This window comes from Carassius gibelio, chromosome B16 (genome assembly GCF_023724105.1).
Source record: "Carassius gibelio isolate Cgi1373 ecotype wild population from Czech Republic chromosome B16, carGib1.2-hapl.c, whole genome shotgun sequence".
Classification (NCBI taxonomy): Eukaryota; Metazoa; Chordata; class Actinopteri; order Cypriniformes; family Cyprinidae; genus Carassius; species Carassius gibelio.
The window spans coordinates 22439331-22577974 of record NC_068411.1 but is presented as its reverse complement, the minus strand read 5'-3'; the positions used below and the strand labels follow the sequence as shown (position 1 = coordinate 22577974).

The 138644-nt window shown below is 37.4% G+C and overlaps 10 protein-coding genes across 15 annotated transcripts; 1 reads left to right on the top strand and 9 right to left on the bottom strand.

The window, feature by feature from the left end:
• Nucleotides 1-8224: 8224 nt before the first annotated feature.
• oprd1b (opioid receptor, delta 1b) lies at nucleotides 8225-15951 on the bottom strand. The gene is made up of 3 exons (XM_052577686.1): nucleotides 15302-15951; nucleotides 11255-11610; nucleotides 8225-10410 (listed from the first exon to the last, which is right to left on the bottom strand). The coding sequence occupies exons 1-3, from the start codon at nucleotides 15538-15540 to the stop codon at nucleotides 9881-9883; spliced, it is 1125 nt and encodes a 374-aa protein (XP_052433646.1). The 5' UTR covers nucleotides 15541-15951; the 3' UTR covers nucleotides 8225-9880.
• An 8177-nt stretch (nucleotides 15952-24128) lies between these two features.
• tcea3 (transcription elongation factor A (SII), 3) lies at nucleotides 24129-35260 on the bottom strand. 3 transcript variants are annotated; one of them, XM_052579137.1, is made up of 23 exons: nucleotides 35039-35260; nucleotides 34296-34358; nucleotides 33848-33953; nucleotides 33593-33701; nucleotides 31715-31879; nucleotides 31532-31627; nucleotides 30554-30643; nucleotides 29942-30010; nucleotides 29733-29828; nucleotides 29539-29631; nucleotides 29212-29301; nucleotides 28959-29072; nucleotides 28797-28850; nucleotides 28437-28496; nucleotides 28224-28289; nucleotides 28052-28123; nucleotides 27872-27931; nucleotides 26711-26871; nucleotides 26551-26606; nucleotides 26284-26439; nucleotides 25078-25224; nucleotides 24657-24728; nucleotides 24129-24216 (listed from the first exon to the last, which is right to left on the bottom strand). In XM_052579137.1, exons 1-23 carry the CDS (start codon nucleotides 35105-35107, stop codon nucleotides 24208-24210), a joined length of 2073 nt encoding a protein of 690 aa, XP_052435097.1. In that variant the 5' UTR covers nucleotides 35108-35260; the 3' UTR covers nucleotides 24129-24207. The 3 variants fall into 3 exon arrangements, with proteins under 3 accessions (XP_052435097.1, XP_052435098.1, XP_052435099.1); XM_052579138.1 differs by lacking the exons at nucleotides 31532-31627; nucleotides 31715-31879; XM_052579139.1 differs by lacking the exons at nucleotides 28797-28850; nucleotides 28959-29072; nucleotides 29212-29301; ... (3 more) ...; nucleotides 31532-31627; nucleotides 31715-31879.
• A 19887-nt stretch (nucleotides 35261-55147) lies between these two features.
• Nucleotides 55148-61471, bottom strand: tent5ba (terminal nucleotidyltransferase 5ba). Its single transcript, XM_052579098.1, has 2 exons — nucleotides 61065-61471; nucleotides 55148-57764 (listed from the first exon to the last, which is right to left on the bottom strand). Exons 1-2 carry the CDS (start codon nucleotides 61218-61220, stop codon nucleotides 56739-56741), a joined length of 1182 nt encoding a protein of 393 aa, XP_052435058.1. The 5' UTR covers nucleotides 61221-61471; the 3' UTR covers nucleotides 55148-56738.
• Nucleotides 61472-73470: 11999 nt separating this feature from the next.
• zdhhc18a (zinc finger DHHC-type palmitoyltransferase 18a) lies at nucleotides 73471-86073 on the bottom strand. Of its 2 annotated transcripts, XM_052579357.1 has the most exons (11): nucleotides 85933-86073; nucleotides 85052-85831; nucleotides 84650-84810; nucleotides 84405-84554; nucleotides 83500-83637; nucleotides 81371-81422; nucleotides 79750-79852; nucleotides 79541-79650; nucleotides 78793-78895; nucleotides 77622-77692; nucleotides 75400-75548 (listed from the first exon to the last, which is right to left on the bottom strand). In XM_052579357.1, exons 2-10 carry the CDS (start codon nucleotides 85291-85293, stop codon nucleotides 77651-77653), a joined length of 1101 nt encoding a protein of 366 aa, XP_052435317.1. In that variant the 5' UTR covers nucleotides 85294-85831; nucleotides 85933-86073; the 3' UTR covers nucleotides 75400-75548; nucleotides 77622-77650. The 2 variants fall into 2 exon arrangements, with proteins under 2 accessions (XP_052435316.1, XP_052435317.1); XM_052579356.1 differs by lacking the exon at nucleotides 77622-77692 and having other exon boundaries at nucleotides 73471-75548.
• A 1222-nt stretch (nucleotides 86074-87295) lies between these two features.
• On the bottom strand, nucleotides 87296-89460 carry LOC127975352 (GPI mannosyltransferase 2-like). The gene is given in 5 exon segments (XM_052579359.1): nucleotides 87296-87756; nucleotides 87841-88289; nucleotides 88292-88372; nucleotides 88413-88986; nucleotides 89203-89460. Coding segments are annotated over 5 exon segments (1536 nt in total). The 5' UTR covers nucleotides 89335-89460; the 3' UTR covers nucleotides 87296-87456.
• A 456-nt stretch (nucleotides 89461-89916) lies between these two features.
• LOC127975349 (AT-rich interactive domain-containing protein 1A) lies at nucleotides 89917-109660 on the bottom strand. 3 transcript variants are annotated; one of them, XM_052579354.1, is made up of 20 exons: nucleotides 108436-109660; nucleotides 103439-103636; nucleotides 101468-102091; nucleotides 100333-100443; nucleotides 98740-98947; nucleotides 98369-98458; nucleotides 98085-98255; nucleotides 97094-97430; nucleotides 96797-96945; nucleotides 96596-96699; nucleotides 96298-96504; nucleotides 95989-96193; nucleotides 95219-95351; nucleotides 94976-95139; nucleotides 94749-94890; nucleotides 94533-94655; nucleotides 94342-94438; nucleotides 93418-94252; nucleotides 93189-93319; nucleotides 89917-93100 (listed from the first exon to the last, which is right to left on the bottom strand). In XM_052579354.1, the coding sequence occupies exons 1-20, from the start codon at nucleotides 109333-109335 to the stop codon at nucleotides 91178-91180; spliced, it is 6852 nt and encodes a 2283-aa protein (XP_052435314.1). In that variant the 5' UTR covers nucleotides 109336-109660; the 3' UTR covers nucleotides 89917-91177. The 3 variants fall into 3 exon arrangements, with proteins under 3 accessions (XP_052435314.1, XP_052435313.1, XP_052435315.1); XM_052579353.1 differs by having other exon boundaries at nucleotides 96298-96507; nucleotides 108436-109659; XM_052579355.1 differs by having other exon boundaries at nucleotides 94976-95133; nucleotides 96298-96507; nucleotides 108436-109659.
• Nucleotides 109661-114783: 5123 nt separating this feature from the next.
• On the bottom strand, nucleotides 114784-116770 carry gpn2 (GPN-loop GTPase 2). The gene is made up of 6 exons (XM_052578348.1): nucleotides 116658-116770; nucleotides 115748-116214; nucleotides 115517-115673; nucleotides 115264-115424; nucleotides 115052-115182; nucleotides 114784-114935 (listed from the first exon to the last, which is right to left on the bottom strand). The coding sequence occupies exons 2-6, from the start codon at nucleotides 116165-116167 to the stop codon at nucleotides 114863-114865; spliced, it is 942 nt and encodes a 313-aa protein (XP_052434308.1). The 5' UTR covers nucleotides 116168-116214; nucleotides 116658-116770; the 3' UTR covers nucleotides 114784-114862.
• A 293-nt stretch (nucleotides 116771-117063) lies between these two features.
• On the bottom strand, nucleotides 117064-120459 carry LOC127974811 (smad nuclear-interacting protein 1). Its single transcript, XM_052578347.1, has 4 exons — nucleotides 120159-120459; nucleotides 119870-119999; nucleotides 118503-119056; nucleotides 117064-117866 (listed from the first exon to the last, which is right to left on the bottom strand). The coding sequence occupies exons 1-4, from the start codon at nucleotides 120317-120319 to the stop codon at nucleotides 117611-117613; spliced, it is 1101 nt and encodes a 366-aa protein (XP_052434307.1). The 5' UTR covers nucleotides 120320-120459; the 3' UTR covers nucleotides 117064-117610.
• LOC127974813 (axonemal dynein light intermediate polypeptide 1) lies at nucleotides 120443-122969 on the top strand. Its single transcript, XM_052578349.1, has 6 exons — nucleotides 120443-121140; nucleotides 121265-121401; nucleotides 121917-122086; nucleotides 122170-122348; nucleotides 122627-122791; nucleotides 122864-122969. The coding sequence occupies exons 1-6, from the start codon at nucleotides 120928-120930 to the stop codon at nucleotides 122903-122905; spliced, it is 906 nt and encodes a 301-aa protein (XP_052434309.1). The 5' UTR covers nucleotides 120443-120927; the 3' UTR covers nucleotides 122906-122969.
• Nucleotides 122970-122972: 3 nt separating this feature from the next.
• On the bottom strand, nucleotides 122973-135852 carry gnl2 (guanine nucleotide binding protein-like 2 (nucleolar)). The gene is made up of 16 exons (XM_052578346.1): nucleotides 135662-135852; nucleotides 134316-134400; nucleotides 133901-133995; nucleotides 133594-133733; nucleotides 130746-130930; nucleotides 130535-130601; nucleotides 130281-130439; nucleotides 127927-128040; nucleotides 127098-127226; nucleotides 125782-125886; nucleotides 125536-125694; nucleotides 125114-125221; nucleotides 124271-124764; nucleotides 123922-124001; nucleotides 123543-123616; nucleotides 122973-123432 (listed from the first exon to the last, which is right to left on the bottom strand). The coding sequence occupies exons 1-16, from the start codon at nucleotides 135723-135725 to the stop codon at nucleotides 123298-123300; spliced, it is 2193 nt and encodes a 730-aa protein (XP_052434306.1). The 5' UTR covers nucleotides 135726-135852; the 3' UTR covers nucleotides 122973-123297.
• Between the last annotated feature and the right edge of the window lie 2792 nt (nucleotides 135853-138644).

Below are 138644 nucleotides of genomic sequence, written 5' to 3'. Positions count from 1 at the left end.
CCACAGCCACTGTCCCAGTCTGTCATATGCCTACTTTTGTGTTCCACAGATTAAAAAAAAAATACAGATTTATTTCTTTGTTTTTACATTCACCTGAATTTCTTTTATAAGAAAGTGGTCCTATGCAACCAGAAGAAATGTATACTCCGCTATATGAAATGTTAGAGCTGATGCTTACATATGCATGTCCTAAACCGTTGAAAACACTTGAGACTGGAAATGGTTTGGTCATTACTGATACAATTTGCAGATCAAAACACCACTTCAACATCCATGAAGGGGAAATGGTATTGTGCTCCTTGTCTGGTCTTTATGTTCAAGCCCACAGTGAGTCATGCTGAGAGACTTTGTGGGGTATTTCAGTTGAAAAGCCCTTCAAGGCCCACTTTCTCTGAAAGCTTTGAAATGCTAACAGCCTCTTCTGCAAGCACTTAATTGACCACCATCATTTAATGCTGTCATCAATGTTTTCTGATGCCCGGTGTGAGGCAGCTGCACTGAGAAGTGGACAGGGCACTGGCTTTAAATGTTATTGTTTTAATGCCAGCAAGCTACATTAAATGTGCTTTTAGGGGGACATCCTTATTCGCTAAAGCATAAATGACTCATTGGTTCTATCATGCGGTTCCAAACACAGTTTCACAGCAGGCAGTTCACGAATTTAAAAAGCACTGCTCTTTAAAGGTGCACTGAGTATTTTTGTCTCATTAAAAAGTTTGACATATGACATTTAATTATCTAAAAATTTATATATATTAAAAATCATGTATACATCACAACAAGGAAATCCATCCAATCAGGTATTTTGAGTTGTAAATATTTCCCCACCTCAGATTTTGCAGCAGGTTTAAGTTGGTCACATGGATTTGCCATGTTGGTCAGCAGAAACCTGGTCATGTTATGTTTTGTTTTTGTTTTTTTCAAAAAAAGAAAAATTATAGCGTGAACAACCACTGATAAAACTTCTGACATGAGAAAACTGGAATGCCAGTAATTGTTAGGCTAAGATATGATATTTTCTGTTCTTTCAGGCATGAAATGTGAATTGTATGTTTATAACATCAGGATGCTTTTAACCATTAGACCAGTCGTAATTGATGGTTGCTCTAACGGAACAGAGCAACTCTTAATGGAAGATTGGTCTTATTGGAAATGGGTATGATTTTACCCTACTCCCCTGAGATGAATTATCTGAGAACTGCTAATCTTAGATCATGAATGACCTATATAATGTATTTAATATTTATACATATATTTTGTTTTAGCTAGTGTGTGAGTTGACAGTCCAATGAATGATAATATATATTATATAGTGAACTGGAGTGGCTATGCATTTCCTCCTCCAAATAAATATTACTTTAGCTGTTTGATTTATCACTTTACCATGTTATGTCATGGTCTGGTCATGATCCTGTCTCTATCTCTCTCTTTTTCTCTCTCTGTCTCCCCCTGCTGGTTCTCCCCTCCTGTCTCCCCCGCTCTTCGCTTCTGTGTCACAGCTGACTTCACTTCTCATTAAGATAATTTCCCCTCCACCTGCTTCTCATATTGCCTTGTTATCTGGGCTACTTCTACCCTCTTGTTCTCGTGTCTCTTTGTCAGATTGTTACCTCCTAATGAAGCTGTTGCCGTCTGCACAAGAAATTGGTCTTGTCCTGTCCTGTCTAGTCGGGGTTAGGTTAGTCTTCTACTATCACTGCCCGTACGTCTCTGTGCTCACCCCTTTGCACCCCACAGAACCTTACCTGCTGTCCAACGCCGCGGCCTCCCCGCTCTGCGAGCTCCGATCCCCGGATCTCCCCTGAGCCCGGTCAAGCCTCTGCCTTCGCCAGCCTGCTGGTTGTTCCAGCCACAGAGGTTACCTGTGTTACTTATACCCAGCCTGCGGGACTGCCTTGGTTCTCACCTTTTGTACTCCTTGTTTGGATTTTCCTGTGGCTTTCCTTTGTTTGATTAAAGACTGTCATTTTGCCCTCGCATTTGAGTCCTCTCCCTTCAATACCCATCACAGAACAATCTGACCAGTATGATGGACTCAGCGAGTGGCAGCCCGTTCCAGACCGCCGTTGAGCACCAGGGCGTCCTCATCGGGAAGCATGAGGAGGACATCTCCGCTACCCGACACGCCATCGGTTCTTTGGCCGCCCAGATATCCGAGCTGTCCAGCCAGGTTCACAACCTCCGTCTCCAGCCGTCCGCCTCTCATTGTCCTCCTGTTCAGACGGAGCCTCGGATAAATAATCCTCCGGCCTATTCGGGTGAGCCAACACAGTGCCGCGCCTTCCTTACTCAGTGCGAGGTGGTCTTCTCGCTCCAGCCCGTCACATATGCTAAGGAGAGGGCCAAGGTTGCTTTTGTTCTTTCACTCCTCCACTTGATCGATTCTGGGGCCGAGGGAAACTTTGTGGATGAGAAGTGGGCGCTCCAACAAGGTATTCCGCTCACACCGCTAAGAGACTCCACCCTTTTATTTGCCCTTGATGGCAGCGCCCTACCTAGGGTACAGAAACAGACTATCTCATTAACTCTGACCATCTCTGGCAACCATAAAGAGACCATTTCCTTTTTTATTTTTCAGTCTCCTTTTACTCCTTTAGTACTGGGGCACCCTTGGTTAGAACTTCACAATCCACACATTGACTGGGCTAAGGGGTCTGTTTTGTCCTGGAAGTTGTCATGTCATGTTAAGTGTTTAGCCTCGGCTGTTCCCCCCGTGTCTTCTGTTTCTGTGTTGCAGGAGGAGACGGGAGATCTGACTGGGGTACCGGAGGAGTATCACGATTTGCGGGGGGTTTTCAGTCGTTCTCGAGCCATGTCTCTCCCGCCCCATCGCCCGTATGACTGCGCTATTGATCTCCGCCCGGGGACCACGCCCCCTCGGGGTAGGCTCTACTCTCTTTCCGCTCCCGAACGGGAGGCTTTAGAGAATTATTTATCTGAGTCCCTCAGCGCCGGCACAATCGTCCCTTCCTCGTCGCCTGCCGGCGCCGGATTCTTTTTTGTTAAGAAGAAAGACGGCTCTTTGCGCCCATGCATAGATTATCGGGGGCTGAACGACATCACTGTAAAGAATCGTTACCCACTGCCGCTGATGTCCTCAGCCTTTGATATCCTGCAGGGGGCAAAAGTCTTTACCAAGCTCGACCTACGTAACGCTTACCATCTCGTACGCATTCGGGAGGGGGACGAGTGGAAGACCGCCTTTAACACGCCCCTCGGCCACTTCGAGTATAGAGTCCTTCCCTTCGGATTGGTTAACGCCCCCGCTGTCTTTCAAGCTCTGATCAATGACGTCCTTCGGGATATGCTCAATTTATTCGTTTTTGTCTATCTCGATGACATTTTGATTTTTTCGCCCTCTCTCCAGATTCATGTGCAGCACGTTCGCCGCGTTCTCCAACGATTGCTCGAGAATCGACTCTTTGTTAAGGCCGAGAAGTGCTCCTTTCATGCTTCGTCTATAACGTTTCTAGGCTCCGTTATCTCAGCAGAGGGGATCAGTATGGACCCTGCCAAGGTCCAGGCCGTGCTCGATTCGCTACAGCGCTTTCTCGGTTTTGCTAATTTCTATCGTCGCTTTATACGCAACTTCAGCCAGGTGGCCGCGCCACTCACCGCCCTCACTTCGGTTAAGTCTCGTTTCGGTTGGTCCGGTTCTGCGCAGGAGGCGTTTGACCGGCTAAAGACCCTTTTTACGTCCGCGCCCATCCTCCTCACTCCAGATAGCTCAAGACAGTTTATCGTTGAGGTCGACGCCTCCGAGGTAGGGGTGGGAGCCGTTCTTTCCCAGCGGTCAGTGTCGGATAATAAGATACACCCTTGCGCGTACTTCTCACACCGCCTTTCCCCCGCGGAACGTAATTACGATGTCGGGAATCGTGAGCTCCTCGCCATCCGCTTGGCATTGGGTGAGTGGCGGCAGTGGTTAGAGGGTTCCTCTGTCCCTTTCATTGTTTTGACTGATCATCGCAATTTAGAATACATTCGCTCCGCCAAGAGATTGAACTCGCGTCAGGCTCGTTGGGCCCTTTTCTTTACGTGTTTTGATTTTGTCATTTCATACCGTCCGGGCTCTAAGAACGGTAAGCCGGACGCGTTGTCTCGACTTTTCGACCCCTCGATCGGCCGCACCCCCCAAGAGGTGATTATTCCTCCCGGTCGGGTGGTGGGGGCTACGGTCTGGGGAATCGAGAAACAGGTTAAGTGCGCACTCTCTCACGTCGCTACTCCCCGTAACTGCCCTAGGGGCAGCCTCTTTGTCCCGGTTCCCACACGATTAGCAGTTCTACAATGGGCCCATTCCTCTAGACTAGCGGTTCATCCCGGTGTTCGAGGTACTATCGCATTTATCCGCCAGCGTTTCTGGTGGCCCTCTTTAGAACGTGATGCGCGCCGTTTTATCGCCGCCTGCTCTGTTTGTGCCCAGACCAAGGCGGGCAATTCCCCACCTGCTGGTCTCCTACGGCCGCTACCTGTTCCCTCTCGCCCGTGGTCCCATATCGCTCTCGACTTTATCACCGGTCTTCCGCCCTCGGCCGGTAAGACGGTCATCCTGACGGTAGTCGACCGCTTTTCTAAATCGGCGCACTTCATTCCCCTTACCAAACTGCCCTCTGCTAAGGAAACGGCCCAGATTATGATTGATAATGTGTTTAAGTTTCATGGCCTGCCCAACGACGTCGTGTCCGATAGGGGTCCGCAATTCGCCTCGCAGTTCTGGAGAGAATTTTGCCGTCTCATAGGTGCCACTGCTAGCCTTTCCTCGGGTTTTCACCCACAGACTAATGGCCAGGCCGAGCGAGCCAATCAGATTGTTGCCCGCATGCTCCGCAGTCTAGCCTTTCGCAATCCCTCGTCTTGGGCCGAACAGCTTTCCTGGGCTGAGTATGCTCATAATTCCCTCCCTTCCTCGGCCTCTGGTATCTCTCCCTTTCAATGTTGCCTCGGCTATCAACCACCCTTATTTTCATCCCAAGAGACCGATTCTTACTGCCCGTCCGTTCAGACCTTTATCAGTCGCTGTAAGCGAACCTGGAAGAGGGTGAGATCTGCACTATGTCGTTCTAAGAGACGCATGTGCGTGGCCGCTAATAGATCGCGTGTCAAAAGTCCTCGCTATGTCGCGGGTCAGAAGGTTTGGCTATCTACATCTAATTTACCCCTCCAGTCTGACTCCCGTAAACTGGCCCCCCGCTTCATCGGACCGTTCCGCATTATCAAGATCGTTAACCCTGTCGCTGTCAAACTCCGGTTGCCGCAGAATCTTCTTCGTGTTCACCCGGTGTTTCGCGTCTCCTGCATTAAACCGGTCTCCCGCTCCCCCCCCCCCCACATCTTTCTCTGCCGTTCGCATCGAAGACTCCCCGGTCTACACCGTCCGCAGGATCATAGATAGGCGGCGTCGGGGTCGTGGTCACCAATATTTAGTCGATTGGGAGGGGTATGGTCCTGAGGAGAGGAGTTGGGTCTCCCCGAAAGGATATCCTGGACCCCTCGCTCATTGATGATTTCCTCCGGTCTCGCCAGCATTTCCCCGCTGGAGCGCCGAGAGGCGCTCTTTGAGGAGAGGGTACTGTCATGGTCTGGTCATGATCCTGTCTCTATCTCTCTCTTTTTCTCTCTTTGTCTCCCCCTGCTGGTTCTCCCCTCCTGTCTCCCCCGCTCTTCGCTTCTGTGTCACAGCTGACTTCACTTCTCATTAAGATAATTTCCCCTCCACCTGCTTCTCATATTGCCTTGTTATCTGGGCTACTTCTACCCTCTCGTTCTCGTGTCTCTTTGTCAGATTGTTACCTCCTAATGAAGCTGTTGCCGTCTGCACAAGAAATTGGTCTTGTCCTGTCCTGTCCTGTCTAGTCGGGGTTAGGTTAGTCTTCTACTATCACTGCCCGTACGTCTCTGTGCTCACCCCTTTGCACCCCACAGAACCTTACCTGCTGTCCAACGCCGCGGCCTCCCCGCTCTGCGAGCTCCGATCCCCGGATCTCCCCTGAGCCCGGTCAAGCCTCCGCCTCGCCAGCCTGCTGGTTGTTCCAGCCACAGAGGTTACCTGTGTTACTTATACCCAGCCTGCGGGACTGCCTTGGTTCTCACCTTTTGTACTCCTTGTTTGGATTTTCCTGTGGCTTTCCTTTGTTTGATTAAAGACTGTCATTTTGCCCTCGCATTTGAGTCCTCTCCCTTCAATACCCATCACATGTTAAACCTCACTTGCCAAATGTATAAAAATGTGAGATCGGTGTAAAATCTACACTGACTCTATGATTTAGCCTGCTTGTTAATAACACATATCTTAAGAACATTGAATGGGGTTGGGCGCGATTTAGTATAGAGTATCATCGATCAATCTAGATGACTTGCTGGGTCTCTTGTCATTACTGAGCCTCGTGATGCTTCCCTCCACCAGAGTTGCTCTCTGATCTGCTGTTTATGCCATTATGTAACAGACACTCCAGACCTCGATCACGAGGAACCGGAGAAGCACATATCATAATGATGTTGTTCGTTATTCAGGCCATTTGCTCATCTAAGGTTTGTGTCTGTTTGCCGGTTGAGACTCTGTATCCTCCCATAGCCATTTCCAGAGTCCATTATCCCTACTATGGCACAAGGAATATGCTAGTGCTTTAAACGTCAGGGTGCTGCTTTCAAATATAACAGGTGGACTGCTTCCACTCCTCTCGCATCCAGAAAGCCACAGTAAACAGGATCCATCTTTTCAGTTACGCTGCAAAAACACACCAGCTTGGACATATGAACAGCATTCTTGACTTGATGCCAATGAACATTTAAAGGCTTCAGGACCTATTTTATACACAATAGTATGTCTCGACTAATTATTTAATTTGACCAAATTAACAATAAATATACAATAAACAAAACAGACTCACTGTTAAATCAACAGAATGTTGTAGAATTTTGAGACTTTGGAGTTTACAAATCATTTCTTTACCTGAAGGGAACATTAGTGTATTTAACTCATTCATCAGACCCAAACATTCACAAGTTTTAAATACACTGGCTCAGTTAGATAGTAATAATAGCAATGTATATCTTATTTGCATTTGAAGTGATATTCTAAATCATGTAAACATATAGAAGGTAATATTTTGATTTCTCCAGTTCTCTGCAATGACTTTTAGCACAACCGGAAGTATCTTTGCAAACACTCGCAAGACCGGAAATCCAAGATGGCGGAGATATGCAACTAGCCCATTCTCCAGTGAAACGAGTTGAGGCTTGGAACCTGAAACAGCACTTCTTACTTCATCACTTAACAACCGTATAATGAATACATCTCTGATAATCCCGGGTTGCTATGGTCACGCAGGTTTGTTTATGCATTAAGGCCATGACATAAGGATGTTTATTTCGTGGCCACTACATATCACGTTCCCACAAGTTATTATGTCGTGGCCACAACAAAACTAAGTGAACAGACCATGTTCTCTCACGGGCACCATAGCTAAGAACATTTCAAAATAATCTTGTAATTATAATTGGGTAATCGTTGTTAGATGGTAAGGACAGAACTTATACTTTGAAACTGCTGGTTATCTTTATTTTCTGCTCAAGATGAGAATGTTTTGATTATTCTAGACATTTTTAGTAGATAATGCTTTTAAGCAAAATATTAAAATAGTATACATTTCAGCATGAAAAGCCTGAACAGAAACAGTATATAAATGTATATGTATATAAATGTAAAAGTCGTATGTGTTATAGTAGATAGGACTCTTAAAGAATCTGATTACAGAAAAGTTGTTTTTAACATGGTAATGTATTAAAAAATATAACGGTCTGTATTAACATTAACCTTACGTCATCTACACGCCTTATTAAAAAAATTATCATAGACCATATATTTTGTCTATAGCCTATAAAAAAACAGCTTTGTAGGAAGATTTCAATACACAAGGATTCTGAATGGGATTTTTGTAGTGAGCCATTAAATGACTTGAGACTTGACTCAGACTCGTGTCAAGACACTTTTTTTTTAATGGATGAGCTTTTTATTAAACTTCTCATGGACCGAAGGACTGCAACTCCCGCTGTATAGCATCAAATGGCTTGAAAGATCGAAGAAATTTTTTAAAATAACTCCAACTGAATTCGTCTGACTTCAGGTTGAGTGATTTAAGGCTTAATTTTCATTTTTTAACTAGCCTGGATAAAATTACATTTTGTTTCTTATGAGTAGACAGACGACAAAAGTCAGCAAAAATACAAACGAATTGTCTTTATAAAACATTATACAATTATACAATATGTCATTATACAACAACCTCCTTTTACTTTTATCTTGTTTCAAAAGCACTTATCCGGTATATTTCATAACAGGGGGTCTGCTAAAGAGATTATGTAACAGTGCTCGAGTCTCCAACCTCTACCTGTAGAAAATTAGCATAGTAGTTTTTCATTTAGCTTTTTAAGGCTTTTGTTATATTTTACCAAAAACAATTTAAATCTTCAATACACTTTTAAAGATTGACAGGCATATTTATCATTCAATAAATAATGAGATGATAAATTATTTTTTTTTCATGAGATGATGAATATGTATCTTAGAAGCTTTGCTAGTCATGTGAGTAGTGAACTTTTTTTTTTAGATTATGGTTATGTTTTCCCAACATCCATGCAACCTACAATTTTTTTTTTAAGCTTTCACAACATAATCACATTTGTGATGTCTAATTCTAGTGCATCCATAAAAAAATTAATAAATATCCAACGGTTGCACAAAAGTAGATACAGGTTCTACAGCAAAGCAATACTCAATGCTAATGCATAAACATCCGTGAACAGCTCAAGAAACTAAACTCACTCCCCTTTTACAACAAAACTGACATTTAGAATCAAACGCTAATATCACTAAATGACTCATTAAATGTCATTTCAACTTTGGAATTTTAAGGTGGTCAGAAAACAGCTGTCCTGTGCTAATGGCAATGAAATGCTAGAATGGTTGCACCAAATACTTCATTACAAAGAACTAAGATGAAAATATCTAAAAGCCCCTCTGTAATAGTCTCAGAGCACATCTACACATACTGTATGGTCCTAGTATCAACACTGTATACTTCATAGTCCAAGGTCATCAAACACCCTCACTAGTAGCACAAATTTACAAAATGATACATTATCAAGCACCATGAAATGAATAATGTGTCATAGAGTTCATATAACAGTGTGTTTTAACAGTCATTCTGAGGGAAGGAGCCCCGTCATCCATGCAAATCTATCCTGCAAACCTTGAGATGAAATTTGCTCCATTCTCTGTATCCAAGGCCTTTCTCTTTCTCCAAATATCTTTATCCTCAGGATTAATGAAATCCTTTTATTGTGGAGTGGAAAAAAAACCTCTGTACATTTTCATTGTTCGGTGAAACAAGATTGCTTCTGTCTTTAAATGGAAATCTTACAGCTTATGTTGTTGTTTGAGAAATTTAATTTGTGTATTTACTTCATTGTTTGGACACTTGTATTCATGTTACATGTTCCCACAATTTCCAAGGAAATGCATTGACTTTCATTTAAAAATCTGATTATGGGAATCCATTTTGATGGATCTTATACCACTAATGAATGTAGATTTCCTATTGATTGTACTGTACAATGGTCCAAATGATCTCAATTCCTCACTTAGGAAAAAATGCGCAGGGAGCCCTCCATTGCTTTTCCACAAAGTGAAATTAAGAAAGGTAGAAAAAAATGACTAACAAACCAACATGGCATTTTGCCTTCAGTATATGAGCTTGTTCTCATGTTGTATTTACCCCAAAGGAGCTTAAAACTCAGTGGTGGAGATCTGGGTGTCCTCAGACTGTGGATCTTTCAGTGCCCTTGGTTGTGTATCAGAAGGCAGCTGTTCCAGGTCTAGTCATGTGGGCTGTTTCATTGATTCAGACTTGGCGCACACTGACATGGGCTCTCTCATAACACTTCGGGCTTTGGAAAAGCTGTTCTGCTCCATGCAGGAACGAAAGGGCAAGCAGAATTCTCTGAAGCACCTTTTGAAGTTTTCATCCAGAAACGCATACAGGACTGGGTTGAGGCTGCTGTTCATGTAGCCCAGAGCAATACACAGATGCCATAAGGCAACCACGAGCAGATTCTTCTGGTCAATCTCCACCACAGTTCTGATGATGATGAAGATATGGATGGGGGTCCAGCAGATGATGAAGGCTGACACCACCACCAATACCATACGAGTTATGCGCCGGAGGTTCCTGTCCTTCTCTTTAGTGCCAGACAGCAAGCGTACACTCTTGAGACGAAGGATCATCAGGCCGTAACAGATGGTGATGACCAAGACGGGAACCACAAAGGCGAAAATGAAAACACAGATCTTGGTCACAGTATCCCAGTACCAATCTGGGTCTGGGAATTTCAACGTGCAGACTGTTTTGCCTGTGAAGAATGTATGTAAAAAGAAGATAAGAAGGTGAGTCTAGAGTCATTTCTTTTTACCATTTACTGATCAGTTATAATTTAATGACTTATTTAAATTATTATCCATTATTGACTTCAAATTTGGTTGGCCATGCAGCATTCCAAGAGCACTGAAATATATTATTATGTGCACGTTATATCACTGTACAAGGTGACAAGAAGTGACTTCCTGCATTCCTACTAATAATATGTGAGAAGTAGTATTTGCTAATTCATAGACCAGTGATGTCAAGTCAAGACACCATTATTTATATAGTTCTTTTTCGATGCAGATTGTGTCAAAGCAACTTTACAGTATTAAACAGGGAACAGACTGTTTACAAACTGTTGACGGACAGAGAATTAATGTTGCAAACAAATCTTTGAACCAAATGTAGACCCTACCAGACAATATGCTATTTCATACAGAGATATTGACTTTAAGAGTGAGCCATTTAATGCATTCATTAAAAAAAAATCATTCAGGACCCATGACAAGTGACTGTCCTAATGAGCCAGTCATTTAATTAATAATTTAACCAATTTGTTTATAATTCATTCAGGATATGAACACTATGATGTGCTGCTCTGAGAGAGTTAAACAATTAAGTGTGGTTTTGTTTTTAAATATAAAAAATATTACTCGGTATTAACATCTAGTTCACTGAGCTAAATAAAATGTCATGTTATACTAATACTTGGCTATGATTATGTGCTGTTGAACTGAGTGGAAGCCATAAATTCACTGACAAATTGAGTCATATACTTTTTAAACAACCAATAAGCCTAATAACATACTTTTACTCACTCATTTTGCCCTCACCTGTGGGTGTCACTGTAGTAATGGCCATAACCATGACTGGGAAGCCAACAGCAGAGGAGAGAATCCATATGCAGATGTTGATGATCTTTGCTTTGACTGGTGTGCGGAAGTCCAGGGCTCTCACTGGATGGCACACAGCAATGTAACGGTCTACGCTCATCATCGTCAGAGTGAAAATACTGGTAAACATGTTGTAGTAGTCAATAGCAATGACCAATTTACACAAGAGCTCCCCAAATGGCCAGGTGCTCATGAGGTATTTGGCACTCTGGAAGGGTAAAGTACTGGTGGCTAATGCATCAGCCAAAGCCAGGTTAAAGATGTAAATGTTGGTAGCTGTCTTCATTTTTGTGTACCTGAAGAAGAAAAGAGAAAAAGTCAGTCTGAGATTTTCAGCAAGATGAACACTTCATAATTTTCAGATGTCGATCTGCTGCACCTGGGTTTGCAATGACGATGTGAACATTGATGAATACAGATGCAGATGAATGGGATGCACTGATTGTGCATGATTTGAGATTCTTCTCTGCTTTGCTTTTTTCATTATAAATATCACATGATTAACATGATGATCAATTTAAAAAAAAAGAGAGAAGAAAAGAGAACCATATGTGCTCTTTTAATACCCTTGCACACTGTAATCAACCTTTATGTCAAGAATTAAAATGTTAACCTATGAAAATGATGCCATGCATTGGCACATTCATTATTCTTTATATTCTGGCGATTTGATAAAAACATATTTTTTTCCAAACTTGCCTTTGTTATGCTTGTTTTCCATTAAAACACAACTTCAAACTTTTTGGGATATCATTGTGTTTATTTTTAAGCTACTAAAAACATTAGTGCAACTTTTTATTTTTATTTTTTACTCATTATTATTATTATTATTATTAGATATATAATGGATGATTCGGCTGTAATGGCTAAAAACTAAAATTGTAATGGCTGTCAGTGAAGATTGTGATAAAGTGTAGTTCCAACATTAAGGTGTCTCTTTATGACAATAATCATACAATAATCATCTCAACTGTCTCCCTCTTTTTTTATCCAAATTAGTAGTAAGCTGATGAATGGTGGGGTATCCTTTGAAAGCATGTGACCATAGTTCCTAAACAAAAGCCCAAAGGCATAAATTGGTATCCATTGATTATCCTCTCTTTAAGATTTGTCTGGAGCCCACACACTGTGATATCTTTTGAGGACTTGACATTTGAAGTCTCACAAAGAAGAAGAGAGAAGACAGCACATCCATTAGTGACACTACAGTTTATTCTTCTCTTTGTACATGGCTATACATGTGGTGAGATGAATAAATTCATTATTATAAGTTCCATTAAGTCTTTTGTACCGAGTGCATAAGATGTTTTGTTGTATATCGATGACCCATGTTTGCGTCTCTAATTTTACACCAGTCCCTCATTCTGGTTTGCTATGTTTTATCCAGTTGTGCTCTTATTTAGCACTGCCATGAATCATGTTTCACACTAATTCATTGCATCAGAGAAAAAATGTATGTCACAAACCTGTTATGGAAAATTATGTTTAGAAGTAGTGCCATGTTATTGACATTGAAATAGTGTGGGCACAATTTTCGAATGATTTTTTGTTTTCTATAAATTTTCGTATTGTTGACCAATGAATATATTGCAAATAGTTTTTTGTAATTTTAAGCAGAAAAAAAATCTAAAAATGAGTGTTAGAATGTCAATGTAATTGTGTTTCTGTTTAATTTTTTGGGACGTTCAGATATTTTTACAAGAAAAAACAAATAAGAATTTTTTTTTTTTTTGTGCAGCATGAGAACTAATGGAATAAAATGAGGGGTAAACTTTGATATGGTTGCAATCTAAAATGTATTTATATCACACTTCCTGTCTGCAGTTGAAACTTTAGGGGGAATTATTAATGAGTTCTTTTCACATCAGACTTCCTATTGTACAGTTTCTTCCTTCCAGGCTGATATGCTTTAATACTCACTTCTGCTACATTGTTTTACGTCTCCAAATGGGAAAAGGCTTCCGTGAAAGACAGGCAATCCATGATCAGGCAGTGGCTTTGCACTCCTGAAGATGTGTGCTGTGAATGGATTAGAAAGATGTGATCTAGCTGAACTGTAATAGTTCTGTGATCTGAACCCCTCAGAGGGAACATACCAAAGACTCCATATATTTCAAGGAAGGTCTTTTTGTTTTTGGATTTTTGCTCCGTGCGATTTTCTTTTGCCTAAATAGGCAAAATAAACAGGTTTTCTAAAGCAAGTTACATGAGGAAAATTTGCATTAGTAAATATATAAATTACAATTAGTAATGTAATCAATTTCATTACACATTTTAGTTAATAATCTGATTACTTTTGACCTATTTTGTATCACATTAATTTGTATAATCTTCCATACTAATATGAATTGCAAAGAGAAAGAAAACTTTTTTGGCATTAGTGAAAGTACATTAGCATGCTTCAAATAGTACTTATCTGACCACCATCAATTCATAACACTGAATGAAAAGTTATGATATCGATCACAAGTACAGTATGAAGTACCTGAAGTCTCAGCACTACTTTTCATGCTTTATATTTTACCTTTGGTTACAAATTATTGCTTACTGCTAAATTCTGGAAAAAAAACAGAGGTGTTAATTATCAGACCTACAACACTGTCTAACACTTGATGGCTGCTCTGTCAATTCTTCGTCATCAGTTAGGAACCTAGGTGTGTTATTTGATAACAATCTTTCCTTCGAAACCCATGTTTCTAGCATTTGTAAAACTGCATTTTTTCATCTCAAAAAAATATATCTAAATTGTGAACTATGCCCTCAATGTCCAATGCGTAAATTCTTATTCATGCGTTCATGACCTCAAGATTAGATAATTGTAATGCTTTATTGGGTGGTTGTTCTGCACGCTTAATAAACAAACTCCAGCTGGTCCAAAATGCAGCTAGAACCAGGAAGCTGGAACACATTAGTCCGGTTCTGTCAACACTGCACCTGCTATCAAACAGTGTAGATTTTAAAATCCTGCTAATTACTTATAAAACCCTGAACGGATTAGGACCTCAGTACTTGAGCAAGCTCTTATTTTATTACAGTCAACCAAGTCATCTCACTCTTAAAACTCTGGCAATTTGATAATACCTAGAATATCAAAATCTACTGCGGGTGGCAGATCCTTTTCCTATTTAGCCCCCAAAATCGGCAATAATCTACCTAACACTGTTCAGGAGCCAGACACACTCTGTCGCCCCTGGCATGCTTATTTGGGGAGTCGGGTACATTTCCAGCAATATTGTCGACTTGATTGCACATATATTTAAACTGAACTGAGCTGGACGATGACATAACTGAATTCAATGATAAACTGCATTTAACTGAACATTGAGTGTTTACTTCTATTTTCCTATTTTGATACTGTAAAGCTGTTTTGACAGAATCTGTATTGCTTAATGTTATATATAAAGTTGCCTTGACTTGACCCTTAGAATGAGCACATCACAAAATCTTACTCCTCTGCCCTGTCTCTTACCTTTCTCTAGAGAATTGTGGCCTAATGGTTTGAGATTCAGACTTGCAATTCAAAGGTTGTGAGTTTGAGTCTCAGGCCAGCAGAAATTGTAGGTGGGAAAGTGAATCTACAGTGTTCTCTCCATCCTCAATACCATGATGTGCCCTTGAGCTGCAGCATAAATGGCTGCCCACTGCTCCTGGTGTGTGTTTATGGTGTGTGCACTTTGGATGGGTTAAATGCAGAGCACGAAATCCGAGTATGGGTAATATATATATATATATATATATATATATATATATATATATATATATATATATATATTCCAAACAAAATTAAATATTCAAATATATATAAGATAAATATGTGCATGCGTGCGTCTTTCTCTTTAGACTTTGTGCACTTAAACCAAAAATGTCAGGGCAAAGTGGTCATATTTGTATTTATTAAATGTCAAAATGGGATCAATTAAATAATGATCATCCCACTTCCTGCGACTTCTGAAGTACATATTCACTTAAGTAAACTATTTCTCTTACCTGACCACACCGTACATAACCAGAATATTTCCAAACAGTCCCACAACGCAGATGACAGAGTACAGCGCGGTGATGCACACAGCGATAGTGACCGCAGTGGTGTCTTTCACCGCCTTCGGCTCGCTGCCTCCGCTCCAGTTTGACAGAAGTCCCGCTGGTTCCTCCATAAAACTCGAGTTTGGCAGAATTAAAGGATACTGCTCGGAAAAATCACTAACAGTCACTGTTAGAGGCTCCATTATGCGCTTTCCCTGTATAACGCTAAACGCCTTTTAATTTTAAAATTATAAACGTAGACCGTATCTTTAATCTAAAAGACAGAGAAAGACAGAACAGCAGCTGTAAGGATATCAACTCCACTGGTCAGTTTACGCAGCCCTCCTTTTCTCCTCTCTTCTGCTCTTCTCAGAAGCGCACTAGACTTCCAACTGAGTGTGTTGCTGTGCATGCGCTCGTACTTTCTCACGAGGAAAGACTAGTGGAACATAAGGCAACTGCCCGCTCTCAAATGTGTCAAACGTGTAGCCTACTAGCCATGCTATTTTACTATTATAAGTGCGTTTATTTTCCATTTTCATGTCTACATAGTTCAAGCAAATATAGTTCAGTTCGGTTCTGTGGAAATCTGTGAAACTATCTATCTATATTAGGCTACATTAACAGGACAATGGTGTAGTCAAAAACGGTATGCCAGGCCAATAGTTGGCACTGTCACCTTGTTAGTAAACAGTACCTGTAGCAAAATGACGATTAGGCTATATGATGTATTGCAGCTTATATTGGTGAAGTAAATGAAAAAACGTTTGTAAAATTCTTGAGCAGCAACAACCGTACAAAAATATGCCTTTTCAGTCCACAAAACACCAATGTCAGGTAAACGAACATTCAAGACACATAAAAATGTTCCCTTTTTTGGCTGAAAACGTTTTTGTGTTAATGTCCCCTTAGGGCTGCCAACTCTCAAACATTCAGTGTGAGACTCGAAATTGACACTGTTCTCAAGCTCTTATCACAGGTCCATTTTCTCACTCAATGAAAAGCGCCCTCAAACGTAATTAAGCAAGATTTGCCAAATCTGTAGGCGAAACAGATTTAGCAACCTCTCCATCGCATATTACTGTATATCCATCGCTTTTGTTTGTGCTCTGGAGAGCATCAAAACTTTCTGTTGTCAACTAATTTTCAGAGAAAGTTGAAAAATTTGCAGTGTTGCTAAACGTTGCTAAATGACTTTGTGATGTCATTGCACGATGACGTAATTGCGTAATCACAATGCAAAATTGTGTGACCACATCAAATATCAGCAAACAAAAAGACAATTTAGATTTGTTTGTAAAATCTGCATAATATAATTAAATATAAATGACTGTATTTTTAAATAAATTGAATTATTGAACACTTACACATTTTTTAATGATTCCAATTTAAAAAAAAATTATAGCAATTAAATAGTAATACTAGACATTCTTAACATTTATGCTTTAAGCAGTGTAGTACAGGTGCATCTATAAATTAAATAAATGAACTTTTCCACGACATTCTAATTTATTGAGATGCACCTGTGTGCTACACTCTAAGAAAAGTCTGTAAAATAGGGCACAAACTAGTATGTTAATAATTTAATAGAAAAATGTTTGAAATTATTATTATTATTATTTTGCCACAGTTTTCACAAGGGCTTAAGTGTTATATTTTTAAAACTCTTAGAACTAATATCTGTTAGTACTGATAATCAAAAGTGCACTTAAAAAAATCAGCATGTTCTACAATACACAGAATCACAAAGCATCCTTTTCACTACAAAAAAAAAATAATTGTTTCATATAAACATTTCAGTATAACTGCTCTTTCTTTCAAACTTTTCATTTGCATCTCTTCTCATTCAGTTTAAAACATTTGTGTATGATTTAATCGAACTGCTCTTGATACTTAATCAATTAATCACTTGGTAAATATATTCATTTCTAATATAGATTCTATAGATATAGTTAAATAACTTGTTTGCATTTTCCTATAGGAATAATTAAATGTTGAATTATTATTATTTACATTTTAAGCAATTTGTCTTAGATGATAACTACTATGTTCAATGTTTTAAAACCTTGTGACCGTGTCATACTTCATAACTACTGATGACATACTAAATATACCATCACTAATCATTACAGTCCTGTATCTATCCTAAATTCATTCAACTCAATCCAGAATGACACTGATGTAGGTCTCATCACCAGCCTGAAAGAGGAAAAAAAAAAAAAAAAAAAAAAAAACATAAATCAGTGTTGTTGCAAACTTCTAAAATTATAATTATAAATGGATATGACATATGCTTAACCTTTGCTGTTTTTGCATTTAGGGGTTTATAAGTTGTTGACCTTGCTGCTTTAAGGTGACAGATTTGTCATGATAGTGATTTTGTCAAGCATTGCTCTTGGCTTAATTTCGTGAAAAACAAGACACCATCTGGAGGCTTTGTGTTTAATTCACAGTAGCAAGCTGTTACTGCATGTTGTTTTGGTGCCTCTTAAGACATTGAGTTCATTCAACTTGTAAAAGGGTGGCATTTTTCCTCTCTGTCTATATTTATTCTGTCTACATCACTGTACCAAATGAAATTTCTCATAACTTTAACTGACTTAGTAGAACACTGATGATAACCACGTGCTCGGAAGCATAATATCTGAAAGTTATTTACCCACTGAGATCCCACTTAAGAAAATTTGCAATTGCCACACATTTTGATAATGAAATCTTGTGACTACATGATCAGTTCAATCAGGAAGAATCTTCGCTATTGACTTCTAATCGCAGGGGTTGTGCGAAAATGAAATTATTTAACAGAGGAAAATCAAATTCATATCCTCTCTGATGGCTCTAATGGCTCTCTGTTATTGTAACATTGTACTTTTTATCCAAAATTCACGATAGGATAAATATTAAAATCACATTTTGTATAAGCTTTGTGTCATTTAGGAAACAAGATTTATTTATTTATTATGAAAGCTGTTAATAGAACAAAACAAATGAAAGATAAACAAATAGACAGATTGCTGTTTTTATGATGAAATATTGCGCAGTGATTTCACACAGAACAGAAAGTGCAATAAAAGTGCTATAAGATTCACTTGGAGTGAATTACCCTGTTTCTGAGTGCCATATAAGCATGTCCTGGCAACTTTCAATGAGACTGAAATTATATTCGACTTGCATGACATTAGTATAATGAATGACACTGTATTATAGCTGTTAGACAGTGATTTTCATAGCAACCACAAGCTTTGATCTGGACTCAGGCTGTTTTGCTCAATGCCCCATAGGTCACCATTTTAGCTGGCCAGTAGAAATCTAAACTGAGAGAGCATCTGTTGTTACAGATGGCTCTATAAATATGCCTTGATGAGAGAGATTGGATCATTAACTCACATAGATCATTTCATTTCTTCTCAGACAAAATGTTCCTGGACGTTCTCATTATACGTTTTTTAAGACAATTTAAAGACGCTTGCTTACTTTTTCAGTGTAACTAACTAGTCATTCCTGTAGGCTATGTGTGGTTATAGCAGGTTTGTCAGAGACCAGATGCTGAGCTTGGCCACAAACTGACTGAAGTCTGCTTTAGTCTGACAAGTCCAAGAGCCAGATGCACCCATTAAACCATCTGATCATAAGCCAGAGTGTCTTCTTAGTTGTGAATGAACTGACCATATGCCAATCAGACTGGCATATTGGAAAAAAAAAATTCTTAGCCTTTTAGAATAATTTTTTATTAATATTTAAAATTGTTGATGGCAGAATAAGAAATATTTATTGATCTTCTGGGTGTTCATATGATTTTGATGTCTAGCCATAACCGAAGCCTTGACAAGAAAAAAAAAAAAACACACATAACTTGCCAGTATGTGGCACCAAGTCTTATTTTCAATATAACACTGTCTCTTACTCTATGATTTAACACTAGGTCAAATAATACATACAGAACAAAACCAAATGATCATCATAACAATCATATATCAGCTATTGACAGCTTTATAATAAATGTATGCAACTCTGATTGAAACACTTACTGCAGGGTCTCAACCTGGGAACAAATTTGTAAATGCAGCTATATTTAACAATGCCAGGTACATTTAAATGGTGTAATCTAGATTAGCACGTGATGTGAATTATCTGATTGATCATTCTTTCTTTTAAGGCCTTATTAAATCATAAATCTATAGAGCAGACAGAACTTCAAACACTAAATAATGAGTAAACACCATAGATTTCATTCATCCATGTAGTAGTATGTGCGAGTAAATGTTGTTATATTTTCATTAAGTGTGTAGACAGATTGGGTAATGCTCAAATATTATGTATTGGATTGTTATGAAGCCCAGTTTTGCCCAAGGATCAGTGCATGATAAGACGATGGGTTTACTAAATTATCATTATAATGTGAGGGACAGAACAAGCCATGAATGCCATTAACATCTAATCAGTGTTTCTGCCTCTTGTCATCAGCAGAACTGATCAATTCAGGCTAGTGGGAGTTTTTGTACCATAACCAACAAGTATCAAGCCCCTGCCTATTTGTTCCCTTTAGTGAGCAATTTATTTATTTTTTATCCATGGCTGAAATTACAGTTTACAAGGCAGCAATGCATGTAAAAAACATAATAATAATAATAATAAATTGTGTGTTATATGTAATCACCATTTTTTTTCTTTCAGTTTTCACTTGCATCATGGACTCTCCACTCTGTCCTTTATACAAGTTTCTTTGTTTGGCTTTGTTCCTTATTAAATTTCCATAGAAAATATGTATCATATACAATTTGATGGTTCTCTCTTTCTTTTTTTTCTTTTTTTGAAGGTCTGGTGGATTAGATCACGGGTGTCTGGTGCATTAGATTGATGAGACTGGCCAGCAGGGACTAACTAGCCTTCTGCCCACGTATTGGAACAGATCTTCTGGCAGCCATCAACACGTTGAGAAATCAGTCTATCACCTCTCATTTACATCTAGATCTGACCATCCAGTCTTTCACACCAGGGATGAGCTCCTGCTGTAGAAATACACTCATTTGCACTGCTTTTTCAAAGGGTTTCAAAGAGCAAAAATATATAGGCCTATTCAGTACTTATGGGTCTTGCAGCTACACTGTGCCATGAGAACTTAAATGTTTAGTCCACTCAAAAATGAATTTTTTTTTTACACATTCAAGATGTAAATGTTTGTTTTCTGAACAAATCTGGAGAAATTTAGCTTTACATCACCAATGGATCCTCTGCAGTGAATGGGTGCCATCAGAATGAGAGTTCAAAAACATGATAAAGGCATGAAAATAATCCAAATGTAATCCACATGACTCCAATCCATCAATTAATGTTTTGTTAAGTGAGAAGCTGCACATTTCTATTATTTAACTCTTGTTAAAAATTTTTTTAGAGTGTACCACATTCTTCTTATAGTCATACAGCCACAGGTGTCCTTCTATAGGTCACTAAAGTGTCTTCATAAAACTATACTGATGTTGCTTTTCATGCCATGCTCATCTGCCTGTCAACTCATTCATCAGAGATGTACTGTAGTGACTATGAGCATGTTCAAGCTTTGGGTAGTTGGCTAAATCATGCTGTATCTGACAATTTAATTATTTAAGTCCTTAAATAGTACTAAATTCAGAACATCTGGTTGATATTTAATTGGCTTTCATCTTCTCACTTGAGATAGTGTCGCTTCTTTCCTGCCAGACTCGAGTCTAGTCAAAGTTTATGTCTTCACACTCAAATTCTGACAGATTGTACTAATGATTTATAATAATTAAACCTCTTGACTGATTTTGAGTCAAACAAGTGTATTTATTTTCGATCTTAGATGTATCTAGGGATCCATCTTCATAGGGAGGATTCCGTAAAATCTGGTTTTAATATTTTATAAAGATGAGTGACCACTTACAGCAATCATCCACCTTCTAAAATCCTGATGGCTTAAGTCTAATGGAACACATTAGATGTTTGATAGAATGAGTCTCAGTCCTTTGATATCTCTGCAAAAATGATCCAAGAGGTCCTAATGGATTCTCTCAGTGAAATGTAGTTGTCATGGGAACAGCTGACTCACGTCATCCTCAGCAAGAGGCCAGAGCTCTACAGTTACGATTGGTTGTGTGTGTGCTATGGGGATTTTTAGACATTTATTTTTGTGTGTTTTGTTTATTTCATTGCCACAAAGGTCAACAAATTGAAGAAACGAAATACTTCATAATTATTCCACAACAGAAGTTTTCTACAGCATAGATTTAAGAATTGAATGTAACAGGACTGTAAAATAAAGTGCTAACCAAATTTTGGTAACCATAGCTGCCTTTTATTCTGTAAAAACAACCAGATTTTTTTTTTTTTTTTTTTTTGGTAAGTATAATGACTAGCTTTCAGGTTTACTTCTCAAAAAAAAGAAAAAGAAATTAAATTAAATAAATAAATGTGCTCACATTATATATTGATTTGAACAATTATTATTATATATATATATTTTTTTACATTAAAGCTATTATCCTTATTATCCCTATTATTAAGCTCATTGCAGTTCATTACAATGTACAAAAGCAATCTGCCTAGCAACAATGCAAAAACAATATTAAAGTATTATTAATTATTTTTTATTTATTTAGGTTATCACTACAAATCACTATGAGTCTTAGTTGTTGCCTTTTGACAGGAAAATGTATAGGAAAAAGTACTATAAAAAAATGATTTCTCAAAGCTGTAAACAAAAAGATTATCGTTTTCCAAAACTATTTCAGTCTTTTCGAATTCAAAATTTCATGTTTGATTCAGTGTTACTTGCTGTACCTGTAATGATTTTGTGAAATTTACCAAGTGAAAATTGTATCAACATTCGTCCTACACCAACATTTTTGTGTGCGCACGTATGGGGTCTTACCTTGATCTGTTTTTGTATTTATTTGAAATTTTACCTCCTGATGCTCACAGCAATACCCATGGCTCTCCACGTATGCCAAAGCCGTAATATGACTCTACTCAATCTAAGCATCAAAATGACTGAGGAGCTCTCTTACCTGCAGGGCATCCAATTATCTGCTCGAGCCTGAGAGACATAACTCATAGCTTTCTGAGAAGCTGAACACTGCACAGCGCTGGTATAGTTATCCACTGCTTCATGCCATCCTCTCAGTGGCATTTCCTTTTTACCACAGGAAATGCTGTCAAAAGCAGAACATCCATTAACGGCCTTTAATTCCATTCACTCGTAATGAGTGGGCACCCTGGTAAACTGAGTAATGAAACTTGAGTGAAGATTCGGTGCTAAAAGGGATAATTTCGCACAGAGTTACTCATCTTGTTTCAAACACAGTGCATTGAGGATAGCAAAAGGCCAGGGTGCTTATTAAACCCAAAATATAGTGACAGGGGCATCATTAGCTTGGCTAGAACTGCGTCAGTAGGAAATGACCATGAATAAGGACGCACAGGGCAGACTTTGACATACCAATGAAATACACTTCCAACAAGTATAGATGAGGCAAAATGTCTCTCACTCTATTAGTCTTAATTAATATGAGTCATAGGGTACAACAGTAATTTGTTTCTATTGTAAAATAATAGAAAGGGATTATAATTTAGGTTTAAAAATAAAGCATGTTTTAGAAATACGTGCGCAATTGTGACAATGGATTGCATCATAAATGTATGTTTTCTTGTATTTAATTTACATACGTCAGCAGTATAACTGTCTACAGAATAATACAATTGGGTAGTTTATTCCAGCAGTGACTCGCTCTGAATTTTAGAAAATTTCATGATGTGCATCTTCAGTTCTGCATCTTAATTTTTCTCTGAGTGTTTGCTTGTGTGCAAGTGTGTGTGTGTGTGTGTGTGCATGAAAGAGAGAGAGAACGTGTGTCGTCTGCATGTGTGGGATTTTCTGCTTTCACAGGGCTAGGAGGTTGACAAGTGCAGTCACACCTGACTGAACAGAGGCCAAGCATATTTAATGAGCTTTGGACAACAATAGCTAAATTATCCAAAACTACTACTACAAAAACATCAATATAACAATTTATTCAAATCAATATTACATTTATTATTTGAATTAAACCGTTTTAATCGCTGTAACATTTTATGTTTTACCATAATAAAAAAAGGGAAAAAAGAGTGTTTTAGATCCATTTAAAATAATTATCTGTGTTTTACTAAACATTATAGCTGCTACATCTGAAATAGATTAGGATTCTCTTGATAAATTACATATTACATTTTCAAATTTGAATTTCCTTTTTAATTTTTTAACATCTGACCACAATAAAATTCTGCATAGTAAACTGATTAATCAAGTAAAAAAAAAATAATAATAATATTAGTTCTGGCATTTCATAAAACAGTATAAAAGTGTACATTTTAAACAGATTTACATTTCCTAGGTAATTAATTTTCACTTCAATTAAGAATAAACAGAACACCCTCTTTGCTATGTTTTGTTCCTCAGTAAAAGTTAAAGATTAAAAGCTGCAGTTCATAACTTTTGGTGCTCTAGCAGTCAATAAACAGAACATTGTACTTCTGTGTGTTTATGTCTATGATGAAATGAATCACGCAGTTACTGGACTACTCTGCAGCGGCACCTACCCAAACCTAAAATACTATAAAAACTTATTATAGGTGTACCGTAGTGATTCAGGGTAAGTCAAAAACAAGGTTTGGAAAATGGATTCACGGTGTATTTGTTTATATAAATGTTGAAATCAAAAAAGTTACGGACTGCAGCTTTAATTTACCTATTATAAATTTGGGGCCATTTTCTGGTAGAATAGAATGTTATATTACATTCTCTTCCAAAAAAAAAAAAAAAAAAAAAAGGATGAGGAATCCTACATGGTCATTGTTCTTGGAGTTCTGGCTTCAGTTTAGCAGAACTAGAAAAAAAACATTAAAAGACACTTGTGTTACTTGCACGGTTCTATTGCACAATGGTTTGTTTAGAAATGAGTGCTGTCGAACATTTTATTGCAATTAAACATTCAAAATAAAAAGTTTTTGTTATATACGTGTCTGTACTGTGTATATTTATTATGTATATATAACAAACATGCATGTATATTTTTAAGAAAAAAATAATATTTATATATTAAATATATTTATAAATAATATAAATTATATGAATCAAAATATGCCTATAAATATTTTCAAAATATATCCATGCATGTGTGTGCATTTATATACACATAATAATTATACACAGTACGCACACATATTTTGTGTGAGCAAAAACTTTTATTTTGGACACGATTAATCATTTGACAGCAATATTAGAAATACATAGTAAATACATGAGCCAAAACATATTTTTTCTGACCTTCCAGCGGTTACCACATTCATTGCACAACACAAAGGTGGTCATTGGTTCATCAGCACTGCGGGTTTGCACCTGTAAATGTACAAAACATTTAGAGTATATTTAATTCCCTAAAAAATGACAGGCAAAATCAAAAGCAGGAATTAGTTCATAAGCACATTTCATTTCCCTTCAATAAGATAAAGTTCCTTTGTAACAAGAACTGTTTTTATAAGAATTTTTTTTTTATGACCACTGGCTCATTTAATGACTCGAGGGTTCTTTGTAAAAATCGGCTCAGGAGGACTCGCTTTCAAAGGTTCTACAAAAGGGACAACATGAAAGACTTTTTTAAGAGTGCATTACTAGGCTCTACTACTAGGCTCTTATGCATGATAATTATCTGGAGCTAATAACTGTAAGATAAGTTTTATTGATGTACCTGGTTGTAGGTACAGTTTTTCTTCTTGCACTTGCCACACTGCAGCAGGTCAGTGGTGGTTCCTCCAGTCTTGGCCATCTGATGTTCTCGGATGGCCTCCTGGGTCAACACGTTTCTCAACTGTTTCAGTTCATCACTAGCCATCTCCTACAATGGCAGGAACATAGCGTTTATCAAGAAACATAAACTTACGTAACAAAATAACTTTTGCAACATTTTACTGGGAATCAAGACAAATTGTTGTTTACAGGGCAAAGTGTTTTTCTTGTTTTAAGTATATATTATTTACATCATTTTGGGCCAATACGGTAATAATTTGAAGATACACTACTGTTTAAAGATTTGAGGTCCGGTAAAATTCATACTTTTAATTATCAAGGATGCATTAAATTTATAAAAGGGGTTTTTAAAATGTACAAATGTTTCTTGAGCATCAAATCAGCATATCTGACTGATTATTGAAAAATCACTTGATACAGAAAACTGAAGGACCGCTGAAAATTCAGCTTTGCCATCAAAGAAATAAAATACATTTTAAAATGTATTAAAATAGAAAATATTTATTTCAAATTGTATTAACATTGCACACCACAGTGCTGTTTTACTGTATTTTCAAACAAATTAATGCAGCTCTGGTGAACATAAGTGTCTTCTTCCAAAAAAACATAAAAAAATAGTGCACGTTCTCTGAAAACAATTATTGTTTTATAATTATTATTCGATTTTACCACTTTATATTTTTACTGGGAAAAAATAGATAAATATTGATTTAAAGACAAACTTATATATTATTGATGCTTTTTTTACTGACTTTTTCCTGAACAACATTTTTTAACCTGTAATTCATATTTATTATTATTTTGTTTATAATTACTATTATTTAAAAAAAAATTTGGTCACACTTTATTTTAGGGTCCAATTCACACTATTAACTAGCCATTAACTATAACTTTTGCCTCAATTAACTCCTTATTTGATGCTTACTTATAGTTTATAAGGTAGTTGTTAAGTTTAGGGAATTGTGTAGGATTATGGATGTCATGCATTATATGTACTTTATAAGCACTAATAAACAGCCAATATGTTAATAATAGACATGCTAATAAGCAGCTAGTTATCAGTGTGAATTGGGCCCTATACTAAAGTGTTACCAAAAATTTTACAAATAAACTGAATTATTTAAGAGGTCCAATATGTGCAGTCCACCTCAGCAGTCATGATGGCGATGCGGCTCAAATCGATGGCTCCAGCTAAGACATTTTTACGCAGATTGGGATTTTTGGGATCTTTGAGGTTACTTATGCGGCTGCGAACTCTGTTCTTGTATTTCATATCTGTGGCTTTTATCTCCTGGTAGATATGTAACCAGAAGAACACAGTTAAGGAAATCAACTTTCAAACATTAAACAATATTTTCAAGATGATTCTGCACTTAGTTTGACTTAGTCAACAGATATGTTTACGAAGGATATGATCCTCGAGTTCTGCTGCCATGCCCTCACAGTTTGCCCCATAGTCTTTGTAGTCATCTAAGAGGAAAAGCACTTTGTGAGTATCATCTGCCAAATAATGAGCATCAACACAATATATGTCAGCATGTCTGTGTGGGTGTCGAGTGTTTGTTTTTGTTTACCATCTGTACGTAGCGCAGCAGTCAGCATTTCAATGCATTTGTCCCTGATGGGATCCCCAGTTTGCAGACGAGGAGATAAAGGACCCACACTGGAGCTAAACGACGGGGAGAGGGGGCTTGTGGGTGTTGTGGGCGTCTTTGGGGTCTCTGGTTTACTCTTGCTGTATAGGGAAAACAGGAAGTCTTTACTTCTCTAATGTCAATGTTTATGACAATTGGACTTCCAGTTAAACCAAAGCAGGAACTGAGAATTCTATTTCACACAACTTAAAGCTGATTACACTACACAACTTTTGTGCAGATGTACTCCCCGATTTACAGCCTGGAGGTGTGAACTCCACAAAAGTCAGACGGAGATGACAGACAACAAAATCGCATCATGTATGATGGACACAAAGTAGACGATGATTCCATTTAGTTGGCAGATAATTAAACATTTTGATTTTAGCATATATATATTTTTTTTATTGTCATGCATCTCCAACATCAAGGCACATGTTTCTGCATGATCCAGTTGTCACCAAAATGACTTGATCCTATGTTGTTTAGTGTAGTTTTTCTCTGTAACCTTTTACAAAGTCGCCAACTGTATGATGCCAAGTGTTTTCAAACCTGCTCAGATTTGAAATTGTGAGGTATATTCCAGCGTTGACCTTTGTGATGTGCTAAAAATCCTTTACCTAACTTCAAAAATAATCAGTCTTTTAAAAACTTGACTGTAAAGCATACATTTTGGACTTAACTCTTTTTATATTAGCACAGGTTTTGTATTTCTTTTTGGAAATGATCATTAATCTGAGTTTATACGTATGCAAAGTTTTCAGGATTTAGACCAAAGCAATAACACTAACTAGCATTTTTGGGGAAAAAGAAAATCCTCTCTGGGTTAAAATGACTAGAACACAACTATGAGGGTTAGATTTAATATATAATGTAAACAAAGCATATGTAGTGTGAAAGTCATGGACTAAAACAATACACTTAAATTGTACATCCCAACAGTATTATGTATTACTGCTATCAGTGAAACAACATTATTTTTGTGATTTGTTGACTTATTATTTGAATGGTTTTTTTGGAGTATTCCATCTGGGGCACGAAGCGGGCAGAAATGGCATGCTGGTCACAGCTAAATGAGGCTACTGTAAATATAGTTCTTGCCTTTCATTAGATTTCTTGGCCTGAGGTGAGCTTCCAGACCTGGAGTTAGTAGAATCTCTCCTGGAGAAAAAGGACATGAGAGTTCATACATTCTGTAGAAAACATGAATGAACATGCACGTACCTTTGTAAACAAATGTGGGTTTAAATATTTTACTACTGCATTGCTGTAACACGTTACCTCTCCAATTTAGGTTCACTTGATTGTCTTTTCAAAAGGTGATGGCTTGACTTGGAGTCAGTAGAGTCCTTACTGCAGTAAAAGCGTAAAACACAAACACCTGATTTTCTTTGCCATGAAAATCTCATAGATCTTTTCAGCACTTTTAATGAGAAGTGATGCATGAGCAGACCTGTCTCTCCGTCCATCCAGGCTGAGCTTTCTAGAATGGAGCTTTTTAGAACCTGTAGAGTCTTGTCTAGAAACAAAAGGGGGAATAAAGGTGACAATTTGTATGGTTTTAATGAACTCAAGGAAACCGCGAGTATTTCAAGACAAAATGAGAGCAACGCATGCGCTTCTGCTGCCCTCTGCCTTCATTCTGTGGCAAAACATCTATTCGCACCTCTCAATCTCGATCTTCATTGATGGCCTTTTGAGTGGTTTGCTGTCACTTGTGTCTTTTCTGAAAAAGAAGCATTGTCATTGTCGTTACAGGATGGTGATCAATTATCATCCCCACAAAGACTCAAATTAAATTAAAAGGAGAGTTCATCATTTACTCATCCTGATTTATGATTGTAGCACACTTGTATGAAAACTTGCTTTTTGACGAATGAAAGCTCTAGTAAGTGAGTAAATTAAGGTAATATCTCTTGAAATTCATAACATCAACACTTTAGTTAAGACGAAACACTGCAACCTCAAGTTTAATTTCACCCAACAATGATCTTGTCCAAGCGTTAGTATTCATCATGCTTCTGACCTATCTTTCTCATTGTGTTCAGAAGTCCGTCGCTTTGGGTCTGATGTTTCTTTTCTATAATAAAACGGCTTTAGTTCTTTTTCAGGCAATGAAGTAATTAAGTAAAAACACAGGCATGCAGCTTTTAATATCAACATGATTTCCAGTTCGCCTGACCCTAACCTTTCTTTCTCTTTGTCTTTCTTTGCGTCTAATGAGGGACGTTTCATAGGTGTAGGAGGCTGAAGATGGAGAGGAACAGGAGGAAGAGGAGCACTGGGTTCAGCCGTTTCTTTTCTAAGCGAAGAAAGTGACTGATTATTTACGAGACAAGGAACATTGTGCTTGGTTAGAACACGGTGTTACACTAAAATGATGCTAAAAAAGGTTTAGCAGTACTTTGTTTAATCAAAAAGACAACACACCAAGCCCTGACCTCTCTTTCTTCATCTCGCGTTTCTGAGGAGGATGTAGATGAAAAGGTAAAGGAGGAAGCGGGGCATTCGGATCAGGTGCTTTTTTTGCCCTAGGCAAGAAATATACAGTTCGACTGTGGCATTTCAAAGGAAAACTTGAAACACATGTGTGATACTTGGTCATCTAGTGAACTAAAAATGATCATTTACAATTTCCCATTGATTTAACGCCAAATGATTTAGAGCAACAACGACTGTTATTTTCCAAAACAAAAGCAATAATGATATATTACACTGATTTTCTATTCACTGGCAACAAACCCTCTTTAGCTGAAAGGTGCTCAGACCTTTCTTTGGGCTCTTCTAGAGATGGACGTTTGGGAGGAGGAGGAGAAGAAAGGATAGGAGCAGGAGGAGGTAAAGTTTCAGGAGGATCTTTCCTGTGAAGATAGATATTTTGGTAGTGACTCCCTATGTTAGAGATGTACTATAATTCTTACAAATAATACAAATCTGAATATTCTTGAGTTCGACCCCTGACCTTTCATTCTTCACCTCTGATGAACGCTTAGGGATAGGAATAGGAGGAGGATGAATTTGATGATGAAGAGGAAAGAAAGGATAAGGTGCATCTCTCCTGCATGAAAACAAGCAGTGAAATGTTGATTCAATTTGAAGGAGAACGCTTATTAAAAAAAAGTAGATGTTTTCTTGTCACACACTGCATGCAGTTCTAGCACAGTGTCCAACCTTTCTTTCTTTCCATCTATGGAGGGATGTTTACTGAGAAAAGACTGTAAAGGACCCTGAGAGTCTTTTCTGTACAAGAGACATAAACAACAAATTTAGCATTTAAACTTGATATCAATTACTGTTCAAAAGTTTGGGGTTAGTAAGATTTTTTTTATATTTTGAAAATAAGTCTTTTAAGTTTATCAAGTCTGCATTTATTTGACTGAAAAAAAAATGTGAACTGAAAATTTGTGAAATATTGTTGTAATTTTAAATAACTATTTCTATTGTGATATATTAAAAAATAAAATGTATTCCTGCAATGACAAAACTGAATTTCAAGTAGTCATTACTCCAGTCTTCAGTGTCAATAAAGGTGACAATTTGTATTGTTTGAATGTACACAAAGAAACCATGAGTATATATATATTTACTTAAATTTGAATGTGTCCTTACTTAAATTAAAAATTGTGAATTTCTTTAAAAAAAACTTTTTTGAGTGTTTGGTTGATGTATCAACTACCACTGTAGGTAGTATGCAATAATAGACTACATTAGAAAATTGAACTTTTTGCATTTCGATGACACATTCCTAACTAACACATGTCCAAGCATGCAAAATGCTCTGACCTCTCTTTCTTTACATCTACTGATGAGCGTCTTAGAGGAGGGTGGGAATGGATTGAAGCAGGAGGGAAAAAATCAACAGGAGCATCTTTCCTAAACAAAAGTGAAAGTTCATCTGACATTACTGTTTCCACTTTTACACTGGACAACCACGGTTGCAAAAGCATAGCAAAAGCAAAAAAATAAATAAAAAACATGGCACCAGGGTCATGCACCATTAAGAACTAAGAACTTTTTAAGTTAATTCCTGAATTTGAACTGATGTAGCAAATACAATGCAGAACTGCAATTCAAATTTGAATAGAAGGAAGACAGAAATTAATGAGTGCTAGTATATTTTTTTAATAAATTGATATATTTTGTGATTGTTTTTTTGTTACAAGTATTTAGCTATAGGTTTAGAGAAATAAACTACTTTTCAAATGTTGAGGTCAGTAAGATTTTTTATTAATTTATGATGCATTGAATTAATCAGATGACAGTACAGACATACGAGCATAAGAGACTTTATTCTAAAATATTTAGTCACCCCAAACGTATGAAACGTAGTGAATGTCTAATCAGTTAACAAACGTTTATGTTATAATTCAGTGAAAAAAAGACATAGTCTAGAATTAATGATGCAATTTTTTTTTTACTATTTAACCAAAGAAATTCCTCTTGTTGATTTAAAAAAAAAAAAAAAAAAAAACATTTTTTTTTTTCAGTAAATTCCACTTCCTGTTCTGTTTAAATTTAATTCAACATGCTGTTGGACATGAACAGAAAAAACTGTTCTTATATTCCACCAATAGAAGAACTACAAAGTTGCAGAGAACGTGCAAAGAAAAATAAAATAAAAAATGCAGTTGTTAATTTGTGAAATTTTAAAGAAAATATTTTTTTCTAGATGATCAGAAACAGCTGCATGTTTTGTTGTGTGGTATAAGTGCTTCCTCCTAACCACAGTCACATGCTTTAACCGCATGCACAAGCCCTAACCTCTCCCTCTTCACTTCCCCAACCGGAGGACACTTGGGAGGCAGAGATGAAAGCGTCATTGGGGAGGGAAGATGATCCCTGTTCATTGCATCTCTCCTGAACAGAATGCACATAAAACTCCTCAATCTAATGGCATGGTTTTGCAGGGGCAGAGGGGTTTTATACATCACATGGGCTTCTCACCTCTCTCGTTCCCTTTTATTGTTTATAGATTGTTTCTCTTTTTTCTGTTCACCTTCTCGTTTTTCATTCCTGAGCTCTGCATCACATTTCTCTCTTCTGTGTTTTTCATCAAGTTTCTTGTTCGAGTCTAAGTCTGGTTTAAATTCCATTGTTAACCTTCGTGGACTGACGAGAGATAAAGAAGTTACACTTCATAATGCAAACAACAAGTCTTTGCTTATATCCCCTTTTGCATAAATCAATGTTAGTATAAAAAACATACCATCCTCTGGTATGTTTACAGGAAGAGATTCCCAAAGCTTTTAAGTGACCCTTCACAAAAACATTGCGTATGTCTTCTAGTATGTAATGAAGTCAAGCGGCATGTGAACCAATCGTCTTTTATATTCACTTAAAGCTTGAAATGAACATGAATGAACATCAGAAATGTTTTTTATTTTAACTGCAGAAAGACATCATTCAATACTACGGCTGCACGATTAATCGAAAGATTGTTATGCAAATTTTTGTCAGTAAAGACGGTTCTGTGATTAGTAGTAAATCTATATCCCCTGCTTTCAGGTGGAGCAGCATTTACTACACAGAGCCGTAGTTCTCTGACAAGCTATACAAAATTGCATTCATTATCGCAGACTATATAATCGTAGGATTATGTAATCAACTAAATTGTTTGCGATAATTACAGCTGTTTGTGTATCTTCTCAGTGAACAATGGCTCTGTGCAGTAAATGCTGCTCCGTCTGAGAGCATGTGAAAATACCACATTTAATAAAATATTTTTACTCCAAACTCTCTTCATAACATCAGTCGAGTGTTAGAAATAAATCCTTCTGTGAGATGATCTGATTTCTTAAATGGATGGTTCACCCAAAAATTAAATCCAGGGCATCCAAGATGTCGGTGACTTTGTTTCTTCAGTCGAACACACATATTTTTAAGTCAAATCTTTGCATTCTATCAGTCTTATAATTTAAGTGGATGGGAATACATAAAATAAACATTCAATAAAACTTACAAGCAAACATACACAAACAAAACAAAATTAAACCATGTAGCTCGTGATGATACATTGATGTGTAGAGACATACAACAAATGGTCTGTTCGTCAATGGTCCACTTGAGAAGTCCACTTTTTTATTTTTTATTACATGTTTAAGCAGTGATTCCCATCCACTTACATCATAAGAGTGATAGACTGCAACAGTTTGACCTAAAAATCTCAGTTTGTGTTATACTGAAGAAACCTACATCTTGGATGCCCTGGGGGTAAGCAGATAAACAACACATTTTCATTTTTGGCTGAACTATCCCTTTAAACAGAATAATTAAGGCACACAATATTTCATTGTATAAGCAGTGATAAAAGCCCTGTTGATTATAATTTTATTATAGATATACTTTATCATGATGAAAATTATGATGAGAAGAAGTCAAATAAACTATATATTGCCATAGTCTTGTGTTTATTAGTCACGCTGAAACAATGAAAGTAGTTAAATCTTCTGTTTATTCAACTGAAGCAATAGGCTTTCCTGGATTTCTTATTTGAGGCATATTTTGATTTTTGAATGGAGATTTACTACTGCTCAAAGAACTGTGCTTCACTGAAAGATACACAAAACAATAGCAGATAATAGCCTTTGCAATTTAATTTCGATTAATTGTGCAGTCCTATTCAATACACACATTTTTTCAAGTTTAAGTCCACCAAAGTTAATACACTCTCCTGTCTGATATGTTTGTCAGACAAAATTGTGGATTCAGTGTTATGATTGGTCAGATCGCTTATCAACTGAGCTGTTTGTGAAGGGTAAATAACACTTTATAAAGCTGTGTCTGGAATACCTCCATGTTTTTTCCTGATATCAGCAAACATACCTGGACTCTCTCTCAGGAGAGGTCCTGTTGGGGGACCCTGATGGCTTGCTTGGATGATTGCCATTCTTCACCTCATTTGACCTCTCAGACTTTTGGTTTTGAGCCGATTCTGATGAAGATATAAAGGCATAAATGCATTAAACCATTACATTTTAAGCCATATAATAAATAAATGATAATATAATAAATTAACTTTTTTAAACTTAAAAACATAAAAAAAGAACTATATAACTTTTTTTAAAACATTACACCTACCTAAAAGCTTCTTCCAATTTTTGATAAGGATCTTTGCCAAGTTGACAACATCCTCGTCGGTGCAATGTTTTCTTATTCTGTTGACAGACATGCCGATTCTTGTATCCTGGAACAAAGTAAATCTAGACTCTTAGACAAACGAAGCGCAAGATATCAGACAACCTACTGTGATGTTAACAAGAGCAGCTGCATTTATGTAGCAAAATGTACTAATCTTTCTGGTGTATCATAGCTGTTATATTATTCACAAGTCTGTCTTACATCTTCATTTTAAAATTCTCTATTATAATTCTTTCCAGATTTTCCTGCCATGGATTTTTTGTTTTGCAAGGTCCATATTGAACACATTACATGTGTCCAAGGCTGTCTGAGATGCCTTTGATTTGCAGCTATATTTCCCTAAAGGAATTAATAAAGTATGTCAATACAACTGATCCTGCAAACATACCTGAAGAAGCTTCAGTGTCATGTTGAAATCTTTCAATTCTCTTAGAAGATCTAGAGCTCCATCCTATGCAAACAGGGAGATAAATCATTATTTTAGTATTTTAACAATTATTGAATGACAGAATAACTGTATTCATTTTTACTTAATAGTATTTAATATATATATATTTATTTATACATTATAATAACTCAATGTCACTGATGCATTTGTGTTCCACATTCATATGTCATACTGGAACAACATAAGAGTGAGGAAATTACTGCAGAAGTTTCATTTTCATTTTTGGATGAACTATGCCTTTAAATTCTCTGCCCGTGCATGTAAAAAAATATTTATGTCGGCCAAAACACACCGCCTCCACGACCTTGTGCCATTTACTACGAGGAATCCAATACATATATACGAATAAGTCTTAGCAAAACATGCATACAAACATGTCAACAAAACTCTGTCTATACTGATCACACTTTGGTCCTCGTAGAGCTGCCTTGAAAGTAAATCTGCGCAATCCTCAGCCAACTGTTGTCACATGCGTCTCTGTAGTCCTATTATACACACACATTACGGTCTCTCACTTCCAACACAATTAAACAAGGCTTGTGCACGCCTGTATCTAAATTAAGCATTATTAAAACCGCATAAATACACATGCAAAAAAGTTTAAAAGAGTTATTCATAAGCAGCATGCACCGAGATCGCATAAACAAACAGCGTGAAGCATTGCGTCAAAATTAGGATCTCACCATGTTATTTCTAGACACCATCTTGTCTAGTTTTTTAGCAATCCGCAACAGGTCCTCCTCTCGCGTCATTGTGTGCGCATTAATATGCTTTAAGTGAAAACGTGATGTGTTTTATAATACGTTATGTCACATTAATCTACATTCAGCGAAATGTAAGAAGTTTTGTTCCCACGCATAAGTTGCTTCTGCACGGTCGGTTGAGCTGAGGGGGCGGGGCCTTCGAGACAGTCGGAGCTGTCAATCAATCCATCTGGATTTATGACAACATCTAAATATAGCTAGGCCTAGTCGTTATTAGGGGGCGATAAAAGTTCAGTGTTTTTTTTTTAGGAAAGACATTTGCAGCAGACAAACTTTATACTTTGCAGCTTGGGCCTGTTGTATTTTCTGTCTTAATTTTTATTTTTATTATTCTTCTTTTTTTATATATGTTTAGATACGTTAATGCATCATTTACCATATTGCGGTAAGACGGTACAATGTTTCGCAGCAATTTTTGCATTCTTTATTAAGTGTATTTACTGATTATTATTTAATGTTTTTTGAGTAGCCTAGTTCGATATTTCACAACTGTCATTTGTCTGTACATTTCAAGCTTATCACTTGCCCCGTTAAGTTAAAGCATCAGACCGCGTGTGAAAATTATAGATCATTTGGGGCATTTAATTTACTACACTATAAACTCAACAGGTGCAACATGAGTTGAGCAACAGATGGCAGCACTGTGTCATGTAATATCAATATTCCAATGTAGGAAAGCAGTGCAATAGACTCAAAACAGATAAGAATGACTAAATAAATAGTTCCAGAAATTAATATGTAATTTATATTATGTCATTCATGTCATCTCATCACACTATTTCTTTTTGTGGAACACAAAACGAGATGCTTGTCTAAACGTTGAGGACTGACAGTCTTATCTATTCACTCTCATTGCATCTTTTTTTCTCTATTCAGTTCAAATAATTTAACATCTCCTTTTGACAAATTAACGTTTTGTGTTTCCTGTAGTAATACAGAGAACTTTCCTAGACATAAAGTTTTAAATAACCCAGAATATTCGTTTAAAATGCACTGTTTGGCTTTATTTTGCAGCTTGAGGGAGGGTGAGATTGAATTTTTATGAACCTTCCTACACTTTTCATCACACTCTTTCTGTGGGAGGATTGTGACGTGGTGCCTCAAGGTTGTATTGCTATTCATTCAAATGTGCAAAGCATGTTTAAAAAGCTAAATTAAAGTTCATTCCATATGGGGTGACATCAGATGACATCTGTCCTAAAAAAAACTAAGCAAATATGTTGTGGCATATTGTCCTCAATATAACACCAGCAACATTTCACTGACTTGAATATAATCAAATTTTCACCACTTCCTCTTGACTACCTTTATAAGTGAGCACTTCCTGTTGTCCTCCAATGCCTCCATCCTAAAATAACCTCTATTGCTTCTATGGTTGCATAAATTATATAAAATTATCGACATACATTTAAAATGTGCTGACAGACAGACAACAAGTAGAACTTGCCTGGAAGGCCTGGTTTTCAAACCACAAAGAAAAAAGGAGTAGAAAAAAGAAAAGACTTAAAAAATGGTTTTCCTTTTGATGACCTCCCGCTTCAATTTTATGACAAAATAATGTATCCACCAGTACCCACCTACAGTGTCTTCTCAGAGAGTTTGCGGTCTCTCTACCAATTATAGACACAAGACGCCGGACTCCGGCAATTATGGACAGTCTGAGATGACATCAGACCAGAAAATGAATGATTTCACCGTGCTTAAATTTTTTTAGGCGCAGAGAGCCCCTGTAATAAAATGCAAAGATGACAGGCTGGATTGCCACGGCATGCACACCAGCCTCTGGTTAAGGGTGTATTTTAAAATCTCAGCAGACTTTTTTGGTTACGTTGGAAAGTTATGAGTGTGTTGGTGTGGCAACATTTTAAAGGAAGTGATATTTGCTAAAGGATTCAACACACTCACACGCCAGGGGCAGAACTAGTGCTCTGTATACAGTATGCCTAGTCAAAACGTGTCATTGTCACAGTAGATGAATCCACTGTAGATGGATATTGAAGGAATAGTTCACCCAAAAATGAAAAGTTGCTGAGAATGTACTCAACCTCAAGTCATTTGCTCAATGCACAAATGGATCCTCTGCAGTGAATGGGTGCCGTCAGAATGAGATTTCAAACAGCTGAATAAAAACATCCTCACATAACACAAACAACTCTATCATTTAATTTCCAGTGAAGTGAAATTCTGCATGTTTGAAACAAATCCATAATTAAGGCATTTAAAATGTTACTTCTGGCCAAAATATGAGTCCATAGTAATGCTTCCTATATTGAAAACAAAACACACAACTTTTTACAATTACATGACATAAACTGATGGACTAATTAATACAGCCATGTGCTGGGTTATTTTGATGTTTTCTTTCAACTGTTTGAACTCTCATTCTGATGGCACCCATTCACTGCAGAGGATCCATTGTGCAAGTGATGTAATGCTAAACTTCTCCAAATCTGTTCAGATGAAGAAACAAATTCATCTACATCTTGGATGGCCCAAGGGTGAGTACATTTTCATGTTTAGGTGAGCTATTCCTTTAACAGAGTTTCATTCAGACACTGCGGTACGTTAACATGCAATGCATGTCTATATGCAATTATAGCCTTTTAACTAAACGTCACTTGCTTCCAGTATGCTGTTGTGGTTAGCAGACGTAGACATCAACTGCTAGAAAAAGGGAACTTGGGATCACGCTCAGACTCTGGCAATTGACAAGACATGCCTTTGTGACTCCACAGACAATGAACTCCATAACTAGATAGTTAAAGGCAGAAGTGTGTTAGTGTGTAAATCCCCTCTTACTCTCATTTCCCTACCTATCTGCCATTAATCCTTTAGTGAGAACATCCACATCCCCTTACTTAGCCTACACTTTTTCTCCTGCCAAATTCAAAGCATTTTTACCACCTACAAACCCATTTTCACTTATTTCTTAATCAGCTTAAAAGGCAGATTGAGAGTTGAACTGAGGTGAAATCTTTTAAACTGGCATTGAAAACAACTTCTCTAGTCTCATATATATTGTTTTGTTTTGAATGTTGCACAAGGCCATTTCCGGAAATATTTATTTATATTTTTTAAGAAACATCTTCGCTACTGTTGAAAAGTTTGGGTTTTTTATTTGTTTTGTTATTCAGGGAGGATGCATTCAATTGCATTAAACATGGCTTCCACAAATATATCAAGCAGCCCAACTGTTTTCAACATTGATAATAATAAGAAATGTTACTTGAACACCAAATCAGCATATTAGAATTACTTCTGAATGATCTTGTGACACTGAAGACTGGAGTAGTGGCTCAAGAAAATTCAGCTTTACTGTAACAGGTATACATAACTTTTAAAATATATATTATAAATAGAACAGTTAATGTACATTAAATGTTAATACTATTGTCACGATATTGCTATTTTTACTATATTTCGATTAAATGCAGCATCGGGCAGCATAAGAGAGTGTTTTGATTTATGTAATTTTGACAAAAAATGTAGTTACTGCATTTGTACTGTAGATTTTAATTATTACTGACATATGTGTGTCAGCTTTTAATGCAACAGTTCCCATTGGTTTTTGGCAAACTACAAATCCAGTTTGGGATCTTCTTATCAGGTTTAGCTCAGAGAGTTCAGCAGAGTTTATTAGACTTTGTTGATAAACAACAGAAACTGTAGTCTGTAGACGTCTCACTGTCATTCACACAAATCTGTTGCCACAGTTTTCATTAGTTGCATTAGCTCTTTGCTGATGTGAGACCAAATTTAAAAGCTTTTTGTCCTTCCCTGGGCTGATGCTATATATTTTGAGGATGGAAGCTAAATGCAGACCCCTAATGCACGTGTTGAAGTTATCTGCATAGGCTAAGTCTTGGGAGAACTAGTGCTTAGCCTTTAAAATATGTGTTGGTTTTGACCACTAGGCCAATCATTTAAAAAGTGCACTTGTATCATGGCAACACCTGGAGACTAGACTTGCCCTGTAAAAACACAGTGATCATCCACAGACATACTTAGCTCATAGTTAGAATCTGATTAGCTCACTTCAACTCCTCTCCTGTGTTTATGACCCTGTGAACAAACTCATCCATTACTATGACACACATCCTCCCCAGGACCGCATTTTTGGTTAAATATACAACTGGGTCAGTAAGAAGGAAATTAATGTTGTATTCAGCAAGGATGCATTAAACTGATCAAATGTGACAGAAATTAAAAAAAAATATTAAGCAGCATGCCTTTGTCAACACTGGTAATAATAAGAAATGTTTCTTGAGCACCAAATTGCATTATTAGAAGGATCACGTGACACTGAAGACTGGAGTAATGATTGGTGAAAATTCAGCTTTGCCATCCCAGGAATAAAAAACAGAAGAGAAGGAATAGAAAACAGATATTTGAAATTGTTGTAATAATTTTCTGTCAATATGGCGTGCAGTGTGTACTTTAATGAGGAAAAAAATGAACTTAAATGATTTTAGCAAATGGCTGCAATATAACAGAGAGTGAAAAATTTAAGGGGGTCTGAATACTTTCCATACAAACTATACATATACATATATATATATATATATATATAGTTGAATGTCACATCTAATCTTATATCTCAAAAAATTCATATTCAAGTCTTTCTGTCATTTTCTCTAAGCTTACTTTGTGACATCACTTCATACCTTTACGCTTGGATAACAATTTTGGAGGTTCCATGGTGATTGGCAAAGACTTGTTGTAAACATCTTTTAGAGGCTTACTTCCCTAGGAAGTACAAAAACAGAGAGTAGGGCATAAACTTACAAAATCCCCAAAGATCTGTTGAAACAAAATTAGCTTAAACAGCATGCTACCTCTCATCACAAATGATACTTTGTACCCTGTTAAGCCATTCGCTGAGCTTATGACTGTCTTAAATTTGACATTACAAAATGACAAGAAAACATGTTGTAAATATAAATGATGAAAGGGACCCATCCGAACTCAGTTCCACTATTCTTTCACATTTACACAGGATTTATAGATACCATATGATTCTTTGAGTCTAGAGAAAGCAGGGGTCTCCTCTCCAAAATCTCTGATGGAAAATCTCCATAATGGCTTTGGGGTCGATCCCGGGTCAAAAGGAAAGAGCCCATTAAACGAGGGTACGGGGTGATGTCACTAGAGAGAGGCCCAAGGTAGCTGATATCATGCGAGAGGCTGTTGGCAGGGTAACTTTCTAAACACATCCGTAGAGCAGGGGAAATGTACTCCATAGGGACTTTCACACATTGTGCTACCTCCTTCAGCGGCCCAGGAGGTCAGTGTTTGCAAAAGACGAGGTCCTGTGACTCACCTCCATGGTCAATTTGCTGAGGGTGTTTTCCAAATCAGCCCAAGTGGAGGAAGAGGCCACTAAGCACAGAAGCAGAAAATTCTCTCAGTGCTTCCTATGAAGAAAAAGAAGGAAAATAATACGTTGTTAATAGCTTACTCCATTTTTCAGCCTGATGTTATGACAGAAAGAAAGATTTGTGATGAAAACGCGATGAGGTCTTTTTACATTCGTAGTCAAAATTACATTAGTGACTAACCTCACAGACTTTTTTTTTGTTCTTAATACAAAAATAAAGGATTATTCATAAGTCTTATGGTTTGCAGTTGAGGTTAAAGGAACGTCTTCCAAGCAGTGTTGCACACATGATTCAATTAATGACTCATAAGTTGGCCATTGCAGCAGCTGTATCTGGTGAATTAGTTCACAGTTGGATGACAAACATCCTCTCAATGGACCTTCCAGATCTAAAGTTAGAATCAGTGCACTAATGTATAAAGCGGATTTTATTAAAGGCAGGAGTGCTTCCTGAAGCTTGACTCTAGGGGAGCGGTTTTTTAAACACGGTTTTGTGATCTGATTACAATGGTTGAAACATTTTGCACTACAAACATAAATTAAAGTCTCTCAGATGGTCATTAATGAAATCAACAGTTGCAAATATGGTAATGCTAATATGTGATTTTTCAAGGTTTCCTTGAGCAAAGCTCAAACTGAAAACGTTTGAGGCTTTTAATATGTGACAATTTTTTTGTCACAAAGAGAAGTAAGAAGACAAACAAGGAAGGCTAATGACGCTTTTCATTCAAGACTCGGGAACAGAAAAAGGAAGCGCTTGACCTATATGCTTGACGTACAACAGACAGAAGTAAGGATATACCAGAGGGTGACTAGAAAGAAAAAGACAGAGGAAGACATACCTGATCCAATCAAATCCCCCTTTGAGCTCTCAAGCAGAGGAATCCAGGCTGCAGCGTTGCATCATCACTTTGAGTCTCTTGGATAACAGCAAGCTGTCTCATTATCTTCTGAAAGCTTATCCGTTCTCTACAACAATCATACAGCTGCAAAAACTGAAACTTGCTCTCTTTCTAATTGCCTTTGTTTGGAGTGGAATACTGACAAAATACACTGCATACACTGTATGCTGCCTATTCATGCAACAATAAACGTCACATGTACTAATATCATTGTGTATTGTTGTCACATAACCGCAGCAATGGGTCTAGATATCTAATACCGGTAAAAAAGTTAGGAATAATGAATAATGAAAGAAGTCATTTTGTGATATAGCCTACTATTAGAATAAAAAAAAAACTTTCTATTTAAATATATTTAAAAATGTAAATTATTCCTGTAAATGAGAAGTTGAAATCATTTTAATTTGGTGCTCAGTCATTAATAATGGTTCTTATTGTTCAAAAATATTTTTCTGCTTAATATATATTTTTTTCTTTCTGGAAAATCCTGAATGTGGAAAATTTTAATAGAATAAGTAGAAAGTTCATTGAAAAGCATTCATTTGAAATATAAATATTTTTTAATATAATAATTCTGTCACATTTGATGAATTTAATACATATTTTATGATTAAAAGCATGAATTAACTTTTTTATTACCCGAAACTGTTAAATAGTAGTGCATCACAGTTTCCACAAAAATGTATACAAGTACAACTGTCAACATTAATAATAGTAATTAATAATAGTTCATTAGAATGATTTCTGAAGGATCATGTGACACTGGAAACTGAAATATCAGCTTTGTCATCACTATTTTTGATCAAATAAATGCAGCCTTGGTGAGCATAAAAATAAATAAATTCAAAAGTTTTGACTGGTAGTGTGCATAAAGTATATGTCAAATATCACATTTTGTGTAAATTCTTTGCAGTCCAATCAAACAATAAGGTAAGAAGGAAAAACTAAAAAATGACAGTGAATAGCACAAGCACATTGCATTATGGGATACATTGTTCTGTACAGTGCGTTCTGTTCTGTTCTGCACATTTTTTCAGCATATTTACATTCATTTATTTATTGATGTGATTAATTGATCAGCATATCATATAATTCGATTTAGATAGACAATATTATTATTAATCTCTAAATATGATGCTTAAATACTGCAAAGTAGTACCTATTGAAATCAAACCCATTGTCTGTCCATTTGGACATCTGTCTCTTGTGCATCCTTTAATATCTTAGTGTGCATGTGACTAGCAGATCACCAGATGTTTCACTCAATGCTTTTCTGGCATCTGGCCACTATTGCTAGAACAAAATAATTACTGTATGAATATATGTGTCACATATGTGTGGTGTAAAGCCATTTTTGAGAAGAGAAGAGCTGTCTAAGCACTTCTAGATTTGGCTCACGGTGACAACGAATCTACAGTAGCCGTTTCTGTTTCCCTCATTCGCTCTGCTACATCCCGCCCGAAGCACAGAAAATGCCAGCATCAGCCAGAGAAAATATTCCAAAAGATAAACTGAACTCTTCAACAAGGCATAAATTTCAGTCGGCAGCTCAGGAGGAAAAGCAGTAAACTTTAATGCTGTAATTAAGATATGACCGGGTCAAAAACATCATTTAAAGCATGGTATGTGAAAACCTTTTCATCAGGTCTGAATAGTTTAGCACACCTCCTCCAACTGATATCACTCTTACACAAGATAAACAGCATGATACTAGCACATCTGAAGCGAGGATACATATTCATCTGAATCCATTCCACTTAAAGAATGAACGTGTTCATTTTAATCAGACTGCATGATTGTAGAAATAAATAGTGTATGAACTATTTGTATGGACAACATAAATATTTCCCCTTTAATTTAGCTAAAAATAAATCAAATAAATAGAACTGTACATTAAACAATTGAATAATAATAACAAAACTGCTACTAACTACTACTACGACGGCTTTCTTTACATTCAGCTGCTTTTACAACAAATAAAATCACAAATACTTTATGTAACGCAAAACTATAGAAAATCATTATATTATAAATGTAAATAATTCTTTAATCATTTTGAAAATAAAATAAAATAAAATAAAATGGATGCAGATTGACTTTCCTTCTTTGTAATTAATCGTGACAGTTCAGTCTCTGTAGGGCTGTGCTCCCATTTCTCAGTTGTCTGGCTTAGTGAGAGATTTAATATCGGCTCATAAATCATGGCGATACCCTGAAGTTAGATTTCAGATGAAGGTAATGCAACCCATCTCTTGAGTGTCAACAATGTGCTTGCAAGTCTCACCGGTATTGAAACACTGTAGGTGGGATGTTGTTATCACACAACCGATCATGTTTTACTTAATTTTTTAAATTATTTATAATTTACTTATATTGCTAACCTGTGTGTGTTTTTGTCAAAGAGTAGACCACCAGAGAGTACCTGTCAACAACAGAGCTTTTGTTCCAGCAGTAGCCCCCCATTGAAAGCTGAGACTTTTTTTTTTTAATAAAGAAAACCTGTTTTTCTCATTACAGGCCTGGAAGGTCCTGAGCTGACCACCCTTGTGATTGACCTTCTGCTAGAGAAGGGGCCACTTCATTTCTGGTTACACAGGAAATTATTTTTGGAGAATAAAGAATGATAGCAACTGCCATATCAAGCCTCTGCATTTTGGCAGAATGAACAAAATAGGGTATATTACCCAATTTTAAACCATTTGAACTTTTTAGTGCATACTTCAATCTTTTATGTGACAGGAAGCATCAGTGTGCAAGATACGGTTTCAAAGGAAGGAACTGTTTACCTCAAAGTCATCCTAAAATATCTACCCTACCCACCTACGCATGTCAGTCACCAATTCTCCCTGGCTGTCTTCGGTTTCTTCCACACATAGAGCTTTTGTGTTTTACACAGATCTGATCATAGACATAGGAAGTTCAAGCCAACAAGGGAATTGTGGGTGGACATGATGTCACAGTAAAGCTAGTGTGGAGGATGCAGGCTGACACAGCAGTGACTGAGTAGGAAACATTGAGCTCTCTACGAAAAAGAAAACAGGGCCATATCACTTTATTTCAGCCAAGACTTAACTTACAATATGGGTGTCACAGTAGGATACGACACACCTGGCATTTTACTATTCAACTATTCAAAATTACAGTTTGCTAGCTTTTGGTTCTTGCTTCTTAGTTTGCTACTTTGGGTTCGTGTTTTGACTTAATTGGTTAGTTCACCCCCGATGAAACTTCTGTCCTAATTTTCTCATCCTTATGTTGTTCCAAATCTTTACATTCTTCTGTGGAACATAAAGATGATACTATGAAAAATGTATTTTTTTTTCACTGTGTATACAATGAAAGTAAATGTGGTCCAGCATTGTTTTGACGCCAGTGGTCTTCAGAAGAGTCAAACAATTCATATACAAAACAAGAACTTAAAGTCCATTTTATAACCATATAGATGACGTGTTTCTCTTTAAAACAGACCGGGATTGAAATGAACGGTAATTTGTCAATCCTGAAAATCCTCAAAAACAAAGTTTGCAAGGTTCACATGTGTGATAGTGTTAAATCATCCCTAGTCTTTGAGATTGCACAAAAATTTGGCATCACATACCTCATGATGGAAGTATTCCTCAATAGGGACCTTGGGAATTTGGCTCATCTTTTAGCCAAACAAAATATCAGCCAAACAAAACATAAATAAAAGCAAAGTGATTTCTACAATAAAACAAAAGTTAAAGAAAACAACACAATCATGTGGAAAAACCATCCACAAACACTGTCAAACTAAACAAAGTTTTTGAGTATTAGGGTGCCTGTATGTTTTTTCAACCTTGATCAAGGACTAAGAACATTACTTCCCAGCAGCCCTTTGCAACAGCTTCTAAGAATCAAGGAAATGGGATCTCCACAGAGTTCCTCTGAAGCCAAATCCAAATCACACCCTACTTACTGGGGCTTTGCCTCTGATGAGAGATGTCTCAATATAATTACTTTCCTGTGAATGTCCTCATGGTCACCCGACTGTACAAATGATCTGAATATACCCAAATCTACTCTAACATAAGCTGTGATCATAACACGGATGTGCAGACAATTCACTACTCTACTGTAACCAAACCACTCTGGCCAAAATAAGACCTACAGCGAGAAATGGACATGATTAAATGTTTTATATGTGTATATGTGTGGGGTTGACATTTTGGTCAAATTATTATGATACGTGCATGATGAAAAAAAAAACTGAATTTTTGAAAACTGGAAAATATCATTTAAAAGCCAATTAAAAAAACTGTTATATTATGGGTTTTAAAAATTCTGACCATTTTTTAAACGTATTACAATTTATCTTTATATTATATTAATTATAATATATATATATATATATATATATATATATATTATGCTAATTATATTTGAGAATATTACAAATATTATACATTTTAAATATCTGCTGAAAAAGGTTCAGAAAACGAATAAACTACAAATAATTAAAAACATTATTTTTTTGAAAGAAATGTATAAATGATACTTTGCGATATTCATACATTAGAAATATGAAGTCAATATGAATACAGTAATTCTAATGAATAAAAGAAAGTTGACTGAAGGTGTACGTACTCTAAGTAAATGGAAAGAAGGAACAAACATGAACAGGCAAACAGTCCCAGAAAACGAGCCGCAAAAACCATCATATTTTCAAAACAAAGCATAAAACTAAAACCAACCAAGCACCATACAAAAAGAAAATGTGCCCATGCACAAGTGCAGCAGTGAATGATTTTCTATTTGTGATTCCTTCTAAATGACATTTATTTCGACTCAAAGCTTTGCACGTAAGCCTCAGAGTTCCAGTGTTCCCATAAAATGGTTTTACTGTGAAAAGGGCGGATGTTGTTGAATTATGTGTGCTTTGAAACAATTTAATGTGGGCTTACAGCGCTGTTATTTATAGAAGGCCAGCTTCTGAGTGCGTTCCCGAGGTCGTGTTTATTTTGTTTCTCAGGGAGGGTAAAAACATTCCCCTCCAGAAGTTTTATAAAGTCTTTCGCTTGAAGACAGCGAAAGAAACTTGAGACAATGGGACACTGTTGCACAGACAGTGGGATGCACTGTGACCTTGCCCATGGTCTCCACTCCCCGTGCTGGGAACAGAGGATGTCTGAGATCATAGCCCCACAGACAGCCTTGCGTCCCCCAAAGCACACCACAGGCTGCCGCTCTTGGCTCAATCTCCAGCTTGCGATAACATCCGAGGCTAATTCCTCCTGCAGACTTCACATGAGAACCACGTGTGGGGCGAGACGACAACCAACGGAGCATCTCTCCAGCCAATCGCCCCACCTGAGAACATCTGGCCCTGGGCAGAACAACCCGCAGCTTTCATGGCCTTGAGAAAAGAGGGGGTGGAAAGAGCGAGTTTCTCATACTGTAAATATGGAGAGCCTCGGACAGCTCACTGTTTCCTCAAAGCATCATCTGCATTAGTGTATACTTTGTCTGAAGAGATCATGCACAGCTTTGCCATCTTTTGCTATCCATCCTTATGCAAATGAACAGTCTCAACCAGAATCCCAAAACTGTTCTCAGATCAGTTTTCATACTTGCCAGCACCTGTCACGACAGTGAGCTTATTCAGAGGGAGTCTATCCTAGATGGTTGGGATGGATGTGTCCAGTTTATTTTAAGCTCTGTCTCGCAGGATGTAAGGTTGGACAGCAAATGTTGTTTCTAACTTTTAAGAAGGGTTATGCCAGGTGCCCTTAAACCGGCCATGTAGCCTGCTTGAAACCACAAAGCCATTAAAGATACAACAGGAGCTCATTCACACAAAGTGTGTATTCATGCAAATCAGTAAATACTGAAAAAAATTCTAGGAGCATCCTGTATTCCCGAATTGAAAACAGCCATATTTAATCTGCTATATTTAGAGTTATTCACCAGTATATAATATAAAAAAAGAAATCAGGAATCTAATGATATTCATGGTTATTTTTAGTGAATCAATAACATACAGTTAAATCAGAGAAGAACAATTTCCAAGCTAAGGACTTTTACAAGCCTATTCTTATAAGTGAATCAATAGCACTCCCAAGATAATGACTCTTATGAGCTGGTTCTTTTCATTGTATCAGTAACATACTGTACAGCACAACCAAGTCTGATTCCCAAGCTTTTTATTCCTGAATCAAACGCATTGAGCACAACCAGTGAAAACTGATTCCTGAACGAAACGACTGTTATAAACTGGTGCTTTGCCACAAACTCTTGTGAATCATTCGTTTTTTAGTGAGTTTGTTCTGAGTCACTTACTGAATCACAAGTCAACCATTTCCACATGTGAACAACTTTGAACCAAGAACTGATAGTGTTGTTATGTGTCAGGCTTTAGAAACCTAAATTAGTGCAGTTACCTACTGGTTATTCATGTGACAATTTGTTATTAAAGAGTCAATAAGATTTTATTTATATATATAAGCAATATATTGAAATTAAAACATTTGCATTTGAAATAAATGTAAAACTGTAAAAGAATTGTAAATAGAACTGTTAATAAACCATCGGAATTGAAATGATTAAATTCTGAAAGATTCCCATTCCTGGCTATATTTAGGAGTGTAGAACCCTGTAATTTTGTTGTTCTAATTCAAACGGACTGCCTAGGCAAGCAGAATGAGTGAGCATTTGCCCTTGGCTCCTAGCGGCCCATCCTCTGCCAGCACTGCACAGTGTCCAGTCAGGCCTACAGTAGCACCTAAGCAAGGCCTGTGTTTGGTTTGGGAGCAAGGAAGTGTGGTGGGGCAGTAGGATTTGATCTGGCCGGCATCGCTCTCCCCCTTGCCTAAAACCTCCAGAGGGCTGCGGCCTAGACACTGCTGCCATTCAGCTGCCCCGCGTGCAGGGGATAAAGTTGGGATTGTTTGTCAGCGGACTGCAATGTGAGGAATGCAGAGCTCCAATTCCCCTCTGGGAAAGGAACATCGAATGGTGGACATTCCGTCCTTTCTCCCTCTCCCTTGCTCTCTCTATCTCTCTCTCCCTCTCGCTCTCCAAATCACCATTTTTCTTTTCCTCCAGAATGATCCATTTCCCACATCCAGCAGCAGCCTTAATCATAACGGCTGTGACTGAAGTGGAATAACAGATTGGATCCCTCCCTGGTGAGCTCTTCTCAGTTCCTAGCAACAGTGAGCTTAGAGGCCCACAGGCCCCTTCACATGAGGATTCCATATCCACAGTCCACCCACCCCACTGGCATTTCCTAGCGCACTCCATCATTCCCTGTGACATCACATTCCTGTTACATATTCACTCAATTTCCTCCTTGTACAAACCCTCTGCACTCCCAGTGCCACCGGCTTTGCAGCTTGACATATGGGACCGTCAACAAGGGGCGACATCCTTAATGAATATGTTCCTGAACTAAACAAACCCAGTGAAAGGCTTCTGCTGAGATTTCTAAAACTCCCTTTGATGTTTCTCCTCACAAATGAGCCCACACATCTGCAATGAGATCCTGGTACGAGGAGAACTTTCTTTCTAGCTTGTTTAGACACCACACAGCCCATGAAGAAAGATGGTGTCTGCTCAGATTTGTCGGCCCACCCGGGCCAGTCCAGTGATTTAGCCCAGCGGTAGCATGTGTTAACCTTTAACTTTCATAGAGTGATGTCACTTTATGACAATCATGTGACTACCAAAACAGTTTAATTAAAAACACCTACTGCAGTCTGACTACATCTGCTCTTCTGGCCAGCTGTGCACTCACAAGGTTCAAGAAAACCACTATTGGCACGCTTGCTCCGCCAAGACTCAAAGGCTGGAGGACACGTTACACCATATGCTTGCAAAGTCATGGCCATTTCATTATATTGGAAGATAATTGGAGGATCCAGCTCCCTCTTCTCAGCTCTTTTGAAGAATAAGTAATATGTTGCCTTATATTACACACTCATCCATGACATAAGAACTCTGTTCCTAAACCTAGCGATCGAGTTGCCTATAGTACCTATAGCAGCAGATGTCTTCAAAGGTAGAATCCTAACGGTCACTGAACCTTACAAGTGACTGATTTCAAATGCTCAACAGTATGTAGAAACAATCTGTGTGCCATACATGAAATGTTCTTTGTCAAGAACATAAGAGATTTGACTCACAATTGAGTTCAGTTGCAGAACAAACAATGGGATACTCTAATAAGCATAAACATATTTAACAAATTGTGTTTAAAAACTTAAGTTAATTAAATACTATTAATCCTTTTAGATGAATTTTCAGTATTTAATTAACTGCATTTCTAAAGTATTAAACAAATTATAAATTTCTCTCACTTTTTTTAAACCATCTTTGACTTTGTTTGTTTTTTTTAATCTGAACTTGTAGCTAGGGATATTAAGAAAAATATTAAGAAAATTATAACAGTAAATATATTAGCATCCACACTAATGTTAGGCTAGTTCCAGTTATCGTTCTTGGTGTGAACAGGTCTTAACACTTCATAAGGTTAAATATGTTAACATTAATTTATCCCCTTGGAACAGAAAAGGCTTAAGACTGAAGTGTCACAAGGATGCGCTGTTTTCTATCAAAATCAATGCGTAAATACATGTCGAAAACCTTGTGGCGTGGCTGACACAGAAGAGTGTAAGCAGCCTGTGTTCAGCTCATATTCTTCAAAATGGCACTACGGTGATGTGGGGAGAGACCGAGAAGACGAAATGTTGAATAAAGTCATTCATAACATTACGGTTGAACCACTAATGGTAGATGGCCTATTCTGACAGTGTCATGGCAGAGCATCAGTTCAAGAACTTATTTAAACATCAGCTGTTTAGTCAACATGATTATAGTGACTAACCAGAATAATAACACATCCGCACACTATAATACTATAATAACACACACTATCCGCGTAGTGCAGCTGACACAGAACAGCATACGCTGTTTACGTTCAGTGGATATAAAATGCAAAATGGCACCAGAGGAGACAAATTGTTGAATAAAGTCGCTATTTCTGTTTTCTTTGTGTACAAAAAGTAATGTTATACCTTTGTAAAATTACAGTTGAACCCTGATGTCACGGACTGTTTTACCGATTTCTTTGCGACATTTCTGGACCTTGATCGTGATAATTACTTTTCTGTCTATGGGAGGGTCGAGAGCTCTCAGAAATATCTTTATTTGTGTTCCGAATATGAACGGTCTTACAGGTTTAGAACGATACAAGGGTGAGTAATTACTATCCCTTTAAATATAGGAGTGGTGTTGGCGCAGTGGATGAGACACATGCCTTTGGTGTGAGAGACCAGGGTTCGAATCCACTGTGAGACACCAATGTGTTCCTGAGCAAGACACTTAACCCCTAGTTGCTCTAGAGGCGTGTGACCTCTGACATATATAGCAAGTGTAAGTCACTTTGGATAAAAGCGTCAGCTAAATGTAAATGTAAATATGTCCAGCTGGGACACTCGCTGATGCTGAGAGTATGTTGATGCAGTCTTCACGTTTGCGTACTTGCGTAAAACAAGTTCATGACCTAAAAGAGCTAGATGGGATAAAAGAAAGGAATGTTTTATGCTAATGACGGATGCTGCTCCTGGTGACAATGCTGAGTAGACAATGCACTTTGCATAAAGACATGCGTCAGCAACATTTAGAACCCAGCTAAAATAGTCTGAATTCACATACTTTGGTAGCCTAAAGTATGTTTTAGGCCTAGGGCATCCTAAGTGCACCTGAAGGCTGTTCCAGTACCTTTTTTTAAACAGCACAAAAAAAAAAGAAGTCATGGACTTATGGTTAGAGAGTTGGATTCCCAATCGAAGGGTTGTAAGTTCGAGTCTCGGGCCGGCAGGAATTGTGGGTGCGGGGAGTGCATGTACAGTTCTCTCTCCACCCTCAATACCATGACTTAGGTGCCCTTGAGCAAGGCATTGAACCCCCAACTGCTCCCCGGGCGCCGCAGCATAAATGGCTGCCCACTGCTCCGGGTGTGTGCTCACAGTGTGTGTGTTCACTGCTCTGTGTGTGTGCACACGAATTCTGAGTATGGGTCACCATACTTGGCTGAATGTCACGTCACTAAAATTTTCTGTCAGGAACATTATGAGAAATGTCCAAACTTGACCTGCTGTTGTAGGTTATAGCCTTTATATGTCTTGCAGCACTTCGTTCAGTAATGCCTCTGATTTAATAGTGGAGGCTCAGCAGTTAGACGTCTTGTGCGGCTGTGCTGATGGTGGGAGTTTTGAGAGTTAGGAAGCTCTTCCAAAGAGTTCACCGCCTATGCTTTATGACCCGAGTCGACTCGTGCCAGACCAAAGCCATTTAAGCGAGTAAATAGCCTATCAATATCTTTCCTCCCTCGCCAGTTTGCTGTTAACTCTCATTACACAGACCACACATGACCAAACACACATGCAGATGACCAGACCTCATGTAGACATCAAAACAGCCCACATATGACATATGGGACATAGTGAGATTTAATATGACCACACTGCGCTTTTGCCTAGAAAAATCATTAACCACTGACTACTAAGCATATTTTAATGTACTGACCTGATTTTAACACTAGCATGTTTTTTTTTCAGAGATGTTTTTTTAAATGATTATCTGTTATTATCAAATTAAATTATTATAAAAAACACTATTAAGCAATAGACTTTCCTGATTTTACTGCTAGGCTTCTTCTTTTTATATTAAATATATATATTATATATATAAAAATATATATTATTAGTTATATATTATATATATTATTAGTTATATATTATTAGTTATTTTAAATAAATATGACAATTATTAAATATGAAACACTATGTCGTTTTTATTGTGATGTTGTAAGATTAAAAAAATAACGTCTATTTTATTTTAAAGTATGGCACTAAAAATAAAAGAAATATAATTCTTACACACACAAACACACACACACAAAGAAATAATGTAAAACAATAACAGTACTTAGATTAAAATAATATTTTTTTAAATTAGATACTTTGTAACTTTCAGGCACAGAACCATAAGGAAAAATAGCCTCAAAGCATTATAATGAGTGACCTACCTTTATGATCTTCAAGTTACAACTTTATAGCATTCCTTCAAGAATGGAACTTATTTGGTTTCTTGCTATTGAAAAGAGGCTCACCCTCTTCATTTTTCTATAGATATTCTTTTCTCTGCCCTCATTCAAATGACGAAACATGTGATAACTTTGTTTTTGCCCCGAGGCTTCAGTGCACATATTGTGCATTCCAGCCGTGAATTTATGCTTTCACCGCTGTTTCTCCAACAATTTTCTGGATACCTATTTATTTATAAAAGTGGTGTTAGGTTTGACACAAAGATTTACTCTTAAAATGCTCCATTTATACTGAATGGAGCAATGGTGCTTGAGGGAAAACTGGATTTATGGTTTGGTGTTGAAGGTGTGTGATCATATAATATGAATAAGAAAATGCTTTTAGATGTTTTAGACAGATTATAATTTGAATTCCTCATAATGGAGAATGATACAGCCAGTTATGTGTCACAAAGCATCAGAATCATCTTCTCAGATGCTGCATTGACTGTTGCAGACGTTCTAATTTGAATGGCTTATTAATGGAGACCGTGTCATCATTAAAACCATTAGTTGTAATTGTGATTTAACTCTATAATGACCTAAAATTGGAATGAGATCGCTGCCAATAGGACTGCACAAACTCAAGAACATTATCCAGGGTGAGTACGTCTGACTCTCTCAAATAGAATAAACATGTTCATTAAATTTCAAATTTAATTTGTGTGTTCTTTTCCGTAGGTCACTCTGTGAGGTTTATGAACAGCAGGGAATATTGCACTTGCCCTGGTCTGAGCCAGCTGTCCAGTTGACCTGCCCTCAGTGATTCAAGGATGAAGACAAGGAGCGTCATTGTTCCAGGGGAAACAAGACAGACAGGTATGATTCACTGTTATTGGCATGGACAGAGGAGAAATATTTCCCAGTCCTACCAAAATATTAAACATCATATTCATTTTCCAGTAAAGTTCTTCATTTTTACAAGAGGCACACACTGTTAGTAGAATAAACCAGTATCTAGACTCTTTTGGGCATTTAAGTCTGACTAAATGTCTGAATGTTGTTGCACAGACACAAAAAATCAAACCAAGTGGCATTTTATTTATTTTTTTTTTTTTTTGCCTAATTATGTCAAAGTAATTTTTACTGGGTGTACACTTCCATTTAATGTTTGGGGTCAGTAAGATTTTTTTTTAAAACGTTTTTGAAAGTAGTCTATTAAATAAAATGATATTTGGTATTATTTTGTGAAATATTATTGCAATTTAAAATAATTGTTTTCTATTTTACAATATTGCCAATAAGTGTCATTTATTACTATGATGGCAAAGCACTACATGTGTCACATGATCTCATTCTAATATGCTGATTTGGTGCTTAAAAACATTGTACTAATATCAGTGTCGAAAACATTTGTGCCGATTCATATTTTTGTAGAAACTGATGCGTTCTTGTTAGGACTGTTAAGAATTTGAAAGACAGATTTTTTTAGTAAAAAAAAAAAAAAAAGAAAAATGTTACTGTCAATCAATTTAATCAATTTAATGCATTCTTGCCTAAATGCAATTTTATTAAAAAAAAAAATTATAAACCTTGCTGACTTTTTGACAATAGTGTGTTAACATTTCACAACTGTTACCAAAAACATTTTATCTCACCAATATTACTATTATTGTATCCTTTAATTGCAAACAAGCTTATTTTTCTGATATATTTGAAAAGTGTGTTTGTTCTTTAATTTAAAAATATGGTCTTGGAGTCCAGCTCTTTTGGGGTCAGTGTGTCACTTTAGTTGTTCAGAATAACATCATACGTGACATATTATATTTCCATTTTGTGCCATAAAATGATATTGTCATGAGAGTACTCATAGATGAGGTGTTGTCCTCATTTTGAAGGCTTCTGTATTAAGTTACTGGTTTTATATGTACTATGATTCTGTTTTTTATGACATTTTATACTTTTCATTTCTAATTTAACTTCATCTGCAGTTACACTTAAAGGTTAACATAAAAGGTTAACAAAAATAGCTGGATATAAATTACATCACAGGCTAAATAATTGTCACAGCTTGTTGCTTCTTGTCCAAAACATGTCTCAACATGTTTGAGCATGTCCTTATATATCCCTACATGTCTTTGTTTTATGTCCCACTGAATTAAACAGCACTACCTCAGTCTTGACAGAGTAAGTTTTGCCAGTGACACTGTTTGCACTGGCCTGGGACATTAGACATGATTTACCAACGGCTCTGTTTTTCTTTAGGGTTCCTTAGTCTTTTAACTAGGCTGGTTTATTTATATCCTCCCTTATAATGTGAGACCGAACAAGCAAAGTATTATTCCCCAGTTGTTCTACTTCAGCTTTATGACAGTAGTTGCTCCCTTGATGCCTTTTGAATGGCAAGGGCCAAAAATAACAAAGGAAACCTGACCTATGTCTCTCTCTGACACGCTGCAATGAAATATCACCTTCATTTAAAGGGATAGTTCACTAAAGTCAATTCTGCCATTATTTATATGCATACACATACTTCTCTGATTACAAAAATACCCCAATGTTCTTAAAACATGAAAGTATCCTTTTCAAAGAATATACTGTTAAAAAATTTACTTTGTTATTCCATTGTCAAGTAAATCTCTCTAAAATAAATAAAAAGTGTAAAAAAAAAATCATAGAACAATTTTAAATAATTATGCTTGTCGTTAAATACTTCATATTTATTCATCTTTTGAATTTATTCAATTCATAAAAATACATGCTGTCAGAAAACAGGCCATAATATTTTTAAAGATGCTTTTTCACTCAGAATTGCAAGAACATAAGTCAGTCCAAGAGCCCTTAATAAAAAAAAACATCCTTATACTCATACACTCCTAAAGTTTGTGTGGAAGAGAAATTCTCTTCTAGAGTTTCTAAACAGATACTTTATGTATTGATTCCCAAAGGGCAATGGCACAAAAAGGCTGAAGAGCACAATGGTGAAAGGAGAATTCATGGATCACCCCTTACAAAAACTATTACACTATCATCCCAAGAAAACTGAAGAATGAACCAGAACCAAAGAATGAATCGGTCGCAACGACAACATTACAATTAAATATTTAAGTCTATTTCAACTATTTAAACTTAAAGCAATTCACAAAATTTTACATTATAGTAAATATTAGTCTACTAATCAGTAGTAATTGCTTTTATCATCACATCCCTAGATCTGGTAGCTTACATCACAAAACCAGCTCCTTGATGTTTACAAAAACAATGACATGGATATGCCATTATGAAAGGAAATAGGATTCTTTCTCCAGGGGCAGAAACAGCCTTTGTCTGTTACCTTTAGTGTCACACTAAAAGAGAGACCATTGTGCTCCAGAAAGGATCCGTATGGTTCATGTCCTGGAACTGCAATGGATCCATTTCCTCAGATTAAGAGTCAGCGCACATTCAGACCACAACACTGCTACACTTACAGTTTCACCATTGACCACTTTCACCTCTTATGTCTCATGATTAATGTTCCACTGATAAAGAAAGTCCTTACCATTTGAAATTATTTTCCAAAATGCCAACACAAAAAGAGAAAATAAATACATGCTTGAATATTAACATATTAGGTTGTCAAAATTTGACCAGAACAGCTTCAAAAGGTAAAAGAGTTCTAGAACACATGAAGATGGGTTTTGTGCTTTTTTTTTTAATCACATGGAAATACATGCCTCCATCCCTGAAAATAGAGTTTTACAATAAACAAGGAGACAGAAAAAAATGGTTTTAAGAAAGCACAGGTCTCACTTTTTTTGTACAATGTTTTTAGGCACTTGGAATTACAACAGCAAACATTCCATTCTTTTTTAAAGACGAAAATAAAATATCTTTGGTCCTTAAAAAAAAAAAACCAAGATGCAAAACAGAGTTTGATTGAAACCAGTCTGGCCAAAAAAAAAAAAACATATATAGCTTCACAACGCAGAATGTAGCTTTCTTTCCCATTTACATAACCTGCGAGAGTTTAACTGAATCTATAATGAGTTTAAGAGAAAAAAAAAAAAAACTTTTCCCCTGCTACATGTGAAAAAGATCTTCATCCACTCTGCGGAACAGAATATGCAAGGATCGGCTCAAATCAGACATACAGCAGTGAGCAGTCATTCTATATAGGTCACATTTACCATAAAAACAATCGCCATTGTTTTGAAAAAGCTCCTCTTAAACGTTTGGAAAAAAACAGTTTATATATTCACTTGTTTGCATATATTCTTCACCACATGGGAAGATGCGAGGGCTGAACTCATACGGTCAGTTGCAGGGCAGCCACGTCGGATAGGAACTACTGCAGGTGCGCACCAGCGGCTGCACGTGAGCGATGTAGTAGTTACTGAAGTTGATGTCTCGCACGTACGGCGCCGGCTGGTAATAGCATGTGACGTTGGTAACTGTGGGGATGGCGTTCTGTTCAGCCAGCACCCTCAGCGCGAGCATGGAAATAAGATTTAATGTCTGCCGTCGTTCATGTCCCATCAAGCACACCGTACTCTCGTTGACCACGTGGTATAACGTGACCAGACAGTCGTACCGTTTGTTCTCCATTCCGGCAAAGTGATTCTGCAGGTACGCCTCCAGCTTTCTCTGCTGTTCGCCTATGTCCGAAAAGTCAATGAAGAATCGAGAGCACATGTACCGCTGGAGCGATTTCATCTCTGTTTCCGATGTTGGCCGAAACCCTCGCACCAAAAGGTGGCAGTATTTTAAAAGCCCTCCACCTCGGATCTCCTCTGGGTTTCTTGTAGCGATGACCTTGTTGCAAAGATGGCCGAGAGCTTCTTCGAAGTCCCCATACATGCTCTCGCCCAACACCGTCGGGTGAAAGCACTCTGACATGGGCGTCTCTGAGCAGCGGTCGAACAGAAGAAGGGAGTCCAAGGCTATCTGGAAGGAGTCCACGCTGAACTCAAACTGGCGCCTGAGAGAGTCCACAAACTTAAGCTCAACATTCTTGCCGGTGTTGTTGGAGAGCGAGATGAGGCTCCAGCGGTCGGTGTCGTTGCAAACCTTCACCAACTTCTGTACGTAAGCCTCCTTCAGAGTAAGGGCTGAGATTCTCTCCTTGCTGACCCCCTCGGGGAGGAAGTCCAGCAGGCTGTCAAGAACCACATCCTTAACCACGCGGAAGGCCTGGTCATCTGACAGTGAAACGCCAAATATCAGGTCCAAGTCCTTGTATCCGAGGCCCGTGTCCTGGTGCAGAACATGACTGGCAGCCGAGCCGTTCAGCCTCACATCTCGAACCGTGATGCCTCGCTCCTCCAAACGTGCTCGAACCACCTGCAAGAGTAAATAGGTTTATTTTAATTTATTGGCCAATATTGCATACATTTTAGATGACATTGGTGTTCATTTAACTCTCACATAAAGTGAACTGTTAAAACTCTAAATTAATATCCATTTTCATACTGTACTTTATAATCTTGTGATGTCTAAATTCACTTGTAGTATTTAAAATGATCAATTTTATTTTTCTAGTGCTTTGATTTTAATTTATTTAGACAGAACCACTTAGCAGTTATCCAATAAACTAATGTCCAGCTTATGGTATTGATCATAAATTAAATATCAGTAACATACAACCACTGCTTGAACAAGAAAGCACCTGGCAAACATAAAACCACACTAAGCACTTCTTTATCTGAACAATTTGAGGATACTTTGTTCTGCCACCACTGCAATTAGATAATTACCTTACATATACATACATACATACACATATATATATAAAGCTTAATAAGACACATTTTTATTAATACTTTTTTTGGCATAAACTTGAGCTGAAGCTCATCATAATGTTCAGTATTGATCTATATATATGGGAAGTACAGTGTCCAGTGCATCGACAGCAATACATTCATAGAGACTTACTTTGGAACACGAAGCACTGTACAGCTGCAAAACATTCTGGAAGGCAGAGCCTTATACGAACTGCTTTGCTTATGAATATAGATAGAGGCAGTTGTCAGATTTCATGTTCACATGAAGGTCTCTTAAATCTGGAATGTGAAATCTAGAACACATTCATAAATGTCTAATTCGATAAAGGCCGAATTATAGACTTTGGCGCAGACCACATTTTATGCATGCCAAGCAGATTTGTATGCTATTCATATTGCTATGCAACCATTTAAGAGATTAAAAAGTTCTTAAATCAAACTCATTATCTCTGTCCTGAATGCACGTAACCTTTATTTTCCACAGCTCTTTCGGATTGGTGTCAATCAGATCACCTACCCTCACTCCTGTCAATCAAATCATTAGCCTTCTATTTTTACACATTAGGTCAGACTGCAATTGACCAAGTGAGCGCAGTGAAACTATGCATGGCGTGCGTCTGTACACATGCTGAGAACACATTATACAGTTTTACAGGTTTGTAGCACATTGATTAATGAAACTGCAATTTGGCAGAGTTCGGTTTATTAAACCATAAAGGGTGTGATTTATTTAAACGAAAAGTGTATTTACTTTATTTAATAATAGACTATTGTCTGTATTAACATCAATCAATGGCGTTTCAAAATATATTGCAATTGACAAACAGAAGCTCAATGTTTCTTCAGTGTCCACCAATGGCTTGAGAGCCGAACCGGATCGCCTTTCAACGCATGTGAATATTATGATATTAAGATGACGCCAAGTCAGGTTCGCAGTTGCATTCAAAACCTACATTTTATAGCTCAACAGTACATCACAGCCTAAAGCACAAGGTGCAAATGTGCAATCATGACACCGTTATGATGATAATGAAAACAGCTACAAAGTCCATATAATGAGATGGTGCCATTTCAAATCATTATGGTTAAGGAAAACGAGGAACAGTGAACGAGCGGCCATCTTTTGTCAATGGCATGTGGAGGCTGTGTAATAAAACATCAAAGTTGGTTTCTGCAGGTTTTCCATTAAAAATAATGGGCTTCCTAGTTGGGTTTTATTGACAGGAAATGACTATCGGTTCAAACCCAGGCAGATGGAGCATTATGAAACAGAGACGGACCACTCATTACGGTCCAGCAGAACTGGATCAAAGGAAGGGAAACTGTCAGATTCCACAGTTCACAGTTACTTGGTGTCTTCATATAATTAGAACCAATAGGGGCCAATCTTAGGCCAATTTTTAGGATCTAAGGAATGTCACTGAAATAAAAGATAACAGATGTAGATATGACTGACGGACAACTTTTCTCACACTGATGCCATATGGGATCATATACATGAAATGCTGAAGTTTAAACACTTTTTCCGTGAAACTGCAAAAGCATTCTCCCTAAAGCACTTAAAACAAACCCTCTCTTGTTGAGTGAAGCTGTACTAAAGGAAGTGATCTGGAGAAAAGATCAATATCTGCTTGTATGTGTAGATGCAAACCCACACTGCTTGTGTATGAGAACAAGAATTCTTTTCATTGAGAAGGGGGTATTGATTCAGGTTATCACTGCACTAGCTCAAGCAGTGTTACATTGCATGGTATTATGGTCGATAACGAGTCACCACACAGTGTAGTTTTCTTGAGAACATCCAAGTCATTAACAAATCTCTTAAATTTGCCAAGTGCACAGTTTTCTGTATCTGCTGGAGGGCCAAAGGCTAAGAATGTTGTGCTTATCCTTGGGTGGTTGAGACATTACACAAATACTTGTTCAAGCAGTGACAGGTCAATTTTTATTACTAAATCAAATTTGAGTAATAATTTTAACATTTATCCCTTTCAAACTTTCATCTGACCAAAGACTTTTAGCTCATTAGAACTTTTTTATTACTAGTAAACCAATAACAAATAGCATAGTTTAAATTGCACTAGTACTTTTTCATATCTAGTATTCCTTTGCTACTAGTAACTATTACATAGTCATTCTGCTATTAATCATTCACTTCTAATTAGTATCCTGTATTTAAAAAATTTCACTAGTAACTCTTCATTAGATTCTAGTAGCCTACTTGTAGTCCCTGTCTGTATTAGTATCTTTTCCAACTTTACTAGTATACATAAGACACTATCAATTTGAGTTATAACTAGTTTGAATTAGTTTTTAAATTATAGATCAGATTTAAATGTTACTAGTACACAGTAAACTGAATTACTAGTACACCGAAATGCACTAGTGTTTGATAATTTACATTCATTTAGTAGAGGACATCTGTAAGATATAATGGTTACTATTTTAATAGTTACAAGAAAGAAAGAAGAAATAGAAGAAAGAAAGAAGAAATGATATTAAATGAATAGTTCGTAGTAAAATTGGACTACTGACTGCAGTACATAATAGTCTGAAGCAAATAGATGATGCTGACTTGTTACTTTGGGATAGTGCAAGTGTCCTAGTAACCAACTGAATAGATATTAGTCACTACTAGAATACTAAGTACTAACGAAAAATAACCAATAAGAAATGCACCTCACTTGTTGCAATAAAATGACAAAATGATAGCTTACTCGTTTTAAGGAAATGCATTTAATCTAGCCGCATGTATATATCATTATGAAATAGCTTACAAAAAAAAAAAAAAAGACGGTTTATAACTAAGTTAAATGTTGTAGTGCTGAGAGCGTATTCCGTGATGTGCATTCATAATAACCTGAACAATCTGTCGCGGCTGAACCGAAAGCGTCGGGAAGTTTCCACGTCCGTGAACTGGAACCGTCTCGCCAAGAATAGAGTCCAAACGTTGCACCTGCTCCCAAGATAACACGCAAGACCGCCGACACTGCTCCGACACATCACCGGAGGACATGGCGATGGAAAGAACAACCAGCTTAAAAAGGCAAAAACTTCTGGTCTACTCCCGCACAGATACCTCTGTCTCTCCAAACAGATGAAGTTCCTACGCAAACAAGTTTGTGAAAAGCTCAGTTATTTCACAGTCGCACTCGTTATATAAATCGACGCGGTTTGTGCGGTCACCCAGCTGCGCTCGTGATTCAATATTCCCAATCCGCGCACGACCAAGACAAACGTTAACTATCGCAGTTATGCTAGAAACGAACCATCTGGATGGTCTTTATACCTAAGAGATTTGCATACGCACGTCTTATTGGTCAAATACCTGCTCATGAATAATTTCACAGCAATCTTTGGTTGGATGGTGGAGGCTGTGACACCCCCGCCAATCCAACCAAAGCTTGCTGTGAAATTATTGAGTATAATTTTACAATAAAAGTTTACATACACCTTGCAGAATCTGCACAATATGAATTATTTGACCAAAATAAGAGAGATAATACAAAATGCATGTTATTGTTTATTTGGTACTGATCTGAATAAGAAATTTCACAGAAAATATGTTTACATATTTAGAATCCATATAACAATTTTTTTTTTTAAATAAAAAATTTAGAAAAATTTACCTGGTTAAAAAATACGTATGCTTGATTGTTAATAGGCTACTGTGTTGTTACTGTAAATACTGTTACTGTAAATACTGTTTTTATTTTGTTGTTGTTGGTGTTGTTTTAACTAACAAGTGTTAGCTGTTCATGAGTCATTCAGGTCCCACAAATTCTGTGGTTTTCCAGCATTTTTGTGTTCAGACTCTTTCCAACAATTACTGTGTGATTTTGGGATCCACCTTTTCACACTGAGGACAACTGAGGGACTCGTATACAATTATTACAGAAGGTTCAAACGCTCACTGATGCTCCAGAATTAAGAAAATTAAGGTGATGAAAACCCTTAAACAGAAAAAAGATGTGTAGGCTACATTTATCTTATTTTGCCTAAGTATCTTTTTTTTAGTACTACTCTGCAGAAGCTACAAAGATTACATGTTTCCCGAAACACAAAATAAGCTTATTTTACCCTGATCTTTAAATTCTAAAGGTTTTCAACCCTTTGGCTCTTAATGCATGATTTTTCATTCTGGAGCATCAGCGAGCGTTTGAACCTTCTCTAATATTATGTAATATACTTATTAAAATACACAAAAATGCTGAGAAACCACAGAATTTGTTGGACCAGTAGGCAGTTTAACTGTTCAGAACAAATGGAACTTACGAACAACTATCACTAACAAACTAAAACAATAACCACAAAAATAAAAAATAAACAGCTGTGGATCATTCAGGTAACAACACAGTATTAAGAATCAAGTGGATGTAAAATTTTGAACGGGGTAATTTTTATTAATTCAACTATTTATTTTCTCTTGTGGACTTGTGAAAATATTGTATTCAGGTCAGTACTAAAAAAAATTGCATTTTGTATGATCCCTCTTATTTTGGCAAAATAGTTAACATTGTGCAGAATCTTCAAGGTGTATCTAAACTGTTGACTTCAACTGTACTGTGTATATACAGTATATATATATATATATATATATATATATATATATATATATATATATATATATATATATATATATATACACACACACACACGCACACACACACACACACACACACACACACACACACAGAGAGAGAGAGATTAAGGGTCTAACAGATAGCAGTAGTAGTATGTAAATAACAATAATGAGTAAGATAAGATATACTACCCACTTTTAGATATTTACTAATTACAAAATAACAATAATAAAACAAGTTTTCCATTAAATGTTTTTTAATGGCAACATGCATATACACATGAATTTTTAGATTTGTTGATAAAATATTATTATTAATATTATTACTATTATCATTTGCAAATCTCCAAACTGAAAATATTTCATAATGACACAATGTAACTTATTCGTATAGGTTCTCTGACTATATATATATATAAGTCAGAGAACCTATACGAATAAGTTACATTGTGTCATTATGAAATATGATATCAATTTTTACTATATCTTTCCTTCTATATATGCACATTTAAATTTTTATATATTTTATGATTCCTGAACTGAATGAGCTTTTTCTAAATAAATGTGTGAGGTGTTACAGTGGCAGCTGAAAAGCGAAAATAACTAGGCTCTCTCAATTCTAAACAAAAATACAACAGGCTTTTTCTTCACTAGTCCCAAATGAGAAAGAAAAGCAAGAGAGAAAACCATAAACCTCATAAATCTGAACATAGGGATGTTTATAGGGAACCAAATCAGATCCAGTGCTGATGTTAAAACCGAACTGCAAAAGAGAAGTGTGTGACTACTGGGAAATAGCTTATTACCACCGGGACTGCCCCAAATATAAAGTTATGTCTCATTTCTATTGGGGGATGAAGAATACTAAATTAAATATGTCTTAATTCTGAATTGTATAATGTTAACAGCATGTTTGTGTTGACCGAATGAGAAATCATCCAAACATCTGTTCTGATTGGATTTATTTTGGTTACACAGAAGAAGGATGAAAAGAGCGGCTGCTACGCACAATTCTCTGCAACGTGGCAGTTGTGGATGACTCACGGCTCACAAGCTGTTCATCAGTCTTGGGGGCAACAGCAGCGGGGGGTTAGTCACGATAGATCAGCGAGCTGCACTACATACCATTTCAATAGGGGAGGTCCTGACGGTGTGATGTCAACCAATTTTAGTTCCCCTGGCAACAGCATCCCCCGTCGCCACGCATCACGGAAGAGGGAGTCCTCATCAGTGTTCTGCGCAGGAGGTGATATGAGACACCTGCGTCATTTGCCTAAAAATAGCTTGCCTTGAGCTAGGAGAGCATTGTTGGTGACTATCCAGGCCTGGAATGATTTAGAAGGGTCGCGGAAATATTCAAATAGAGCCAAACCAAGAAAATGCTTGATATTCACCTCGTCGTCACTCAAGGTCTTTCTTGGTGGACGTAAAGCCATAATAATTCTTCTTCTGGGTGTACCCATCCAACCTAATGCACGTAGACAAATACTCTTAAGTAAAACATCTCTTTTTGCAAACAATCAGAAAGGCTGTTCCAATTTTCACACCCAAAATAAGGTGCTTCTTAATCCCGAAATGGTTTATTAAGGATACACAACTAATCTTTTTGTTTGTAATGCAATTCTGCCGCCCTTGAAACTTTAAACACCCGAGACTAGTGGATGTGGGTTTATTTTTATGATTTGATTACACCGAATGCAGAAGCGCTGACTAGGTACTGAAGTAGGCAAAAGTTGTCAGGGCCATAACCTTGGGTTGCTGATACGTTTAGGACCGCATTAAAATGAGTCTAAAGCGCATTGACCCAACATATTCAAGTCATACTAAATTTTATAACTCACATTCTGGTGTTATTGAGCTTTTCTTGGTAGGTTCTGACAATGACTTACTCAAAGCTTTAAAAGAATAAACACAAAGGGCTCCATAACATAATAGTTTGCGGTATGGAATGCATCAGACCACATCAGGCTAGTGGATTTACTGTCAAAACAGGCCATTTAAGAAAATCATGAGAAACTATAAATAAGACCATTTTAAAGGCAGAAGGCCTATTAAAGAACACAGATCCTTCACTAGTATGACACAAATCCTGGAGAATGTCACAAGACTGACATTTCAAAGTGACTAAGCAGGGTTTGACAGGATGATCATGAGTACTTATCCTTACTTCATTAGCACCTGGGTGAGGCATGGGGCTTTGTGAACAGAATAGAACAGTAACACAGACTGGCAAGTACTGTGATATATACATTACATAAAACTGCAAGCAATTGTTGTCTGTTCATCAGTGCTCTTCAGATAAAGAAACAACTTCCTCATTCTTCAGTTGTGTCAGAGTTAACTGGAGGTCAGAATCATATTTCACGACTGCAAAGCTGAAAAACAAGCAGGCAGTAGGAGACAGGTGCAAATGAGGTTTGCATGTTTTCTTCCTCCTCCTTGTCTTTAAATAGTCTATGATCTATGGAGCATGTTAATCACTGGACACATATGAGATTTTGATACTACTTTGTCACTGATATAATGTTAATTATATAAACTAATGCATCATTTAACCATCCATTGAGCCGAACAATTGTCTGGACACTTAAGACACACTTAAAATATATGAATATTATTGCACTAAACAAATAAAAAAATATTTATTTTAAAGTAAATATTGTAAACCCACTTTCAAAACATTTGACAAAAAATAAGCCTTAAAAGATAAAACAAAATACACCATTTCTAATGATAAGATTTATTCAGACACTTTCTGATGGTTCAGTGCTCAAGATATGTTTAGTATTATTATACTTTTCTTCCAGAATTACTTGATGAATAGAGAGTTCAAATGAACAGCATTTATTGGAAATAAAAAATCAATTGTAACATTACAGATGTTTTGACTGTCACTTTCTATCAATTGAATGCATCCTTGATAAATATCAGCGCAGGCAGATATATCTGAGAGACCTATGACAACGCCACTGTTTGTCTTTTAGTTTTTGGTGTTACCAGACCATTCAGCTGTTGCAGGCCTTGCTTCAGTTAATGTTTGATATGATACATAGGTCCTTATCTAGAAGTCCCAGACATCTTCTAGAATCATGTTATGTAAGCTTAGCTGTGATGTAAAAAGAACAGATTCTTGCTGACTGAGGGACTTGCTGATTTTAACGGAACTTAACAATGTTAAGTAAACACAACAACATTTTTACACGTTGGTTGCAGTAGATTAAAATGATCAGCTTGAATGTGTGTCTTGTCTCAGGTTTAGCGTTGCTTTCTTTTCCATCTTGTTACATTACAGTCAGATGTAGACAGCCTTTCTTTGCATTATACAATACACACAGGCTTCTTGTCTACATGGTCATGCGGTAAAAAATGCTAAGTCTCCATTAACCTACGCAGACAATGGAAGAGCCCAACCCTCGATAATCTCCCTTCAGGCCCTGTAATACTCACCGCTCTAAGTGGCCTCTCTCTGTGATTAATAACTTATTTGGTCATGTTTGCTCGACATTTGCGTCATAGACAACAAGGTGAGCCATTCGCATATTTTCCTCAATCAACTAATCTAATTTACATAACCACGATTTATTTTCTTAATTTTATAGGAAAACAAGCTTAGCACATGTTTTATGGCAGATTATGGCTTGTAGTTCAGCCCTATATCATATTCGATGTTGGTTGGGGGTGGAAGCCTTGGAATAGTTACTCTTTTTAGCACAAGGGTCAAGTTTACTGCCAGGCCTCTTGTTGCGTAAGGACATCTGCATTTGTATGTCGCAGGAGAAATGCAAATGTGCGTGGATATTCACACAGATGAAATGACTGGTGCTGCAGACAACAGGCATTCTTGGGAGATTTAGAAGCTTTTTCAGTCTCACAGCAAACTATAAGTATAAAGAGTTTTTTTGTAATACACCTTAGGAATACAACTGGTTATATAGCATTCATAAACAGTAAGAATGCAAAACTCAAGAGTGACATGAATTGATTCTGTGCCACATACCACACATTTTACAGCATGTATCCTAAGAGAGAAAGGAGAGGAACCTAAGAATATATTCAGGGCCTCCCCCGAAGTTCCGTGAGAGAACCCCAGCCTTAAAAGGAACCATATCACGAGTTGCGCAACGAGCGCCCATCTGATCCCTGGAGCCAGCCTACCTTACCAGTCAAACAGCAGCAGTGAAGCAGGAGAAGCAATGATGGATATACTAAAGACCAGAATTGTCCCCCTTTGCTGCAGAGGAATCCTCTAGCAGGCAAAAAAACTCTGCCACTGTCACTGCCAGTGCAGATGCCATGTAAGTTAAGTCCTGTAAAAATGCTGAAAATATGTTAAAATGTGGTGCTTTTAGTTAGACAAAGAGCTTGACAGAACCACAGATGGATGGATGGAAAATGTGTTCTAGTCCACTGTGAAGTGAACAGCATGTGCCCCAAATCTAAAGCAACCCTTCAAGGCTATTCCTGAAGAGGAACACCACAGGGTCCTAAACTTCTGGGTACTAAAGTTATGGCCATCGGCAGACGGCGGTGCAGCGGAGTGTGCAGTCATAAAGTCATCAGCACGGCCTACTGCAGCTTCCATTAGATACCTGTTAATCTCATTACAGGCTTGAATTTGCATGAAGACATGCAAGGGTGATGCTGCACTGAATATTTCAACGTTGTGTGAGTATCATAAACCCAACAGCCCCTGCAGTGAGAAGCTTCCCAAGAATCGCCTGCCAGACTGGAGTCCTGCCTCGCGAATGTGAAATAGCATTTCCTCTTACTGTCAGTTACATCATCAGTCTGGAAACAGTGTTAAAACAACTAATGAATTCAACAGTTTAGCACATTCGGGTAACTTAAAGACTAATAAAACTATGATGCAAATAAGCAGGAAAAGCGTGGAGAGATTGTTTGTAATGAATTCTGTCTGTTTCAAACCTTGGCAAATCCTGCTGCCGAGTCTAAGTGTAGAGTGGAATATGGGAAATCAATAAAAGAGAGGGGGGATGAGAACACGATGACAGAGATCTTTAAATACAATAATGTTCTACTTCCCTTTCTCTCAAATTGCTAGCAATGTTCAGACTTCAGGGTTATTCCTCAGATGTTAAATCAGAGGGCACTTCCATTTTTGTACAGCTTCCACTTTCTGCTACTGCCAAAGTCCATAATGACAATGCATTGTCTTCCAATAAAAACAGGGAGACACTATGATTAGAGGTCCAGAGTTCCATCTTTAGTGCTCACAAGTAAAGAGCAGTGACAACAGATCCAAGAAAAACCACGATGATCTATAGCAGTTGCTTGGCCAATTGAATGCTTAGTAAACCCTGTGCTATCTATTCCTGTTCAACCACCATGGACTGAATAAATGAGATAATATATACCTTCACCAGTTCGTTTCTGAAATCATGAGCTTCTTGGGATTTTTAGATATTTTTTCTGGAAAACAAAAACAAAAAAATTGTAAACCTTTTTTAAGGTTTCGGTTCGGATAGTTTTACGCCATGCTAACCTCATGAGGCATCAAATTTAATCAGAAAGATTTGATTAACATTTGAGTGACTCAGAATCTGTTTGCTATGACATGAGGTCACTTTATGAGTCCAGGGAGACATGTACACTATTCAGATTAATTTACTACCATATCAGCATCTGTTTTGAATAAATGAGATACTGTGTGAATATACACAGAAGAGCAAAATACACTCACCATTAGCTTGTTGATGTGCAGTTGTTTATTTGACGGGATGTTTGTTCACTTGTGCACACATGGATTCAGCAATCACTTTACTGGAAGTTAGCTTGACTTAGCCTGTATTAGCTAACTAAACACAGCTAGGTTTATTGAAACACTTATCAGGCCTTCCTCTGTTGCTGTTGCACCTGCTATGACCTATTTAACACATAGAGGCTCTCTTCATCAATACGTACCTATTAGACATTGTAAACAGAAGTGCTGTTATATAAGATGTTATCATACATGTTCTGAAAGTAACATAAGGAATAACCAGATAAGCTGATAAATAAAATTACATAACAGATGTTGGGGAATTCGCTGTCAAGTAAATGAGCGTTTGTGGAATCTGAACTCTAACTGTGATTTTATGAGGATTTTGCACTGTGTTATGATGATAAGCAGATTTGTTTGGACGTCTAAAGGAGCTAGTTTAATGTGTCACTACACTCTCATATTTATGGGCTGTCGTTATGGAACTTTCTGCGTTCTCCATGAATACGCAGAAGTAAAATTCAGGAGTTTTTCAAATAGTGAAAGGAGGTCAAGAGAAGTCAAGCTTCAAAGATGAAAAAAAGTACCATAAAAAGGGCCTGTGTGATTGTGCACTCCTTAAGTCATATGATTAGATAGCTTTGTGTGAGAAATAAACTGTAAGCAGTAAGTCAAACTGGCTTACAGTTACATCGCAGAGAAATAAGTGCTGATGAGGAGTTAAAATGAACGTTTAAAAAAGTTTACTACCCAGCAACATTAAGCAATGAGCCCATTAGAGATGGAGGGAAGCATATCAGCAAGAGTCATGTGATTACAGGATGCTGATAAGAAATGACCTGCTAACAAACCAAAGATTTGTGATTCGGAGTACTTTCCTTTCCTGTACAATGGACCATGACAACCTTTGTTCTTAAAAAAAAAAAAAAAAACCTTTTGCTAAAATCTTTATTGTACTCATTTCAATAAAACTTTACAATCCTTATTTAGCGCTATCAAACAGAGTCGATGACTTGAAAAGACCATTTAGAAAACATTTCAAACAATATTATGTTTAGATTTCTTAATCTCGTCATACATTCGAAAAAGAGCAGCATGGAATTCCATCACTCTTCGAAATGTCTTGTTTTGTCTTTTAATGAAGAAAGAAAATGACCGGTTCGACAATTATACAACTGGTTTTGGCTGAACAAATTAGAATATTTTAACAGAGCTTCCTTTTAATTCTAGTTAAAAGTTTTATTCATTTTGATTCGTTTTTGCTTTTAATGTTTTTTTTTTCAGGTTTACTTATTTTAATCAAGATAAACTAAATGAAAATGACAACTGATGCTTCCTATTTTTCTCTAGTTAACTGTTATTTTATTTCAAGTTGCTTAAATGTTTTTTGTTGTTTCAGTTTTAGGTGCATTACAACAGCTGCATGTTCAGATCATGTGTAGACAGCGGAGTCAAAACCTCAGAGTAATTATTTGACTTAAACAAGGCTGAAACCTTCACCCTTGAACAGTACATCACAGGAGCATGGTGTGTGGGTGGTCTATTGCCCTTCATCCTATATTATGTCATTTTCAATAATCATTGCAACATTGGAAGGCAAATGAGAATTAATTGTGATTTTATTTGTGCGTAAATGCAACTCACTGTCTGTTAGCAAGCTTTGGCTGATCCTTTACCTGTCAGGCTACTGATCCAATTACAACTGAAGGGTGATTTGCAAAGGCTCTCAGACAAAGCCATTAACAAATCGGTTACATGCACTGCCCTGAACACCATGGCTTACCTTTGTCCCATATCATGTCCCATTCATTAGCACAGCCAAATGATTGAGACAAGACTGAATGACTTCCCACGGAGGGCACAGAAAATGTGAAGGAAATTTGCTTTCACTCCGATTTGGCTGAGGAGGACACTGTAGAACTAGGTTCTGTTTCTTTGAATGATTTGATAAGCAGTGCAGTGGCAGCGACTGTGAGGAAATACCATAAACTTGGCCATTCCCCTCTAATCTTCCCCATGTGCTCGAAGTAGGTCCTCTCCAAGCGCTTTTGACACATGAACACACAAGTGATATGATATTCACCCTTCCGTAATTTATTGTATTTTCCTCTAGGCGCTCTCACACATGGAAACTAATTTAAAAAATCTTCAGGAAAAAAAGCATGCCTGAAAGCGATGGGCTATCAGTATCGTGCTAGACTAAATGAGATGGTTGTAATAGGTTTGAGGTTTTGGCAAGCGCAATGAATTCAAGCTTTGAAACAGACATCGTTTTAGTGTTTACTAGTGCTGTTGTTTATGAGGAGATCTGTTCTGATTGTTGCTAATGGGCTCGTACATCATGAGAAATACTTTAAAAGAGATAAGGGTTTCTCAGGTTAAAAATTCCTCATTCTTCCTTTGTGTTCCAGTGAAGGTATTTCTGTGCATGAAAAGTTAGGGTGAGTAAATGATGAATTTCATTTCAATTTTGCAATTATTACACCCTGCCATTTACACAAGCTCATAATTTATGTAAGATGTTAAGAACTTTGGCTTTTCTTTATGTAATTATAATTGATCTGCATTTTTTTAAACTATATACACATCATAATTAGAATGATTTCTGAAGGATCATGTGACACTGAATACTAGTGTAACTGTACTAGTACATTTGGCGGGTTGGCAGGTGTTAGTTTCAAACCCTGTTTATATATAATGGCTTCATTAAATTGCATGATTTGATAACAATTAAAGCCTAAAATAGATGTGCTCCCACTACTACTGTCGTAAATCAAACAATATGACTAAGAAAGCTAGCACACCAGCACAGGCCTTAAAGTGAATCTAGAATCTTCAGACACACAAGCCATGCCTAAATCAATGCAGTCCCGCTATCTTGGTTCAAAAAGAATCGGAGACAGAGGAGGGCATGAACTTGGATCTTTGAAGAGCTCAAAACCTCACATAAAGGACAAGACGTCCATCTGAAGAGCATTATGGTTTTGCCTTTTCAATCACTGCCCTTGACATCTGCAATAAAATACTGCTCTCTACATCTGACCTGTGCAAGCAAAACCTTTGTAATACTCAAAAGACTATAGAACATCATCACAAGCACAAAAGCACTGTTTTTTTTGATGGTTGATCAACCATGAAACCCATTCTATGAAAACAGAAAAAGCACCTGACAAACTTTCACAAATGAACAACTCCAGCATAACACAACTGCAGAAGTGATTAAATTCTAAATATAGGAATCCTAACCCCTACTAGCACAATTAAGATAAGACTGACATTATTATGAAAAAAACAACATGAAAACAGGCATAATAAAATGCAAAGATTCATGCAGAAATTGCTCTTTGTCGGATCACTCTGACATGTGGTACTTTTAACATTGGACACAGATGCTGGGAAACCTTGGCTTCATTCTTTGCTAGACTAATAAATCTAAGACTGTAAACCTGTTAAGGTAAAAAAAAATGCATCATGGGGTTAGCTTTTGAAGTCAAAATGGCAAGAAACAATGTGACACTGATACAAACACATTTAATTAAAAAAGGATTATCACTGACTTGCAAAAAAGATCAGCAATTAAAAACATTTAACAGCCTTAGTAATCACCACTAAAGTGTTATAAACAGTTGTTACAATTTTTTGTTAGTATTTACAAAGAAGATACAAACCTGTAATTTCCAGAATATCAAAGTGGCTAAGAAGGATGATTCTGTATCTGAGATTGAAAAAGAAGGTACAAGTTACTGTATGCGGACGGTGTTCAGTTTTGCTTAATTAAGATTGGCGTAGGTGGAAAAATAGCAACTTGGAATATCGTCTTGCCAGTGTGAAGTGGTCCAGACAAAAGTCTGTGGAGAGAATAAAGTGATCCACAACCACTTCATGCTTCTGACTCTTGAATCTTGTAGTTGGATAAAAGGATGTGGTCTAACCTGAACAACCTTATTAAATGGCTTTGCAGTGACAGACACTTTTATTTTGCTAGAACCACATCTGATGTTGTTTTCAAAATTGTCAGTCAAAACCAACACAGCATTTAGAGTGGGTGTTTTTGCCATTTAAGGAAAATTACTCAAATCAAAATCACTTATTGCTTAACTCAAGTGGTCTATAATCAGTTAAAAATACTTTCCACAAAGAATTTTGTACATTACACAAAAACATCTGGGTAATATGCACTCCAGGATTTTTTGGTTTTTCAATTTTACAGTATAGGTATTAGAAAACCTTCACTGATTAAAAAGGAAGCACTTATGCTTCACACATTTACTCCAACAAAGCAAACCCTAAAATCAACTTCTTTAGTGATTTCATCTACTGCAAGTGCCAGTTCCTCAGAACTGTGGCATTCTGTCAGCAAATCAATTCCTTTTTTACCCAGATACAGACACATTTTAATCTAGAGTTCCGGGAGGTTGGCTGTACGAAAGGTTGCCATATTTTTAATGACAGAATCTCTAGGCAAGGGATGCATGGGGGTAATTGAGGTTAGTTCGAGGCTAAATGAAAAACCCTTTGAAATTTATCACTATGGCTTGGCGCTTTCTATTTAAAGATGCTGAGTACCAAGAGAAAGGTAAAAAACTCTCCCACATCTTTTTGTTAGACTAGACTAAAATACAGCAACCCTACAATTATGCATTTCAGCATTTCCCATATCCTATCCCGTCACATCAAACCAGAATAAATGTCAGCTTGATGGCACTGTGCTAAAGCCAAATATCACATTCAGAATAGCTCAAGTACTGTGAATGCAAATGCTTGAATCAATCAAGCAAGCAATCAATCAAGGATGTTTCCAGGAAACACACTGTCCTCATCTGACACATGCGAACTAGAAGTGGAAAACTGTGCCATCTACTGTTTAAATGAATGTGACCTGTCTGGCATGCAGCAGATCACAGGAGGTAACAAAAGATGTTATACAAGACCAGATGAAAACATTTTCAACAACTAAATCACAAGTGGAAAGAACATTTGTTTATTCATTTTTGTCATTAAGTCTAAAGGTGAAAAAGGATAAAAACACAAATCACAAGTCATACATTCTTTTACTTTTCCTCTAACACTGCTGGCAGTGATCAACTTCTGTTAATCTATGTTTTTAGAGAAGCAAAATATGTTAAAAACATTTACAATCAACTTTGCCAGACTCCTATTTATTATTCAAAAATAAAAACTTGATCATCTTAATGAGGATGCCTCAATTCATCAGTAATCCATCAATCTCAAGGCAAAAGGTTTCAGTTACAAGAGTTCTTCTCTCAAGCTTAGTAAAAACACTTTAATAACAACCAGAAAACAATCTTTTGACCCACCAATATAAAGTCAGAAACACTACAGGGTTTTTCCTAGATTAAAAATGATTTTCTGTGGTAGCTAGTATACACATGCAATTTTGACTGAATACTCAAAATGCAATTAATTTTCACAATTACAATTACATGTCAGTGACAGAATTAACACTTTACATTTGGTAAGCTTAAAATGAAAAATTGAAAAACGGCTTTGTAGATATTTTTTAATCTAAATTGTGGTTGAGTAATTTTTGTTCATAATACATCGTTTGTTGATGTGACTTGAAATGTTATAAAGTATGATATGTAAAACATTTTACATTTATTACATTAATAAAGTCTGTAAAAACATTTTATTCCGTCGTTGTTAGTTCATGATACCGAATGCATTAATTAATACAGTAGTTAAAATTTAAAGGTGAAATAGCGTTGCCAAACTTTCTATCACAAAGTGAGTCCACATTTGCATTCCCAAGATTATTGATGATTATGAATTTAGGGCTAACTATTTAGTTTAAGATGTTTGACATCCTCAACAGTACTTTGAAGTAGAAAACTCACAAATGGGTTGCAGGTTTTGTATTCTGTGTTTCACACTGTGCTTCAGCACTTTGCATCGTAAGCAGAAATCAAGATGAAGACAACGATCTTAAGGGGAAAATTTTGCATCAAATACTATTACATTTGCATTAGGATCCCACCGAAAATTTGTCAATGAAGGAAAACCCCTGTATTAAATGAACACAAAACAAACATAAATATGAAAGCTGTTAATTCACTCACTGGTAAGATGCAACATTATACAGGAGATAAAAACCCCTGGATTATATCACAAACACAAATAAATCATTAACCCTCTAATCCTGAGCTCTCTGATACCAATTCATAAAACTGCTTTTTTATACTTGACTGTTGATGCGAATACTTTTTAACCAATGACTTTATTGTAGAAGGTCTTTAACACCACACAAAATTAACAGAAGTGACTCTGAAGTAAGGCTATTGTTGTTGTTTTTTTACACCAAGTTGACCTTTCATAGCATATAATTATTGCATTAGGTCTAAGCAGATGACAAAAGGCTGAAAAAAATGTCTTGAGCATGTTAAACACTGATCATCTGCCAATATTTTTGTGCAAAATGACTGAAAAACAAAAGCATCTCCTGAAGATGTTTTGCGTTTCTCTCCACCAAGTGTGTGTTGATGTTAACGGAACAAAAGAATCTTGAAATCCCTCTGTTATTTAAAAAGTCAATGCAGGCTTATTCCCATTTGTTGAAAGATGGCATGTTTCCTGAGAGGATCCTGAGTATAGTAAGTCACAGTTTCTTAAAAAGTGTGAAAAGTGGTAACAGAGAGGAGAGTATTTGCACAAGGCTGCTGGTGGCAGAGATACTTCACTCAGTTCAATGGGATGAAGCCCATGTCAGGAGCATCACTTAGAATGATTGGACTGTGGCCGAGGGAGCAGGGAGGGCTGGGTACACGCAACATGGGTTTATGGGTGTGAAGAGCGGCCCGTTTGTTCCCTTTCTGGGAGCAGGAAACGTCTATGGGGCGCAGGGCCTGGTGGCCTGAACAGCCAGTAGAAGGAGGCCTGTTGGGGGGAGAGACGGTGATAGAGATGGTGTGTAGTAGACTCTCTTGGGAGACCGGGGCAGTTTTGGGTGTGCCTGGAGCGCAGGTGCTCTGGATCACTGAGGAGTGTGCCATTGATTCTAAAAGCTCTTTTGTGCCTTGTGTGCACTGTGAAATGAATAGCAAGAAAAAATGGTTAAGAGTGGGGCTTCACAATACAGGGCCATATGATTTCCATGATGTGGAAATGCAGACAGAATCGAGGAAACTAGACATAAAAATGGAATTTGCCGTATGACGCGGAATGTCACAGAATTTGCCAAATTAAAGGTAAGTCTGTATACTTAATGCAATATGGACTGGTTTCTTTGAATATTAATCCGCAAAATAGTATGTAAATATGAATCTTGCATGTTCTGCATGCCTGTAAGTGAATGAATGGTGCAGACTCAAAAAAGCAACAACACTGATTTCATAGGGCCCTTACAATATTACAAAAATTTGACTTTATAATCTAATCTATAATTTTGTTTTTCTGCAAAATATAGCATTATGATTACTTGAATAACTATAATTGGAAATATATAATTAGAAGAGTCATTCTTGAGTTAGTGGGGTGACTTTTTTAGGAAGTGCACTGCACAGAAAATAAAAGTTACTTTTAAGATTTTGTTTTTTTGTGTGTGTGTGTAAAATCCTTTAGGGCTTCACACTTGGGTTTACTTTTTACAAGAACCAACCCAAATTGTTATATTTGACCCTGGACCACAAACCCAGTCTCAAATCGCTGGGGTGTATTTGTAGCAATACCCAAAAAAAAAAAAAAAAAAAAAAACATTGCATGGGTAAAAATTATTGATTTTTCTTTTATGCCAAAAATCATTAGGATACCAAGTAAAGACATTTTGTAAATTTCCTACTGTAACTGTATCAAAATGTAATTTATGATTAGTAATATGCATTGCTTAGAATTCATTTGGACAATTTCAGAGGTGATTTTCTCAGTATTTAGATTTTGAATCTGATCCTAATGAGCCATACATCAATGGAAAGCTTATTTATTCAGCTTTCAGATCATGTATAAATCACAACTTTGAAAAATGTACACTTAAGATTGGTTTTGTGGTCCAGGGTCACATTATTATGAAACAATAATATTATATAAGAAATATTGTAACACTGTAAAACAGAAACAAATAATCAAATAGTAAACCATCAAGCTTTTATTCTGATGGGTTGTTGGTTTGAGTGAAGCCGTCTCTGTGTATTCATTTACATGCATATAGCCCATGATACCAGTGTCTCAGAAGGGCTCTATTTACAATAAATAAACCAAGATGTTCTCAGACGTTGAAACACTGTATCATGAACAATATCTGTGTAAATGCCATGCTTGAAACCAGTAAAGAATACATTAAAATCACAGCCCAAGCGATTTGATAGTCACACTAAGCCATATTGCTATATTTCAATATACTGTGCAGCCCTAGTTAAGGGACAAAAAACATAGATCACAGTCATAAATGATTTTGCGAAAAAAAAAAAAAAAAAAGGCAACTGATGTTAGACAGCAAAGCAAGTATGAGTATGAGAAAACGGCCAGATTAGAAGTTTGAAAGCAGGTTAGTATTGCCAAGGAATTAATAATGTAGCAACAAATGGAAACAAAGCATTGCACTTCAAAGTTTCCAATGAGCTCAAGCAGTGCAGCTGATATTATAAGGGGATCTCCAGAGGTCGCAAGGATGAAAACACCTCTTTAACATCAGGATAAACATCCATCATGAGAGAAGGTGGAAAAGAACACATGTGCATGATAACTAACGCTGAGCATTACCATGACCTCAGTCACCAGAATCCCAAGAGTGGATGAGAATGAGATAAGCACAGATGAATTGTGATGATGAAGATGATGATCCATTAATTAGGAAACAATGACATCATGGTGGAAAAACAAAACAACTGCAGACCTCTGGCCGACACTAATATATGAACACGGCCACCATAAAACGGAGTAAAAACAGATGTCCGCTAAAACAGTCCAGGAGCATCCAGGAGCAAAGAAGGGACAGAGAACAGACAATGAGCCCAATGATCTCTCACATGATGGACACGTCTTATGCAAGGGGTTTTAAAGCAAAGAAACAGAAGTCAAGCTGACAGTTCAAATAAAAGGCAAAGCAAAGGCCAAAGAGTCACGAGAAGGCGGCCATGGAATGGCATGCATACACACACCCTTACCATCAAACGTCACAGAGCTGCAGGAGCCTTCAGGCAGTGCAGGAGTTAGCAAACTCCTGACAGTTCTCCTCCTGTGTGAGGTTCAGAACTTCAAACATCAGGACTTGATGCAAGTCAAACGATGGCATTTATTAACATCAATATTTACAGTTAAAATATTTAAACAGTTAATACAGTTAAAAAAATCTCTAGCTTGGCAACTAACAGTGGCAAAAATGTCTCAAAATATCATTTGTAACCTGAATTGGAACCTTGTTTAAATTTTGAATGAAATGTGACTCCATAGAATTCTGTAAGATTGTGCGGTTGAGATCGTCATCCATCTAAATTTGTCTATGTGCATATCTTTACACATCAAACAGAACAGGTGCAAGCCTCACTAGCTGTAAATACAAGCTCTTTCCCAGCAAGCCAGGGTTTACAATAAACATGATTAAACTAGGATAACCTCGTTCCTTTTCACATGCTTTTCTGTAACAAAGTTTGGTTTCAGATCGGTTAAAAGATCTGTTCTGGTTTCTGTTCATATTTACACTACCATTCCAAAGTCTGGGACTGGTAAAAGCTTTCTGCTCACCAAGAATGCATTTATTTGATCAAAAATACAGTAATAAAAACAATAATACTATGAAATATTACTGCAATTTTAAATGACCATTTTTTACTTTTTTTATCATTTTCTAGATTTTAAAATGTAGTTTATTCCTGTGATGCAAGGCTGAATTTTCAGCAGCCTTTACTCCAGTCTTCAGTGTCACATGATACTTCAGAAATCATTCTACCGGTAATAAGCTGATTTGCTGTTCAAGAAACATTTGTAATTATTATGAATTTTGAAAACAGTTGTGCTGCTTATTATTTTTGTGGAAATTGTGATGAATTCTTTTCAGAAGGCTTTGATGAATAAAAAAGTTAAACGGAATGGCATTTATTTGAAAAGTATTTTTGTAGCAATGCCAAATCACTATTGATCGACTTAATGCATCCTTGCTAAATGAAATAATTTCTTTAAAATAAATCTCATTGACCCCAAACCTTTGAGCGGTAGTACATGACTTGAAAAGCCATGGAATGTTTTTTTTGACTGACTAATTTATCAGGATTTAAAACTATTGCTACACTGCTTTAAGTATTTAATGCTTCTTAAACTTGAACTTGAAGGCACGCTTACCATATTTGCGTCATTCTTAGACATGAAAGGAGGGAGCTCAGTGTCAGAGGTCACTGTTTGAGGTGCGTCATCTGGAGGTAAAAAGCCTCTTCTGTCAATCAAGCTACAAAAGATGACAGGACAAGCGTTTTAACTTTTGTGACATGACTTTCAAAACACAGCACAGACTTGGGAAAGATGGGGCAACATGTCAAAGAACAGTACAATTAACAAGTCAGATCTGACTAAATGTGTTCTTTTTTTGTAACCGTATGTACTGAGGACACGATGTACACAGAGGTCACGTTAACCGGAAATTTTTCATAATTTATTGTTTTTTTTAATCCGTGAAAAAAAAATCTGAAGGCCATCCGTCACTTTGACAGATTACATGAGGGTGATCTATTGTAATTTATAATTGTAATTTCCACCCCTGTCCAGTTGATGGTGAGTGCGTTACAGTCTGGAAGCAGAGTGTGTGATCATTACAAAAATAAAACTAGCTATGTTACCATTCAAAGATTCAAATTAATTTTATTCGCAACTGCTTTTTTTTCTTCACTTTTGCGCATAAAGCACTGCGTGACAGACAATGTTAAACACTAATGCAACCTCTGGATGTACTTCAGCCTTAAGCTAAATGAAATCCTTCATTGCTTCACAAAAGAACAATGATATTGGCTTCTTTAGCAAAATCTTAGGAGATGAATGAATAATGAAATAAATATCTGTTTCTGCTATGATGTTGGCATTAGCATGCTGTACAGACCTGGGTGGCATCGGCCCACAAAGCACCACACAGCAGTTTGTAAAGATGTTGTTATAGGTGTAAGGATTCCCTGATTCTTCTCCTCTTTTACTGGACCAAGAGCCTTTAATCTGCAAACATTAAATGCAAAGAAGCTGTTCTTCAATCTGACTGTATAAAACACTGCAATTAAATAAAAATTGTTGATGTAGCTTTTGTGTGATATTTACATCTTCGTTGGTTGTGAGGTTGGAGGCAACAAGATACGTATGGAAACCTGACAGACCAAGAATGGACCAGATGGAAAAGAAGCAAATGACCAGCTCGGCAATAGTGCAGGAAGGGTTAAGGATGCAAATCTGCTGTGTTAATGTTCAAAACATACAGAACCATAACAGTACAGTGATACAAGAACAATTATGCCAAATCAATCCCATGTGCAGACCTGCCAACCTTGGAAAAAAAAATTTTTTGGAGTACCATCAGCGTGGCGGGTTCATTTGGAGTAAACAGTTATTTTTTGCCATTTAATTGAGAAAAGAGCTATTTAAAAGAGAAAAACCTGTTGATTTGAGGTATACGGTAGCCTATATATATATATATATATATATATATATATATATATATATATATATATATATATCTCAGTATTTTGTATTTGGATAAAACAAATAAAGTGAATGTAAGCATGTAGGCATATATTATGTGCAAAAACGGGTTAAAAATCACATTACATTGTATCGTTGGTAATCGTTAGAAATTTTCCGGTTCCGGTTCCACCTAACGGTTCCGGTTCCATTAAAATCATTAAACAATTATTAAGAAACAGTGTTAAGGAAAAATGCACAATACTCAACTACTTAATGATCAATACTGTTTACTACTTACTGTCAACTTAATTTAAAGGTTGGCAATGTCAAAATGCAACATATAATACAGTGCTTCATAAGTAGGGTTGGGTATTTTTAGAAAATTTTAACTATCTTACCTTCACTAGCGTTGCTGGAAGGTAGTAAGTTAGTTCATCAATCAGCATGTGTTTCAAAGTTGATGTTTTTTTTTTACACATTATCAATAACGTTTTGCTTTTCAAGCAGGAATAAGCTTGTTGGCCAAATAGTTTCTTGAGGGCTGAGACACTTGTTAATTTACCTTAATTAATGAAATATAAATGGATAAAATTATAAATATGTATACACAGTCTCCATAAAGTCCGTATTTTACAAATAATAATGCAGCCAGGCTTGGTCACAACTCACAGCGCTTGGTAACGTGTTGCCCCAGAACAGTTTTCGGAACCGAAACTTAGAAATTGCTCACGGTTCCGGTTCTTTTCAAAGAACAAAACCGGTTCTGAATAAGAACCGGTTCTCGGTTCCCATCCCTATTACACTGCAATGTTACAATCCAAAAACGTCAAAGTTACTAAACTATAAAATTAAAATAATACAAAGCTCAGACTAAGTAAAAAGGCTATAATGATTACCCCATTACACCAACAAAAAAACGCTATATTTGGTTGAACTGCTCCAAACTCAAACCACGAGGCCAGCCAGCTAGGTTGATTAACTGAAGTTGTGGTGGAAAACTGTGACCTTAAGCCACAAAGTTTAAAAAGGGGGCTGGATACCAGCAGAATCTGCTGCCATCCTGACAGGAAAGCAGGGCGTGGTGGAATCCTTGAGCCGATTAGAGATGAATGGGATTAGGAAGAAGGCGGAACCAACATCAGTAAGCCTGTAAACAAATGGTGAACTCAGTCAACCTGACAATTATGTGTTTCTGACGAAAGGGGTGGTGCAGCATGCCAGTCGATGAAGACAGGGTGGCAACACAGAAAAAAAAGGATATCTGGCTGGGCTGTCCTGTATTGCCTGGATGATACCATTCACACCTTGTGATCCTGTTAAAGAGAGTGACAGGTCAGAGAACAAACCTGCTTTAAACCAATAAAAAAAAAACTCTACAGTACCTTTCAAAGGTTTGGGCTGCATTCATTCCATCAAAAAACATTCAAACCGCAATATTGTGAAATATTATCACAATTTCTAATATTACGGTGTTACAATAAATTGTGTAATTTATACCACTAATGGCTTTAGTGGTATTATTCCAGTCTTCAGTTTCACAATGCTTCATAAATCATTCTAATATGCTGAATTGATGTTCATGAAACAAACATTCTAATTATTATCAGAGTTAAAAACAGCTACCAGTAATGTTATTGCTAGGTAATATTATAATATGGCTGCATAATATTTTTGTGGAAACTGATATTTGATGATTAGAAATCTGAATTTCATTTTGACATTATTAAAGTCTTTAAGTCAGTTGTGATTAGTTGTGATTCCAACTTTGCAGAATAAAAGTATTAATTTCTTTTAAGTGCCCCTAGTATGGATTTTTGAAAATTACCTTATGCACAGTGTACAAAGTTATTGTCTTTCAAAAGAAAGAGTCGACTCTGAGTCATGAAAACAAATTGATTTCAAAACTAATCTTTAGCTGTTTCAAGGTAAAGTCAAGTTCCTGTGGTGAAGACACTGTGCCCTGCACTGTGAGGAGAAAACCGTTAGGGTATGACGAAACATTTTCTGAAATCGCGGCAGAAGCACCAACCCAGTGTTTACAAAGTAAACGTGCAAGGATGGTCAAACACTCTTTTCAAAAAAGAAATAAAATTTAAACAAAAATGTAGGACAATTTTGAAGTTTGGAGGAAAAAATTGTTTGGAGTTTTTAGACATACACTGTCTTGAACCGTTGTAAACAGAGTACCGTATTTTCCGCACTATAAGGCGCACCGGATTGTAAAGCGCACCTTCAATGACTGGCCTATTTTACTAGATGGAGCTGTGCTAAAGCGAATGTCAACATGTTGGATTATAAGGCGCACTGTCGTTTTTTGAGAAAATTAAAGGCTTTTAAGTGCACCTTATAGTGCGTAAAATACGGTATGCATCTGCCTCGCAGAGCTAGACAAGACGAGCAAAAAGTGTATAATCTCTTTTCTTTTATTTTTTGTATTTCGTTTCGTTATACAAGTTGCGACTGATAAATTCTTTGTGACTGAGGAAAGGGAGGCATGATCATTTTGGATGACATGGGGGTGAGTAAATTATCAGGATATTTTTATTCTGAAAGTAGAGTAATTCTTTTAAAAACTGTTGCCATCATGTATTCTGAAGCCTACTGTAGAATGCAAATACGCATTTAGTTGTGTGTGTATTGTGTTCGCTCCTCGCAGCTTGTAGGTCTCTGTCTAACAGCACGATCGGTTCACTCGCAATTGTGTGAATGGATGAATAGTGAATGTTTGTCGTTGTTATTACTTGTAGTTCTTATAAAGAATATAGCAGTACGTTAGTGTAAAAACTAACGTAGTTCTTTGCAGTTCTAATGCAGTTCTTTATCAATACATTTCTGCATTGGGCTAACGCATATGTTATGGCAGTAGCCCACAGCTCGGTTTACCACAGAGCTGTGGGCTAAGTAATGGAGATGGGCATTCTGTTATTGACCTGTGCTGCACACAGTAGACCAACCACAACAGACTGGGTCATCAGACCGATCACCACAGTTTAGTATCATGTAAAGGAGAGGTTTGGAAAAATGAATGGTTAAGCTAATCATTTGGGAGTCATTGAGCAAAACAAGAAAAAATAAATGCATATTTTAAGACAATGAAAGAGTTTTTTGACCTTGCATGCATGTCAACCTGTTGTTGAGGACTCACAAAACCAAAATATTAACCTTTCATTACCCATAATAGGGGTACTTTAAAAATAGTAATAGTAAAATCCTAATGACCCCAAACTTTTGAACATGTCCATATATGAAGTATTTAAAGATTTTTTTGGTTTTTAATAATTACCATTTCAACATTGATGCATACATTTATAGCTCTCTAAAATCCAACACAATTGGTAAGATTTAGTGTGAAGTAGAAAGAGACTGTGGTGCAGGTGTTGTGAAACTTACTTAAAGTGAGGTGAGTGATCACACAGCCAAAGATAAAGGAGGTCAAAAAGGATAGAGACACTATGAATGCGTAAAAAAAGCGATAGTTTCGCTTCCCAACACAGTTTCCCACCCAAGGACAATGATGGTCGAAACGCTCTACAAAGGGAACAGAGACAGAACATTCTCAGACACAACGAAACTAGCAAAAAATGATTTTAAGGAAGTGATACAAATTAGGTTAAACTATGACACATCCTTTTTTAAAGCAACATATTCTGTAGCTTTACAGAAACAGTTCAGTCATCATTTACTCAACCTCATGTGGCTTCAAACCAATATGACTTCCTTACATGGAATTACTCTAAATATGTACTGGAGCATTTACGGCTCAAAAAAGTGTTTCATAAAAATGGACCATATGAAATTAAATTTACGATGAAAGGTTGATTTACAGTGTTTAACTGAATCTCTTGACATCTGTCCTAATGGTGCATTTCATGATGTTAGATTAGAGAAGCTGCATTGAAAGATTGGTGAAAGAACTGTGCTTTCTATATTAATTCATTGATCCGGGTATGAAAACTTAGTTAATGATCCGACTGATCCAATTTGCGAGTTCAACTCACTGATTCCAGTTTTAGAGCTAAACAGCTCACTTAAGGAAGACAACCAGGGAATAATGAGTGAAATTTCAATCTACATACAAAGTGTATGGCTTCAGAGGATTGGAATACTGCACTCAAGTTGTATGGACTACTTTTATGGTTCTTGTTGAAGCTAAAAAGGGTTTCTACAGAAGAATAAAAGACAGTTTGGAATGGCATGAGGGCGAGTAAATTAACAAAAATTTTATTTCTGGGCGATCTATCTTTTTAAAGCTCCAATCCCCATTCAATCTGCAGAAAACAGAAATGCTGCCTTACCGACACAGTTATCACACAGGCTGCAGTGGGATGTCCGGGGTGGACGGAACATCTTGCATGTGAAACAGTATTTAAGCTTGACCACCTGGTCATTTATAAGGATCTCTTTCGTCCGGGGAGGTGGACGGTATGTTGAAGATCCAGAATTATCTTTTAAGAGACCCACAACTTTAATATCAACATACACAACAAAAATTTTAAGAGGCAAAATAAATGAAAAATAAACACCACAATCAAAATCTCACCAATCTGTCTCTCAATGTCCACAGCCTCGTCCGGCAAAGCCCTGGGTAATATCCCTGGGTCTGTAAAACTGGTTTGAAGGAGGGTGATGATGACAAATACAAATAACACCCCACCAATTACTGGAATGAAGACAGTAAGGTGATGCACCAGAAAGGGGCAACTGTTATGAATCAACACAAAGACAAGAGCAAAATTAGCACCGGTGACAAATATTCTAAATGTGCATTCTGATAATAACCATGTCAAAGCAACTGTTTCAGACAGTAACAATGTCAAGGGCGGCTACATCAGCTGGTGGAGATGTCTCTATTGAGAAAAGTAGTAGTAGTAGTAGTAGTATTGTCTAGCAGTGTGGACACTGGTGGCTCTGTGTGCATGTGTAGTGAATGCATACTACTCACTCAAAAGTGAAAAATAAGCCACTGGTGATTAAGATTAGGCCGATGGTGAGCGGAAGCACACCGCATTGCCTGCCCATCATAATACGCCCATCACAGAAGAAGCGATTTTTTCCAGGGAAAACTTCCCATTTCCTCCGTGGGCGCTGGGAGTTTTTCTTTCCACAGGGTAAAGTGGTGGAGGTCCGGGTGTTCGATGTTCCGAGCGCTCCTGGGTCTATTTGTTGATACTCACAATTTTTCATTTTCAAAGAATGTGTCCAATAGTACAGAGGCAACGTTAGGGGAGTATTTATTTAACCTCTGGAACACTTTTAGCTACAAGCCAAGCCCTAACAAAGAGGAAGCTTGAGCAACGCTAGACATAGAGTGTAAAGCCCAGCCACATATTACTGAAGATACTGTCACATATGTACAGACAAATTAACTTAGGTAACGTAATTTACTAAAATAATTTCAGCAATCGTACTAAGCTAACTCGAGAGTCCACAAAACACATAATGTTGCTCAACGCATCCATTTGCAACTAAACATCCCCTAAAGGGAATATATCGATCTAATAATTATTATACTATCATGCCATGTTGTTGCTTTCGATAAATTAGGGGTGTCTTTAGCTAAGCCAAATAGGCTAGCTTGTCGACTAGCTGTCAACAAGCTAACATATATCAGAGGACGACAATGCTCCTCGCGCTGCTCAACCGTCGTTGAACGACACTCGGCTCCTCGCGTTACACAGCCGTCCGATCGCTGTCGAGATTAAGTTGTCCAACCGTAATGAATCTGTTGGGTATTGAAAATTAGATCAGATTAAGTTGTTTATAATTCTCTTAGCGCGAATATAACCCAGCGTTCAGCAACGGAACTATTATAACGATATTTACCTTCCAGCGATCACTTCCCTAGCCGAGGATTACCTGAAGAAGAAAGATGACTCGCCAATGATTCGCAAGGGCTGCGTCATCACAGGCAGACCAATCAAGGATCACTTCCGAGACTCTCTGCCCTCTGTGTAGTTTTTTGTATGTAATTGTTTTAGTACATCAACATTACGAATGTAACAGATTCATGCAATACATCCACAATCATAAAAACATATATACAAATATGTTCAATAGGGGGCGAACATGATACAAATCTATATACAATTAAATAATAATAATACCTAATAAGATAACAAATAATGTTACATGTATTACTGAACACGTATTCCTAAATTAGATGAAAAATTACCTTAGTATCTGACGATTATGCTAGTTTCTTAAAATAATATTAGAAAATAATTATAATATTATGGAAGCGGTTTACGTTTTTGAAGATTCTGCATTAATTCGTAGTAGCTTTACAGCAGTGACAATAATTTATCTTTTGAACTGTTTTTGTTAAATAAAACTATATAAACATTTGATTAAAGCTTAAACTTCAAACACTTAAAATGTACTATTTTAGCAAATAAAATAAATAGGTTTTAGCACTAAAATTATAAAGCTAATACAAATAAAAATATACATTTATTTAAAACGATGATTATGAAAATGACAAAAGCACATAACAAAATCACAATGAAAAAAAAAGCTAATTCAAAATATTAATAGTTTTTATGACTATATAAATAATACTGGAACCATCATATTATATCAACAGACCGCTTACAGCTTTTTGGAACCACTAGATGGTGATATGACACAATATAACATGGCTCTTCCGATAGGACCACAGCGCCCTTTATTTGACAAGCTGCAATGGCCTTGATGCAGACCAAATCTTGAATCCCTGACATTTTACAGGTCATCTCAAAAATAAGTTTGCACTCAAACAAAACATTAAATAAAGCTTAAAACTTTCACAAGTTAAGTCGGTAAGATAAAAATAAAAATCAGAATTTATTTTTGCTCACCAAGTCTGCATTTATTTGATGAAAGTAAAAACAGTAATATTATGAATTATTAAAATTCCAAAATACGATTTTCTATTTTAAAATATCACTCAATTCTCCAGTGTCACATGATCCTTTCAGAGATCGATCAAAAATAATGATTTACTTCTTAAGAAACATTTCTTATTATTTGTTACAATCGGCTGTGCTGCTTTAAATTTTTGTGGAATCCATACTTAATTTCTTAGGAATCTTTGATTAATAGATTTGAATACAGCATTTAATTGAAATAAAAATCATGTATAACATTAAACTATCTATTTTACTTTTGATCAATTTGTTGTTCTTTCTGAAAAAAAAAATTATATATATTTTTTTTTCAATAATTATATTTATTCAATACTACTACAATAAAAAATAACAGAAATATCTTATAAAAAATAAAATACATCAATTTCAACAATATTTGTCTAACTGAATATTATGCAACATGAATGTTATAAAGACTGAAATTAGTAAACCCATAAAATTATTACGTCCAGGGAAGGAAATTACAGTGCAGAGCCAGACCTAAAGACCAATATGATATGAAATACCCCAGTATGCATCGTGTATAAATGGAGCAAGTCTGCCAGTGCATCAAGAGGTAAACAACTTCATTATTTCTCCACATGCTAACAAAGCCAAAGCCAGGTTTGTGATCCTTTTGATGTTGTATTTGGTCTGATCTTAACAGCTTTTCATCTTGCAGCAGAGGTTCATACTGAAATAGCAGGTGGGCACTGATCCAGTAGAGAACAGGCGAGGAGGAAGCAAGAAAGCGTGTCAACACCTGAGAGGGCATAATATAAAAAAGGCGTGTTGAGCATATACACTACATATATCACATGATAATAATCAATTATAAGAGTCTTACCTGCACATGCATGCAGAATATTCCAAAAAGCAGTAGGACAGAACTGTGCACGATGTAAACAAAAACTCTTGGGTTACAGAAACCATACATTTTTCGGTCTTTACCTCTGTCTCCCAACCCCAAATACATACAAAACACTGGGTTGGCCATTACATATATATATGAAGCTATGAATCCCAGAGTTGCAACAGGCAGCGCCAAGATAAAGTTGGGTGTCTGCTTCCACTGAAAGTATCGCAGGAAGCCCACCTCCCAATAAACATCCTGTATGTACGAATACAAAATTGGAATTTGCCATTGGCACCATTCTGGTGTTGGAGATGCTGCATCAGCCACACGGTATCCTTTGTCCCGGGCCAGATTAAGCAGCACAGGAGGAACTTGACTTGCAGTCGGATGACAAAATGTTTGGTAGCCATAGAACTGAAACAAACAAAAAGGTAGTGCCACGAGAGCTGCATAAAATGCTCCTGTGAGAACAAAACGAATAAGTTCCCAGACATAGTGATGATACTGAAAGCCCCCTGCTCCTCTGCTAAGAGCCCGTGCGCAGGCAAGACCCAATTGCAAACTGAGGTACAGCAAAAATCCAGCATTCACTAATCCATTGGCACGAGCACCAGTAGCAAACCCAAACAGAAGACAAGCTCCGATTGTGAATCTGGTCTCTAGTATCCAGAGACCTGCAAAGGTAAGTGCTGCAAAGAGAGTCTCTGAATAGCCTGCAATCATAAAAACATTAGCTGGTGTCAGACAGTACATTAAAACTGCAACAAGGGCAAGTTTTCGGTCTTGCAGCACCAAATGACTAAGTCGGTAGAGTGCTACAGCACTTAGGACAAAGAGAATGCTATTCCCTATAGCCACAGCTAAAAGTAAACGGCCATGCAATGTGAGGAGTCCACACAAGGGCCACAGCACAGTGGCTGCCAGGAATCGCAGGATGAGAGGAAACAATGGAAAGAATGCAAAGTTGTGTTCATACAAGTAGCCACGTTCTGCAATGAAGAGGAAATGTTCTGCATCCCAGTGACTAAGGCCACCAAATAATGCTTCGATGACGGGGTCTAGCAGGAGAGGGGTCTCTGTTCGTGGAGGGCTGAAGGCATCTGCCACATGGTCGGGAATCACTGCATTCAGCACAGCCTTCAAAAGTGCACAAAATAGACAGTAATGTGTCATGTGCATTGTTTCCAGTTTGTGCGGTAGGTGCCACTTTAATCTCAATTTTGCAAAAATGGCCAGTACTGATTTTCTAGATGTTCTACATGTCTATGGTAAGTATTTTAGGCAGATGTAAAAATACAAAGTATAAATTTATAATTTTAGGCTATTTTTGTCGTTTGTATTTCAATTGCTTACCTGTAAAACAAGGGAAAGTAGTCGCGTGAACGTTGCAAACCGTACAACTGTCCACATGTCTTCATTTATACAAGTGTTTGAAGGCGACATATTTAGCACAAACTTTAATGAACGAAAATAACAGTAGAACATTTCCCTTGAAGAAAATGGTAATCATATTAAACCCAGTAAATTAGCAGATATAATAGGGGAGGCATCATTAAAGACCCGCGTCCTAACATTAAAGCCACGGAATAAAACGACGGCGCTAACAACATGCACTTCCGGCATTAAGTCTTACAAATGTCAAAATAAAAGCCCCAATATTTTGACCGGTATAACGAAATCTACAATACTACCTACTTACACAATATATTATATTCTTCTATATACCTATATGGCCTGGACAGTCAACACAATTTAAAACAGATGGGAGCAGTTATTATTTCGAATTTATAAATGCAGAAAATATATATATATATTTTGCTTCAGCTTCGTTGTCTCGGGAGACAAATATATTTGAATCAATCTCTTCATTGCCTTTTCAAAGGATAAACATCTTTTTTAGCAGACAAATATCAATGAACACTACTATGAGTAATATTAAATCTTAGAAATTGATTTCATTTTGAACATGCAATTTAAAAACCCATTCTGAATTAAGCTTCCATTCATAATTACAGAATTCTAGTTTGTTTTTAATCAGCTAAATGAAAATAATCACAAACATCTTACCAAGATTTAATGTACATTTATTCTTACCACGTGGAACATATAGTATAAAGATTTCATAGTGAATAAATGATATTCATTGAGCCAAAAAGCGGGAGAAAAACAAGGAATTTACATTAAGCTACATAGTCTGAAATACAAATATGCAGAATTCATATCACTGGAGAAAAAAAATATCTCAACTGTGTTTCTTCATCTAGAGTCATTTTGTTGTACCAGGAGATGAAATTAAAATATTTAACTTCTTTTCTGCACTATGAAGGAAACGTGGAGGCCAAAAGATGGTTCAGTTTATATACCTAGGCATTTTGATGCAATTGACCCAACTTGAGTGTCCGCTCTGATTCTTAATAGATAAAAAGGGATAAGAAGCAAGAGTGTGTGAAAGAGAGGGAGAGAGAGAGAAAAGGAGGTGAAAATGTACAACATCTTATATACAGTACAGCCTCGGCTGCATCTTAAGTTGAAAACCAGTCCTAGGAGGTGATTATTTATAGGGGTCAATTCATACAATCAAGGGTTAAAGAGGTCAGGGTGTTGTACGTCCTTGATACTTTGGGGGAGGGGGGGGGTATTCTCCTTACCAGCAAATTAACGGTTTAAAAAACGAAGCTGACTGAGCCAACATTTACCCCATGTGGAACAGTGCAGTACGTTTGCAGTATGTTTACAGTTGTGGAATACTGTACAGAAAATGATTTCTTCTGTACACGCATCCAGAAAGGTTGACCGTGTAGCATCAAAATACAACCACCAAACAATGAAGAGTCCACCTGCCAATGTGAACAAGAGCTGTGTATTATTTGCACCCTCTTGGGGAGGACAAAGAAACAATTAACCCCAAAACTCACTGTAAACAAGACAGCAACTTTGGTAAATAGTTTGTTTTTTCAAGCTATTTATTTTATTCATTTATTTATTTTATTATAAAAAAGTACTTTCCCCTCAAACAAGGACACAAAAGTTGGGGTCCCTGTCCAGGTCATCTAGTTGACATCAGTGTTACAGTTTCTGTCAGTGTGTTGAGGCTCTGCTTCATAATCCACAGCAAATTCGTGACAACCTTCCCAAAGTAAGATGCAGAGAAAAGGGGGACCAGGGGGTGTAATATGAAAGGGCTTGCATAAATAAAAAAAAAAAAAAAAAACAGAAAACAAGAAATAGTCAATTTTCTCTGTTTTCAATCTCCACTCGCCAATGGAGAGGACAGGCAAAGGGGAAGTACGAAAACCAGAGAAGGTGGAGCCACAGCTCCTCATAGCTGTCATGACTGGCCTATCAAAAAGAGTACATCACAGATGACATGGGACACCAATGAGTTCATGAGCGGGGAGACAGAAAGGTCCAGTAGCCGCGATTCATACAGCGTAAACTCAGAGTGGTTCTCCTCCACCTTAGCGAGAGCCAGCAGAGCCCGAGCAGCCCGCCGCATCATGTCCACACTCGTTGGCTCAAAGTGTGACCCCTGCATGTGCAGTAGGGAACCTTGGCTCTGTTGGAACTGCGTAGCCGCTAAGCTGTCCTCCAAGAAGCCCAATAGATTCCCTACACTGGCCTTCTGTACCGCAATGGCACGTGCTGCCATGCTGTCACCCTGTGCGAGATTGGCCAGCAGCACAACCGCCATCTCCCGACAAACAGGCACCTTTCGCTCTCCAACTAGATGCACAAGGTTACCAAACAGCTTCTCTAATCTACTAAAAGGTGGCGTCGCCAGAATGAGGTCCACATTGTTGTCCTGAATGCTGAGCTTACAGAGGGTCTCCAGGACTAGTCTCTGGGGGGACAAGGCGCCATTAAGCCCAAGACTAGGGAAGGGGTCTTGGGCTTCTGCTGAAGGACAAACGGCCCAATGGAGCAAGCCATCCAGCAGAGGCAGGCAGATGCTCTCAGTGTAGACAGAGAAGTCAAGCTGGCCTGAGATGTTGGCAAGAGTGACCAAGCAATTTTCTCGCAGTACCTCCAAACAGTCCCACCACCACTCGTCTTTCTTGCTACCAAGACTCTCATCCACCTCCTCTTCTTTCTCGTAGGTTAAAGGTGCCTGCTTGCGCTCTGGATGACGATGGTGGAGAAGCAACAGGCGGCCAAGCAGTAGCAACAGCCCTGGATGCTTTGACATCTCCGAGTCATTGCCCGGGATGAACGAGAGGCTGCGGACAATGTTGGAGACACAGATGCAGCGACGGGCAAGGGAGTCTTGCCAGTCTGAGAGCGTGACGAGAGGAGCTTCATCCTTGCTGTGTGGCTCATCTTCTAAAACGGCGATGGGGCACTGACCCTGTAATGACGGGCTTGGAGGTGCTGACCTGATGTTTTCTGAAGTTGTCGTTTCTGTTACTTGTTTCTCTTCATCTTTCTCTATGTGTGATGTCCCCTCAGAGGCAGTTTCTAGGCAGTCAGCAGGTCTGTCGTCCCTCAAGTCTGAAATTCCATTGGTCACCTTCTCAGTGGATGACTGTGGAGAGGGCTGCCGATCCACTTCTTTCCCATGCTCTTCACTGGATGAGGGCAGAGAGGGTGCCAGGTTGTCCTTCTGAGCTCCTCTCTTCCTGTCAGGGACCGGAGCAGGAAGACGCTTCCGAAGATGCAACAGGTCCATCTTGCTTTCAAAGTGGGTCTGAATGTGTTCTGTTGTATCACCTCCACCGATACTCCAGTGCAGGAGGCCGCTGTCGAATTCCTGCAACCGACCAAGCTTATTTGAGCAGTCCACCACAAATGGATCCTTTTTTCGCACAATCTTCAAGGGAAGCTTATCAAACTTGCTAGCCTGTTTGGGCTTCTCTTGAGTAACATCCAGCTCGAGACTTGGTGGCTCTGAAGTCTTGGGTTCTGCAGAGGACTCTCCTTCACTTCCTTGGCAATCTTCTTTCTTTACAGAGTCTTCAAGTGTCCTAGGCATTTCTTCCTGCTTTATCTGGAGAGGCCCTTGTGCCATGTGTTGTTCCTGATGTTTTGACCTTTGCATTTCCTCTCCTTCATCTTCCTCATCTGTTTCTCCATCTTCCTCCATGCCCTCAACCAATACCTCATCATCCACAATGTTGTCATCTGTTTTGAGCACGCTGGGATCTAAAAGAGATCTTTGTCCTGGATCCCCAATTTCATATTCCCTCAGAATCCCAAAGATCTCAATGAGGCAACGGCGGAAATACTCAACGATTAGTTCCAGGAAACCAGGGAGCTTTAAAATAACATATTAGTATATTATTTAGAATGAAACTTAAGTAAATGGCAATAAACATTTTTGTCATTGTCCAAAAATGACTCACCTGTACAAGGTTGAAATTTGAAATACTGTTGTCATCATATAACAAGATGTTGATGGTGTCTAAAGCCCATGTACTCTCTGCCAACAGTCCTGATTTAAGGGACATCATGACTCTCCATGCTTCCGGGGTACCTGCAAAAGAAGTACACAGTTATCTTTCTGTATCACAGAGGACTGAACTTGATAAATAACCAAAATGTATATTACTAAAAGAAAAAAAATGTACTTACCAATTTCTTTCATGGTAAGACGCCTACGTGGTTTGAGAATTGGTGATGTTGCCTCTATGGAACCCGGAGGGAAGGACAGGTCTCTTCTCATCATTGGAGGCTGTACTGAGGGAGGTACAATGTGAGATGCAGGCACTGGAGGTCCCGCCTTCTGCATTTTGATATTGCTGGGTATGTAGGCTGATTTGCTGGGGGAAGTCCTGCTTTCCATAAGCCGAGGCATGGGTGTGGGGCTTGACACCTGTGGAATGTGGTTTTGCATGGCTTGGGGGGGCTGGTAATTTGACTGCAAGGGTCTGCTCATTGGTGGACCTGCGCCACTAGGGCCATATGGGGGTTGTCGTGGCCCAGGCCATTGGCCCTCATGATTCATGCGTGGTTCAGATGGCAAAATGTCTTCAGATCGATTCATTGCATGGTAGCCTGGGCCTTGTCCAGGACCAGTAGGAGGTCCCTGACGATTGGGGTAACCGGGATAGCCCATTTCCCCTCTGCCCTGCCACATGCCACCTTGAGGACCATCAGGACCAGACTGCATTGGACTGGCCATCATTTGAGGAGGCATGGAACCCTGGGAGTTTGGGCCCGTGCCTGCTTGCATCCGATCTCTTCCAAAGGGGAAAGGAAACTGATTCTGGGGACCAGGTGGACGACGGTCCGATCCAGGGTATGAACTGTTATACTGGTTATACATTTCCTGACCACTTGAGGGACCACTAGGGGGAGCCTGTGGCGGTGGCTGTGGCTGCTGAGCATTGAATGGCCCACTGAACATCTCACCGTCATGATGCCGTTTAGCTGGTGGGTAACCACCATCACCTGGTCTTTTGTAGTTCTAAAGGCAACAGATTACATTTTAAATATGTGACAAGGCTTTCAGTAACATTTAGTCATCACATCACATTTAATTAACCGCTTTCTTACAGATTGTTGTTGCGGGTACATTCCAGGCTGCTGATTCGGATAGGAGCCACCAGGAGGTGCACCCTGACCAGGATACTGATTGCTATAGGACTCATGCCTGCACAAAGAACCATATGCAAGAGAAATGAGAACTAGATATAGTAGATAAACAAATACAATCTCCATAGAAACTAATCAATTAGTGGACTGACCGCTGTTGCTGTGGAGGGTAACGATTTGGTGAATACATCCCAGATTCTGCATTTGAAGTCATCATATTTGGCTGTGGCACTCCAGGCCCAATGCTGCCATCTGGGCCCATCCCTGACTCTGGTCTATGCAACACAGGAGAGGTTAGAGTTCATTGCATTATTTAAATAACACAAATGAAAGTATTAGTTTCTTCCCAAAGTAAAGTTTCAGTGTACCTCCTGTCATAGCCGGGGCCATATGGATACTGGTGCCGCTGGCCCATGGGCATGTTTCCCATAGGGCCTGGTGGTCCCCTGTTGTACTGATCACCGAGACCTGTATTGGGACCCTGCCCACCAGGCATAAACTGTTCTCCAACTAGTACCACAAAAACACAGCTCATTACTCCAAGTAGCTTGTCATGAACTATAATAGATTATGATTACATGACTACAATACAAACCTTTACGCATACCACTGAAGTGGTCTTTATTGGGTTCATAGGGTCCCATACGACCAGGCATCTCCGGGGTGCTCATGCCTGACTGGTAGCCAGAGTTTGGCGTCATAGTGTTTCTCCGAGAGAAGTCACTGTCAGCAAATGGATCTTGCAGGTTCACACTGCTCCTAAGAAACAGGTCAGGTAAGAAGTGGTTCACACTCAAATAATGCATACAGTACTGCAAGACAAGGGAGTGATTCTCACCTGCCACTTGGCATTGGGGGCAACTGGCTGTGTGGGGTGGAGGCAGGAGTAGGAGGTTTCAAGTCTCCACTTTCTGCCATGGAACTGCTGGTGGACTGTGGCGTCTGGGGCCCCTGAAGAGAGCCGGATCCAGCTGTGCCATGCAAAAATAAATACAATTACAAGATGGAGATTATTATACTTCTATGATCATTATATTTACATGCAAGTAATACAACATCAGTAGTACCACAAGCCAAATTCTTGGGCAGTTAAAAAGTGTAATGAAACGAGATATCTGGGTGGTGTTGGCGCACTGGATAAGACACATGCCTTTGGTGTGAGAGACCCCGGTTCGAATCCACTGAGAGACACCAATGTGTCCCTGAGCAAGACACTTAACCCCTAGTTGCTCCAGAGGCGTGCGACCTCTGACATAGATAGCAATTGTAAGTTGCTTTGGATAAAAGCATCAGCTAAATGAATAAATCTAAATGTAAATGAGAAATGCTCTAATGACATACACATAATCTGAACAGATCTGTTAAGATCTGCAAAAAAAGTGTTAAAAGAGTTTCACAGCCCCTCAAAGTTATACTCTGAGACTTCTGCAACTGGTCATTAAAATGCATTCAGTCATTCATGTTTAAACAATGTCATAACATATCTTTATTCTGCCTTTTTCATATGTGCTTTTAAATAAAGTGCTTAAATTGCACATACAGTATTAATTCATAAACCTATGACGGTGATGTTTCTCAATTGTAAAGATCCAAGACACCAGAACTCACCTGGGGAGGGAGGCTGAATCTTGGCCTGGTTCTTTTTGCTATCTCCAGTCATAATGTCAGGTGGCGGGTCTTCTCCACGCTCAATCTTACATTCAAAAGCATACAGACATTGAATGTACTGCTTTTTCAGAGAGCTGGCAGCACTGCTGGAGGTCCCCACATTCAGATTTGTGGCCAACTCTCTCCATTTTTTGTTCTTATTAACCTGCAATTACAAGGACGCCAAAGGATATAAAGTCAACAACCTTGAGGGAAAATGAGTTGAGACCTTCAACAGTATCTTAATGTGTATGGACAACTTGAATATACCTGTGTAAGACCTCCAATCTCCTTGACAGACACGTAGAGGCGGAAGAGATCAAGGGGCTTGCGTCCCACCGCTGGCAGGTTACTCATGCCCATAGCTTTTTCTTCTATGAAAGCCAAGTATCGGTCTACCCACATCTTTCTTTCTGGCTCTGGGCCTAGTTCATACAACCGAGTGATCTTCTCATTGGTTGTTGTGGAGGAACTTGACTTCTAGGCAGAAGCAGTTTATAAAAAAGGAATTACACAGGAAGTGCATCAAAGGATGACTGATTTCTTCCGTAAAGAATGTTAAGCAAACCTTGGATTTTGATTCTGTCTTGGGTGTCCCCTCAACTTTATTATTCATTTTCTGGGCTTGGTTAAGTTTCCCATCCATAGCAAAGTCCGGACCAGGGGACATGCCTAAGAGAAAAACACATACATTAACCATGATTGTGTCCTGGCAGCTAGGTTTTAATTTTTTTATACCATACAAAAACAGATTTTTTTTCTATCTTACCACTAGTGTTATTAGCCATGTTAACACCCATAGGATAGGGGGAACCCTGGGTATTCATCATTCCAGGCATGTTGTTCATGGAAGGGCCATATGAAGGTCCTGAGCCCATCATACCAGGACCAGGAGACATATTGGGGTAACCTGGTAGCCTGGAGTCAAAACACATTTAACTTCAAACTACCTGACTGGATCCAGTTTGTACTCAAAAAAAAAAAATGAAACAAAAAAAAAAGGCTAACAAATCATGCATTTGAGACAGAACAATGATAATGCACAACTTCAGTTGTATTTCAGTACCTGTTGTGTATCGAGTTGGTGGGTCCATGCTGCATTAATGCGGCATCCTGTGGCTTTCTGTTGAGTCCTGGAGGTGGGCACATCCCAGTTCCCACTTGAGGGGGAATGCTGCCCATATTGGGACCCATATTGGGACTCATGTTGGGACCCATGTTGGGACCCATGTTGGGGCCATAGGGACGTGCACCCATCTGTCCGTGAGGCATCCTTCCAGCCGGCATGCCAGCAAACACTGGTCCTCCTCCTTGTCCAGTCATAGGGTTAACGGTTCCGCCCATGCCAGGGCCCGGGTAATTGGCATTAGGCATGCCACTGTAACCAGGCTGCCTGGGGTAACCTGAAGAGGAAGACAGGAAGTTGTAATTTGATACAAGTTTCCACAATTGTGAAAAAAGTACAGTACAGTTTTACATGCATGCATAGAAATGCAAAACAAATCTACATAATGTTATATTAATAATAGTTTTACAATGACAATAAAAGCTGATCGAGAGGCTGATCTGAAAAAAAAGTTCAAATCGAACCAGTATTACAATTTGGGAATGAAACAAAGTCTGAACACCACAACAGAATAAGGAATTTAACAATAAGCATTGGCTGAATGGTTTGGGGTATGGTTGCCTCATTGGTGGGCTTGTTAGAACAGTTTCAGGCCCTTGAGAGTTTTAGAAGCATAAAACGCTGCAGTAACCCACAGCCACTGTAGCTGCTCAACTGACGTGAGCCATGCTACGTCAACTTCCTTTTTTTCACTGATGCTAAAAATATCCACGCTGTGATCCACTGGTCGCACAGAGAGAAAAAGAGAAAGAGTGAAAAGGATTTGGAGGGACAGCAAGAAGACAAAGATAAAAGCCCAATATCTGCACCTCCACTACAGTAACTTCTCTCAACAAGGGTTCCATTTTTTAAATGTATATTTTTCTTAATTGTTCTAGATGAGATGCATTTGCATTAAATTATAGTCAGCGGTTACCACTGAGCCACTTACCCTGTGGGCCATATTGACCACCTTGAGGCCCATAGTTTGCCATAGAGTTATTCTGCTGATAAGGGACTATTCCAGCATGCACCTGACCTCCAGATGACTGACGAGGAGACAACGCAGAGTTTGACTGTGGAGACCCATAGGGTGCCATCTGAGGGTTTCTCTGCATATATCCTGTGCAGACAAAAAGATTAATGTATAGATACAATAAATAAAAATAGAGCATCAGGATGGAAAACAAGTCCTATCTTTTATTTTTTATTTATTTTTTATACAGACTGAGTTACCTCTTTCTTGGCCAATGCCAGGTTGATTCATTGAAGGTTGCATCATCCCATCAGACTGTCCACTTGAAGGACGGGGAGGCATCTGGTTCCCTAAAAATGAGAAATTCAAATAATGTAGTTAAACTAAAACAAACTAAAATATTATATATATATCACATTCACATTCTATAACTTGAAAAACCATCTTTGTTTAGGGAGGATAAACTGGTATTCAAAACACAAACTCACGCCATACGCTCCAAAAAAGAAAAAAAATTGTTGCAACAACATAGTTTATATTTATATATTTTTAACTATTCCAAAGTATCTTCCCAATGACTGTCAATGTACATGAACACATTTCAAAATAATTGAAGAAATACTAGCCCTACCTGGCATCGTGGCAGGGGACAGGGGTCCAGAACGAGATGCTGAGGCGCTGGCAGGAGAGCCCACCGGTGGGGAAGTGTGAGGGGAGAAGGGTGACTGTGCTGGATTGCTCTGTTCTCCTTGACTGCTGGATACTCCAGATGTGCTGACTCCAGGGCTCAAAGTGCCCTCCGCACCAGTAGGCAGGTCATCAATTGAGCCGGATAGGTCCTAAGCAAAGAGAACCGTAGAAAGAAGGTTAGAAAAATCAAAGCTGGAAGTCGTAATGTAATGGTAGTAGTATGTAATAGAAAAAAAGGAGGTTGGAAACTTTCCAATGATGGTTCATTAGATGAATGGCAGATCTGAATGCAAGCTCCGGTTTAAGCAGACTAAACGATTGGAGTCTGGCAAGTGTCACCAGAGAGAAGTCTCATTTCACTGAAAGGTTTGAGTTATGATGTTAAGAACTTAAAATAATTTTGAAAAATGAAATCGGTCACAGTAAGACCAAGAACATTCATTTAGGAAATGCATGTTATTTCCATTTCATGCACTGCAAATATAAACGTATTTGGAAAAAAATAATCAGTGTTCCCATAGAAAGACAAAAACACAAATAGAAGAGAGAAAAAAAAAAAAAAAAACGGCTCAGCTGGTGTTATAATTTGGTGTTCCAGCATTTCTGCTAGGGGTTTAAAAACGAAGCTGTCAGCTGTCTCAAGGAATTCACTGCGTTATCTTTATTTTACTAACATTTTCCTATCCAATCGAAAGCATTGAGATAGTTTATTCACAGATATTCAAATATTGATAAAAAATAAATCCACATTCGGAATCATATATGTCTTGCATGCTCTGGATAAGGTTTGTTGCTTAATTGTCAGGCCAAGGCAAGATAGATATTCTTTACTGAAAATAAGCCCAAGGACGCACTCACAAAAAACTAAAAATTATATATATATATATATATATATATATCAGGAGCACAATAGCAAAATTTTATTATACCACAAAAACTTTTCTTCTTTAGAATAAATCTTTCGGTGACAGCTTCTTCCAGTCGGCAACAATGAACTCTTGTACACATACAATCAGCCTGCTGGCCTTATTTATCTCATCTAGGAGGGGAAAAAAAGTGAGATCATAGCGTCCCTGAGGTTGCCATAGCTGCGGCAGTCGGCTGCACGTGTGCCATGTCGGCGCAGCTGGGTGTCTCTCCATGTGTCCTTTTCAGACACAGTCTGGCAGGTCATAACACACACTCAAATGCAATTAAATCTCAAAGACAAAGAAGCAGAATTCAAATGAAGAGTTCAAAAAAAAGGTACAGAGAGAACCGATAGCATATATTTCCGTGACCGACTACATAAAGTTCTTCATTTAGCAACAACCCCAAAGGTCCTACATAATCACTCCAGAGATAAAGGTGCAGCTGAGGCTGAATTCTGCACACATCTTCAAGCTGATTACCTCAAACTAAAAGTAAACATAAAAATAGCGTTTGACTGAAACAACGTGATCGCGCATTCGTGAATCTGTCAAATTCACAATGCATCTTAATATGCGGTTGGACGCAGTCAACAGCTTGTGTGAGATGAAAGTGTCAGACTCACTGGTAGACTGGAGGGTCTGCCCTGCATGTCCTCTGTGCTGCTCTTCGATGTCAGAGGCGGACCGGAGGGGGGAGCGCTGGACTGGGAGCTAAAAGACTCCTGGGAAATCTCCTGTGGGGGGAAAAGGGCAGCCCAGGTCAGTCGAAGGTGTTATTTTGGACAGTGGACACATATATAGATGCTTTTGCTTACAGATATTACATGCGTTTCGGTCAGTTTCACTGTTAGTAATGAAAGTTTCTGTTTTTGTACTTAAGAATAACCAGTTGTAATACAGCTTTTATTACCATACGAGTCTGTAAATGTGGTGGCACTTTGAAATTAAATGCATTCCAGACATCAAATAAATGCAAATACAGACATCCAATTTAGTTCAAACACACAAAGTGAATATTAAACATACTATTAACATCCCACTTTAAATTTGCATATGTTCAGAAATAAACATAGTAACTGGGATTAAAAACACCATCCAGTTTAGCAAACTTATGCATTTACATTTTATTCGGCAGATACTTTAATAACACTTTACACTAAGATTACATTCATTAATATTAGTCAATGCATTAGGTTTAAACTAACAATCAACAACCATTTCATTTTATTTATTTTTTTTACCTAGATTAATAAATGCTGTAACAGTGAACAATAATACATTTCTGAATTCACTTAATATTCCATAATAGATTTTTATTAGAAAATAAGACATTACTGTGGAGTCAGTAAGATTATTTTGTTTTTAAACAAAGTCTCTTCTGTTCACAAAGACAGCATTCATCTGATCAAAAACTTTTAAAAATGTAACAAAGTTACTGTTCTAAATTGTTTTCTATTGCCCTTATTTTAAAATGCAATTAATTCCTGTGATCAAAATTTTTTCATCATTCATTTTCATTACTCCAGTCTTCAGTGCCACATGATCCTTGAAAAATTAATCCAATGTTAATGCTAATAAGCATTTACCCAGTGATAATAGTGTAAAAGTGTTGATGATTGTTAATCACTTAATATACTTTAGAGCTGTTGCTGGAGGGCCCCGTGGTGACAGTCGATCTCAGTAACTCTCACTCTCATTATCTCATATTCATCTACCCTGAACCACCACTTTAATACGAAAGTAAAAAGCTTAAGTTACCTGAGGAGGAGGCGGAGGAAAACGCTGATACGGCGATTGTTGTTGCTGCTGCTGCTGCTGTTGTGGGGGATTCTGGGAGTACGATGAGGGCTGTCCCTGTGGCATCTGTCCGTGTCCCACGGGCGGCTGAGAAGCAGGTGTGGGCGTCTGCGGTGGCTGCTGTGATGTTGCCGGCGGCGGCTGCTGCTGCTGTTGTTGGGGGCCTTGGGCAGGAGGGTAACTGGGTTGGGATGCAGGAGGAGCCTGGGAGCTCCCCTGCTGCGAGGGCTGGGACTGAGGCACCTGTTGCTGTGGATAGGGAGACAGGCTGGTCTGGGGCGGTGCAGAGGACTGTGAGTATGGAGACTGCGATGGGCCTGGTGAAGGGCCGGTCATCTGCCCCTGTGGCTGCTGGGGCATATGGGGTTGTTGGTAAGGAGGACCAGTCTGTCCGTGTGGGCCAGATGACTGAGGGCCATGAGATTGCTGTGAATAAGGTCCCTGACCTCCTGGTTGCCCTGGGGAAGGCCCAGGATATTGTGACTGCTGCTGGCCCGAGTGAGGCCCCTGACCATGCTGGCCGAAATAGGGCTGCTGCCCCTGCTGCACATAACCCCCTGGTCCCTGCTGTCCATATGATGGCATCTGTGCAATTAAGTAGGATGGCACTAAAGATCAGTACACTCATGATATTTCCCACATTTATTTATAATCACAAAAAAGAAACAGTTATTTTATTTACATGCTATAGACAAGGCTGCCACGTGAATCTGTGACACTGACATGTTTTTCCCGTTCTTTAGTGTATAGCTGCTCTGAAGCAATCAGTGTTGTAATAAGCCTTATACAAGTAGACTTCTTGAAGTTCCATTACTTTTCCATTTCGTTCTTGATTCAAGGATGAGAATTCATAGTTTTAATTTGCTACTTTTTAAAAATGTACTAAATGTTATCAAAATGTCCTGAGATGTAAAAGTGCACTGCTCAAGGTTTTTTAAGCACTCAGCATTAATAGAAAATCAAAAATTTCCATGACTCTCAGCACTGAAAATTAAAATTTTTAAATTCCATGTTATTGTTAATAGGAGTTCACATAAATAATATTTAATATTAAAACTGTGACAAAGTTTTTGCTAAAAGTGATAACTTTTTATCCTTCCTATTCCCTACACAATAAGACAAGGATAAAATATAGTTATTGTTCCTGAAAGTGTGACCTTGTCCAGCATCGCATTTGTGATTATTTATTAAGGCTAGGAATGGCTAAAGAGCCCATGATAGCTGGGACACAATATGCTACACGTTGCTATTTTTGTCGAGCTTCGTTACACCAAACACTATGATACACTGTGATTTAACCCAAAAATGAAAGCACCCCCCACAAACCCCTTTACATCAAATTGATATAATTCTCATTTGTTTTTATTTTTCACAGAAAGTTAAACATAAAAGATTCAGGTGATATTGGACAAATAACCACATTGTAAAACAATGTTGAATTTAAGTTGTCATAAACATTTTATTTTTTTAATTATAGAATTACAGGTTAAGATCAAAGATAACAATGGCCTGAGTATAACAACCCATCTTGAATTGTTAATAATTTATAACTATAGAATTTTCTTACTGCATCAATGTTAATAACCCTAAATTTGACTACAATTTAATGTTAAACTATTAGTAATCTGACTTTATACAAAAGTTTTTGTTTGTTTTTACCTTGAAGACAGTATCTGTGTATTTCTACTGCTAAACTAACTTTCAAATCTTAAAAACCATGCTAAAGAAATGACATAACGATGCCAACACTTAACACAATTGTGTATTTTCCCTCACTTCTAATTAATTCAGAAAGCACCTTGCAATAGGTTACAAAAAAAAAAAAAAAATCATTACTATCTTAAATTATAATTACCAAGATTTTCACTCATTTAACTACAACTGTGTAGAATAGGAAATGCTAAGAGAAAAATGCTGAGAAAGATCACTGACCTGCTGTCCATACTGCACACGTCCTTGCATGCCCATGGGGTATCTCTGAGGACCAGAGGGCCCGTAGACCTGGCCTGGGTAAGCAGACCCCTGCTGGGGCCCCGGAGGAGGCCCTTGATGGGGCTGCTGGGAGTAAGGCCCACCCGACCCATAAGGCTGACTGCGCATTTTCCCCATTTGATCCATGGAGCCTGGAGTCTGTGGAACGAGAGTGACAAAGTAGTTTGAGCAAAGGTATCTCACAGATAAACTGAGTTTCACACAAAGACATCTACAAAGCTTCTTAAAAACTCAAGGACACATTTTCCGAAACCACTGAAATCAAACCATTATTCTGTACTTCTGCACTCCCGCATTAGAGAATTTGATTTTAAAAAGCCAGGGTGGAAATGAAAGAATAGCAAGGAGAGAATAAAAATGCAAGAAACCACAAGAGAACAGGAGCGAGAACACCCGATGTTGGAAAAAGGAGAAGGAAAAAGAGAGACCGCAAATAACCCTCTGCTGCCGATTCCCACGGTTATTAACCTGACCGTTACCTTGCACAGCCTTAGTTAAGGAAGTCAACAGTGCTATATATAACTCATTTCAAATAGAGGGCAGTCTGCCGAATTTTTAACACATCCCAGCTGTAGCCTCGGCCAAGCCAGCTTTTCCTTTTTTCGGAAAAAGACGGCAATCTTGGCACCGAATGAATGACACAGGGCTTAATGACATGAGAGGAGAGGTCCAGCTTGACTTGTAATGAGATGAACGCTGGAGCATAGAAATCCAAGATAAGGGGGTCACGTAAATATTGGAGTGGGAATACAAGTCATTCTGTTGTAAACTAACAAATAGCAACTACAGTGAACAAACACTGATGGACAACAAAATACACCAAGTTTCCAGCGTTCAATTCTGATATTTCCAGAAAATGGAACCATATTAATTGAATCAGCTTAAAACATATTCTTTCGCAAAGTAAATGTGACTGATTCAAACATCACTTGCCAACACTTGAAATTTAAAAAAACAGACCAAAGATGACTTTATTTTCCTTTTAGAAGCGATGACAATCCTAGTTGATAATATTATTTACTTAAACATTTATTTTCACTGTGTGTATTTAACTATTTTTTTTTATATTATTAACAAGTAAATGTTAATTCAATTAACTTCCATATAATATCCTGAAGGTCAGCTTAATACATTTACCAAGCAACCAAATTAACCAGCGTTCACCTTCACAAAATGAGATATCAAAATTCAGTTCAAACTTTTGGGGTAAGTAAAATCTGTTTTTGAAAGAAATTAATACTTGTATTCATCAAGGATGCAATAAATTGAAGGTGACAGTAAAGGCATTTATAATGTAAGAAAAGGTTTCTATAAATGCTAAAATATCTCAAATAAAATAATGCAACTTTGTGAATATGGGAATTACTTTAATAAGCTTTTTAATTAGCCACTTTCCTAAAGAATGTGTCATTTAGAGACATTGCCCGGATACTGTTATACACTGCATATCTATAAAGTTTCAATATTTATTTTGAATATCATGCTGCTAGTATGATTATGATGTCAAGCTTCAGGTGATAATCATTACTTTATTCAAATATTCCTTAAGCAATGGATGAATCATTGTTATAATAAAGAGAACTTTAATTTTTATAAATTCATTTCAGAAAACATAAGCTACACAACTTTTAATCAAATACCATAAATGCAGTTAGAAGGTGCACATATTCATATCACTTTCAAGTCTCACATTGATATCACAAAGTCCTTCTTTTTATCTGATGACCCAGAACATAAAAAAAAAAAAAATTATTTTAGTTTTTAAATGTTAAATGACAATGTACAAATGCATTTATTCATGCATATGCTGGCTGCCTATTCAAAGGTTACATTGACTTATGAAATCCACTTTGATATAAAGTGTTAAACTGACAGAGGCAAAACTAGGAAGTTACCAAACTAAACTCTGTCAAATGACCCTTTGTTCAATCTTTTTTATGTATCATTGTGTCTAGCGAATATAAGTCAGACTGGATGGCACAATCATCCGTTCTTCACAGATGACTCAAACATGACCAAAGCTTAAAAATGATTACTGAATGACAACATGAAAATATAATAAACAAAAGTACACTGTGTCATCTGACAAGGGAAACCTCATCTAGGTTGTCTGTCTAATATCTAGGAGGCTCGTTTAGAATCTGGCTGGAGGACTACGGCTGTAAACGATTTAAAGTGTGAAACGACTCAGGGCAAGCTGCTCTTGACATTTTCCAGTGTCCGAATGGAAAAATAAAATAAATAAAAGCAGCACATGGCTAATCTGCATAAGATAAAGTGAGGGCTCCCTTGGCAGGAGAGGCTGCTGGACGGACGCTGTGATTGGCCATGGCCACGGGTGATGGGGTGCACACCAGAAGACTGAAGGCAGGACGCCATGCAAACGCTGCAGTAAGCAGAACTCGGCCTGAGATTAAATATAAAGTAATTATAGGAGAAAGTTCAAAGCTACTTCAAAATGAACCTATTAAGATAATATAATTAATAACCAAGAAGTTCTGTACAAAAACTGAAAGACCTACATTACTTTTTGGAGTCAAAGAAAGTTTTTTTTATTTTTTTTTATTAATAATATTATTTAGCAAGGACGCATTAAATTGATCAAAAGTGACAGCAAGTACTTTTATAGCGTCATGAAAAACAATTTAAATGCTGCTCTTTTGAACTTTTTATTCACAGAATCCGACCTCTGAAAACGCTTTTCAACAATGATAATGAGAAATTTCTTGAGCACACTATCAGCATATTAGAATGATTTCTGAAGGATCACTTAAAAAACTGAAGTAACGGCTGCTTCGCCATTAAAGGAATAGGCCTATATCACTTTAAAAAAGTAATCAATTTTAATAGTATAATCAGAGTTTGTTTTTATATAGTATATTACCGTTTCTACTGATACTGATCAAATAAATGCAGGCATTGTGAACAAAAACCTTCAACTGACATGACTGTTTTAGTTAGTGGGACATGTTTGGGCCCACAGACAAGCACTTCCCTTAATGTAAAGCACTTTGAGTGCCTAGAAAAGCACTATAGAAATGTAGTGAATTATTGTTACTATTAAAAGACAAAAAAAAATCCCATAATCCTAATCTTGCTAACAAAAAAGAATAATGTTCAGATTTTAAGATGGAGGCAAGAAAAAAAACAGGTTGAAATTCTGGTAAAAAAAACAAAAACAAACATTTCACAGGTTCTCATTTCACAATTACATATTGTTATTAATGAAGGAAACTTCAAAACAAAAATAGCCTAAATAAAAATAAACAAAATCTAAATAAGAAATTCTAGGCCAAAAGGAAAACTTGCAAACCGAGTTTCAATCTCCTCTTCACATTGAACAGCAACAAAAGTGAAGCACATGTAGCCTCAACCTAATATGATAAACTAGGTTAACTGTGGTAAACAGATGCTGCTCAACCTTGAAATTGCACTTAAGTGTTTGGACACATCTGAGACAAACAATCATGATAGGCACCACATGAACAAGCATTTAGCATATGCAGAGAATGACAAGTCAGGAAACGGAGCACAAAATCATACTGTAAACAACTGACATGAATTAAGGAGAATTCAAAAAGATTGTCTCGCTCGATATCCAACAGGCTGGAGAAATAAGACACAGGCTATTCAAGTGTCTTCAATAACCGAAACTCCAACAACGAACTAAAGATTCCCAGTTGATGAGTGACATGAAACCAGTTTCCAATCACAAATTTAGCTGTTATTGACATTCTTTGAATAAAAATGCAAAAATCTGTATTTTATTCCCCTGTATAATAAAAAGAGAGGACTTCCACACATCCTTTTTAAATATTATTGCATATATTTGTTTTTTTTTACAGTTACATGTGTGCATATGTAATGCATGTAAAACGTCATCTGACAACATTCTGTTAAAAGTATCAGTCTCTGAACACAACCCTTACTTATTGGATTAATAAAATCCTAAATATGCAAAATCTCCAATATGTAGAATTAATCTTAAAAGCACTGGCCAACATTTATTTCATATAAACAAAACACTACTAAAAGAGTGAGGGAGGAGAGCAACATGAACTAATCAGCAAGTGTTTCAGTGTTACATCATATGCAATTATAAATGGCCAAGAGCACAGGATGCAGAGCCAATCAGATCTCAGCGAGCATGTCAACTCAAGACCAACTGTCTCCTGCCTTTGACAGGAGGATTTTACCTCCACAATTCAAATCCCACTGCAAACCAATCTGCACTTACTCAAATCACTGGGCTTGTGTTTACAAGCTGCGCGCACACAGACTGACATTCAACTGAGTCCACGCTTTAAAAACTAAGTTTTTCTGCATCAAATGTACTAGTACCGTCCTATTAAAACGTGTTGAAATAAATGTTCGACTAAAAATGAGGATTATCGGCAAATGTTTTTCTACTGTAAAAGTGTGACACTCACGTATCCGTTTACACAACATGGGTTTTTCCACTTGAAATATTAGCTAATATTATGTTAATCATCTAATTAACATCAGAACTGACATACGACACACCAACAGGTTAAATATCGCATATTAGATAAATATACAGAATATTAATCCATATATAAACACAGAAATGCCTATGAGGGAACAGCTAAATGCGTTTAAACCTTCTTGGAGGAGAAGCAGTCTGAGGTGAATACGCATTTTCAATCGGAGATCTACCTTCAGCTCCAGCAATAATAGGCAACAGTTTTCACCTCACAACACAAGTTCAGCCACCAAGCTTGCGGCTTCAGGAAAGTTTCGTTATTTTAAATAAATATAAGCAGTTAAGGCAAGGGCTGCTATGAAAAACCAAACAGGCAGCCATTTTATAGTCTCTTGCTCAGACAATAGCTAACACAGTGCGTTTCAACCACTCGTATGACTTTAGCAAAGCGAGAGAGAGGCCGTTTTCAAAGGCAATAGGGTTGTAATTTTACCTGGTTTCTACCCAAGGGTTGCCCGGTACTTCCAGGACTCATGGGTTGCGGGTGATGGGTTCTTTGTTGCCAACCCGGATGGCCCCCACCGTACTGCCCTCCGCTGCTGCCCATATCTGCTGGTCCCTTAGCACCGTCCTGACCGCTGTAGTCGCTCGGTGGGTAATTCGAGTAAGTCCGGGCACCGCTCGGTGAGGTGAGAAGCTGGTTGAGGGTCGGAGTGGATGTAGGCTGCGGGTTTCCCATGTTATACCGCTGATTGCTGTAAGATGCAGTCGCTGCTGACTGCTGCTGCTTGGCTGACTGCACCCCTACCGCCTGGGCTTGAGGAGCGCTGCGCGGAGAGTTCATGCCGTAGCCCTGGCCCGGGTACGGGCTTCGGTTCCCGAACGGACTGTAGTTGTTGTACTGGTGGTTCGGGAAGCCGTGATCGTGGGAGTTGGGCTGATAGGGGTCCATCATGCTGCTCGACAGCGCGCCTGGCCCCGCTGCAGCTGCCATGCCAGGGCTTTGTTGTCCGCCATGTTGATGAAAAGGGGCCCGGCTGTAGTGCTGCGCGTAGTTATAGGAAGCAGGCTGAAACCCGGGCGCGTGATGGTGTACCATCCCGGGGTGGTTGTTCCCCTCCGGTCCGGTGGTCTCATTCTGATTATTGTTCACCCTCGACGGATTCCCGTTGCCGTTCTTCATCTCCGACTCCCCTCCTCCCCCAGCATTTCCCACATCGGCCCGGTCCTGCAGTTCCCCGCGAGCCGGAGATCCGCTCTCGAGTCCCGGCTCCTTATTTTCCTGCTGCTTCTCCCCCGGTACCGACTCCTCCTTTGGGTCTCGATCCGGTTTTTTCAGCTCGGAAAGCGGGCTGGCGTTGAGAGAGGTAGCGCTGGCGACCTGAGCGGCCATGATCCCCCCCTCCTCCTCCTCCTCTCCCTCTCGGCGAGTCGGTCACAATCAAACGCGAAACATTGAATGTAAATACAATAGTTTTACAACAATTTACCCGTGTCCCGACTCATCCCCACCCCTTTCACCGGACCGAATCCGGACTCCACTGTCGGCTCCGTTTTTTAGTCTCTCTGGCACCGAGTTCCCGGCAAATTAAATTTAACCGACACGAAATTTGTGGGGGTTCTGTTGCAGAAGTAGACTACAGCCGAGGAACGGATCACACCAGCACGAGGCTCACTGAGATACAGCCATTTTACCGAGGTGCGCTGAGAGCAGTAAAACACGGCTCGGACTATTTTGGAGTGCGGAATGGATTCAGAGAAGGGGGGGCTGGGTAGAGGGGGGTGTTAAATTGACGTTGCATAACGGCAGAGTTGAAAACTGTTCCTCGAACAGAGTTTTTGGTGGGAAAACTGTGGCTGGAGTGAAAGTGAACGAAACCATATAGTTAGACATTAGGATTGCACTGTTGCATGCATGCAGTCTCTCCATGAAGTAAACTTGTCTTACTGGTTTTGCTGTTGCACTGCCTATAAAATACCAAAGTCTGCACAAACAAAAATACACACACACACCTACTTCACTCTCAACCTCAAAATGGGCTATTAGAAAAATGGATAGACAACATATTTTAGGCCTACATACAATATAAATTCTGTTTTGTAGTGTATGTAAGGCCTATGCCTGGTGTTGACTTGCCTTGGTTAAATAAATGTTAATGAATGTATCTAACATCCCATGTTTTAGGAAAGCACGGGGAAAAAAATGAAACATTTCTATCAAGAATTTTGACCATATGCATGTGTAGAGAATAAATAAAGGATAGTAAAAAAAAAAAAAAATGGTATTTTGTTACAAATTCATCTGTTGCTTGGCAGAAGCTGGCCTAAATAGGCATATGCCAACATCTTCGTAAAACTATGCAAAGTAAAATGAAATATGCTCAAGACAGCGTTAAAAACAGATTATGTGTGACTGTGGGGGTTTAATCATTTTAAAATAGCAAATTTTGCCCTTTAGCCAAAGTTATGTTAAATATCATATAGAAGGGCCTATACATGGATTTATCAATACATTTGGCTAACAGTATTGGCGCGGTGTAGGATCAGTCAAACTGGTTGAGAAACACTGTTTTAGGGGGTTGTGCTGATTGAAATGCTTTAGGAAAGTAAGAGAAGGGAGGGTTGGTGGTGGGTTGAGCTAGTCTGCGAGCAGGAAGTGAAAATTAAAAACGAGAGGGAGGGAGAGAGCACGAGTAAAGAAGAAAATCAGATAAACCTCACAAAGTGACTGAAAGGCAGAATACATTATCATCACAGAATAAGCCCATCTATTTATACTGTGGTTCAGTTTGGAATCTAAAAAGAGACAGAAAGGATCTCTGGGGGAAATATCTTTTGAGGAGAATAACACAGCGTCTCTGGTTCTCTGCTCTCCCCTCCCCTCCCCCTCTCACTCGAGCTGAAGCTCTGCTGCTCTGCTCTGGTATCTCAGTGTGGGGGATGGGCAGAGCAGCACAGCACAGCGCACAGTCTTAATGCAATGCAGAGCCGCTAGCACTGCTGGCCAACTCTGCCCGTGTCCTGTGAAGTAGGAAGATTCTCCCTGTCACTTTTTGACAGCATGTTGAATCTGGGAAATGTATTTCTCCCCAGTGAAATGTATATACATTTCATCTTACAGCAAAGAATATGGAAATAAAATTAATCATTTATGGGAGCTGTTATGTAGCGTTTATTATCTCTGATTTGGAGATCCAACATCACTTTGTTAAATATTTAAAATATTTTTCGGTCAAAATTATGAGTGAGATTATCTATATGTTTATAAATATTTGGTGGAGTATAATATATGTAAGTATTGATAGCTTAAATATAAATTATGTTATTGTATACTACAATTAAGTAGAGATAAAGAAATGTATTGTACAAAGTTTATATATATATATTTGCAATTAGCTATATATGAAATATATATATGAAATCCATAAATGAATTTATAACACTATATTAATGAAATAAATATTTAGTGTTACTGTTACATTAGCAAATCTTCATTTTATCCCTTCAGTAGATGCTTTTATCAAGTACTTAATTTTTTTAAAATATATTTTCAGTTTTCATGGCAAATTTAGTAAGTTTTGCCATTTTAATACAGTTTTTGTTCTTATATATATATATATATATATATATATATATATATATATATATATATATATATATATATATATATATTTAGCTGACATTAATTTCATGTTAAGTAATTAACATATTTAGCTATGGTTTTAGATAACAACAATAACCCTGATTCAAAGTATACATTTGACAGTATTAGTACAGGAATCAAACCCGTGACCTTGGTGTTGCTAGCGTCAGGATCTACCAGTTGAGCTACAAGAAAGGCAAGCAATACAAAACCCAAATCAGTCTTAAACTGTGAAATTTACTGTAAGAAGACATGTAAAATTTCCACATAGTGAATATTTAGATGGTAAATCTTAACATTTGTTTGTAGAGACAACAATTAATTAAATCCAATAAATTGTGCTAAATAGTGAAAACGTAATAGTTTTAGATTTTATGTTATCCTTCTCTAAATGCCATGAAATTATATAATTGTAAATATTGTGCTCCTTGCATAAGATTACTGAGAGAGGATGAAATCTGGAAGACATATAATGATTTGCTGAGATTTCCAAGTAAAAAAAATAAAAGCCAAACAAGCATGGCTTTCATCTGTCCTTGTTTGTCAACAGTTTTAATGAGGCAGAGTACAAAGTATGGCACATTTTCTGTGTAAACAAAACCATGTGTATTCAAACCCTTTCATGACCCTCAGTGCGCCAATAAGCCACATGTATACAGTGCTGGTAAAGGGAGGAAACTGCTCAGCAGAGCCCTTCATTCAATCAGAGTTTCATTCAATCCCTTGTTCTCAGACACACCCCCACATGGGAATCCATAAAGTAGCAAGAGCAGACACAAGGAAGCTGGTCCTCAGCCAGCAGGTTGCTGGGCAGCCGTCACACACACAAAATTACTCTCTGAAGTGTGCTAGGGAAGGAAGTACCACTCTAGAGGGCCATAGGAAACCATAACTGGGGTATAATCATGTTCGGCACACACTCATGACATTCAGAACAATATAAAATATATGATCATGGTGACATCATTTGCCTGAGGAAAAACAATGGAAACTCTGACTTGAAGTTCAATTTCAAACAAATAAACAACAACAACAACACATATCATATTATAAAAAAACTTCTATATATATATATATATATATATATATATATATATATATATATATATATATATATATATATATATATATACAGACAGACAGATAGATAGATAGATTGATAGATTTAGTTAAATGGTAGATAGATACAGGCCATACTCTGCATGCCATACGACTTACATAAACACATCGAATTGCCTACTTTTTCTAATTTTGAGAGAAACTTCAAAGGATTGTATGTGTCCTAACAGTGTAAATAGAATACATGAAGCAGATTAAATACTATAAGCCTAACCCTAAACAGCAAATTACAAAAAAAAAAAAAAAAAATGATTGCACCTTTGTTCTAAAATTTGCAGCAATTTGTGTCACTGTAAACTTTATTGTATTTGAATGTATTTTGTCAACAGATTTCAAATATCATGAAATCATAGCTCTGAATAGAAGGAAACTGAGGGGAATAACTGAATAAAGAAACACTTCAAAATTTCTTTGAGTTTAATAGCTATAAACCAAGTAGTTCCTGTTACACTCAAAATATCTAAACTTATTTTATCGTCCAAAATGATGCTTAGAGCAAATATAGTGCCAAGCTTGCACATACTCAGACCCTGTAAAGCAGAAACAGATTTCACATCGCCAGTTCCATTCCCTGTCTGCCTCCTGTTTTAACCCTGCAGATTCGACTAATATGTGGACTGGATTATGAACTGACATGGATCACGCTCTCTAACCCATGAGGTTCTAATGATATATGCACCGTGGAAAAGCGCAGTCCTGTTTGTGCACTAATAATATTACAAGAATATAATAATCTTCACAGTCTCTATAAACGTATATAGCAGGATATTTAGAGATATTTAAATGTTCTTAAGTCATGTGACTGTCACAAGCGTTTTTAGAGTGAAATAGAATGACAGTAATCCATTCCGCGTTTTCCAAAATTCTCAAACCGACCGAGTGCGCTAAGAGGCGAAGCACTTCTTTCTGGTTCCCGGAATACTTCCGTGGCTCGCACAAGTATGTGTTAAGGTGACTGTTGTGGAGATTAATTCCTGAGGGATGCTGTGGCACTTTCATACATAAGCTTAAATGACTATGATCATATTTAACTAATATTTTGAAGAAAACATGACCAAAAAGACAATTTCAACAAAAAAGAGCACTATCTAACATAGTTGTCATGTCTCCCTTTCGTGTACAATGCATTCCTGTGTTCCTCCGCGAGTGAGAAGGCCTTTTCAAGGTCCAGACTACACATGAGGGGAAAGGTGTTCCGGCTTGATAAAGGTTTTCTGCCACAAGTTAGCAAATTACGCGCCATGTATCAAGAGAGCGGGAAAGAAAACGTGTTAACGAAAAACCAAAACCAGAACATGTATGTACTGTTTTACAAGGGTGTTCCAAATAATAAAAAACAGCAGCGTTAATTGATCCCCTTTTAAATTATCCCCAACGTCACATATTTAATATCGCCAATCATTTATTAGCTATTTTAATGTTTCACATGCCGTAAACTGTCTTTAATTATGTAACAATTAAAATTCAGGCGACTGCAGTTTTTCAAAATGCAGTGATAACGTGCAAAAGCGGACCATTATATTGTGAACACGTAGTCGTTACGATAGTGACCTCTAGTGGCGATACTCTCCACTGCACTCACAAACTGATCAATAAGTTGCTCAGAGGAGGAAGTTAATCTATTTACGCATCAAATCTTTCATGCATGCATGTCTTCGAAACCCAAAACAATAATTCTCAGTTTCCTTCTATCAGTGCAACCCAAGCTGAAATAATGAGAATTAGTTTTACTGTGGACAAACAGCACTTTGCTTGGATACAGAAGCACATGGTTTCTTAGAAACAGAACAAACAAAATAAGTATTTATTACAAAATAAGAATTCTAGTGTATTGTTTTCCCTGTAAAGTCACATCTGATACAATTCATTGACTAATTATTGCTTATGTAGAGAACATTGTGCAATGCATGTGTCTAAAACGACTGTTTTAAGTGTTTAAGACAATGATTTTATTCTTGTTACTGTAGAATTTCAATGTAAAATTTAAGCTGTTCTGTGAATGTACACATTTCAGTGTGGGGATCAAAAAACTTTTATTATTTCTTTTATTTGTCTTATTTGTGGAATTTTAGCGTGCCTGCAATGTGTTTAAAAATGTGAAATAAGACATCTGCAAATTGCTTTTTTTGTTTTTGTTTTTTAATCAATATAAAAATGGTTACAAATCCATAACTTCGTCCTCCGCAGTTTTCCCAGTGGCCTCCATGTATTTCTCCTGTACACTAAGAGATCTGAGGCAAATTATTAAGGATCATCAAAATTCAACAGTGTGATTGCAGAAATGAATAGCAGTGTATTAACATAACAACTACAAAAACATAGAACTAAACAGTATGATAAAGGATACGCATTGAACTGGAAGTCTGCTCCAACTGCAGCAGACATCATAGCCTGCAGGTTCCTCTCCTCCAGGTCTCCAAAGCAGTAGCCATTAGCTTTGTCCACAGTTCTCAGAACTTGAGTCATGCTTTCCTTATCCTTTAGAGGAATAACAACGGTCAAAAAATCATGCCACAAATCCGCATACAGTTCATTGCAAGTACAAAAGTGAGCTCTAACCTGCACATTAAGAGGAACAAAAGACACCAAGCTGTAGTCCTGGATCACTTCAGCCAACTTCACATTCAGGCGGTGAAACTTTTTGAAGAAAGGGTCTGCGGAGAGATGCTCCACCAAATAGGTCAAGTCCAGAACCTCTGTGTAGAAGTCTAGATTGAATGCTTATAAAAAAAAAATAATTAGAGCTGGTATTAAATTGAAGTACATCCACAAATAAGACTTTATTGCATCAGTCTGGACTATGTTATCTTACCAAGTTTGCCATACTGCTCAATGAGGTCCATTTTTGAGAGCACATTGACATGTGGCAATTCAATATGCAGCATGGTGGACAGCGAAGTACACAGCACAGAGATGAACTTGGCCGGATCAGCACAATAATGGGAATCCACCAGATGCACTGCGGTCAGCTGCCAATATCAGATGAAATTAGACAGGAGATACATCTTAAGAAATCACAAGAGGAGTCTCTGCATCTACTTACCCTGAAATTCCACTTCGATAACTGTGCAAATATATTCTTCATCGAATTATGGTGAGTGTAAAGTTCCACCTGACCTGGGCAGTCAAACAGAAAGTAACAGTCGTGGTGGTACTTCAGCTTGGTCTCTAACCAGTCCAAATTTGCCTCTAGGTATTCCATAGAGTAGATAAGGCCACCATTGGGGCCGAGTTTTAGCCCGTCCATCACATCGTCCAGAGTGACGAGCTCGGATATGTCGACGGCACACGAATAGGGAAGGCCTTCATTGGCAGGATCCAGGTTTACAACGACCACCTTGCGCCCGAGGTGGCTGAGGAACTCTTGCATGCCCCGGCAGTAAGTGGTTTTACCCGAGCCAGGTGGACCAATCACAACCTGGCCAAAATGTAGAGCTGCTTTTGGAGGATTTGATGATGTCATGATGAAGCAGGTTCGCCACTGTGCAACTGATGAAAACTAGGCTACATCTAAAAGAGAGGAGGAGATTTTATGAAGAAAATAATTACATTTTTTCAAGTTAAAAGACTTGAGCATGTTTTGTTTATGTTGTATGAATGCATGGAAAATACAACCTCTGAACAACGTGAAGGTGTGATGACAGAATTGTTATCTTATAAACTATGTCTTCAGAAGAGATTGAAGGATATAAAGGAACTTAAAATAAGTGATGGTAACAATTTAGCTAATTTTCAAATATTGATTATAGTTTTTATTAGTATACTTAAATGTAAATTCTACAGAACAGTATTACGTTTAATTTACGCGGTCTGGGAAGAGAGGCACCCGTAGATAAACTCGTTCAGATAGATAGGAAGAAACCAAATTGAACTAGAATTAATGTATGTGTTAAACCAAATACATCTAACATAGAAAAACAAATATACATGTAACAAAAAACATACACACAAACCTTTTAAAGTCGGTGAATTATTTCGCTGCATCATGACGCTATAAACGTGACGGAAACCGGATGTTGAGGGTTTCAAAATAAAAGTCGCGCAAAACGGACTTACGTCTTTTATTAGAAAATACAGCAACTTTACAGAACTGTACTTTATCAATCGGAGAATTTTTTTTTTATTTTTTTTTAACAAAGATAATTTATTATTTAAAGGACAAAATGGGAGTTGTGTGGCTCCGAGAATGATGTACACTGTGATAACGTAATTCAAACAGTTTACTATGATAATGTAGTCTGAATTATTAAATATATAACACAAAAATTCACTGCATTATTCGACGAGGTAATGTCTTCTTCGCTTTCATATTTCCTCATTTACTCTTAACAATGTGTGCAGTCAATCAAAAACCCATCATTCATTATTATACATCTTTATTTTACAATACAAAATATCTAAAAATCAAATATAAATGTACTGTGAGTGAAAATAAAATATTTAAAGTAAAATACCATCTTTTGTTTAGCAATATTCAAATGAGTCTCCATAACCATGAGGATGATAATCTGGGTGTGCAAAAAAGACTAGTTCATCTAACTAGCACACAGAATGTATCTAGTCACAAAGACAATAAACTAAAAGACATGAAACAAACAATCACATCAAATACATCCAGTATATATTTACAGTAACCAAATCTGGACATTTTCTGAAGATGAAATAGTTCTGGCATTGAGCACTTGCTTTGAAGAACAACACTGTACACACCGTTTTATTGGATACAAAACTATCCACCTGAGAATAGAGTCATACAGACAACTTGGGCAGGCTGAAGCGAGATTCCTTCATTGTCCATAAGTAAATTCTGAATCAATAAATTCATGCTGGTTCTGTCCCTACCAATGAAACTCTTTCAAAGAGTTCAGCACAAAACAGGTAACTTTGGTAAACGATGAGGCGAGAACTACTCATCCAGGCCTTCATCCTCTTCATCCTCCCTCTTTGCGTCAACCTCGGCCGTGTCGGAGAACTCATGAAGGAGCACATACTCTCTGCTGCTGAAGCCAAACTTCAGCACATCCTTTTCTTTGAGCTCGTAGTAACGCTGCGGTTCTATACGCTGATTGTTCAGGTATGTTCCATTACCAGAACCCAGATCGATGATGTACGGCTTCACTCTCCTGCCCATGGTGCCATCCGCCCGTGTGAACTCCACTAATCTGGAGATGATATGTCAGAGACAGAAGTTAAATCATAAGGAAGAAATTAACACTTGAATTCAAGGATTTTTATTTACATTTTTAAAGTCGCAATGTAGTGAAAATAGCATCAATATGTTTACTTCTGTACTGTGATGAACATTAACTTTTATATTATGTAAAAAATTGTAAAACTATAGACGTTAATTGCTACTGTAAACTATTTGGTATATCTGTAAACATATCAAGATATCTTCTTTTGTGATCAACAGAAAAATGAAATTCATACAGGTTTGGAAACACACGAGGAAGAAAATAATAATTTTTTTCCTTAACTAAGGAGCCCCACACATGACGTGCAAGAAAAAATAAATAAATTGTGCACACGATTACTATTTCATCCCCTCAATTTATTATTGCGTTCCCTCCATTTGCTAAATCGTGTGCAAGATTTAGCAAATCGAGGAAACGAATTAATAAATTGTGTGAAAGAAATAGTAAATCGAGGGAACGCAATAGTAATCGTGTGCACGTTTTGGTACATTGAGGGAACTAATTAGTAAATGGTGCACATGATTTAGCCTATTTTCTCCTGCATGTCATGTGCGGGTCTCCGTACTTAACCATTTACCAAATAGCTTTTATTGTTGTTCTGACCTGTACTGAAAAACAGCATGCTGTTTGGAACAAGACGGGTGGTCGATAGGAATGTCTGCAATCTTCCTCTGTCGTCCAAGTAGATACGCACTCTGTCTGTGGATGTACATGACTGGAAGCGGCTCGTCATTCTTAAAAGGGTACAAACGCCATCTTCGTTTAGGGATCCGGGCCTCCGGAGGCTCGTTATACTTGATCACCACCCCCCTGTATGTATTAGTGTCTTCCACCAAAGCACCTGATAGTTCAAAGTTGGGCTTTTCCTTCTCGGCTGCAGGTGCAGAATCATCAGTGTTTTCACCGCCAAACTCATGCTCCTCATTACCACTGCCACTCTGTCTGAGGCGATTCTCCCGCCGCCGTTCATTATGCCGTTCTCTCTCAGCCTGCTGTTGCTGTTGTATGTAGGCATCCCGTTCTCTTCGTCTATTTCTGTTCTGCTCTCTGTCTCTCTCTCTTTGCCGAGGCCGCTCTCCCTCCCTTTTCATCCTGCGATCATCTGAATTGTCCCTTCTCTCACGATGACTTTCAGATCCTCGGTGATCATCTTGCTCCTGTAATGAAGACAAAATCTTAGTATACTCTACTGAGTACAGTACACCTTTTTAATTGCTTTCAATAACATTAATTATATTACAATTATATTAAATATTAATTATTATTACTGAAAGCAATTATTATAATATTTTACTTCTGTATTTATACATTCAAAAATATCTTAAAACATGTAAATGGACACATATCTAATTCAAATATTTAGTGTTTATAATATTTATAATTATATATCTGTAAACAACAATTTACATTACTTATTAAAACTACAAAGAAAGCCTACATAACTAAGAATATAGAGACATGCATTTAATAACTTGCATTTTAACTCTATTTTTCTATTAATTAAAAATAATACATTAAAAATGAATCATGTTGTATCATCTTGTTATCTTATGAAAAGTTAATGTGACTTGCTCCTGCAATGAAAATAAAACCTCAATGTTGCTAAGATATAACACACACACACACACACAAATATACAATGTTGTAATGTAACTGTACATTACTTATTTTTTGTAAACAATTTCAATTTTGCTTATTAAATAACCTAAAATACCAAAATATCATCAATTTAACACACAGAGCAACACTAATAAATGTATTTCAATACCAATTAAATAATACAGCATGCTATACAAAGAGTCAAATTATATTATAATGCAATTTTTTCACCCATGAAGGCCGAAAAAGTTTTGTTCCAAACCCTCTGTGCTTTTTAGCCCTTTACAACAGCTTTCTTGTCAGTTCATGACATTGGGTATGGGTAACTTGTTATCTTAAGGCAAGCTGATATACGTGTCAGTTTTACTCACTCGGTTTATCGTAATGTCAGTGCTGTGGTGTGGGCTTCTACTTCTCCGGGGTCGAGGTGACCTCTCCTGCGGTCTGCCTGATGAACGGTCTCTCCTCGCTGGCGACCTGTCCTTTCTTCTGACAGGTGATCTAAAAATACAGTTCAGAAACTGACTACAGATAAAACACCTTGTTGATCATCCGCACATGCTATAGTATTTGAACGGAATGTCCAAACTGAAAAAACATTATTCGACGGAGCTGTCATGATCATGAAGATAAACAGGCTGTGAGGTACGGGGCGCTGACCTGCTGTCTCGTTGTCTCGGGGGAGGGCTGCTGCTTCCTCGGCTGGAGCCTGAACTGGACCGGCGGACCCGCGGAGGCCGCGCGGGACTCACTTTTTCTTGCTTAATTTTTATCTTTACATCCCGGACAGGAGATTCTCTGTGTCGTCTCCTGTCATCCATTGTCAAATGATGTTGCCTATTAACTTCGTAAAAAGTAAAAGTCGTTCATATCAAATTTAAGCATGAAAACAAAATTCATATCGCATTTAAGAAACTTCCATGACCACTTCCGGTTCGAAGCTTGTACGCTGAAGAACGGCTTCCCTTCTTTTTTTGGAAAAAGCTTATTTAGTTCCGCTTTCTTTAGAGCTTCAATATACAAATTCTTAACTTAAGCGGTTCTTAACTTATAGAAATATTAATCATTTACAGTGGACATGATGCTACAAATATTAACAGGTTAAATAATGTAGATAAGCAACATAAAATGGACAAAAAGGGGAATAAAAAAATTAAACTCGTTAAAGAACAATAGTTAAAGAACAAAAAACGTAACGTTAATAAGCAAAAAAAAAAAACAAAAAAAAAACGTAACGTCAAACACTTCAAAATCACATGATATGGAATAATTCATAGCCTTTTTGCTTTAACAGCCTGCCACCCTGTGGCGAGCTCAATAAAATGTGTATGTAAATTATTTTAAATACTTAATTACTACTTAATATTTATTATAATCATTATTTTCTCTCCGGATTAGTTTGGTTCACTTTCACGGACTGACCTGCGCGATGGGAGAGAGCGGTTGTTATAGCAACGGGAAACAACTAAACGAAACTTTCTCGCGTGTACACGAAGTCATCCGAAGCTTTATACTAGAACGTAGAGTTTTAAACATTCCTGGACATTTCCACATTACAAGCATGATGGTCCCGACTGACTCCTTGCTGAAGTATGATTATCCGGTGCTGGTGAGCAAGAACACAGAGAGGAAGTCTCCAAGGGTAAGCTCAGTCCTTGGATGTAACTTATAGGCATAAAAATAAACCTGCAACCACCGTAAAGTATACATTGTTGTAATAAAGCCTGAATATTCTTTATTGATATCTTGCCTCACATTTCACTCAGAGTCGCCCTTTGAAAGTGAGTCCCCAAAAGATGGTTGAGAGCGGCCCAGTGCCTCCTCCACCCAAACCCAAGAGCCCCTCAGCGGATCCCAGCAAACAGCAGACTGAAGAGATCCTGAATGCCATTCTACCACCAAGGTCAAATAAAATAATTGGTTCATTAGTATATTTATTAAACATTCTTTAATTGGGTGCGGATGCTACCATAACACTGTAGTTTAGTTGCATATTGTTTAATCACGTCTCATTACCGTTCACATGCTTTGGGTCAGTAAGATTTTTGACTGACAGCTATAAAATTACAAAATTATTAACGAACATAAATGCTGCTCTGAATGCGCATGTATCATGGCTTCCACACTGATATTAAGCAATGTTAAAAACGGCACCAAATCAGCATATTAGAATGATTTCTGGCTAGTGACTAAAAGGACTGGAAAATAACTGCTGAAAATTCAACATTTGCCATCACAGGAATACATTGCAAAATATAAAAACAGCTGTTTTAAATTTTAGTAATATGTCATGATAGTTTTTATTTTAATCAAATAAATGCAGCCATGGTGGGCATAAAATAATTTTTTTTTTCTTAATTTACCGACCTCAAACCTTTGAAAGATAGTGTATAAATCTTTCAAATGGTTCTGTTAAAGGGAATGGATGGAGGACAACCAGTTGTGGGTGCAGCCGGTGTCCAGCGCTCCGTGCACACGCATGGACGTTATTCATTTGCAAGAACAGCTGGACAGAAGCCTGCAGGAAAGACAGGCCAGAGAGACTGGCATCTGCCCTGTGCGCAGGGAGCTCTACTCTCAGTGCTTCGGTAAAAACACACATTTCACTAATGGAGTGTCAAATTAATTGCTGTTGAGATTCACATGGCATTCCTTCTTCCAAATATCTCAGATGAGTTAATCAGACAGATCACCATTAACTGTGCTGAGCGGGGCCTCCTGCTGTTGCAAGTTAGAGACGAGATTCGGATGACTATCGCTGCCTATCAAACACTGTACGAGAGCAGCGTGGCCTTTGGCATGAGGAAAGCACTTCAAGCAGAGCATGGAATGGCTGACATGGAGAACAAGGTCATTTGCAGCAATTATTATCGAAAGCTATTATTCCGATTTTTCTTTTATACAAACTTTTAAATATTTGTAAAGTTATATAGATTAATTTATATATAAATTAAAAATAATTTTTACAATAATTTTACAAAAAAAGTCACTTTGGATTAAAGCATCTGCTAGGTGACTAAATGTAAACAATGTATATAAATGATAAAAATTATATCATAAAGATTACATATAATAACTATAATAAAATATTTTCTGAACAACTGTTTGTTTATACAAACTGTTGGTAGATTTTAGAGCTGGAGGGTGAGAAGCGAGATTTGGAGAGGTTGTTGAACGAGCAGAAGGCTAAATGTGAGGCCATCGAGAGACGGGAAGCAGAACGGCGGGAAATTGAGGAAAAGAAGCATGCTGAAGAGGTTCAGTTCCTCAAACGAACTAATCAGCAACTCAAGGTACAGCAAAGATCACCATAATCATGATTTCTGATTATTTTTCAGACTCTTATGCAACCATTTATTTTTTAGGCACAACTGGAGGGCATAATTACACTGAGGAATAAGGCCTAAATATTATTAGAATAATAATACACTTACTCTCATACCCTTTTAATGAATAAAACCTTTATCAAAGCACCTGTTTTGAGTATTTATTGATTCGTTTTTTCTCCAAACTAAAGAAAAAGTACATATGTAGATACACAAGTACATAATTCACACTTCACACAGGAAGTTAAAAGCACTGAAAATGCACAGTACTGAAATGAATTAGCTGTCAGACTAGTTAGAATGTTCAGGATGATGCCACAGTATGAATAAAGTGCACTGGAACGATTGTATCAGAGATTAACCGAACCCTCACTTCTCCACAAATCACCGTGATTCCACACCAGATGTTCCAACCTAGCCACCGACATGGCTTTGGAAACAGGGATTGATGTGACTAGGTATTTGGCCAGGTATTATCGCTTAGCCCGTTTGCCTTTTTTGCCATCTAAGGGCATTTTTCTGCTCTTGTTCTTGTTCTTGACATTGTGCGTTTCATAATAGCGGACCCCCACTTTCTTCACTTTCTGGGCACGCTCCAGTCTTCTTTTCTGTTGAGGTGAAGAAGTTCAACAGAGAGAAAGAGATAAGTTTGGTCTCAAATTTATGAGATGTCTGGACTGAGGAATCGAGACGATTGAGCTGGGAGAATAGTGCATACCTCTTTAGATGTGAGTTTGGTAGGCTGTGCCGGCTCCTCATCTTCAGCTTTCCTCTTTTTACCCACATTCACAGCTGGAAAACCAAAAAAGGAAGAGTGTCATTTCTCACTTGTTTGACGCACCACACAACCCTAATCACAGACACAAGATTCTGTGGAATATTTAGTGTATTCAAAAGTATATTTTAAATATTGTTGATACTGCGGTCAACGTCAAAAATGTATGTTATTGTCAATATTAATCATTCATCAATCATAATCAGGCTTTATCATTTGACAGCACTAATAATAATGTGTTTTGTTGTACATTAAATACACAGCTGGAGCAGCCATGTCTTTTGATGCACAAACATTTGGCATTAACTTGAGTTAGTTGTACCTTTCCGTTGCTGATTCTTTGCATCATTCTGCTTTGCTATGGATTCACTGAACACCTTTTCAGACAGGCCTTTAGGAATTCTAGAAGAAAACCAAGACAACATTATAAAATAAACAGATAAAAAAAAAATCAATTAATCAGCCTACTGAAATAGGATGAGCATTAACCTTTACAGAACCCTCTCACAACCTTACCTTAACCTTATATCATAACTGTACTCATATTTTGAAGTAATTCTATGTTTGTAGTTTATGTTTTCTATTGCTTTGTACATTTTTTGATGTAGCTGTTTATGCTGTTAAGTGTCCTGAAAGGTACCTATAAAATATCAATATGAGCTCAAACAAACCGTATGGCTGAGAAGTGCTTTGACTTTGCGCGATCAAGGAAGTGCTTTAATTTGGCAATCTTCTCATCCATCTCTCTGTTCACTTCACATGTGCTCTTCTTTTCTGCTTTGGTTTGGGTCTCAGAAACAGAGGATTCTTCTTCCTGTTGTTCACCAATCTGCTCTTCCACTTTTTCCCCGTCCTCTTCATTTTCCTCGTCTTGCTCATCTTCGTCTTCTGACCAGGAGGCATCCAGTATGTCAGGTATCTCAACAGGCACAAGGTCCTCCTCGGTGAACTCTGGAGCGACGTTTATTTTTCCAAAGTTCTGCTTGACACTGCTGAAGATTTTCTGCATCTCCTCCTTATTCTGTCTCAGAAGCTTTTGATCTTCCTGCTGGCTAGATGAGGCCCCGTCCACATCCACATCCACATCCTGAGCTTCAAGTCTGTTTTCCAGCTCTTCCTGCTCGGTTTCCATCTCAGGCATTTCCAGCATCGGTTGTGCTTTGTTCTGAGTAGAGAGATCAAGTGTCAGTTTAAGACTATAAATGTTTAAAAGTGCATTGGTGTCTGCCAGTATAAAGACAGTCAAAATTCAAGTAATTCTGTTGGCCACAGTGACTTAAAAGAGGATTTGTACAAAGTAATTCAATATGCATTATGGACGTTACATATAAACAATTTCTTCCAAAGTCTTTTGAAACAACATAAAGCTCTAATTTTAGCAAAACATGGAACAGTTATGATCTTGGAAGACATTTTTGAATATAAAAAGTGAAATTTCCAAAGACTAAGCACATTTTGTGGATAAAACCCCCCCACTAAACTTTGTAGGCTATTAAGAATAAATGTCCATTTACCTCTTCATCCATCTCGCATCCCGGGGGCTTCACAAAAAATGGGATGCGCCCCCTCTGCCAATCATTCAAAACCATTTTAGACACAGTTGGCAGATCTGGCTCTCCACCCTGTATAAGTGCAACAACAAAATAGCAGTCATCACACCACCAACATGTACATTATTTGGACAGAGATAAAGATGTGGACTAACAAATACAACCTACCCTTTTTAAAAATCAAATTTTGCACTAAATCGTAGTGGTTTTGGCATTAGACTATTGTAAACTGGCTATCCGAAGTTAAAATTAAATATTTTCCATGGGCTTAAAGTAAGCAAACTGTCACATCTCAATCGGACACTTGAGAGGAAAGAATAAACAAATGTGCCGCGAGGACCAAGCTGACAGTTCGTTTTATCAGATTCTCCACAATCAGGCCAGACCTTGAGCAGTTTTCCGGTGCGAAAGGCGAGCTTTTCCAGGAAATCCTCGGCAGAGCTCCAGGACGGAATGCGATATGTCTTCTGGATGTACTCTGCTTTGGCCCTCTCCAGCACCGCTCCGATGTGATCCTCTGGATTTCGGATCTTCTCCACTTGAACCTAAATGCAACAGATACAAAGTGAGCGGATGAAGCTGCTGGGATTGCCAATGTGAACGGTTGACTTTGAGAGTCAAGGTCATCGTACCACTCCCTTCAGCACAATGTCAGACTCGCTGTCGTCGGAGGGATAGACGACGCCAGGACAGTCGATGAGGAAAATGCGTCTCATTAGTGTGATATACTGCCAGACCTGTCAGAAATAGAAAGAGAGAAAGAAAACAGTTGGTTATGGCATTAAGGCTGAGCTTCATTGAGCCACAGAAAGTTAATAGATTCATCCATGACCGAAACCACCAGACCGAAAACATTTCAATATAACAAACTGCATTTAAATATACGCAATTTATAAGAACTCTCGACAAGTTAGCAAGCAGTCAGTTAACTTTTAAGTTTATAAAACTAAAACTAAATTGATTGTTAATGATTGTAGCTGACTGGCCAAAAGCCTAAACAGTGATTCAGGCAAACCCAACATTTCAACATATGAAAAGCTAGTTTACGAAGCACAACACATTTTTTAGCTATTAAAATCAAATCAAACCTATCTATCTCATAATTGAAGTAGAAAGACTGTTGTAAAAAGAAAAGAAAATAGAAGACAGAAATGTCTACTAATTGAAGAATCACTCAAATCTGGGCACACCGGGGAAATTTTTTAATGAAACGATTTATCATTTGAACCATAAACAGAAGAGCGTGGAAGTCCAGATTTGTTTAGAATTTGATTTCAATCTGGCCTCCGTCGGTAATGTTTTTCCTTGCACTTTCACTCGCTCTCTCTGAAAACCATTTCTCAGTTCCATGTTTGTAAAATAAGGGGAAAAATTTGACAACTTAAAAAAAAGTAATTTCACACAAAAACATGAATACACAAGTGTCGCAGCCAAAACCAAAATGTTGGAAACTTAAGCTGTCCAAAATGTTACCACATGTCAGGATCTGGCAGGTAACCCTACACTCGGAATCATTTAATGTCACGTACAAGAGGAATCACTCAATCATCTGATGTCCACGATTAGTACATGACAAACACAAGTATATTATTGGAAAAGCTCATCAGAAATGATAACCTTTGAAAAGAAAAAGACTTGAAATACTGGTTATTATTAATAGTGCTTTTTTGGCCCCGGATTTACATCTTTTGACAACATTCATTCACTGTATGGAAAATAGCAGCATGAACATTGTGTTAAACTTCTCCTTTTGTGTCCATGGGGGGGGAAAGTCACTCAGATTAATGTATGCAAACTAATAATAGTCTTTTAATTTTTTAGTTAAACCACGCCTTTAAGAAAAAAAAATTAATTCACACGGCTCCTTATTTTCAGGTAGAAAAATACAGAAATCCATATGTTAAAATCACATCCCTGAGATGGAAAGAAAGGGCTTTAGAGGTCTTACCTTTGTCTCACCAGCAAGGGGTGCCACGTTACAGACTTTTTTGGAGCGCAGGGTATTGATAACAGAGCTCTTTCCAACATTGGGGTAACCAATGAAGCCAACACTGATCTGCTTTTTATCTGAGTGGAGCTGAGCAAAAATCAATATGGACATGTTAATACTAAGCAAACGCCATTTTAAAAAGCAGCAATTAAATAGAAGAAATACACACATACCATCAAGTCCTCTGATATAATGTTGGTTTCATAGTATTGAGGTCAGGAAAACAAGACAATCTTGGATCAACCCTTTGCACACATTCCCTCTCACATTACATTATACACTTATAAAAAGGGGGCCCAAGAAATAAAGACTTGATACACAACCTACAAAGGCCTCTTAAATGTCATTACACCTGCAGATTTATATTGCACCCATAGCAACCCTGATATTTTTGCACTGATGTTTTCTAACTCCTAAAAGAGTGTCCTGTCATATAAGCCTCAACAAAATTTATGTTATGCAAGCCTTATCTCCTTTTTAGTATTTCCAATTTTTTGTTTACAGCTGTGCTCCCAAAAATAGCTACAAGGCAGATGTGAAGACAGGACAGGAGCCCAATAGCATGGAAGGGTGGGGTGCATCTGGTACCCAACCAAACCACTGCTCTCTCCATCTGTTGCCTTTACAGACCAAAAAACAGATTGACCTTGTCCTAAAACTGCAGCTTGAGTTGATAAACGATGTGGACTGAAACTGTTGTGCGTTTAAAACCCAATGCCCGATGGTTTCCAAGGCACGCTGATGCATTTAAGCATTAAACATACACTGTAAATGTTTAAAGGCTGACCTTGCCAAACTGCCGCAGGAGCTGGATAAGGGAGCCCTTGCCGAAGGAATTGGTCAGACTGGCGTGAAAGGCCAAAGTGGGGTATTCCTGAGAAAGAACTGCAACCCAGCGTTTCTACAACATTGACACAAGAATAAACAAGAATGAAAAACAGTTCACAATATAGAAAAAAGTGTAGCATCATCCTAACAATATTAATCAACAACAGTATTAATAAAGTTTCTATGAATGATTTATAAAATGCCTGCATGCACAAAAAAAATCTCTCTTAATAAATCACATTTCAACGTAGATTCAAGAGCAGCGTGAACATATAAACATAAAAATACTATATAATACCTATCACTATAGACAAAAATGATTTGGAACACATCTCTTAATTATGAAATTCAGGCATTTCTATTATTATAAAATTCTAAGACTAAGCACCTAGCTGTGCAGTCTACATTTATAAGCATTAGTGGAAAAAATGGGCCATTTGGAAGAGCTCAGTAAGTTCAAATGTGGTATAATGGCACCTTTTCAATAAGTTATAGCCATTGACTATGGAAGTTAACTGGGACCATCAACTGTTTGTTTACCAACATTCTTAAAAATATATTTTGTGTTCAACAGAAGAGCAAAATTCATACAGGTTTGGAACAACATGAGGGTGGGCATTATGAGTCTTTATTTTTTCTACTCATCTTATAACGTATTCTTAATCAATGTTGAGTTACTTTACTGCTAAGTGAGCACAAATTTTTTTTTGCATATGTTCTTCATTTGGCCTACATATAACTTTTTATGTCAGTTTCTGCCTTTAGAAATCCCAATTTGATCCTTTTGACGTAGGATGAAATCCATGGAATTTAGAATCAAATCCGGTCGTATGTGCGGTTTATAAATTTCTACCTAGGTCTAACACTAGAAGTGATCTATGAAATTGTTTTTGATAAAACGGATAAAAAAGGGCACAAGCTACCCAACAAGAATCACCAAAAGAATGATGAGTGACTCCCTTTCAAAAACAAAACTAATAGGTTTCCCAATCATTTGCCTGTTAGTTTTACAAAAGACCTCAGTCATAAATCTGGAGGGGGTAGGCAAATGCTTTTTGGCTTGAATGAAAAGGCCTGCAGCTTATAAACAGCTGGTGTAACTCCCTCATTCCTTGTTGTTGCATTTCAGAATCACAAATAACAAGAATTATAGATGCGAAAGACAGAAAAGAAATATCTGTCAGGGAAGGAGCCTTTAACTGGTTACCTATTACAAGCCAAGATAAACATGCCTGTCTGTCAGTGAAACAAATTCCAGAGACGGTAGAACTCAATGTACAACAGGACACATTGCAGACAGTGGCCTTTTTCCAGAAACCTAGTGAGATGCCTTGATGTCTATTGCCTACATAGGTGCTTCTATACATCCTAACTGGTGTAGAACAACGAAAGTGGTGGATTACTCTATATAAACTCGCTAAGCTAATAACACTATACTCTATTTTTTTCTAATTATATCGAACAATTCCCGCCATGTCATAATTTCTGTAATTTTGAGATGACAACATAACACAAACTTCTACTTGGAGTAATTAATCTCCTCAATGATTCTGCAGTGGTCACATGGTACAAGTCGTAACTCTCGGTAAAGTTCGTTAAAAAGTTGTAATTACAAGTATATTTATTATTACAACTCAATACGACTCAATGGATGGTGTTATGATTATTCTAAGGTAATGACACATCAATACAATTACACAGCACAAAAAAATATTGGGAAAACGGTTTTTTAAATTAGATTAAACAACCAATATGAAATATTTTATCAATAATTTTAACTACTGATTGAATAAGTATATTTATAATTAAGATTTCTGACATATTTTCCATCAACTGCAAAAGGATTTCAACAGACTGGTGTTAGCATTTTGCTAAGATAACAACATGATACTCTAATATGCATACAAATTCACACCACCCATACATAATAAGTAAATAGTTTTTTTTTTTTAATTAGGCTGAACTATTTTATCAATATTTTTTGCTACTGAATGAATAAGCAGATTTATTATCAAGATGTCTTACCTTTCTCTTAACCCAACATAAATGGATTAACAGCGGCTGGTGTTAGCATGTTGCTAAGCTAATGTCCCAATAATAACAGCAGAGTTATATCGCAAATGTAACATTCAGTTTCGTAATGCTTACTTTTCTGAAATAAGCCACTGAGTTTTGCCAAGTGAAGGTATCTTACAAAGCTTCTGAAACACTGTTCACTTCAGTAGGCATGCTTATGTCAGCTTATAATACTGCCTACATAGGCAGCTCAACGGATTTTGGGACTGGTACTAGTATTCCACTTTCATTTCTTACCGTAACCCATGTGGGAATAAGGTCACACTTATTGAGCACAAAGATGAGGTGTTTCCAAGGTTTCTCCTTCTTCAGGTAAGACTCAATGCTCTGGGATCGAGTGCCCAAAGGGTCCCGAGCATCTAGCACCTGGATAATGACGTCTGAAGAGTCGATCACCTACACAAAGCATGGTTCATTTTAGGATGTGGCTTCAACTCCATTTTTTATTCAAACTTTCAATGAGTAAGGCATTGGGAGATGGTAATAACTACCTTATAAAGCTCGCCCCAGATCCTCTTTGACTGCCCCTTTTTGAAGATTTCCTCCCGAGCCTCATCCCTGCAGTGACGTGAGAAAAATGAAATGGCTTTGTGTCATATCATGAAATATAAACCATTTTGCTAGAAAAACAGGGCTATAGCTTATTCCTGTAGTGAGTACAGAACTACATATTTTCATAATCTCTAGAAGGCACTCGCTCACTTGACTCCGCTGTCCTCAGACACCAAATCACGGTCTTTCTCCGCATTGTAGCTCTGAGCAGAGACCTCTGCCTGTTCAGCAAAGTCCTTCAGCTCACCCACAGACAAGATGGGCCTCTTTCTTTGTGCCTTTGGCCCAAACGTGGTTTCAAACGTCTCTGTGTCCAGAATGTGCACCTTGGAGTTCTAGAAGAACCAGCAGAAGATCAATTGACGAACAGATCTCATGAGAACAGTTTTATCCTCTTCATCATAACGTTCATAACTTTTGGAATTTCTTTGATGAAGCATCTGATATTTCAAGCTCTTGCAAGCATTTTGACAGTTCTCTGTGCTACCATTCCTTAGAGGAAAGACGCCCCAGTGATTTTTGACTTACGAGAGTGATCATATAATTTTTAGTATATTAATATGGCTTTACTCACAATGCGCATAAACCTATTTTGTTTCCTTATCTTGAGGACTGACTTTCTGTCAAGTGAGGAAATCAGTTTGTTTAGACCGTGTAGCCTGCACTTGATCTACTATAGTAAAGATTCAAGCCTTAACACGATACTAAGTGACATAATTCACTAAATGAGGGTAAATCTGTGTATTTGGCTACAGCTCCAGAAAGCACAGCACACTGTTGAAAATGGAAACTTTAAATCCGATCTGACCGTTTAGACACATTCCAAAAAAATCAGATGGTAATCTGCAGTTCTCAAACTAAATGCAGATGTGGTTTACATTAGGTTTGTAAACACCAGCTTTCACGCATTCTTGTGCATTTGTAGAATGGTGTACACAGTGCTGATCCAAAGCTTGTGCGCAGTATGTTTTTAATACTTAAAATGAATTCTTACATTCATTAAGGATGCATTAAAATGATCAAAAGTGATAAAAAAAAATAAAGTTTTTTTTTTTTTTTTTTTTTTTACATTCTATTCATCAAAGAATCCCCCCAAAAAAGGATCATGTGACTCTAAAGACTCCAGTATTCAGCTTTGTCATCACAGGAATGAATTACAGTTTTAGAAATAGAAAAAGTTACTTCCAATTCTAAAAGGAATTTCATAATAGTACAGTTTTTATTGATAATTAAATAAACAGCCTTAAGAGCATAAGACACTTTAAAAAATAAATAACAAATCTTAACTCTAAACTTTTCAACACTTGTGTATATAGAACATATGCTTTCACAAAAAGCATATGTCCAGCTAATTTTAATATCGTGAATATACCGAAAAGGATAAAATCATACAAAAGCCAAACAACAATGAACGAAACTTCTTCCAGTTACAGTCTATAACTGGACCAGGTCAAACTGCAATCTGTAAAAACCTAAAAACAAAACAAAAGTGAAGCCATACCACTGTTGCAACAGAGGATGGAATAAAACAAGCAATTTACAGATCTTGTCAAAGCCAGTAACATTTCTCGTAAAAAATTGTACTTCTGGTAAGATTGCATTTCTTCGGAACAATTGACGTGGATGATAAAAAACAACCTGATTTGAGGCTAACCACCACATCACGACACGTTCAAAATATTTCTGAGAAAGAGAAAAATGTGCGCAAACAATGGCCATTATGGCGCATGCTGGAGGAGCCGCTCAAACACCACAAATCAAAAAGAGAGGATGAAAATCAATAACTGCAACAGTCTTGCCAAAAAAAAAAACATAGTGAGTGTGTCACAGTCCTGAGACATAGAACAAAAGTAAATTGGGAAGTTCATTATGCAAAGGTTTTGCTCACACATGGAACAGTTTAGATGTTGAAACAAATCAACAACATTTGCAGAAGGAACACGAAGAACAGAGCAAAACCTTAAATTTTATTCGGAGCACATATTTTTTACTCTGTTCTTTGCTACTGGCAGACAGCAGGCCCTTAGGTGCCAAAGAGCAAGTTCTATCGCAGGTCAGGCAATGCCCCGCGCTACACCCTCAGACTAACAAAATCACTGCCGTTATCATGGCACAACAATTGTTGTTGCTGTGTTCTTGTCTTAGTACAGCATGTGTTACGTTAAGTTCACAAGTTACAAGACGTTTGACCTAGACGGGTTGTGAAGAACTGTTTTCTCATTTAAATACCAATAAACAAAGCCAGTTGTTCACAGGAATTTGCCAGAAATGAGCAGCTGATAAATAATCAAGTCAGAGAAGTACTTCATGAAGGGGCAATTTTGCCGTTGGAGTCTAAAGTCAGAAATATTTTTGCTTTAATTAGGCTATATTTTTTTACAATCGAATGAGTCTCCTAAATTTGGAATGATCTACGCAGTCAGATTTTTTGTTTTGGTGTCCCATAAAAACAGCACATCTAACTAAAATGGTTAACTAAAAGTATTATTAATCATTTTAAATCACTGAAATGAAATAAGGTGAAATAAAATATAATTATTACTTGAAAACCTTAAAAACTTGCCGCTTAAAATAATAATTACTAAAGCAAAAATCTAATATTGAAGATTCGATGAAATGTGTTTATTAAAAAAAAAAAAACAACACCACCTAAATTTTTTTTTTAATTAATTAATAGTATAGAAATGTTATATACACATATAAAGCCCAGAGTTAAATGTTACCATGTTGTATTATAATATTTGAATATACATAAAATTGCATTAAACTAATTTAATAAATTTTTTATTGACGCTTTCTGGTTGAAGGTCAATTATAAATAAATTCAGGATTCATGATACTACTTTTCACTAAGCTTATCACAATGCATTACTAGATTGCCTGCTCTGAAAGACTGCAAACCAAACTGCATGCAAACAATGAGCCTACCTGTCTTTTCACATCATGCCACAGGTCTGTATAAAAAGAGCATGTATGTGTAACTTGAGTGCATACTCACGTGTGCTTTTATTCGGTCATGCAGCAAGGACATTGGTAGCTTGCTCTGTCTCATCACTACTCGGTACGGATCTTTCTTTACCGCGTTCATATCTTCCTGGAATTTCTGTAAGGACGATTGCTTGATAACACGTGTATTGGCTGCACAGGAAGCATATGGGAAAACCAAAGAAATATTCACATAATCAGACCTATTTACATCCAATATGAATTCTGAATGGTATAGGTATGACCCCAGAATGAGTAATCAATAATCAAGCATACACAATAAGACTAATTCAAATGGACAAAAAAGAAACTGCTCTTACCAAACCACTTGATGTTTGGCTCAACTCTGGCCACAGTTCCTGGAGTAACTGTGCTCTGATACTGCAAGGGCTTGATCACCTTACCTCGATTGTTACTGTGGGGATATGAATAATAAAAAGATCTCGGTTTCATTATAATTTTAAATGTTTCATTTTTGTTAGTGTTGGGAGTTGTTTTTGTTTAAAAGCTCTCTCTTTGACTAGTGTTCAATGCATATTACTTTCTCTAGATGTATATTACCTTAATTTTTGTACTCAATTCTGTTTATTTTTTCTTTCTATTGTCTTATTACATACAAATATAATACATACATATCCAGAGCTACTAGAGACCATACAATTCCTTGTGCTGATTTGGTGAATAAAGCTCATTCTGATTCTATTCTGAATTGTTATCATTTTGTTAATGACTTGCCATCTCTGCTTCTGCCTGTACATATTTAAGCGTTTGATGGTGGCACGGTCCCTCATGTTGTTCCCTCCAGCTCCCTTGACCCGGTCTGTGGGATGGAGGAAGTTAAAAGAGATACACATTGTTATACACAGGGACATTGTACAGCAATGTACAGTAATTTTATATATGCTTCATAAATGTGACAGACTGTTCAAATAAAGAAAAACGGCCGCGATTAACAAAAGAATCCCTTGTCATTACCAAAGCCCACCAATTATAATTGAAAAAAAAAAAAGTTTTCAAAAGATATTTTGTTTACCCAGACAACATTTAAATAATCGTAATACTGTAAACCAATAATAGTAAAAAACAATATTGTGATTATAATTGAAAACAACTTTTCTATTTACATATATTTGAAAATGTGATGGCAAAGCGGAGTTAGAAATCACTTTAATATGCTAAATTGGTGCTCAAGAAACTTTTTTTATTATTATCGATGTTTAAAACACTTGTGCTGCTTAACATGAGACTCAGGATTCTTAAATTAACAAAGTTCAAAAGCACATTATTTATTTATGATACACATTTTGTAACACTGTGTATGTCTTTCACTTTTGATCAATATAATGTATTAGTTGAATAAGATAAAGACCCTTCTGATCCCAAATTTGAACACTAGTGTGCAATTTGTAGCATTTGTCCTTAAATAAACCTTCATTACATTCAAAATATGTCAACTTTGGGTCACGAAAAAAGAAAGAAATACAGCTTTTTATTTAATAAGCAATTTATTATGAACAGTGTATGAAATGAATCAAGGTCTGGATAGTGCCAAAATGGCACTTAAACAACGAACAAATCGCTGGAATATTTAAAATATGACAGCTATTGTAAGTGACAGCTATAATCTCTAATTTATGATGTTCAAAGCATTTGGCATAAACGAACAACGTAGGGCATGCTTTTATGTTCTCATGGTGAAAAATTATCCCTTAAAAATAAAGATAATTTCTGACACTGATTCTAAACATTTCTAAAAAAAAAAAAAAAAAAAAAAAAAAAAATTGTGGTGGCAATCTATAACAAGTTTGTAATTAATTTATTATTGAACACGTACAAATGTCATGTACAACACGGCAATTTGGTACCCAGACATGAATGATGAGTCTCAATAAAAGCTTGACAGAAGTCATGGATACACCAAATCAACTAATAACACGGTAAACATTGATGAAAGCTGTTCTAACAACAGAAAATGGTGAAATCATAACTACAGAACGTCTCATATACTCCGCAACAAGAGCTGGCTAATGCTTTAGCTGGCTAGCAGTTCACAGCCAGACCAGCGTGTTATTTAATCTTACCGGGATTACTGCTGGAGCTTGAGGGATTTATGGAGCTTTTCCCCTTGAATTTTGGCTTGACCATTTTGATCGATTATTTCGGTGCAGTCCAAATACTGTAAATAAAGAAATATAACTGAGTTTTAGTCCACTGTAGATTTCCACGTGTTACAATAAACTAACGTTACAGAAACCCGGAAATGCGTCATCATTCAAGCGACGACGTTTTTTTCTTCGTTTTTTTTTCCTTTTACGCTGGACTGTAGTTCATCAGAATTAAATCTGTGTTATTAATTAGAATCTACAAAGCCACAGTTAAATTTACCCATACTTATGTCAGTGTACACAAGCTAATAAACCGGTCTGTAGGTGGTAAACATGGACCGAGGTCACGTTAAACTTGTTTCAAGCAATATTAAACATATTTTATAACTAAGTTATGTAGTTTCATGAGCCAGGACTTCTTTATTTTTGTTTTATTTTATTTGTTCAATACATTTGAGTCAGAAGCTGGTAACCCCAAGCTATTTGGTTGACTAAGCATAAGAACTTGCTTTAACAATGTCTTCTAGACCTGCAGTCATTGCTCCCATACTGTTTAACAGGACAGATATATTTAATTTGGGAAACACTTATTTGCATTTTATTTCATGATGACTTGATAAAGCACACATTAAATTCATGCAGGACTCTGTATACCCAGAAGAGGGCATGCCGGGATAGTTGTTGCTTCAGTTGTATTGTCCTGTCCCATGTCTTTGAGCTTCGACCAGTGTCTGTCCGCTGCACTGAATCAAGGCTTTGTATTATTCTTTTAAACCAATTAAAGAGAGCAGCTTGAAATTTGACGTTACGACAAGATGTACCTGTTTTCTTTCAGCACATTCTACTCTGCAAGATTACATTTCACTCAAGTTATAGGAAACAAATTGGAAAAAAGAACTATAAACTTATTCAAAATAGAATTAAAGCAAACATTACACAGATGCATTGAAACAGTTTTCAGCTTGGACCAACAGTACATGCTGCATTGCCAGCCGGTGTATCGTGTAAAACTAAAACCTGCAAAGAGCCTGTGGAATGCGTAGATAATGGCTTCTGGGGCAGCCCACAGAGTCAATGAGAACCAGGCACACCTTGTATAATATTAGTATTCTATAGACATATCACTGGAATCTTGGAAAATATCTCAGATTATAATTAATAGTTTAATGTTTCTATTATAAATAAAAACTTGTCATTTTCTCTTGCATTTTCTTTTATTCCAAAATAATAAAATACACAATATTATAATCTTCCTACATTTCTTAGGAGAATTTAAAAAAATATGCACTGATTTGCACTCATGTTGTAGAAACAGTTGCCTTTTTTTTTTTTGTCCAGTTGTTCGCTTTACTCAGTTAAAATTAAATGTGACAACATGAGACATATTTTCAGATTTAATTTGCCCATTTAAGACCCTCATTTCTCTGACGTCCTGCTTGTCAGAGAGGCAAATCATCATGATTTCCTGAGACATTTTCTCAGAGGACTGTCTCTGAGAGGCTATTAAATTTGAATGGAGTTGCGGTTGCATGAAATTCTATATTTTGTTTCAAATCCTTTTATGAAAGCTCCGGACTCTTTGCTCATTTCTGTGATTTCTTGGTATAAGCCACGATAAAAACAATTCTCTCCAAAATCGGACTGGATTCAAAGTACACTGTTGTCTATGAAAAACTGTTATCAAGATTATTTATTTAAAAAAGGGCTTTTGTATAGTATTAATTAGAGCGATATGATTTGCCTTGACTATTAAAGCGCTAAATATTAAAAGAATATCTGGAGAAGGATTTGTAGAGACACATTTTGATTCCAGAATCTTGTTGAGCTACTTTTGATGTGCAATTGTACATTTTAAACACGGTTACATTACCAAATATCATCATAATAAAATAACATTTAAATAAAACTCTTGTTTAGATTGCACTGGTATGGTGAATCTTTTTTTTCTGAAATTAAAAGTCAAGTGAGGACACCACAGTTTCAAGCTAAACACTAAATAACAGCCTAGGTTGCATGAACTCATAGATAATAGAAGATATTGAACAATGCTATCCTAAAATAAAGGATTCAGCATATATAATATTTTATTGAGCAATTTAACAGCAGTTGCAAACAGGTGTGCTCCAACAGCGGATGCCAGAGTGAGAGGTATTTTTAAGATGGCTTGCTGATAGGTCCACTTTGTTTCAGTGAGGGAGAGAGAATTTGCTTGTTTGATTTTTCCGTCAAGATTAGGTAAAGTTGCAGGGTCATGATATCCCTTTAGGAATTCGCTTAATCTGTTCTCAGAGCTGCCAGTAAACTGCCTGGCATCCACACGGGAGAAAGTAATGATGGATCGAGACCATAGCCTTTGCTGGATTTGGATGCGTCTGGCTGGTGGTGGGAAATGCACTAAGCAAGCTATTTGTTCAGGACCTGCATCATCTTTATCATTCTGGTGTTATAAATAACTCATGCTTCTTACGTTAATAAAAAAAAGCCCAGACTTTCCTATTTCCAGAAAAAGCAGAAATGGAAAGTAAAAAAAAATATTGGATCAAACATAAATTTGTACGATACTTATTTCTTAGAATGCAAAAATCAAATCAATCTGACTATTCCTTAAAGAAGAAGTGAAAATGTTTATTTTACAAAACATAATTAGCTTAATTTATATTATAATATTTATGATTGACATTTATATTATTTATAATTTTATACATTATAATATAAAATATTAATATTAAATAATAATATAGCACTTTTAATTATATATATATATATATATATATATATATATATATATATATATATATATATAGTACTAGTTATTTAATAATTTATGTAATAGTATGCTTGCTTGAGTTTTACTTGCTAATGAAGCTTTCATTGCACACATAAATACAACAGCAAAAGTAAATGAATAAAATCAAAGATTAATTTCTGAAAACATATTAAGATTCTGGTTAAGTCAGAA

What these genes read in the sequence shown, in the direction of transcription:
- tcea3 (XM_052579137.1), bottom strand. Translation starts at nt 35,107, where the DNA reads ATGACGCGAGAGGAGGACCTGTTGCGGATTGCTAAAAAACTAGACAAG. An exon ending in TGACACTGAAGCTTCTTCAG is followed by an intron (nt 33,954 to 34,295) that starts GTATGTTTGCAG and finishes ACTTTGTTCCAG; the next exon opens with GATACAAGAATCGGCATGTC. An exon ending in TGCTGCGCTACGTACAGATG is followed by an intron (nt 26,607 to 26,710) that starts GTAAACAAAAAC and finishes TTTTCCTCTTAG; the next exon opens with ATGACTACAAAGACTATGGG.
- LOC127975349 (XM_052579353.1), bottom strand. Translation starts at nt 109,335, where the DNA reads ATGGCCGCTCAGGTCGCCAGCGCTACCTCTCTCAACGCCAGCCCGCTT. An exon ending in TTCCTCCGCCTCCTCCTCAG is followed by an intron (nt 100,444 to 101,467) that starts GTAACTTAAGCT and finishes TTCCCCCCACAG; the next exon opens with GAGATTTCCCAGGAGTCTTT. An exon ending in AGACAGAATCAAAATCCAAG is followed by an intron (nt 96,508 to 96,595) that starts GTTTGCTTAACA and finishes GCTTCTGCCTAG; the next exon opens with AAGTCAAGTTCCTCCACAAC.
- LOC127974811 (XM_052578347.1), bottom strand. Translation starts at nt 120,319, where the DNA reads ATGGATGACAGGAGACGACACAGAGAATCTCCTGTCCGGGATGTAAAG. An exon ending in CCGAGACAACGAGACAGCAG is followed by an intron (nt 120,000 to 120,158) that starts GTCAGCGCCCCG and finishes CTGTATTTTTAG; the next exon opens with ATCACCTGTCAGAAGAAAGG. An exon ending in CTGACATTACGATAAACCGA is followed by an intron (nt 119,057 to 119,869) that starts GTGAGTAAAACT and finishes TCTTCATTACAG; the next exon opens with GAGCAAGATGATCACCGAGG.
- zdhhc18a (XM_052579356.1), bottom strand. Translation starts at nt 85,293, where the DNA reads ATGAAAAATTGTGAGTATCAACAAATAGACCCAGGAGCGCTCGGAACA. An exon ending in GGCTTATTTTTCACTTTTGA is followed by an intron (nt 84,811 to 85,051) that starts GTGAGTAGTATG and finishes GATTCATAACAG; the next exon opens with TTGCCCCTTTCTGGTGCATC. An exon ending in GATCACTCACCTCACTTTAA is followed by an intron (nt 81,423 to 83,499) that starts GTAAGTTTCACA and finishes TCTCTTTAACAG; the next exon opens with GATCACAAGGTGTGAATGGT.
- tent5ba (XM_052579098.1), bottom strand. Translation starts at nt 61,220, where the DNA reads ATGTCCTCCGGTGATGTGTCGGAGCAGTGTCGGCGGTCTTGCGTGTTA. An exon ending in AGCCGCGACAGATTGTTCAG is followed by an intron (nt 57,765 to 61,064) that starts GTTATTATGAAT and finishes TTACTCTTGCAG; the next exon opens with GTGGTTCGAGCACGTTTGGA.
- LOC127974813 (XM_052578349.1), top strand. Translation starts at nt 120,928, where the DNA reads ATGGGAGAGAGCGGTTGTTATAGCAACGGGAAACAACTAAACGAAACT. An exon ending in AATGCCATTCTACCACCAAG is followed by an intron (nt 121,402 to 121,916) that starts GTCAAATAAAAT and finishes GTTCTGTTAAAG; the next exon opens with GGAATGGATGGAGGACAACC. An exon ending in GAACTAATCAGCAACTCAAG is followed by an intron (nt 122,792 to 122,863) that starts GTACAGCAAAGA and finishes TTTATTTTTTAG; the next exon opens with GCACAACTGGAGGGCATAAT.
- gpn2 (XM_052578348.1), bottom strand. Translation starts at nt 116,167, where the DNA reads ATGACATCATCAAATCCTCCAAAAGCAGCTCTACATTTTGGCCAGGTT. An exon ending in TGAGCAGTATGGCAAACTTG is followed by an intron (nt 115,425 to 115,516) that starts GTAAGATAACAT and finishes TTTTTTTATAAG; the next exon opens with CATTCAATCTAGACTTCTAC. An exon ending in TTGTTCCTCTTAATGTGCAG is followed by an intron (nt 115,183 to 115,263) that starts GTTAGAGCTCAC and finishes ATTCCTCTAAAG; the next exon opens with GATAAGGAAAGCATGACTCA.
- oprd1b (XM_052577686.1), bottom strand. Translation starts at nt 15,540, where the DNA reads ATGGAGCCTCTAACAGTGACTGTTAGTGATTTTTCCGAGCAGTATCCT. An exon ending in GTTATGTACGGTGTGGTCAG is followed by an intron (nt 11,611 to 15,301) that starts GTAAGAGAAATA and finishes TTTCTTCTTCAG; the next exon opens with GTACACAAAAATGAAGACAG. An exon ending in TACTACAGTGACACCCACAG is followed by an intron (nt 10,411 to 11,254) that starts GTGAGGGCAAAA and finishes CATTCTTCACAG; the next exon opens with GCAAAACAGTCTGCACGTTG.
- gnl2 (XM_052578346.1), bottom strand. Translation starts at nt 135,725, where the DNA reads ATGGTCAAGCCAAAATTCAAGGGGAAAAGCTCCATAAATCCCTCAAGC. An exon ending in TACAGGCAGAAGCAGAGATG is followed by an intron (nt 133,996 to 134,315) that starts GCAAGTCATTAA and finishes ATATCCCCACAG; the next exon opens with TAACAATCGAGGTAAGGTGA. An exon ending in TCCTGCGGCAGTTTGGCAAG is followed by an intron (nt 127,227 to 127,926) that starts GTCAGCCTTTAA and finishes ATTTTTGCTCAG; the next exon opens with CTCCACTCAGATAAAAAGCA.